A 144,179-nucleotide genomic window follows, 5' to 3' on the forward strand; every position below is an offset into this window, starting at 1 on the left:
CAAGAGATTGAAAGGACACGCTTGATGAGCTGGGGAGCAGCGACACCAGCTGCCAGGCGTGGAAAATAGAAACCCAAGGAGGACCACGTTCCACTTCACATCCTTTGCTGGAGGGTTGCAAGCAGCTGGGTGACCTTGCGATGGACCCTGGGCTGGGAGATGTGCTAGCAATCTTCCAGTGCTGGGGCCCAGCCCCAAGGGCCGACAGAAGAAGCCAAATCGCGACGACCGGTCCGGGACCCGGGTGCCAGCTGCCGGTCACACCCCCAGACCCAGCCAAACGCTGGGTGGCGCTGCGTGGCCACCCTGCACCAGACCTGTTGCGTCCTGGGCTTCAGCCGGGCGCGTTAGGGCAAAGGGGCCCACGCAGAGCCGAGCGAAGCTGAGCATCCCCCTGCCACAACACTGTCCTGGGGGACTTCCAGATCCACCCCAAATAGGTGGCGCCTGCCCTTCAACCTCTACACACTCCACAGCCGGATTCTAGGCGCGTCGGGTGCAGCTGGTATAAAACTTTCGCCAAGCCACTTGGGGAGAGGGCGGGATGGAGGAGACCCTCCAACTCCAGACCCCACAACTAGCAGCGCGTTGTCACCTCCGCCTCGCAGTCGCCCGAAAGCCCTGCTGTCGATCAGGCAGTGGATAGGTGCCACTCTATTGCCTGCCCGCAGCGCTGACCCGGGCACCGCCCCCACCCACCCCTTTCAGATACCCATCCCCTCCCCCGCCTCTTGCGCTAGGGCCCCAGCGTCGCCGGCCCCGCCTGCGCCGGGGTCTCCGCAGTCCCCGCGGCTCGCCGGGGCTCCCTGGCCAGGCGCCTCAGTTTTTTTTTTTTGTTGCAACCAGGGAGCACCCCAAGGTGGGGGTGTGGGTGCCGGCCCACCAGAGACCGAATCGGAGGACCTCGGGCATCCAGGTTCTGCGCTCCAGGGAGGCGGCCCCGCAGGGCTGGGCAAGGACGGGGCGGTCGGCGGAGGGGCGGGAGCCGCTCATCAGCCACGCCAGTCACGTCTGGGGCCACCCGGCCACCCACTGATGTCTTGCCGGCTGGCCGTGCCACCTCGCCGGACCGGCGAGGGCAAAGGGGCTGTGGCGACGCCATGCCCGGGCCGGAGTGAGTGAGTGCGGGCGAAGATGGCGTACATCCAGGTAGGACGGTGGCTGGGGGCGACGGCCAGGGAATACCGGGGACCGCGCCCCCTCCGCCGGGAGCGCGCGCCGCGGGAGTGCGCACCACCCAGCTCCCACAAACTTACTGGAGAAAATAAAAACAAAACACCAAAAGGCAAAGAAATACAACGGGTGCCCCAGAGCAGGCACCTGTGCGTGTTCTAGACCTAGGGCAGGGGACCCCAGATTTCAGTATGGAGGGCCCTGCTTGGGACCTGCACCCTGGCACTCGCCTCCCCGGAAGGGGAGACAGCGGGGTGACTTTGCAACTCCCCACTCTTGTGCCCCCTGGTACCCACCCCAGAGGAGGGGCAGCGGGAGGGCGGCCCGGGGCACGCCAGCCACCCGGCCCGCCAGCGCCCGTTGCCGTGGTGACAGCTCGGGCTAATTGGCCCGTGGAGCCAGCTGGAGGCAGCTGTTCAGACCTGGAGGGACAAGGACATCGTTCGCCCGGGCGCTGGGTGCAGAGGGGTGGGGACATCCAGAGGCCAGAGCACACTGGTGAGGGAGGTGGGGATGGTTACTGTAGTACGTTGAGATCTGAGAATGCAGGATAGCCCCGATGCCTTCCACAGAGCGCCCCCAAGACTCCCAGAACGGGGAGAAATACCAAGTACTCCCCCCGCAACTCCTTTAGAGGGGATGGGTGGGGATGGACTGTGCTGCTTGGCAAAGAAACCATTTTCTTTACAAATTGTTAAGTAATGACAGGTCATGCCAAGGTCACACGGTCAGACTCCCACCCCCACCTGGCAAACAAACCCTGAAGAGCCTCAGGCTTGCCCCTAGCTGTGGGGGAGAATGGGCAGGGCAGCTCACAGGTTCAGGGACTCACTTTTTGTCCCCTAGCTTGGGGTGAGGTGGAGTGGGAACTGCAGACATGCCCCCCCCCCCAACTCTTCTGCTCCCTTGTTCCAGTTCCTCAGATGGTCTGTCACCTACCTGGTGGAACCTTAGCTCTGATCCACAGGAATGGCTGGCCTTTTCATGGATTGCTTAGGTCCTGGTTTCAAGTTCAATGAAGGTCACATTACCTGTACATCTGCGTCCTGAAAGCTGTTGGAATATGTATGTATCCAGTAGTTGTTCGTCAACATTTGGCTGACACCTATTATAGATCAGCATGGAAGACATAGGTCATAGCCCCCCACCATGCCAAGAGAGTGATTCCTTATTGAATTATACATTTTCTTTTTCTGAGGCACGATCTCGCTATGTACCCCAGGCTAGCCTGTGATTCTCCCACCTCCGGCTTCTTATGCTGGGATCACAGTAGTAGGTCACAGCATTCAGCTACCTAACCACCACAGGTCAGCACAGGGAAGTTAAGTGACTTGTCAAGGCCACACAGCTACTTAGCAGTCAAGGTGGAATCTAAGCTGCAGGCTGGAAGATGCGTAAGTCAAACATCTCAATGATCCCGTCTTCCCTCCTAGAAAAAGTCTTTGAACTTTCACAGAACAGAGAGAGCAATATTCTTTTTCTTCGGTCACAGTCTTTTTCAATTGGGAAAACAGTAAGAAAGCAAGTGCAAAGGGAGGTCAGGGGGTGGGCACCCACAAAGCTTTATTTATGTTGGTCAATGAGCTTCAGAGACTATCTGAAAGTCAGGAAATTAGCCAGCCCTTCTCGGGTGAAAGGATATGAACCAGCCTGCCATGGGGCTGCTTTGAGTGAGCTGGAGTCTGCTGACCTCTGTGCTTCCTGTGTTCCTTCTGTGTGCCTGGGATTTTCTCTTCAGGATGCCTGGCTTGAATCAGTTCTCCACTGGCATCAGAAGATCGAGCCCAGGGAATGTGATAAGGCAGAATGAGGACCTGGACTCGGGGCTTCTTTTCTGTCCCCTTTGTCCCCACCTTGAGTTGCTCCTGGGACACCATGTTGTACCATCTTATAGCTTTGGGGAGGCTGGCGTCTTAATGGTGGGAGCTTACGGTGGCTTTTCTGGGTTCACCATGGCTGTAATAAAGACCTAATGGATCTCTTTTGACCACCCATGTCCTGAGAACACACCTGTAAGTTGCTAGAAGCCATAGATGGCTGGAAGGTAATACTTTACATCAAAGTTCTCACTTTGTGGTGGTTGGGGGAACCAGGAGGATTGGGGAGGATGGAATGTGCCAGGGTATGTGTGACAGAACACCTTTGGGAGTCGGTTCTCTCCTTCCACGCCGTGGGTCCTGGGGGTTTAACTCAGATCATCGGGTTTGATGGTAGCACCTTTACACTGGGCCATCCCTCATGCCCTCCCTTGGTTTTTTTTTTTTTTTTTTGTTTTTTTGTTTTTTTGTTTGTTTTTTGAAACAGTCCGGTCCAGGCTGGCCTCAAATTCACAGCCTCCCTGCCTCAGACTCCTGGAGCCAGGATGATGGGCACACACAATGCTGCGCTCAGTTTAACGTCGTTTTCCATGCTGGCCCCACAAGGGCAGTTTTTCCTGCTTGCACCTGTCAGGGTAGTTCTTAGTGCCCAGGAGAAATCGCTGTGTCTCAGAAGCCCCAGACAAGGTGTGTTTACTCTGAGGCTGGAAGCTATACAGTATACCGAGGGTCCTGTCTCATCAAAAGAAGTGACCCAGGCCCAGGCCCACCTCTCACTAGGCCCAACTCACTAGGCCACACACTCTGTGGTCCACTGACTGATTGTGGCTGAGTTTGAGCTTTGGAGGGGTCTGTGATTAGCCCTTAAGTACTTTTCCACGGGGCAATCCATGGTACTTCAAGGAGCCTGAGTTTTCAAAGTTAATAGAACCCACCACCTGTGCCACTATTAATTGATTTTTTTCTAGAATTGGACCCTTTTGACTTGAGATCAGATCTCAGCACGTATGAATGCCACACATGTATGTGTACGTACACACATACACGGGGAGAGATTGACTCTCTTTTTTTTTAATTTTAACTTACAAAAAACATCAAGCTGGGAATGACAGTCCATACCTATAATCTCAGAACGTGGGAGGCTGAAGCGGGAGGATGAAGAGTTCTGGGCTAACCTGAGCCACGGGGTTATATCCTATCTCAGAATAGCCAGAAAGCAAGCAAGCATACACAAGGTCTGTAATGAAGACGGCAACCCATGGACAAAGGGAGCCAAAAGCACATGGTAGAGACAAAAGGCAGCTGGAAAATTTATCACAAGGGGAATGCCACAGTGTTAAATCTGAGCTGGACTGAGCTATCTCCGGCTTTGAGCTGAACTGGGCTATCTCTGGCTTTACAGGGCTCACTTTGCTTTGTTTACAAGGAAGGATGGGAGTGAGCAAGAGTCAAGAAGCCATTAACATCTGGGGACAAACCCAGACTGTCTTCTCTCTACTGGCTTCCTGTGCACCCCAAAGCCCTAGTTTGGGCTGCACCTCCTTTCCTGTCTAGGATCTGTCCTGAGTTGGTCACCAAGATTTGACACCTGCCTAGTGGGTTAATACCAGCATGTTTCCTTTTAAATCATGAAATCCTGGGTCTGTAAAAGATGGTTTAGCCTGCAAAAGCACTTGCCACAAAGCCTGATGACCTGAGTTTGAACCAGGTGGAGAAGGTAGAGGCTGGTCTCCTGAGAGTCATCTTCAGACCTCCAACATGGTGCTGTGGGTGTGTGTGACCACCAAGAGACACACACACAGGAGTGCACACAGAAAAGAAATGTTACCATTTTTTCAAAGAAAAGAAATCTGGGTCCATAGAAGAGCCTTCTTGGAAGAGGGGTGTTTAGAGCTTGGATACCTATGAGAAGAAGATGGGGTACAGGGTGGAACCAGGGAGGGAGGACCAGCTAGCTCCTTGCTTCCTTCCAGCCCCTCCCCCATTTGTGGGTGGTCGAAGGATGCTCTCTACCAGCAGGATCGGAGCAGGATTGGAAGGTAGGGCCCTAGCAGGGGCGGGGGAGTCAGCCTGTCAGTTTAGCTAATCAAGCCCTTTTGGGTTGGCTTCTGGCTATTTCAGTCTGGGAAGGTTTGCGAGTCCCCTGAAGTGTGGCTGTGTGTTGAGTAGCATGACAATCTATCTACCCGCTCTGATTCATAACAGCACACGGTGCACATCAAATGGAAAAGCTCACATTTCCCGTTTATTCGTTTATTCGCTGTTAGTTAACCAAGAGGCTCCCAGCAGCCCTGCAAACATAAGCCATACCTTGGTAGTAAAGTCAGCTCCCTCCCCAGGATGGTGAGTTCGAAGAAGATGAAGAAGATGCTCGGGATGCTGCTTTCTGTTGTTTTTGTCTTGCTGTTCTTGGAGTTGCTTGGAATATTGCTAAACTGGTCTCTCTCTCTCTCTCTCTCTCTCTCTCTCTCTCTCTCTCTCTCTCTCTCTCTCTCTTTCCCTCTCCCTCCCTCCCTCCCTCCCTCTCTCCCTCCCTTCCTCCCTCCTTTCCTCTCTCTCTCCCTCTCTCTCTCTCCTCTTTCCCCTCTCCCCTCTCTGCCCCTCACCCTGGCTTCACCGTGGCTCTCTAAAAGGGCAGTTGGAACCACTGAACGAGGTGGGTTAATTCAATCATCTGTTTGGTCTGGATTCTAATCAAATGCTTGCTTTTCTGTTTGGAATCTGGTATGGGGCTGGGGCATGATTGAGTACTGAGTCACAGGATACTAACAGGGTTCAGTTTCTCTTCCCTTCTACCAAAAGGGAGACCCTGGCAAAAGGGACATCACTGGACAGACAGCATGTATGCCCCAACTCAACCGGGCTCCCTCAGTTCAGTTGCATGTCCCTGGGGCTATTTTTCCTGAAGTTACCTTTTTTCTTTTGCCAGGAGAGAACCCTATGCATTGTGTGTTTGAGAACATATTGTCTGGTCCTCTCCATGTGTAATAACCGCCCACCTGTCAAGAAAGGCACACACATAAACTACAAAGGCAAACAGCTGCAAGTGTTTTGCTTGCCCCGAATGGCTGCAGCCACTTCTGTTTGCCATCCAGTATGCCACTGTGCATAAAAAAAGAGAGAGATTTTTTTTTTCTCCTACTAGCAATTCTGCTCTGGGGTACCTGTTTATCATGGGTGGGGCAATCCCAGATGGGCTGTTTATAATCTGGGGTGTTATCTCTCCTCTCTCTCTCTCTCTCTCTCTCTCTCTCTCTCTCTCTCTCTCTCTCCCCCCCCCCTCTCTCCCTTCCTCCCACAATGGCCCCAGGGCTTTCTCTCTAGAATCTCTGACGTGCTGCTGTGTGGCTGGACTTGTCAACACTGCTGTCAGAGGTGCTATGAGTCCGGCTGCTGCCAGTCCAGTGAGGATGAAGTGGAGATCTTGGGACCCTTCCCTGCCCAGACTCCTCCATGGCTGTGAGTACCCCGCTTGGAAATTTACCTCCCAGCAGCCTCTCCACTGGAGGGCGGGCAGGATGGGGGATACAGTGAGTTTCCATGGACATAGCCAAGGGCCTCTTTGTGCCCCCTCATTTGTGGGCCAGCTGGTAGCACCAGCTGGTGGTGAGGCTCCTGCTCATACCAAGCTTCTGAGATGCTAGCCGGGCGATGCTAATCTTGGGGACACTTTAAGTAGTCTAGGTATCCAAGCAGAGAAGTATCTGTGTTCTTTTTTAAAGAACTTTGTGGAGGTAACAGTGTCTGAGTGCCTCCTTCCCAGGCAGCCTGACAGACTGACATAATAATGTCCAGCCCCAAGCCTGCACCAAGTATATGCTCAGTGGATCTGAGATGCTAGCACCTTTCTGATGGTGCTTTTAGCTGGCCTGAACAAGGCCTTAGAACCTGGATTCCCCACCCCCACCCCCAAGAGGGATGCCCAAACCCATCCTGCCTCTAGTGCTGGTGGTGCTCACACAGTTTTATTTCTAATCCACTCCCCTCCTGCACCCGAATGTAACATCTCCATCTGCCAGTCGCTCAGATATTTTGGGAATGCAGTTTGGAAGCTCAGCCACATGTCTGATCTCTCGCTATGGCAGGGAGAGGGATGTGGTCAGAGCCTGGGGAGGAGCCAGGAGACCAGGCTTGGGAAAGACCTAGCAGTAATCAATCAACAACAGCTGCCAGGAACTCTGGGAGGGAGGCCCAGAGAGGAGACGGTGCTGGGTACGAACAGAATCCAGGGGTAGCACTTGAAATGGTCTCATCTGAATCTTGGACTGAGATCCCGGAAGTCCTTGGAGCCCAGTCTTTCCTCTGGGTTGGAGGTCATGACATGAATGCTCTTTATAGAAGCAAGTTTTAGGTGTTTCCAGAACACAGTGGTTTCACATCAGCCTGTGTGAGTTCAACCAAGTTCAGTTTCTGTGACAGCTTTCTAGCTCTGAGAAAGTTGCTTGACTCTTCTGAGCCTTGGCTTCTCATCTGTAAAATGGGACGATAAAAAAATTAGTAGTTACCACATAGGTCTGATAAATTTGTGTTTAGAAAAGTACTTAAGAATGCTTGAGACTTTGTTGATGATCAAAATAGACAGAATATCTATTGTTTGTTATTGATACAGGGTCTCACTATGTAGCTTTGACTTGTCTTCAACTGTCTTTATAGACCAAGCTAACCTTGAACTCACAAAGATCTGCCTGCCTCTGCCTTCTGGGTACTGGGATAAAGGCATGGTGGCCTTGCTTATTTTTATTTTTTTCAAGACAGTCTCAGGTAGCCCAGTCTGGCCTTAAACTTGCTATGTAGCCAAAGATGACCTTGACCTTCTGATCTTCTTGCACCTACCTCCTGGAATTTCAGGCATGTGCCACCACCCAGAGCTAAGCATGTTAGGCAAGCATTCTACCAATTGAGCTATGTCCCGGCCTTATGATTGTAATTTTTATAAACCCTGGTTTGGCATTGATTTCCTTAGAGAATGAGAATAATAAAATAATTTGTTTTGCAGGCTGTAATTAAAAGTAAATGAAGAAGGCTAGCCATAGTAATGCATACCTTTAAGCCCAGGACTGGAGAGGTAGAAACAAGAGGATTGTGAGTTCAAGACCAGCCTGAGCTACATAGTAAAACCCTGAAAAGTGAATGCACTATCTTCAGAATGCATTTAGCCCAGGAGCAAGAGATCTGTAAACATTTTTTTCTGTCTTGTTGGGTGTCAACAGAAACCTTGTGCTGTTCTTGAGGACACGGTTTATCTCTAAGTTTTGGCCTGACCCCGGTAGCTGGTGGCTCAGAGCTGAGATGGGAGACAGTCCCATTTCATAGGGTCCTTATATCCTAAAAAACGGAAGTGGGAAGATCACGTGTCCCCAGATGCACATCGATGCTCTGTCTCAGAAACTCGAGGGCTAGGGATGGAGTTCAGTCCAAAGCATGAGTTGGGAGACAAAACAGAAGAGGAAAGACACCCAAATATTCATGTGTGTGCATGTGCACAAACATGTACTGTGCCTGTGTGTACGGTTGAAAGGCCTGTTGACCATCTGACAAACCTTAGGAGGAGCCTGAGAAAGCCTAAGTCACCGTCACGGAGAAGTGAGGCTCAGCTCCCCTGGCAACTGTTCCCCCTCGTGCTCCCTGATCTTTGGTGTGTGGTGTGTGCATATGCATACATTTTGCGAGAATACGTGGAGGTCATGGAACAGATCTTCACCTTCTACCTCCAGACACAGCATCTTACTGTTCTCCAGTATACACACCAGGTCCCTGTCTCTGTGCTTTATCTTACAGTAGGAATGTTGGTCTTCATTAGGATCTGAACTCGGATCCTTAGCATTATGTGACAAATGCTACTAACCACTGAACCATCTTCCCAGCCCTGTAGTCAATTTTTTTTTTTTTGAGTGCATATTGTGTGTGTGTCGATGTAGTCTTCATGGGGTTGGACGGGCTCTGGGACTTTTCAGTTTTGTCTAGGACATAGGGCAGGTGTGGGAGTTAGGTTACCCACCAGTCATATGTTATGCTATGGCCTTGCGCATTGTGACATTTGGAGCTGGGCAGTCTGCAGTGTGAACAGCTACACACGACCTTCCTGCTCCCCAGGAAGACCCAGGCTCCCCCCAGACCCTGAGTAGCTCTTCATTCATTTTGGCATCTAACACAATAAAAAGAAGAACAGGAATGTGCGTGGGGGTGAGGGAGGTAGGTTCAACCGCTCAAAAGGCAGATCCGCAGCCTGCATTTTCTCCAGATCTGTTTACCAAGTAGGCAGTTACATGTTATCAAACAGACAGGAAGTAGAAATGTCAAGTGCTCGGGCTGCACCAGGCTGCTCCTGCCATGACATCTGGGGCCTGCGTCCATGCTGTGCCCCGTGGTGGCTGGACCGGCCTCTGTGTGTTCTGGGAGAGCTCTCTGGGGACGGTGTACTCATTATGATGTGTATCGATGTCATATGGACAGTTGGAGATCTTGGTGACTCCAACAGGCAAAGCAGCTCCCACCACAAGCTTGCATTTCCCATCCTCGAGGGAGGGGGATGGTAATAGCCGGCTGCAGGATTAGCACTGAAGTGGATGAAATCGGAACAGAGGGCGGGGAAGTCACAAGGGCAAGATCATGGTCCTTAGAGAAGGGGCCACTGAGACAGGAACTTCAATGGTTAAAAAACAAAAGCTGGACAAGAGAAGAGCCTGGGAGAGCACTTTAGGCAGAAGGGAACAGAGAGGCCCAGGGTGTCTGAGAAGCACAGAGGTGGGGTAGCCCCTGTGCTCACAAGCACTTGTGTCTCAGTGGTTCTGGAGGGTGTTGACATTTAAGCTGAAGGTATGCCGGTCTCATAGGGGGAGGTGACTGCCACAGTGAAGTTTGGTGGCTGGGAAGCAGGGTCACAGGCAGGCAGGGGTCCTGGGGCCTTTCCATCAAGAAGTTCCTGCTGTCCTCTAACCTGTGCCCTGTCCCCATGCTCCTCCTGCCTCACACACTTCATCCACTGTCCACTCCCAGCCAGCAAGGTATCCAGTCCCCTTGCCAGCCTGTCTTGTCTGACAGTTATCTTTCATCCGGGAGTAGTTAAATCAGCCCCAGCTTGCCCGTAGGTTATCTCCAAAGCTCCTGTAGAATTCAAAGCCTGCATTTTTCCCCCCAAGACATTTTTGTTTCTTTGTAGGCTTAAATGCCAAGTTGAGGGAATGTGGCTGGGATGGCCTTAATCAGCCATTGTGGCTCAGTGTCACTGGCAGCCATATCCCTTTGCAGGCTCCCCCACCCCCTTCTGTCTTTCCTCGTCCAGCTTGCCTACTGGCAAGGCCTCATTTTAATTACTTGTTTGAGATAAGGTCTTTCTTGGTAGGCTGACCTCAAGCCCAAGATTCTTCTGCCGAGAAGGTCTTTTATTTAGTGGTATCTTTAGAGCCACCCCTGTTGTAGCATCAACTAAAACACGCCAAGTACCCAACTATGCCTTTGCTGTATCGTTCAATGACTATTAGCTCATTCTGAGGGTTTACCAGCCAGAGAAGGTGGCTTACTTACTCCCATTTTATAGATGGAGCAACGGAGGAAAGAGAGGGGAAGAAAATCACTCAGGGGCATAAAGCTAGAGTTCTATGGGAAGCATCTGTCCGTCCGTCTGTCCTTCTGTCTGTCTGTCCATCCACCCATCTCCCTACCTATCTATCATCTATCATTTATCTCCCATCTCTCCTCTCCTTCACCATCTGTTCTTCTGCATCCTGCCCATGCCTCCCCCAGTTCCTGAGCATTTCTCGTCTTCATTAGCATCACGTTGAGTCACTGCCACTGCTAATCCATAACTGCTTCTCCACCCCCAACTTCTGTTCTCAAGTCATTGATTCACAGGGCCATTTTGTCGCCATTCTCCCGCCGCTCCACCCTTGAGTGACATTGTCACTGCATATTTTTAAAGATTTTAAACCAGAGGCACGGAGAAGATTGGGACAGAAGGACACATATCCCCAAGAGCGATTAAATGCATCTAAACAACCACATTGTTCCTCCCAGACCCAAGACTGACGGGTCTCCAGCTTCAGGCCACCCACAGTGGCGCCCCCATGTGGCAACAGTGTAGGTTTGCATGCCCTCCACACAACTGAAGCTTTTTTTCTAAATCAGGAATAACACCTTTAAATTATTTCAGTTTGTGCAAAAAAGCAAGACTATATTTCCATTGTTCTAAGTGATGTAGCATGGGTCAGAGGCTGCATCATTGCCATGAATGCCCCAAGATAGGAGTCCTTGTGTTCAGCCACTGAATGTTGGTCATGGTTTGAGAAAGGTACAGCTAGGGTTAGACTATGGGAGAAGGCAAAGAGCAGGTGGAGGCCCACACAGAACTCTGGTGAGGGTTGCCTCAGCAGCCACTGAAGCCCCTTCTCCTTCTCCAGGATGGCCAGTCGGAGCAATGACAAAGATGGTGACTCCATGCACACGGCCAGCGATGTTCCTTTGACCCCAAGGACCAACTCCCCTGATGGGAGACGCTCATCCTCTGACACATCCAAGTCCACGTACAGCCTGACTCGGAGAATCTCCAGTAAGTGCCTGGGACAGGCGGGGTTGAGGGGCCATTCGCTTAGTACAGGGGGAAAAGCTAGCAGGGCATGGTGGCTCATGCCAAAAATCACTGAACTCGGGAATCTGAGGTAAGAGAATCTAGGATAGCCTGAAGTTCTAGCCTAGGAGTTCTAAGCCAGCATGAGCTATCTCAGCATGAGTTCCTGTCTCAAAACAATCACAGCAGTGCTTACGCTCAGAGTCACAGAAGCAGGAACACAAACACAAGGGGGACATGGGGGCATTGCACCTGGAGATGTCCTGCTTCCCATTTGTCCATAGTCTAACTGGGCTTCCACCCAGGCATGCTGGCCCCTGGCCTCACCCTCCTGAAGTGGGGCAGTGGTGCACCTCAGCTGAGGAGGGCAAGCTACACTCCTGGTTCCTGCACTTACAAGTGCAGGGCCCTGGAAGGCACACACGGTCTGTTCCTTCATCCATAAGGTGTGTTGATGTCTCACTTAATAATCCAAAGGACTGTAAAAAGCAGATGGCTCAGGGCATATCATCCATGTAAAGTACTACCTGGTCCCAAGCCACTCTGAAGACTGTGATGGTGATTCTCACAGGGCCACCACCTCTCACAATAAACAAGAATGTGGTTATTTCTCTGTATGCACACATTCTGAACCCTCGGGCTCAACTGATCCTGGCATTTAGGAGAATTATAAATTCAAGGCCAGTTTAAACTAGTGAATTCTGGGCTGTTAGGGGCTACTTAGCAAGACCCTGTCTCAAAGAGCCAAGAAAAAAAAAGATTGTGTGTATGTGTGTGTGTGTTTGTGTGTGTATGTGTGTGTTCATACTTAACACAGACTTTCTTTCCATGACTTTATTACCTAAAACAATATAGCGTAGTAGCCAAGCCTGGTGGTGCAAGCCTATGATCCTATCTACTCAAAAGGCTGAGGCAGGCGGATTATGAGTTCAAGGCTAGTTTGTGCATCTGGGTGATGCCCTACTCAAAATAAAAAGTGAAGAGAAGCTCACACCTGCAGCTCAGTGTCAAAGGAAGCCCTGGGCTGAAACTACTACAGGAGAAAGGCAAACATAGTTTCCTTTTACGACACTTGGATTGCATTCAGATGGTGCAGTGGGATACAATGTCATCTACACGTGTGCTGAGCTGCAGTCATAGCTAGCCTGGAGTACATGTTGCTCCTGTGCTTCAGACTGGACATACATGAAGGTATATGGATGAGCGTGCACGGGTAACATACCGTTCTTTTGCATCTTTTCATTTTGTGTGTGTATGTGTGTGTCACTCTGTATGTCTGTCTCTCTGTGTGTATGTGTCTGTATGTGGATGTACAGGGGGTGTGTAGAGGTCAGAGGACAGCTTTTGGGAGGTGGTTCTCTCTTTTTAGCATGTGGGACTGAACTCAGGTTCCCAGGCTTGGCAGCAAGCACCTTTACTTGCTGAGCTGTTTTGTCAGCCCCCCATGTTGTTCCATGAGTGCCTGGGCAGGTCAGGGTTGTAAAATGGAGTCTAGAGCTCATGAAACACCTGCATTTCCAGTGTGCACAGAAGAGCTCATTGAACAGAGAAGCCTATGTGGGCATCTGGGGACCTTTGCTAATGTCACCAGGTGGCTGGTGATGGTGATCATTGTTCTTGGTGGCTATTTAGGTCTGGATTCCCGGCGCCCCAGCTCCCCACTCATTGACATCAAACCTATTGAGTTTGGTGTTCTCAGTGCCAAGAAGGAGCCCATCCAGCCGTCTGTGCTGCGTCGGACCTACACCCCCGATGACTACTTCAGGAAGTTTGAGCCCCGACTTTACTCCCTTGACTCGAACCTTGATGACGTAGACTCTCTGACGGATGAAGAGATAATGTCCAAGTACCAGCTGGGCATGCTGCACTTCAGCACACAGTATGACCTGCTGCACAACCACCTCACCGTGAGGGTGATCGAGGCCCGGGACCTGCCACCTCCAATCTCCCATGATGGCTCCCGCCAGGACATGGCCCACTCCAACCCCTATGTCAAGATCTGCCTCCTGCCTGACCAGAAGAACTCCAAACAGACTGGAGTCAAACGCAAGACCCAAAAGCCTGTGTTTGAGGAACGCTACACCTTCGAGATCCCCTTCCTAGAAGCCCAGAGGAGGACCCTGCTGCTCACTGTGGTGGATTTTGACAAATTCTCCCGCCACTGTGTCATCGGGAAAGTCGCGGTGCCTTTGTGTGAGGTGGACTTGGTGAAGGGTGGCCACTGGTGGAAGGCTCTGGTCCCCAGTTCTCAGGTAAGGCTTGACACCCTAGAAATCCTTTTCATATTAAGATTGTTATTTTAATTCGTTTTACTATTTAGAATTTTTCTTGTGAAGCTGGGTGTGGTGGCACATTCCTGTGATCCCAGCACTTGGTAGGTGCACTGCGGATCAGAAGATCAGATTCGTCTTCAGCTGTGTAATGAATTTGAGGAGAGCCTGGGCTATATAAGATCTTGTGTCAAGAAAGCCAAAGACCAAAAAAAAAAAAAAAAAAAAAAAAGTATTTAAGTTGTTTCTATTGTGAAATAGTTTTATGCTTATATGGAGTTTCAAAAACAGCAGAGTGCCAATTTTCCTCTTCTCCATTGCCACCAGGACGTTTTACAGCCCAGAGAACATAAGCTATACCACAGGATGCTGTGAACTAGAGTAGACCAAGTTCAGACTCCAGTGGTTTTTACATATGCCTCCCCTCCCACCATATTTGTGTGCATGTATGAGTATGTGTGCATGTGTGTGTGCATGCATACACATTGTATGTGTGCAGGGGCATGCATGTGTGAGTGTGTGTTTCTGTGTGCATGTGCATGTATGTGTGAATGTGTGTGTACATGTGTGTGTGCAAGGGTATGCATGTGTATGTGTTTGCCTGTGCACATGCATGTATGTGTGAATGTGTGTACATGTACATATGTGTGTATGCATGGGTATACATTGTGCATGGGCATACATTGTGCATGTGTATGTATGTATTTATATGTGTCTATATGCATGCATAGATGACTGTGTATATGGGTATGCATGTTTATATATGAATATGTGCATGTCTGCACATGTGTATGCCTATTCATGTGTGAGTGTATGTATCTGCGTGGGCATGCATGTGCTTGTGTGAGTATGTGTATATGTGCAAGGCAATCATATGGATGTGGGGGGATTCATGTGTGAGTGTATGTATTTGAATGTGCATATATGAGTGTGTGTGTGTGCAAGGGCATACATATGGATGTGAGAGAGAGAGAGAAATACACACACAAAGAGAAAGACAGAGACAGACAGAGTTTTATGAAATCTTTTCACTCTTTGGTGTATGTATGGAGGCGCATGGGTCTGGTGTATGTAGGGTGTATGAATGTGCATTTGTATGTGGAGGCTAGTGGAGGAAGTCATGTGTCCTGCTCCATCTCTGTCTGCCTCATTTCTCTGAGGCAGGGGCTCTCACTGAACCTGGAGTAGACTGGTGTCCAGCCAGCCCTAGACACCCCCCTGTCTCTGTCCCCGCAGCACAGGAGTTATGAGCATGCATAGCCATGCCTGGGTTTTCAAGTGGCCTCTGGGATCCAGACTCAGGTCCGTGTGCTTATGAGGCAAGGACTCTTATGGGTCCAGCCCCAGTTCTGTGAAATCTTACCAGATATACAGATTCATGGCACAACCACCCTAGGAACACTTTGCCACGACGCTGACCAATCAGGAGAGGGATTGCCCAGGGTATAAAGCCGTCAACCCTTTTGACTTTCAGTAAATGATTTGGAAGAAAAAAAATACAAAAATGAGGGCAGTGGAGTTGAAGATGCGCAGACGTTTCTCAGGCAAAGTATTCAGTGATCAGCTTCCTTCCCATGTCCAACCTGGAGACAACAGGCATGTGACTTGCTGCTGGGACCATACCCTAAGGCCACAGACTGAACTGTGACTTCAAGAGGCTGTTAAGCACTCCTGTGTGCACCCTCTACGGGCAGAGGGAGCTAAACAACCTAGGGAAGAAGGCACAGCCAGAAGACATACTTTGTACACTGCACTATTGAGGGTGGCCCAGCCCAGTGAGTTACACACAATGTATTTGTACACAAACATGCCGGGTGCATCTCAAAGCTGTTCAGTCTTGGTCAAGAATTCAGTGGCCCAGGGCTGCCTTCATAGAAACACAATAGCTCGTTTATGGTCAATTATTTGCTAAGAATTAAACCCAGAGCATTGTGCATACTAAGTGTACCCTCTCCTGCTGAGCCACGTCACATCCTAATGACACACTGGTTCTCCAGTGTGGGGACAGGACCAGAGGACTGTCCTGTTAGCTGTGTGTGTGTGTGTGTGTGTGTGTGTGTTTGTCTTCCAAGAAGGATGTCTGCCCCTTCCTTCATATAGATTCCTCATGAAGAAGGCCCTGAGGCAAAGCACATCATTTATCAGGGAGAGGCCACCAATTGAGAGAACCAGGAGGGATTTTCAAGGTCAGAAAGAGTGTGCGATGTATATGTTAACACAGTGGGCCACAGTCTGGTCCTTAAACATGCCAGGGACACAGGAGTTTGTGCAAGGCACACATGGGAGCCCGGTGTTGTTCACCCACAGAACTGGCAACTGAAGGTTAAAGAGAAATGGGAGCTTAACTCTGGCAGTTTTGGCCTGTGGTCCTAGCAGGTTAGAAATCTCTGATGCCCATCATGGGAGGTGGCATCCAGACACGGGTCTTTGAAGCAGGGAGGACAAGGAGAGGGCAGGCAGGGAACTGGGGCTGTTGTGAGTCTGGTTTCATACCTAAGACACTTCCTCTGGGAGGCTCTTCCCTCTTACATTGCCATCAGGACCCGCCAGGTCTAAGGCAATGGTTGACTACAACTGGTATTCAAAGAATTACCGTCTCGGCCATTCAGAAGTTTACAGTTGGGGAATGAGGGAGAGTTTCATCTTGCCACACTCAAACGCCATTCTTTATCCTAAACCCTGGAGAAGCAGAGAAACTGACACCCACACCCCAACCTGGAGGTCTTGCTCAGTGTTAGCTTCCCTTCCAAGTGTGGTCCTCTGGGAGTTGTGCTGTGACTTGCTCCATCCATTCTTGTTTTCCTTCTCCACCCCATCTCTCCATTCTCTTTCGCAAACTCTTTCTCTTCCTTCCCTTCCTGTCCTTACCTCCTCCCTCCTATGAAGCTGGCAGCCAAGGCCACCCTGCTGTCATTTGCACCTAGATGCAGAGAGCTTTGCTCTTAGCCATTCTTACAGAGAATCCTACATCAGTTGGGCAAAGCACCAGCAACTCAGACTAGCCTTGACCTCACAATCCTCCTGCTTCAGATTCCTGAGCACTAGGGTTACAGGCATGCACCACCATGCCTGGCTGGAATTATCTTCATTTGGGGTGGGGGTGGGGATTGTCTTGGCAGGCGACTGAGCTCGTACTGTGCTTCCTGTGCAAGCATTAGGACCTGAGTCTAGTTCCCATTCAAAAACCTAAGTTCCCGGCATGTGTCTGTGAGCCCAGTGCCTGGGGCTGGGGCAGTAGGATGTTTGGGTTCAGTGTGAAACCTTGCCATGAAACATAAGATGGAAGGGGACTGGAGGGATGGTTCAGGGGTTAAGAGCACTGGCTGCTCCTCTAGAGGACTGCAGTTCAATTCCCGGCACCCACCTGACAGCTCACAGCTGCCTGTAACTCAGGTTCCAGGGGATTCATCATACTAGGCATGCATGTGGTGTATATATATGTGCATGTAAACAAAACATACACACACACACACACATATAAAGATACTGGATATTGACCTTCAAACCCCCCACATGTACATATACACACAATGCAGGAATGCACACACACAGGACCACATACATATATGCCACACACACACACACACACACACACACACACACACACATGACTGTTTGGGGCCTGCCGCAGGAGAATCAAGAAGATTTATAGGTTTCCCATCACTCCCCTCCACCCCACCTCACTCACCACAGCAGTATGTTTGGTACCAGACACAAGCCCACGTTAACGCGTCGCTATTGCAGCTTGGGGTACACTGTTAACGTGTACAACCCATAGATCTGGGTAAATGTCTAGTGACATATGTGACTGTGACAGCAGCCGATAGAGTGGTGTCACCAGGGCTTGTGAGATACTCAGAGTTCTGTGCTGATTGGACTCAGTACCTGGAAACTGCCTGGAGTTACGGCCGCCCCCAGCCTGCCTTCTGGACTGCTAAAAACAGCCTGGTAAACAGAGGCTCCTAACTGCCTTCTGTATTTTGAGATTCCTCACCAACTGCTACTGTCACCATTCAGCCTTAACCAGGCAAATGACAACACTTTAAACTTGCTCTGAGATGCTGTCAGCCTTGACCTTTTAGAACCCTGTTGTGGTGTGTGTGTGTGTGTGTGTGTGTGTGTGTGTGTGTGTTTAAAGCTGTTTCTGACTCAGTTTTTTTGATAGACAGCCCCATAATGCTTTTGGGGGACCAGATCAGAGCCTTATAGAGCAACAGAAAATAAAAGTTTCCCTGTGTGGGGGCCTCTTGTGCCCCTCCACCCTCAGTAGAAATCAATTTCACACTTGACAGCTTATTAAAATTTTTAATTACATTTTTTACTTATTTAGTGTGCATATATGCTGGAGCGCTTGTGGAAGTCAGAGGACAACTCGTGGGGACTGTGTAGGATCCCAGAAGCTCAGTGCCAGGATCTGGGTATCAACACCAAACACAAATTTCTTACACTTGGGCTCTGGCACTTGACTGGTGGGTGAACAAATCTACTAGTGGGTAGACTTGTGACTGAACCCTACAGTGTCACTGTCATCGTCTCCATCCTTATCACCAGGTTCTCTGAGAGTTGGATGAGATCACACTTGGACCATGCCCAGTGTACCTTGCCTGTTGTGGCTCTGGTTTATTTACGTACTAAATATGGCATGGTTTCTCATGTGTTGGTTCCAAGTGGGTTTGCGGATGGAGTTGGGGATGGGGGCTTGACGTCTAGACTGAGCGTGATAGAACTCAGAGTCCTAAACTGTTTCTCACACTAGCACTCCCCTACCTAGGGCAGTACAAAATTTCCTCCCTTCCACACTAACATGTCCATTGGCATTGCTAATGTTCAGATCTTGTTAGTACAACCATCTCAAGGAAAACATTTCTCAGCAGACTTTCCGATATCCTGTATCTTACACTCTCTTCACCCCATCTTCCCCAATGTTTCCTGAGCCATAGATGCAGAAGCTGGGTAATCCCAGGAAGCTAGCTAGGTTTCCAAGACCTGGGATGACTTCCCTCCTCTTTAAGTGGGCCTTAGGTCCAACTAGACAGCTGGGTACCACTTACTGCACCTTTATTCATATGTTGCCATGTTAGTGAATGTGGTTCGTAGACGTTGCTGCTGGGCAGACCATTTAATTGCTCCGTTCCTTGGCAGCTTCTGTAGAGTTTTCTGAAACCATGGAAGATAAACTATATAAAAGAGTCTTCTAGACCAGACCCAGCTCCAATCATCTAAGTCCCGTGTCCGGGACTCTAGTGTGTGGTATTGTCATCAGTAGGAGCCCATCCTCAACCCTTCTGAGGCAACATAGGGTACACTGATGGCCTCTATTGTTGCTTGGATTATCCTAAACAACCCTTTAAAAGGTCATTTCCTACTGGTGTCTGATACTAGGGTCTTAGTATCATTAGTTTTGTTTAAACAGTTTTGTTAGCCTTTGGTTCTTGTGGGGAGCATTGTCGGTTAAATGGCTTAATTTTTTTTAATATGTATGTGTGTGTGTATGAATATCTATATCAACATAAATCTTAACGTATATATTTATACATACACACCAACTGTGTGTATAACTTTAGGTAAATGTAAAATAATGTGATTCTGTGAGTCTTTATCAAACAACCTCAGTGTGTTTCTCCATCCTTCTCCTTCTGTATTGACCTCCCTCCCTTTTCCTCAGTTGGAGCCCACTCCCCATTATTTTGTTTCTCAGGGGCTTGCAGTGTGACCATCGGCGTCATGCTCCTGTTGCCATGCCTTGCCTGCCGTGATAGACTGTGACCCCTTGAAACTGTAAGCTGGAATTAGACCCTTTCCCTTTCGGGCAGATATTTTATTGCAGCCATGAGTAAATCAACCAAGATATCACTAGACAAGGATGAAAAGTTTGACTGTGGCAGGTGCAGCCCACTGTATTATCACCCACATTGTGGGTGTGGAGAAGACTTTGGGCTTAGAAAGTCAGAAGTCAATGGCTCTGAATGAAAAAGACAGAGAGTAATCCTCTCCTGAGCATGATTTTGTTCTCCACAGTCTCACCACAGTCAAACATGGTCTAGAGATATAAATGGGAAATCTGTGAAAGGATTCCTAAGTTTTAAACAACTTATTATAGGGATTATAGGGCATTATTCTGATTCTTCTTATATTATTGGTATGTATAATCTATAGTAAGTTTAGTTTTACTGAGGCAAACATGAATAGAGAAGTTGTGGGTGTGTAGACTTCATTCTTATTTGTGCTTTCAGGCACCCATTGAGAGTTGAACCACATCCCCATCAATAACTGATAAAGGGGACTACTGTGCATTAAATTGACACCTGACTGGATAATCCTGCTAAGTTTTTGTTGTGGGGGAAAATACTTAATGGAAGCAACATTAAGGGAGAGGATTTCTTTGGTTCAAAGTTCAGTTGTATAGGGACAGTGTGGCGGATAGAGGATCTTGGTCCCCAGTGGCAAATGTTTGGGGATGGGCACATCACTCCTCATCCTAGTAACAAGCAGATTAAAAAACCCTTCAAGACCTGCCCCAGTGAAATGCTTTTGGTGGCTGAGGACCAACCAATATTCAAACCTACAAGCCTGTGGGGGATGCTTCACATTCAAGCCATGACAACAGTTCATTGGAGAATGTGACAGCCATATATTAGGAGACCTTGTATCTGCTTGCTCAAGCATTAAAAGCCTTTCCTAGTCCCTGCCCCCAAAGCTCAGATTCAAATCTTGTCTGCTGGTGGCCATGAAGTTAGATTACCCCTTTGGCAACCAATCCTCCAATTCATATTGATTGTCAAAAAAAGATCTTACTGTTTCTTGGGCCGATTATCCTACCTTAGGGTTTTATGAGAAGGATATAATCTAAAAGAACATTCCTAAGTATTCCATTGAAGTCATTATAAATAACGGGGAGGGGGGTCTAGGAAGATTTCTCAGCTGCATAAACATGACCACAAGCATCCGTGTAAATGCCCAATGGCCTTGGCAATGCACCTGTAATTACAGGGTACAGACGCTAGAGAATGGGTTCCCTCGAGCATGCCAGCTAGTGACTAGATGGACCTGTGAGCTATGGGTTCTATTGAGCAATAGAGTATCAGTGAATACAGTGGAGAGGAACTGAGGAAGAGTCCCTATGTCAGCCTCCGGCCAAGACACACACAAACACACAAATGTGCACACATGTGAACACACACATGTGCATGCTACACACAACCTAGGTATGTATCAATAGGAAAATAGTTATAATCCAGTGTAGACTATAAGACAACACTTACAGCAGGCGCACAGCTAAGTCATTATGTGGAAAATGTCTGTGTTTAAGGTTTTCTATAAGGAGATTTTTGTGTCCTGCTGAGGACACAAGCTATGTAAACACAGGCAACTGTATGGACAGAGGTGAGAGGAGACAAGGGCACACTGATCAAGTGTCTGAAATGCCCTATTTTGTAAACTCAAAATGTGTTTTTCTGGAAAATGGATTTTGCTAAAAAAAAAAAAAAAAGTTTTCTTTAGAAAGGGTTGTTTGTACAGTAAATTAGGAAACAAAAGGCATCTCCCAGGTGGTCAGGATAAAGGCAGAGGGACCTGTAGGGCAGCTGTTTGTACATCATTAAAAGCTCTAAGCAGACGGGAGGTGAGCAGGAGCGGGAGCATTAGAAGCACTTCAAAGGAAGCCTGTGAGGAGAGAACCTGGCTCCTGTTTTCCCCGATGGTTTCTCTCAATTCCTTTTTATTGATTAGAGCTTTACTGCACTCAAAGCTGCAGAAGACTTTCGTCTTTATTTCCTTCCTTCCTTCCTTCCTTCCTTCCTTCCTTCCTTCCTTCCCTCCTTTTCTTTTACTTTTCTTTTCCTCCCCTATCTTTTTCTTTATCTTTCTGCCTGGGTGGAGAGCTATGGCATTTGCATGAGCAGGCTGCTGGGAGAGCTGGCAGGGGGAGCCTCTGGATTCATCTGAGTAATTTACAGACTGTCTATTTTGGGTCTCCCTAGCCCACCCCACGTGGCGCTACTCAATTAAGCTCATCAGGGTTTTATAAAAAAGGAAATGAGGCTTGTTTATTTGTGACATCTCCTCAAAAGGGAAAAGAAAGAAATGATTCTCCCACCCAGATGCTCCTCCCACCCAGATGCTCCTCCCACCCAGGTGCTCCTCCCACCCAAATGCTCCTTTCACCCAGGTGCTCCTCCCACCCAGGTGCTCCTTTCACCTCAGCTTCCAGTCTCTTGAGGCTGGGAAGGGCGGTGACTTGGGGATCATGATGTGACAGTGGTTCTGTCTCCATTTGGGGCACCACATAGCAAAGTCTCAGGATCACCCAGATTGGAGTGGTGTGAGGTGCATGAATACCACTTGACTTACGGTGCCGTCACATGCCCCCAGAGCCACTGAGAATTAAAAATATTGAGACCTGAAAGCATATTTCACCCGCCTGCTGAGTCTACCCCCCCCCCCGTGGCCTCAGTCAGTGCTACAGCAAGGTGATGGGGCCTTTAAGTGGGACATAGTGGAGGGTCACTGGGGATGTGCCATTAAAGGGGCCCAGGCCCTCTTCTCTTTAGCATTCCAGATGTTCTGCGTGGTCCAGAGGAGGACCTGGGGCAGATCTATGGCAGCCCTGCTTCAGGTTCCAAATGAGAGTGTTTATTATTCATGGAAAGCACCAGAGCAGCAAGAGGGAGATAAGCAAATAGCACATAAAACAGGAAATGCATTAGTGAACTGTAAGGCGATGTTCTGTTTGCTGTTTGGCTCGGTGAGAGGCTGGCTGGAGAAGCAGGCACCTCCCCCCAAGCCATTGAGCCAGGTGTTTACAACACCTGACAGAGGTGCCTAAGAGAACAGACAATGTAACGCCATCAGGGATCACAAGCATCTGACACAATACACTGGGGAAGAAGTGGCCACCTCAACCCAGTCCCTCTGGGGGTCCAGCTTCTGGCTTCCGGTCCCCACCGCAGACATTTTTATGAGATGAGCAAAAGTGACCTCTGTTGAAATGGTAAACTGTCTGACTCTTCTCAAGAGCAAGGTGTTTTCAGTCCCCTTAACTACTTGCTATTCTCTTCTCTCCCTCTTACACAATTAGGGGGCAGCCTGATCCCAAGACAGGGATCTTTGGAGGAAACTGAGACCACTGTATTTGGGTCTGAAATGGGAGGAGGTTCCTGCTTCCAGAGCGTCTTCTCAGTGAGCTAGACAATTCACCAACATACATTTTCTATTTCACTGGGGCATGATATAAATGGTTTTGGCCCACCATGAACTCCCAATGTGATATGCTGCCCCACACAGGCCCAGAGCAAAGGGACCAGCTTGTGGTGGATTAAACCCCCCCATAAACCTTTTCTCTTTATAAGTTGATAGTCTCAGGCATTTAGTAAGAATGACGGAAATGGCATCTAACCGTCCAAACATCACGGTTTAGTGGAACAGCACACTTGTGGATTGGTGTGTTCCCTTGTCCTTGCATGAGTGAGTGGTGCTCACAACACTACAAGAGAGAAACTACAGGTACATGCCTTGCCCCCCCAACCCCCAGCTCAGGTGACCATCAAAACACTAAACTCAAAGACAATCTGGACAAACAACGCCAAGTTGAGTCACTGGAAGTTAGGGACTATCTGTATCAGTGTGCCACACCAAGGTGCATGTGGCCTGACACACTTGTAAATGATAATGTCATAATTTCAAAAGAGTGGACACTCCCGTTCTACATGGGGTAGCCAGATGGACGTTGTGATGGCCTTAATGAAGAACACAAAGGCATCTGGTAAGGACAGAGTCCCACGAAGAATATAGAACAAGGTTGCTTAACGGTGGGACCAGGCTGGTTTCATTCAGTGGGGAGCTTAGATGAGAAGGCGACATTTGAGATCCCCCTGGAAACTGCAGGGCTCCTGCACCAACCATCACCTCGTGTTTTCTTCCTTTGTTTATTCTCTCTGTGCCTCTCTGTTTCTCTCTCTCTCTCTCTCTCTCTCTCTCTCTCTCTCTCTCTCTCTCTCTGTTATCTTTGACTCTCTGTCTTCTCTCTGTGTATGAGTGTGTCATGGGGTATGTATATGAATGTACACGGGGGCCTGAGGGTGACATCCATTGTCTTGTCCTGCTCCATTACTCTTGGCTCCATTCCTTTGAGACAGGGTCTCTCACTGAATGTGAAGACAGGTGGCTGGTGGCCAACAAGCCCCAATGATTACACACACACACACACACACACACACACACACAGCACTGGAGTTATAGGCAGGTACATAGCTATGCCCATCTTTTACTACATGGATACTGGGGATTTGAACTCAGGTCCTCATGCTTGGGAGTATGCTCTTACCCATCTCCCCTAGGTCCCGGCTTTCTAATTTCTCAATAATTCTTTATTTATGAAATATCATATTTTTGCCCCCAAATACACATCTTTCTTATTTGAAATATAGATGGGGGCTCCACCTGCTTCTACAGGGGTCCCAATCACACCCCTATCCTGCCTAAGTGGGAAGATGCCCTTGTCTTTCCCACTTACCAGCCTAACAACTTGAAATTATTTGCCCGGGGTGGGACTATTTATAAAAGAGAGCCATAATTTACTTTTTTCAAACTCTAAGCTATTAACCATATAGCAAATTACTTGGAACTTTGTGTTATGAAGAGGAAGAATTCAAGACCTAAGCAAGAAAGGGCAACAGGGTTAGAGCAACAGCTCCCTGGTTCTATTCATCTCCTGGGCGCCCAACATCCCACAATATTTCTCTGCAACAAGGTAAGTTGGACAAAATCCTACTTACAGTTCAGGACCTGTCCCCAGTGCCTCCTTCTCCAGGAAACACCCTGCTGTAAGTGGATCAAACTTGAGGATCTCTGGTATGCCATAGGTCTTATGATCTCTTTTTAAATGGAGGTTAAGTTTATATAATATTAATGTAGTCATTTTAAAGTCTCTGCAGTTCACTGGCGTTGGTACGCTTGGTGGTGAAACAACCATCATGTCTACCAAGTTCTAGAACATTCCATCACTCAGACAAGGCTGTGTATCCATGAAGTGACCACCCTACACTCCACAATTTGTCAGATTCTGGAAAACACTACTATGATCTCTCTCGCAGTGTCATTTCTCTTGTGGCTCTGATAGAATGCCTGCAAAGAGCAACTTAAGGAAGGAATGTTTAATTGGCTCATTTGAGCTTCAGACAGCCATGGTGGGGAAGACATGGTGGCAGGAAAGAAAGGCAGCTGGCCACACTGCATCTGCAATTTGGGGACAGAGAAATGAAAGAATGGCTTCAGCTCTCTCTCTCCTTTCCCTTTTTCATTTGGTCTGGGACCCCAGTCCGTGGGGCAATGGGCCCCACATTTGGGGTGCTTCTTCCGAACTCTTCAATTAAGCCTCTCTGGGAACATCCTTTCAGACATGCCCAAGCATATAAAATCACCCGAGATCAACAGTGTGGTCATTTCCTCTCCTGGGTACTTTATTAACACGCTTCATAGAGCACATAATACTTTGTGTCAAGCATGTTTTCTCAGGTTTATCTGTGTAGCATGTGTCAGCAAATCATTTTTTCATTTTAATAGTGTATTGTGTGTGTGAAACATGTATGTGTGAAGCATGTGTGCATGTGTATATGTGTAAGCATGTGTGCACATGCATGCCCACAAGTACCACAGCACATGTTTGGAGGATAACTTTCAGGGGTTAGTTCTTTCCTCCCATCATGGGTTCCAGGGATGCGACCCAGGTCCTTAGGCTTGTTGTTTCTAACAAAACCTTTTAGCATTTTGTTTTACCAATAAAAACTCTGAAGCCAAATGCTGGGATGAAAAACTGCTAGCTCAGAGAGGCAGAGAAAGTACCCACTGACCTCCCTCCTCAGCAGACATCCCAAAAGGAACCTCTCCTTCTCCACCCTATCTCAAAAACCCTTCAAACCGAATGTCCCTCCCTCCTACTTCCTGTGTCTCACTCTATCTGTCCTTCTGACTTCCTCTTCCTCTCTATGTTTCTTTCCTGTGTTCATTCCCTGTCAACGGGTTGCTTGTCCCACCTCTTGACCTTTGGCTGCGGCTGCCTTTATTTAATCCTGTTTCCAATTAACAGAAAGCCCTTCGATTAAAGGTGTGTGCTAGGGCTGAGACACACCACAACTAGAAACAGCTTTTTCTAGTAAATAACACAATCTCAGGTTTCACAGTGTGATCAGCTATCCTGCAACACAGGCTTTCATGGAATATGTATTTACCCACTAAGCATGGTACCAGCCCTTGTTCCTTCTTATGACTGAAGAACATCTAATTGAGTACATATACCACAGTGCTCACTGATGGACACTGGGCTGCCATGAATAGCACTGCCATGAACATCTGGTGCAGTTTTGTTGGATTCCCTCTTGGTTTGGTTTGGTTTTCTTAAGACAGGGCCCAAGTTGGTCTTGAACTCATGAACCTCCCACCTCCACCTCCCAGATGCTGAGGTTCTGCCTGGCTTATGGATAAGTTTTTATGTGAATATCTATTTTCTCTAGTAGCAGAATTGCTGGATCCATGATGACTGTGTGTCAAATTTTGCATGTACAGGTACAATGTTGTATCTGTGTGTGTGTGTGTGTGTGTGTGTGTGTGTGTGTGCATGTGTGTGATTTGTATGCACATGCATATAAAGTTCAGGTGTCAATGCTGGGGGTGTCCTTCAGTCACTTGCCACCTGATGTTATAAAACAAAGTCTCTCTGAACCTGGGGCTCATCAATCGGCTGGGCTAGCTAACCAGCAAGTTGCAGGAACTCACCTGCCTCTGCCTCCCGGCACTGGGATTACAGCTGTCCGCTGTATTCCATGGGTACTAGGGGTCTAGCTGTTCTTATGCTTGCTTGTGGGAATCAGATGCCAACTTGCAGGAGTAGGCTCTCTCTGTCTGCCTTGTGATGGTCCGGCATGGCGGCAAGTGCTTTTACCCACAGAGCAATCTTGCCGATCCTGTCTTCCGCCTCTGTATATTCATTTGTTTGCCGTGGTGATAACCGTACTGGTAGGCACGCGGCCCCTGGTTCTCTGATTTGTTTTTCTGCCTCTTCTCACCCCGTAGACGGTGTGTGGCTTGCTAAATGTCTATAGCTGCACCTTAACTGCAGGGGCTGAGCTTGCATCTTGTCGACTTCATTCACAACCTGAACTGCATGGTTTAGATGGATTCTCTCATTGGTGAAGGACAGAATAGCAGCCGTCCAAGGCATGGAGCCTGGCCTGTGGTGATGTCTTATGGGCAGTTTGCTCTGGCGGTCACAGCTGTGACACCTTCTGGGCTGAGGATCCAGGAACTGTTCAATGAGTCATTAAGGCCTCTGCTATTGTTCAGTTAGCCTTCTCTTTAGTTTTCACTGACTCCTCAGGCTACAGATTGATCACTCCCATGATGAGCCGGGCAAAGAGCAGTTGAGTCGATGTGCACGTTTCCCTGGGAGGATGAGAGTGGGCAGGATGATATTGATGTGGGGTGGACAAGGGAGGGAAAGGGAACAGGAGCTTGAAGCCTACAGGAACAGGAGGATACAAAAGCTTGGCATCATTTAAGACAAGAGACACCTGGAAAGGGAATGAATCCAGGAAGCTGCTGCCTCAGAAGGTCCAGTCAGTGGCCCAAGTAGACAGTAGCCCTATCTAACCTTGAAGATGGCAAGAAGAGCTCAAGAAGTCCTCGGGTACTGAGGGCTCAGGTAATGGCCTCCTGCCCTCTTTCACTTCCGAGAATAGCCAAAGCTAAGCAGGCTCCCACTGGGGCAGCTACTGAGCAGCTTGCCATGGCTCCCATGGTTGTCTCTAGAATCCAGCCATGACTCCAGCCATCTTACCCTTCATTCTGTTCTTTAAACACTTCAAGTTTATTTCTTTGTGTCTAGGCAGGCTGACTGCGTGAGCTATCAATCCCTCCTACCACCATCTCTCAGCTCCACATATAAGGCACCATGATAGGAGAAGCTTGTAGATACAGAGAAAGGGAGGGAGGTGCTGTTCCGGTTATAAGCCTGGGAATGGGAAAGCTCTTGAGGACCTGATGGCTTCCCCTGGCCTGGGCTTCCATGACACCTCAGCCTCACGGAAACACAGGCACACCTGCAGGGTCAGGCGCTAAGGATGCTTGCTGTGCCTTCCAGCCTCAGAGCACCAGCAGGAGGCCACTAGCAACTACATCAAGGCTCCTGAACTGTTCTTATGACCCAGAGTTCCAAGTCAACTAACTTTCCTCCCTGAAAGTCTGACCCTCCAAGCCAAGGCAGGAAAAACCTGGAAGGGCAAAGGTAACCAGGTGGGACATAAAGGTAAGGGTATGAGGTGTTAAAATGACAATTTTTATCCAGTCCTGAGGTGGGACTCTTATGGTTGCTAGACAAATGCTCTACTACTGAACTACATATATCTCCAGCCCCATCAGAAGCAGTGTGTGTGTGTGTGTGTGTGTGTGTGTTTACACATATATGTGGGTATATATGTTTGTGTGGGTATGCACATGCTTATATGTATGTACATACTTGTGTATGTATATATACTTGTCTGGGTGTATATGTTTGTAAGAGTATGTCTATGGAAGTGTACATGCTTATGTGTGTGTGTATATATATGTTTGTGGATATACATGTTTGTATGTGTGCATATATGTATATGGGTGTGTACATGTATGTATGTATGTATGTATGTATATTTGTGAGTACATAGTTTTGTAGGTGTGTATGTATGTCATACTTATTTGTGGGTACATATGTTTTATGTGTACATATTTGTGTATATGTGTGAGTATTTATGGAAATGTACATGCTTGTGTGGGTATTATACATGTGTGTAGGGTATGTACATGTTTGTGAATATATATGTGTGTGTGCGGTTGTATGTGTCCATATTTGTGTATATGTGTGTACATGTTTTTGTATGCATTTGTGGGTGTGTACCAAAGATTTTTCTCATTCACTATCTACCTTACTTTTTAGTCAGCATCTCTCACTGAATACAGAATTCAGCAGCTCAGCTAGGGTGACCTGTCTGCCATTGAGTTCCAGGGATCCTCCAGTCTCTGTGCTCCATGAGCTCCCAGTGCTGAAGTGACTGTGTCACCACACCCAGATTCCATGTGGGTCCTGGGGACAGAAACTTATATCCACATGCTTGTGTGGCAGATGCTTTATCAACAGAGCCGTTCCCAGCCCCCAGTGACACTTCAGAGCACAGTAAGTCAGGCTGTAGTCAGGACCATCGTCATGGCACAGGGAGCACAACCATGACACTTTGTAGAGGGGCAGAGATTGAGGATCAATGATGGAATTCTTACTGAGGGATGCTTCCAAGGGAAGAGGGATTCTGTCTGAATCAGCCTTGCTAAAGGTTTGTCAGGTGACTAGACACCTTCTATGGGACGGTGGAAGAGAGGAACCTGACCCAACCAAAAGGACGTCAGATATTATTAACAGCAGGAGTTTGGGGCCACCAAGGGTTCAGAATAAGAGTGTCTTCCCCAACTACTAAATACAATATAATAAAATAGAAAGTAAGGGAGGAATTCCTGATAAGTGAAGTGAGCAGGGCCTTTGGTTAAAACTGGCTTTTCACAAGTAAGTGCACAGATGGGCCCAGGACTAAAGTCTATCCAAGCAAAGAATCTTCATTGGTTGCCAAGTGGGAACATGGGCCCAGCACTGACAGACCTTCCTGTTTTTCAAGCAAAGCAAGAAATCCTTTTTTTTTTTTAATGTGAAATAGTTTGGCCTTTAAAAATACATAATAATTACTAACTGTCTGTTTCAATGTGATGTGAGCCAAACAAAATACACAGGCTACAAGTTTGAAACCTGTAGTTAACTGTGAGATTGTTTCTAGTTTATAGGTTAAATTGATCCATATAGGAATCTGGTTTTGTTGTTTTGTGTTTGAGACAGGGTTTTATTTAGCCCTGGCTGGCCTGGAACTTCCTATGTAGACCAGTTTGGCCTCAAACTTATCCAGATTTGCCTGTCTTTGTCTCTCAAATGCTGCAATTAAAGGTGTGCACCACCATGGCTAGGCCATATAGGAATCATTTGGCTTGAGCCTTCATCTTGCCAACAATGTAATAAACATTGTTTTAGGCCTGCCACTTGCCATCAGTTTGTTGAAAGGGGCAGAGGACATAGATGGATGCATGCATGCATGAATGGATGGATGGGTGCATAGATAGATGGATGGGTGGGTTGGTAGGTGCATGGATGGATGGGTGGATGGATGGATGGATGGATGGATGGATGGATGGATGGATGGATGGATAGATGAGTGTATGGATAGATGGGTGCATGAATGGATGGATAGATGGATGGGTGGGTGGGTGGGTTGGTGGATGGATGGATGGATGGATGGATGGATGGATGGATGGATGGATGGATGGATAAATGGATGGATGGATGGGTGGGTGGATGGATGGATGGATGGATGGATGGGTGGGTGGGTGGATGGATGATGGATAGATGGATAGATGGATGCATACGTGCGAACATACGTAAGTAGGTAGGTAGATGAATGCATGAATGGATAAGAGAATAGGTGAAACATCTTTTGAGACACATTGTGAAGTATTACTAATAAAATGGTGTATGTCTAGAAGGTAATTCAGAATCATATATGAGGTTGAATGTAGTCAAATCTAGATTGATCATGAATTGGTTTCTGAATCTACATAATAATGATGATGGTGATGTGTGTGTGTGTGTGTGTGTGTGTGTGTGTGTGTGTGTGTGTGTGTGTGCATGCGCGCATGTGTGTGCATGTGTGTTGAGGTTTCTTAGACATTTTTGACTTCTGATACACCTAGAGGTTGTCAGTACCCTAGGAATGTTTACTTTAATGTCCTGATCACCTAGAAATGCTTTCTGGGGGCTACACAGATAAAGTTATATCCTACTGGGGATTTGATTGAAAATATTCAGCTAATTTTTATTCGTAGAGGTAAGTACAAATAGAACACCATTTGGTGAAAGTTTATAACCGATACAGTTGGCCAGTGGGTACATGGAGAATGATTCACTACTCGGAAGTGGCTGGCAACTTTTTTTCACAATTTTTAAAAAACTAAAGACTTGAAAAATTAAGGCTTTGTTTTCTAGGCAGCATGATATCATCCATCCTGGGTATTTATGCGGATTTTCTATAAGTGTGATCGCCCTGACATGGTGGGGGAGGTAATGTACTGAGCATGGTTGCAGTTAGAGTGTGGGCTCTGTTGTTAGCTACGGTTAGCATCTTGCCCAGGTAGCACTGTGCTAATGAAAAAGTCTAGGATCATTTCCCTTGTTCCAACTCCAACTTTCCCATTGTGTGACTTTGGACAGAGACTCATTTTCAGCATCCATTAAATGAAGTAGACACCATTGCCTCTTGGACTCACCACGAGGATTAAATTAGTTGTTATATATAGAGCACTTAATACAGCCCTTGACAGTCACTTTTATTGTTGTGAAGCTGGTTGTGGCGGTTAGATGTTCTAAGAGAAGAAAACACTTTTTGAGATAGACAAGAACATAAGTAGATACAGAAACTTAAAAAAAAATGTCAGACATGATTTAGTTGGTGAAACACTTGTACTCCTGATGATTCAAGTTGAATCCCCAGAACCCCCATAAAAAACTCTGGGCATGGTAGCACATGCTTATCATCTCAACATTGGGAAGGCAGAGATAGGAGGATCCTGGGGGCTCACCGGCCAGACAGTCTAACCAGTTCTATTTTCTGAACTCCAGACCCATAAGATTCTGTCTCAAATGAGGTGGATGGTGTTCAAAAGGATGACACCCAAGTTTGTCTACTTGTCTTCACACAAACTCACACACATGTGCACATAAAAGTGTGCTCCTGTGTGCACACATACATACCTACACCCAGATGCAAAAGAAAAAGGAAAGGAAAGGGCACCCACCGTTTTCTGGTCCACTCTCAGCCACTTGTTCGTGGGTTTGGGAACCAGTTTCTGTACCATGGACACAAAGAGAGGAAAAGTGAGAAAGCGGCCTTCTGATGGTGTTCTTCCCTCCAGAATGAAGTGGAGCTGGGGGAGCTGCTACTTTCTCTAAATTATCTCCCAAGTGCTGGCAGACTAAATGTGGACATCATTCGAGCCAAGCAACTCCTGCAGACAGATGTGAGCCAGGGTTCAGGTACAGTATAATCCCCTTATCCACTAAGTTTCTAAGGGGTTCTCTTTTGTTTGAGGGACCGGGTTGTGTTGGGTTGGGTTGTGTCCTGAATGTTGTTGCTAAGGTAACAGAAGGGTGGGCAGCATCTAGAACTACAATACTAGTTCCAAAAGAAAAATAAATGATCCGCTGTATCTTAGGATGAAACAGGTCAATGGTAGAATCTCGGGCACCCTATCACACATGTTGCCAGTTGGAATTACTTCTGAAATCTTGTCTTCCAATTTTCTGAGAACGTGTTTATCCACATACTATGCCTGCAATGCAGATGCCATACTCTAGGTGGCGGTAGTGCACAAATGACCGGAATAGCAAGCAGAGTAGGTTCAACCTGAGGGGTGTTTTTACAGCTCGTTTCCTGCATATCATAAGTCTTTATAAATCCCAGCTCTGAATGAGCTACTGTGCTGTCCACTTTCTGTTAAAAAAAAAAAAAAACAGTTCAAACACATTTAACAAAATGTGCCCATTCTGCTGCATTTGTATATAGCTTCTCCCATGACAATAATGTTCCGTGGTGGAAATGCTGTCTTCCCGAGATCCAATAGCCAAAGGAAGTTGTTTGACATGAGGTGACAGCAGAATATAGAACGCACCTTATGTTCTCAGAAGCCACACTATACAATAGAGGCTTCAGGAAGGCTGGAGGAAGAACCGCTACCGTGGCTAGAACATTCCGACCCACCACAGTAGAGTCAGGTGCTGCAATGAGAAAGGGCATCCAACTACCTGCCACTAAGTGACTCTGTGCTGCTTGTGATCTTGGAGAAGCTTCTTAACCTCTGGGTATCTCAACTTCTTCATTTCCATAACTTTGCAATGACAGTATTTATCTCACTGGATTGCTTAAATAAATATCAGATTCAACCTGCACAGATCCCTTTTTAAGCTATAAAATGAGCAAAGCATGTCATTTCTAATTCTGCCTTCACTTTCTTGAGAGTGAACCGTGAGCCTGCTGGCAAATGGCTCCTGCTTCTGGATTGCCTCTACCAGCTAGATCTTAAGCAAAATGCTCCTTATCCTTAAATCTACGATTTTCCCACTTCTAAAATGAACACGGAGCCTAAAACATGGGAGGAGTTCAGTAAGTCTAGATGATTGGAGGAAACAGAAAATGAATCAGCAGATAGGAGGCTAGATGTGAACAATGGTCCAACAGAACAGCTGGACACGTGGGGAATGATTTTGTGAAAGTAAAGCTGGATTATTTAATAATTAATTAACATGATTAACAAATGGATGAGTGGTGAGATGGATTAATGAATCAGTGGATAGACTGATAGAAAACTAAAAGAATTCAGTAGTAGAGCCCTTTTCTAGTGTACAGGAGGCCCTGGAATTTGTCTCTAGCAATGAAGACTACAGAGCAATAGGGAGGAGGTAGATGGTTACTTTGTTACATAGATAACCACTTGGATGGAAGAATGGATGGATGGATGGATGATGGATGGATGATGGATGGATGGATGATGGATGGATGGATGATGGATGGATGGGTGGGTAAATGGGTGGATGGGAGAGTTGGAGAATGACAGGATGACTGGGAAGTTGAAGAGATAAGAGATAATTAGGTTACATTTTATCATCTCCAGTAGTTTATAATGTTGTGTCCAATCCCCAGACCCATTTGTGAAAATTCAGCTGGTACACGGACTCAAGCTTGTGAAAACTAAGAAGACATCATTCTTACGAGGCACAATTGATCCTTTTTACAATGAATCCTTCAGCTTCAAAGTTCCCCAGGAAGAACTAGAAAATGCCAGCCTAGTATTCACAGGTAAGGTAACATTATAAACGGCGATGGAGCCCTGGTAAGGCATGTTTAACTTGTTCCATAAAAACAGAAGGCATCTATAGAGAGTTATGCCTAAAAACTTGGTTCTGATGTTCAGCTACCTAGATTTGAATCCACTTTCTATCTGTAAACTTGGACAAGACCCATGGAGCCTAGAACATAATTATTATATAATTATTAAGCTAGACTCCTGAAAGTATCACATAACAAGGGCTTTGTCAAGCTACTTACCTCCCCTTGGCCTCAGGTCCCTCATCTCTAAAATATGGATAAGTGTTAAAAGTTTAGTATGAACGAAGAATAAATGAGTTATAGCCCTTGAATAATATCAGATGCACACTACACACCGTCTTTGATGATGATGGTGATGGCGGTGGTCCTGGTATTAGGAATGATGGTGGTGCTGATGATTCCAGTTTCTGGGTTTAATGTAAGTGTAGAAGAAGCATTGTCAAGGCCCCATCAGACAAGGCCTATTTTCTCTCTCTCTCCTTTTAATTACTCGAGCTTGTGTGTGTGTGTGTGTGTGTGTGTGTGTGTGTGTGTGTGTGTGTACATTGTATTTGCAAAGGAAAACTTGATAGTGTCCATTCTCCTCTCTTTCCACTATGTAAGTCTGAGGATCAAACTGAAGCTATCAGGTTTGGTAGCAAGCACCTTGACCCACTGAGCTCTCTTGCCTGGTCAGGATCCGCCCTTGACACACAAAAGATATGCTTCACCCTACAAGCACCGAGGCTCATTGCTCCTTGGGGCCAGTACCATGGGAAATATTCATTCCAGAGGAAGTTAGCATAGCTCTCCACCCCATGAGGTCAGGGCTACTTGCAGCATCACCAGGAGCTTGAGAATGTAGCCAGTGGCCATGCCTCATCCCCAGAGGCTGGAGCAGAGTACTGGCTCTGAGCATCTGCATCAGGATCTCACCACAGGTGCCCAGGTTTCAGTCAGCCACAGTCAAAGGAAGTACAAAAATACTCCATGGAAAATTCCACAGCCCACAGACACACAACCTAGAGGGCAGTATACAGGCGTGAGTGGTGTTTATTACTGGCCACTGTTCATTCCTTACCCTGCTGTGTTTATAAGTTAATCTGTATCATGAATATGGACAGGAAATTACATACAGAGTTGGTACTGTGAGCTGTTTGGTGCACCCACTGGGGCTCTCAGATTGTCTTCCCACAGATGAAAGGGGACTACCGTATATATAAATATAATACAAAGTACCCAGATATTTCTAATTTGCAGGCCCAGCTGTGCGTGGGAACCACAGCTGGCTGGCATTTTACCTAAAGGGCTCTGGCTGGAATAGTAGCAGAAATGTGGACCAGTGATTGGCATCTAGGCAAAGCCACACAACTTCCTTGTGCAGCTCTACGGAGCTCTGACTTGCTTTATCTGCTGACTGGGAGACAGCCTCACTGTTACCTCCAGGCCGAGGATCTGAATTCTAACCAGGCCCCATGTTTTCAAACACATCTCAGGGAAAGTCAGGTTGATCTGCAATTTAAGCATTTGCTGAGACTCCCTGGGGGAAAGCTGTAATTAGCCTGGGGGCTGTGCACTCTGAACAATTCCATCCTCCAGTAGAAGGAGGGCCCTTCTGCCATGCAGTCAGGTGATTTTTACAGCTGAGGTTTAAAAAGAAATAAAGAAAAGGGGGAAAGATTGATTTCCCAACTCCATAACACATGGCTCAGGACCTTTCTGGATAAACCATGAAGATCCTCCATGGGCAAAGGGGAATGTGAGTTGGCCACTGAAGTGCTTGGGAGTGAGGAGGGAGGAAGGAGAAGGGAGGAGGGACACTGTAGAGAAGGATAAAGAAGAAGGAGAGGATCAATGTGCTGGTTAGTCATTTTGGCAACTGGACACAGCTAGAATCAACTGGTAAGAGGAATCTCAATTGAAAAAAAAAAAATGTCTCCATTAGATTGGCCTATAGGCAAGTCTGTGGGGCATTTTCTTATTTAATGATTGTCAGGAGAGGGTCCAACCCAGTGATGCTACCCCTGGCCAGGTGGTCCCAGGTTACATAAAAAAAGCAGGCTGAGCATAGTATGGGGACCGAGCCAGTCAGCAGCACCCCTTCATGGTCTCTGCATCAGCTCCTGCCTCCAGGTTCCTGCTTGAGTTCCTGCCCTGACCTACTGTGATGCTGGAGTGTAAGCCAAATAAACCCTTTCCTCTCCAAATTGCTTTTGGTCAGGGTGTTTATGACAGCAGTAAAAAGCAAATGGCAATCATGTGTAAAAGGAGAGGGAGGAACTGAGGGAGGAAGGGAAGAAGGGAAAGCTGGGAGAGGAGGAAGAAGAGGAAGGGAAGCAGAAAGAGGAGGGAATGGGGAAGGAGAGGGGAGAATAGAATCAATAGCAGCTTCTTTGCACATTTAGAAATAGAACTCTTATCACCATCCACCAATTCTACTTCTTGGGGTAGAAAGGGATTTTGGGACTCTCAGGGCGTTGGATGCAGACACTTGGATGTTGTGCTCCTGTGTTCCAAACAACAGCATCCACAACAGCTGGGGTGGTGGAAATCACCCAGGTAACCCATGACGGACTGAAGGAAGAAGAGAGCCTGACCTGTGCAGATGTGAAATGTCCATTAGACTTAAAAGGGAGGGCTCTTCCAAAGCCTGCTACAACATGAAGATTGAACTCATGTGATGTGAGTAAGCCAGGCAAGAAAGGGACATGTACAGCATAGTCAAGTCTATGAGAATAGTGGTCTCTGGGCTAGAGAGAGGGACAACAGGGAGCTGTCTTTAATGGCAGAGAGTTTCATTTTGGGAAGACAAACAACAATAATTCTCTAGTCTGGGCATGATCTCACACTCCTTTAAACCAGGACTCCAGAGACGGAGGCAGGAGCACGGTTTCAAGGCCATCTGGGGCTTATGTAAGAAGACCCTGACCCTGACAAACACACATTCAAACCTGGGCTCAAAACAGTGGAGACGACTGTGCTAATATCAGTGTAGTGGGTGTCGCAGAATCTTATACTAGACGGTGTTAAGATGTTAGTTTCGTGGTTTGCTTGGGTTTTGTTAGCTTGTTTGAGACAGGGTCTCAGATGCACAGGCTAGCTCCAACTCTCTGAGAGTGACAGGGGTCATAAGTACAAACTTAGAGCTCTCTGGGCTGTCTACCAACTGACCAACATCCTCAGCCATACTGGATTTTTAGAAAGAGCCTTGTTATGTAGCCACAGCTGGACCTGAAACTTTCTATGTAGACCAAGCTGATCTCCAACTTGTGGTGATCCTCCTGCCTCTGCCTCTCACTAGGAGGCACCATGCTCAACTTGTAACTTTTTAACAAAGGAAAGAAATGCAGTTTGTGCCGCATAGAACTCAAGCAGTTGAAGGACATGATGGGATGCCGACGTGGAGCCCTAGCTAGCCAGCCTCCTCTTCCATGGCCTGGAGGGAATGTAACCCAGTGGTTAGAGCTCCGTCGTGTTGGCACTTTGCACCAAGTAAACCTTCCCGCTCTCAATTTCCTCTTCTGCAAAATGGGAGTGCTGGTATTTCACCCAATGGGTTGTTCTAAAGCCCAGTTGTATTAGCATACATACACACACATATAATATATAATATGAATCATATGTATACACACACACACACACACACACACACACACACATACACTGATATTGCTTATTTCAGAGAAGGTACTCCCTACATATGCCCTGACATCATTACTACTTGAAATGTCCACAGATGACTATTCTGCATCCAGATTCCTCCATGAGGCTCTTGTGAAAGAAAGCCAGCTCACCCTCTGTCCTCTTCCTTCCCAGAGGTGGAGAAAACCTTTTCTTGGAGATGAAGTTTTGATTAAACTTAGGACAAGAGGTCGTATCATTTACTTGCTCCTCGGTTTGCTCCAGGTTCTCCAAAGTGTCCTGGGCTACCTGGGATTGTGTTAGATGCTACACATTCAAATAAACTCAGATACTCAGGACCCATGTCCTTGGGGAGCTCAGGACTAGACTGAGGAGTGAGAGGAGGGGCAGCACACGAGCTGGGAGCTAAGGGATGAGCAGCATCTACCAGTGGAGGAATCAGACAGAGGTTGTAAAAGCTGCGTCCCTGCCCCGAAGAGAAACAGAGGCCACTGTCTTCCTTCGGCTGAGCAGTGGATGGGCTGCAGGGGTCCACGTGGAAGACCCAGTTTTCTTATTGGATCTTAGAGTGTATGCTATAGAAACTGACCAGGACACAGATGCTGAGGTGTCCCATCAGTGATAACCAGTGCTGGACCGCTCCGCAGGAGGAAAGCCAGGGAATGTCAGGCACCTCTCGCTCTCTCCCCTACTGCCAACCCTCTGACTTCCACATGCATGGGCAATGCAGAGTCTAACCGGGTGTGATGACATATGCCTGTAAGGCTGGTGCACAGGAGATAGAAATAGGATGATTGTAGGTTCAAGACCAGCTGGGGCTACATGGTCTCTAGCCTTTAGACTTGGGAGGCAAGTAAATCACTATGCTTAATAAATTCCTCAGCAATGGGAAGCAAACTAAAGTGGGAACTTGTTTTGTGTCTGAGGACAGGCTGACTATCTGGCTTAGGCTGGTTTCAAGCTCACAATCTCCTGCCTCTGCTTCTGCCTCTGCCACTACCCCTGCTCCCCCCTCCCAGCCCCTCCTGCTTCTGCCCACACCCACACCCCTGCCTCTGTCCCCACCTCGGTCCCTGACCCCACCTATGCCCCAACCTTTGCCCTCCCCTGCCCCCCCACTCCAACCCCGCCCATGCTTCCGACCCACCCATTCCTCCGTCCAGTCCTGCTCCTGTCCATGCCTCTACCTGCTTCTAGAGTGCTGCACCACAGCCGGACAGGCACCAAACCTGACAAGGACTTTTTCAAATCCTGATGTCCAGACCTCGGAGCTTACAGTCATCAAACCTGCCATGGCATCTGCCTCTCAAAGATTTGCAGTGGCTCTCTTGCACAAATTAGGTTAGCCTGATTTCGCCTTGACCATTCTGCTCCCCACCCCCACTCCCACCAGCCTGTCCGTTTGGAAGTCTCCCAGACCTCAGTGTGAGAGCGAGTTCCAAGCCACCTGGTCTGTGTTTCATAATTGCCTGTCTTTCTGCAGCCGGAGCACAGAATTGGTTAATTGAATCTGCTGCAGCAGTGAGGTGGATGGGGAGGCAACGGGAACAGATCAAAGGCTGGAGGGTGGTGCTTCCAACATCTACCCTGGAAAGACCTAGGATCTGATGGGCACCAGATGGCATGCAGAAGAAGTACTGAGTTTAAAAAGCCAAGCATGGTGCTACATGGCTTTAATCCCAGCACTCGGGAGTGGGGACAGGAGGACACTGGAGTCTCAGTGGCCAGCCAGTCTAGCCAGTCACTGATGGTGATGGTGGTGGTGGTACTGCTGCTGCTGCTGCTGGTGTTGATGTTGCTGGTGCCAGTAGTGGTGATGGTGCTGATGTTAGGTAGTCCTGCCATAGAAGGATCAGACCCTGGAGTTACAAAGATGAATCTTGACCCACCATTAGTCGGCTGTGACGTTCCACCTCTCTGAGCCCAGCCTCCTCACATGTAAAATGCACTGTACATTATTCCAGTTATAGAATTAAAGGCAAAGCAGTACATGGACCTGCCTGCCTCAGGCAGCCACTTGAGCAATTCTGTCTGTTGCCTTAATCATCTCAGGGTGTGAGGGAGCTGATGTACCGGCTCTTTGGAGGCTCATAGCTCAGCCCAGTTGGCTGTAGATGTTGTCCCGGCACCTTCCTCACAGAATCACCCTCTCGCTGAAGTTACCAGCTGGGACTGTGTCCAGAAACTGACACAGCCAATGCCAGCCCAGCTGCACAACCAGCCCAGTGTTGGCTCCCACAGCATCCTGCCAAGCATGTGAGGCAGGCCAGAGAAAGAGCTGGCATCTATACCAGGCTCCAGCCCCAGACCTGCTCGTGAGCAGCAAGCAGCTAAGTGACATGCTAAGTGTCCTCATTGTCCCTCAGAGGACCATGAAGTCACCCTGGCAACCAGAGACTAGAGAAGCTTGCAAAGGGGAGAGCTGGATAAGGGTCTCCATCAACCTGTGCATGGACCCCAATGTCAGTGGGAGTGGGTATGACCCTCAGATGGCATAGCTGAGGCTTTGAGAGTTGAACTGCACAGTGGATGATCACCAACTCCTTCACCGATCCCTAGGGGACATACCCAGGCCGACTGAGTACCATAGCACAGGCCTGGACAGCAGATGGTGGAGTGACGTCACACATTACTAATGTCACACAGGTAGAACGTGATCTGAAACAAATCGATTTACCTGTTTAAACCCCAACATATGAATAGGTATTAAACAAGACCCAGGGTCTTAAGAGTGTTCGAAATATATGTTGTAACCATCCAAAATTACTTCAGTTATAAAGAACCAAGAAAACCCGGCAGATTCCCTAGGAAACAGACAATTGACAGGGCAAACACAAGACTGCCCAGATGTTAGACTTTCCCAGGGCCTCAGAGCAGCTGTGCTAAGACAGTGGTTCTCAACCTGTGGGTCTAGACTCTTTTGGGGATGGAAGGACCTTTTCACAGGGGTTGTATATCAGATACTTACACATCAGATACTTACATTGTGATTCGTAAAAACAAGTAGCAAAGTTACAGCGATGAAGCATCAACAAAAACAGTTTTATGGCCGGGGTGTCACCACTACATGAGGAATTAAGGGGTCACGCTCTGTATTAGGAAGGCGGAGAGCCACTGTTCTAAGAAGTAGGGGTGAATCCTCTTGAGAAGAATGGTATGAACAAGCATGTCAGCAAGCAACAGAGTAGAGGTGTGGAGCCCTCAGAACCAAAGATATGGTTTGAAATAAAATGCTCATGGGGCAGACCCACAGCAGTCAGGAGGGGGCAGACCCACAGCAATCAGGAGGGGGCAGACCCACAGCAGTCAGGAGGGGAAAGACCCACAGCAGTCAGGAGGGGAAAGACCCCACAGCAGTCAGGAGGAGGCAGCCTGGAAAGAGTGAGCTGGGAGTCAGATCAACATAAAGTTCCACCCAGATACATCTGTGAACAATCAAACCTTCTCCACCGTGACGGGCTTTACCTTTCAAACTATAGCCAGAACAAACCCTTCCTCTTCTAAACAGTTGCTTCTTTCAGGAAATTCATCTCCGCAATGAGCCAGGTACCTAATGCACCGGTGGGGGATGGGCAGGCACCAGGGAGCCTAGGGTTCGTTGAGCACACCTGACCTGCAGGGCCTGAGCCAGTCTGAGTGACTAAGGGAGGCAGCAGAGGCCAGGCCTTTACCCAGCTGTGTTTCAAACGCTGCACAAAGCCACCTTGAGTTCAGGAGCCAGGACCAACCTATGCCAGAAATCAAGGAGCAACAAAGAATCCCTCCCACAGGGGTCTCTTGACCACGCTGGTCATCAGCAGAAGACACAGCCTGCTGAGCATAAAAGTGTCCCTGTCTGGCATTTCCAAGGAGCCTTTTGCAACCCCAGACTGTGAAGCCCAAAGCCTACACAGCTTAGCCACTGTGCCGCTGAGAGCAAAGCCTTCTCATCTCTTTGGCCCCTGTTCTTCACCTAACAAGATCCAGGAAGAGTCTGTCTCCAGGGCCAGTGAGACAGATAGTGGGTAAGCGGGTGAAGGTACTTGCTGCTAGCATAATAAAGAAGAGAACCAACTCCCAAAAGTTATCCTCTGACTGCCACCCCTCCCTCAAATAAACAGATAAGTGACCATAGTGATAGCAAGAATTTATATAATATCAGACAGTGTTCCAAGGGAAACGCTTGGGTAATAGATGCTGAGAAAGAACCATATATGCAAAGAAAAAAGGGCAGGAAAGGAACATTCTGGACAGAGAAAACTATAAGTGCAAAGGTCCTGGGCAGAAATAAACTTGTTTTGCTTTTGAGAGACAGAGAGAGACAGACAGAGAAAGAGAGAGAGAGAGAGAGAGAGAGAGAGAGAGAGAGAGGAGAGAGGCCAGAGTGTCTAGATCAGAATTAATGAAAGGGCAGGCTATGGTAAGGAGCGTAGATGGTATTTATTCAGCACCTACTGTATACCTAAGGCTGTTAGCACTGGAACAGATGTGGCTCATGGGTCTGTGAAGGACTGGGTAAGACAGCGTGCACACAAGGACTTTGCACAGAGCAGATGCTCCGTGGGTGTCACTTTCTTGCTTTTCCAGTTTGTAAGTCGACATGAAAACGTCTCTGGGTTTCTGCTTCCTCAGCACCCCCAGCATCAGAGCAACCAGGGTTGCTTCTATGGGAGTTACTCTTGGAGAAGCTTATACAGAGGTATCATTTACTCAGAACACTCAGGAGCAAAGGACAGGCGGGGAGGGGCTCAAGAGAAGGCCCTGGCCATTTAACTATGAGGACCTGCGTTCTGGTCCCTAGAACCACATAAAACTGGGTTTGGCCACACACCGGGGAGATAGAGACAGGATCCCTGTGGCTTGCTGGCCAACCAGGGTAGCCAGTCAGTGAGCTCCATGCACGGTGAGCAACCCTGCCTCAAAAAGCCATGTGAAGAGTGACTGAGGATGGCTGCTGATGTGTCAACTCACTTCTGCAAGTATGTGTGCTCATGTGCATGGACACGCATGAACATATGCTAACAAGCATAAGTGACAATCAAAGGGACAGGCTTCCCTTCCAGCTTCATCAATGGGCATCCCACACTGACCACAGGAGGGACTTGAGACTCTGTGGTAGGTCCTTTAGGCCAACAAATTCATGCCTTGTCCAATGACCTGGCAGCCAAAGTGCCACCATGTGTCTCCCATGAGATGGGCCTCGTCTGACTTAATGCATTAGAGTCTGCAGGAATCTGGGGTGCTGCGTGGTTGAGTTCCCTTCCCATCAGGTTAAGACCACCTTTGACCTCTGAGTGAGGCGAGGCAGGACACCTAACATGTGCCCAGATAACCCGGAGCTCAAATAAGAGTGCCCCTGCCCCTTCTTACAAGGAGTATTGCTAGCCGAACCTGGCTTGCATCCCAGCTAACTCAGGAGGAAGATGGAAAGTTCAAGTCCTACCTGGGGTACAGAGTGAGTTCACAACCACTCTGAGCAACTCAATGAAAGCCTGTTTCAAAATAAAAAGCAAAGGAAGGTAATGGTCTGGGGGTGTGGCTAAATGGCAGATTTCTTGTCTACAGTGCATGAGGTCCTGAGTTCAATCCCCAATACTAGATGGAGAAAAAGTGTTCCTAAAATCCAATGGAGTCCCTGTGGTGTTTAAGAATGTTCCCAAATTTACTCAGCAAGGCTGGGCAAGAAGGCAAAACAGGGACCTGATGGTCCCACAGTAGTAATAGCCAACCTTTAGAAAGTGCAGTGTGTGCCTGGCCCCACACTCTAACACCATCTCAGGGAACTTCACAATGACCAGATAAAGTACGTGTCACTTTGTAAAATGCCTAGGACCAGAAGTGTTTTAGATTTTTTTAAGTCATTTGCATATTCATAAAGAGATATCTTGGGAATAAGACAAAAGTCTAAACATGCTGTTCATGTATACCTTATGCATACAGTCTAATGGGACTTTGATACAACGTGTCCCAACTTTTTGAATAAAACAAGATCTCGTGGTGTGACATTCTCCATCATGTCTGTATTCAAGAAGTGTGAGATTTTGTGTGTCTGAACGAGGGGTGCCCCATCTCTGCTGCTATCAGCCCATTTTTCAGGGCTGGGAGATGTCCAGAAAGTCCAGATGACTTAGTGAAAGGCTAGGGGCCGTGTATAGTTAAGAGGAGTCAGCTTCCATGTGAGTCTCTGTGCTGTGCTGTGACAGAAGCTGGCTGCTCCTCAGCACAGCGGTCCTGAGGCTCCTTCCACGAGTGGCCTCCATGTGGAGGTGTGACCCCGGCTCCGGGACTCTGCCATGATCTCAGGCTTTTCTGGCTTTCTTTTCCAGCCACCTGGTGCAATAGGGACAAGAGACAGGGACAGAGAGCCAAAGAGGGACAGTCATTAGTCATTGATTGTTGCATGGGGAGATTTTAATATCAAGAAAAAGAATATGGAAGGAATGCATATCACTGCAGAGGAGGCTGGGAAATGTAGTCCAGCTATACAGGTCAGGCCTTCAGGCTTTGAGGATCATGCAGCTCCCTCTGCAGCCAGCAAAGAGCAGAGCTATTCTGTGCCTTGCACATCTTGCCCTGCTTCCTCTCTGGCCCTCCTGAGTACTTTTTACCTCCAGGTTCAGGGTCAGAGTCAACTTTGAGGGTCCCATCACTAAATGCCTAATTGTAGTCTAGGATGCTCTGAGGACCACAGCTGGGTCTAACTTAACCCTCTCACAGATGTCTGGTACCATTTTTTGTTGCCGCAGACCAAGGGATGCTACAGGCGTCTAGTGTACTGGTAGAGGCCAGAGGTACTGTGAAGCACACAGCAGTGTACAGCAGCCTGGCAAGAGTTAGCTGAGACATGCTGATCGAGAACTGAAATCTGCCTGGGGTGTGGCCTCTGGCAGAAGTCCAGAAGGCTACATTGGCACAGGGAAGGTGGAGCTTAGGGGCTTCTGCCTGCCCTGTCTGGGGCTTTGGTTATTCTCTTTGGGGCAGTTAACCTTAGCTGCCAAGTATAAAGCAGGGGAGGAGTCGTGCTCTTTGGATTTCAGCAGATCTTGCCTACCTTTCATTTTGCTCGTCTCCAATCCCTACAAAACTGTGTGCAAACAGAAACGTCCTCCTCTGCAAACAGATGCCATAGGCCAGCTGTTGCAGCCTAGGTAGGTGGACCAAGGGCCCCGTAGAGCGGGAGGATGGGAGGCCTCTTAGTCAGCTCTATTCTCCTTTAGCACCTCTTGGCTTATGAGTACATACACAAAGGCAGACTATTATAGAGGAGCAGGACTGCGGACACTAGGAACTAGAGAGAGATCAGTTAGTCCAGTACTTACCACACACGCACAAGGACCTGCCTTGAATCCCCAGGAACCCCAATGTAGCTGGTCTTAGCTATTTTATAAGGTTTTCTTTTTCCTAACACTTAAAACACACACAGGGGCTGGAGAGATGGCTCAGTGGTTAAGAGCACTGACTGCTCTTCCAGAGGTCCTGAGTTCAAATCCCAGCAACCACATGGTGGCTCACAACCATCTGTAATGGGATCTGATGCCCTCCTCTGGTGTGTCTGAAGACAGCTACGGTGTACTTCTATATAATTAATAATTAATAAATTAATCTTTAAAACACACACATACACACACTGGTTTCACACACTGTCACCAGATAGGGAAAAAAAAAATAGAGGAAGGAGAGATAGAAATCCCTAAATCTAAGTTTTTCTTCTTGATTCTTCTTTGAGCATGACTAATAACAAACCACAACCCATCCCAGCGACAGTGAGAAACCCCACCCATCAGGGGCTAGCATCTATGTACCCCCTGAAAATTTCCCCGAATTTCAAATGTCACACAGTCACAGAAACTACTGGCAAACCCACGCTTCTGCTAGACCATGAGGTAAATCATAGTCACCTGCTGTGGACAGACTAAGCAGCCTCATATCGCTACACCTGGGATTAAAATAAAAAATATTTTATAATATGTCTGTGTTTCTTAAAGAAACCAAAATTCTATAATTTTCACAACATACACCCCAGCACTGGGGAGGTGCAGAGAGACGGAGCTCTGGGGCCCACCTAGCAAGTCTTAAAATATAAGGTGACTGAGGAATGACATCTGAGGTTGGCCTCTGGTCTCTACACATACACACATCTGCCCCTACACACTCACGCACATGCATGCACACACACAAATTACACATATGTATGTATTTATATTCATGAACACATGCATAGTATTGTTCGTATAATTTATATTTTAATTGTATGTATTACCATACATTTTTGCAAATACAGGGATTATCATATTTATATATTAGTGATATTTACATAAAATAATATTTGTATTATTAAGCTAAACTATGTGCAGAAATATATGGCTACCATAAAAAGGGAGGCCTTGAACAGAAAGAGTCTCAAATTTCACCTTCATAAAAATCATTTTGAACAGTTTATTGTTACCTTCCTATAGGAATGTGCTTGTGTGGGTGTGGGTGTGTGACAGAGAGAGAGAAAGAGAATCCTGGGGCTCAAACTCAGGTTGTCATGCTCAGCCTCAAGTGCCTTTACCCACTGAGCCATCTTGTGGGTTCCTCGAGAGAATTTTAACAGTGTGTAACCTTCACTTTTATCTTAAAGCTACATCTCAGAGTCTATACCATCTTAAAAGAAAAACACTGTGAGGACAGTTTAATCCTTTCAAGTGAGAGGTTTGTAACAGCCTGGGTCACCAGAAACAAGGTTTAGCAAAAAGGAAGACCAAGGCACCATTTCAAAGACAGGGATCAGATTTCTCTGGGTATTTTTATGAGGATTCTGTTCTCCAGCTTAATGTTTAGAGGGTTCTTAGGCCAGACAGTGCCTGTGGAACCCAGGTGTCTACTGATGTCACCTGTGAAGGATTTTAAACCTCCAGATGCCTGGCTGGGCACACCTGCACCTCCAGCTTGGAGGAGGTGAAAACAAAGGACTGGCTAGTTTCGGGCTAGCCTGAGCTACCTACTGAGACCCTGTCTCCAAAAACAAAGAAAGAATACAGATGCTTGGAACCTGAATTCTTCCCCTTCCATTTTGTGCCCACCGTTTGTGCCCACCGTTTCAGAGGGTTCTGTTTCTAGCTTTGTGCCAGAGGAGGCAGACAAGAAGCAGCGTAACATGGAAGTGTAGGGAGGAGGCAGGGTTAAATGTAGCTACAACACCCTGCCTCCCACCATAGCCTGTGTCCTCCAACTAGGCCCTGCCTCCCACTTTTGCCATATCTCCATAAAACTACCGTATTAAGACTCCATCAAAATATTAATCTATTGATGATATCAGAACCCTCATGATTGTCTCTGGACATACCCTCAGACACACCAGAAGGCTAAGACCTTACAAAGGTCCCTTTATACACCCCTTCAAAGAGCTCAGTCCACTTGGAATGTTTACTGCTCACAGAGCCTGATACATGAGTCTCTCCTGGGGTGCATCTGGAAAACACCCACAGAAGTCCCTTGACACTGATGGAATCTCTGTGAAGCAAGAGGTGGCCAGGCAGGGAGGATATAATTCACTGTGCCCCTAAAGCGTCAGTGGGTGCCTTGTGACAAGCTATGAAGACAGTTGGTAGAGAATGTTTTCCCCAAAACCCTGCCAGCATCTCTGGGATGGACGGGCAGAGATCATTGTCAGTCCAACGTATAAATTTTGAAGGCTCATGTAAAAACAAAAACATTGTCTTATAGTTACACCTTCAGAGGCTTCCAAAAAAAGGGAGGAGGTGTGATTCACACCCAGATCTGAAAGTAGGGCTTCAGCTCATATGTCATCCTCACAGACAGACACAGGCTCCGCAAACTCCACACAGATGCAGAAAGAAGTGGTCCAGAGGGCCTGAAGAGACCTTGGTTCCCATTTCTTAGGGAAGGAAAAGAGATCTAACTGATAAACCATCTGTTCTGGTTAGTTTTAATTATATACTTGAAGAACTCTAGAATTACCTAGGTAGAGCATCCCCATGAGGCATTGCCCTTGGGTGGGGAGGGGGGCGGTATTTTGATTCCATTAGTGGATGCTGGAAGACCCTACCTCGAACCGTGGGTGGCACCATTCCCTCAGAAGGAATTTCTGAACCGTGTGAGTGTTGAGTGTGAACCGAGCACTAGCAGGCAGGCCCTCATTCCCCTCTGCTCTCGACGGCGGGTGTGAACATCGCTGCTTCTGGATCCAGCCATAATGGATTATGTCACAGAACCGTGAACTAAAAATAACACCCCAGGTTGTTCTAAGAGGGGAGGGTACAGGGAGGGGGGAGAGGGAGAGGGAGGGGGCAGAGGTCCATACGGGCTGTGCTTGTCAATCACACCCCACTTAGTTTTTCAGACGCAGTGTCTCACATAACTTGGAGCTTCCCTGAGATCCACTTGTCCCCAACTCCCCATCACTGGGATTATGTGCGCCCATGTCTGACTCTGGGGATTGAACTCAGGTCCTCAGGCTTGTGTGGGGAGGGGTGAGGAACAGTGAGGCTGGTCCTCAGTGGGTGAAGTGTACTCATCCAGACTGTCCTTATGGCTGTGGGAACCAGAAAGGTGGAAGAAAGCAGATCCACCTGAGTAGCTGCTGTGAATCAGAAACAGAACCAGGAAAGCTCCTAAGACATTGAGTCAGGGTGAAATCTCTCAAGCAAATGTCTCTGCCTCAGCCCAGTAAACCAGCATCTGACAAGACACATAAAACCTGCATGTGTCCACAGGTTTATTAGTATAGATTAGTATAGAAACTGAGACCCAGAAAGGGGCTACAAAGAACTGGTATATGGAGCCGGGGAGGGGTGGAGGGTGGGAAGCCTCATGTGCGTGTTCTTACATGTGTTTGCCTGAGTCTTCGGAAGCCAGAGATCAACCCTGGCTGCCATTCATCAGAAGCAAACCACCATGACTTTTAAGGCAAAGCCTTTCCCTGAGACCTGGGACTTTCAGGGTAGTCTAGGCTGGCTCGCCAGTGAGCCCCAGGAACCTACCTGTCTCCTGACGTTACCAGCTCTGGGACCACAAGCATGTCACCATAGTGAGCTCTTTACAAGCATTCTGGGATTGAACCCAAGTCTTCCTGCTTGAGCCACATCTCCAGCATCCTGAGGTAACTTGCTGTGGAGAGACAAGCCTGAAACAGCTTACTAAGCTCAGAAAGATCAAAGGGAGGGCACTCACTTCTGAAAGGATTTTCAGAAAGTAAAGATAGTGGTAGATCACCTGGCTGGGGTGTGGAGAACTGACCTGTGCAAGGGTGGGGGGAAGCAGATGCATAGACCCTGTGGTCTCTCTGGGGTTAACCCACAAACATCCTGAAACGCAGGCCCTCCCTACTCTCCATGGTGGAAAAATGACCTAGGATGGGTCTTGCTAGCTGACCACATTTTTTTTTCTAGAAATGGGAGGTAACTTACTCCAGCACCCAAGAGGTGAGCCTCCGAGTGTAGTGCAGACTTGTTAGGGTCCCACACATGCTCCTAGTTGGGCCCATGCTGTGCACTACAGGTGCAATGTTGGCCTGGGGACATGGAAGAAAACCTGTAATTACCTATGACCCAGCATGCAGGAAAGGAAACTGAGCCTGTTCTCCTTGACAAAGCCGAGGAACCCCCCCCCACTTTAATTTGTAGAGTTTATTGCACCCATATTTGAAGGCATCCAGCTTCCCTTCTAGAACCATCTGCCTTGGCAAAGGGAGTTAGCAACCAAAGGAGTTTAGCTCCAACAGGGAAGAACAAATTCATCTTCATAGCAAGTGTTAGCATGGCATGCTTCAGCTTATCACAGCTGGTTTGAGATAGCTAGGCTTTGACTGGAGCAGAAAGAGATTTCTCATCATTTCTCTGGACCTCAGTTTTCCCAGATGTGAAATGGGTGAATGGTTTCACTCTTCCCCACCATGTGTGTCTCTCTTCTCTACCCCCCTCTCACTCACACTCTCTCTTTTCTCTCTCTCCCTTTGTCTCTGTCTCTTCCCTCCCTCTCTTTGTGTTCCTCTCTCTCCCCATTCTGTGTATATGTGTGTGTCTCTGTTTGTCTCCATCCCTGCCCTCCATGTGTGTGTGTGTGTGTGTGTGTGTGTGTGTGTGTGTGTGTGTGTGTGTGTTACTCACATCATCGATTAGTCCCAAATGTCCAGTGTTAAGAATTGTTCCCTGTTCTGGAAAGAGCTCTGGTGACTCAGTGTGAGGTTAGCACATAGTACATGTTCAATAAAGCAAGGGCATCTTCACTACTCCTTCAGAGGTAGACTGTGGAGTCCAGTAGATACCCTCTTTTTCTTACCAATTTTGTTTCTCTGAACTGATTTGCAACAGTGATAGGCACACCAGAAGTCCTCAATTTGGTTGACAGCTCTTTAGAGATAAGTTGGGTTTAAAATTCCAGGAAGTGGAGTTCCAGGGACTGGGTGGGGATGGGGACTATTCAGTGCCTGAGGAAGGGAGCCAGATTTCAATGTGCTGTCCATATATGGCACGTGCATGTGGATTCAGGATGCTTGAAATCTGTGTGGTTCAGAGGGTTGCTAGGAATAGGCTAAAGGACTCATTTAAGGAAAAATTCCCCTTCCTGAACACTTTTCCCCTTAGACATTCTCTGTGGTTGAAACAAAACTTTTCCTCTGTCTGTTGACTCACAATGGAGCCTTGAGATTTCTTATAGACTGAGAGTCATACTTATAGAAAGAAATCATAGCAGAGTGAATCTTCGTCTCTCTACAAAGAGAGCTGATGTTCTCTTCCCCAGAAGCCCTCATTCTGTTCCATCTCTTTGAGTCCAGTAGCACTGCAGCAGTCACAGTGCACTACATCAATTTGCATTATTTCAGATGGGGAAGAGAGATGACCAATCTTATTAGCTCATTTTTCATTACTATAGCAAAATACCCAAAGCTGGGTACGTTCTAAAGATAAGAGGTTTGTTTAATACAAAACTTTTGTCTCTTATTAGAGATCTCAATAAGACATCAAGGGTTGGGGGTCACTTGGCAAGATGGAAAGCCAGAGAAATTGAGAGCTAAGACTTACTCTTCCATAGTGACCCACTTTTACAGGACCTTACCAGAGTCCCCTAAGCACTACCTTATTCCCTTCTGAAAACAGAAGCCCCATAACCTAAACACCTGCCCTGGGCTCTGCCTTTTAAAGGTTCCACTGTTGGACCAGAATGGCCTAACGACTGGGTGTCCACTCCCACAGAGATACAGAGGAGGAAATCGATGTAATAAGCAAGAGGTTTAATAGTTCCATTGCACTGGGGACGTCCTGCAAGTGGTTCAGAGGTGACCTGAGGTTTCAAAGTACACATTTTTTATACAGTTCTGAGGGCAGATTTCAGCAATAGCACGGGGTGGTGGCATCTTATTGGCGGGTTACAATGACCCTTGGATTCATTGAATGAGGGGGTTTAGGTTGATGATGATGCATATTTGGGACTTTTCCATGAGGCCTTGTGCCTGTCAGCCAGTAAATTCTATGGGGTTTTGTTCTTATTTTGTTTCTCAGAATTGGGTGTTTTGAAAAAGTCTCAGAGCAGAGGCAACTTAACCTGGCCAAGAGCCTCACATTCTTGGGTGTTTTGGAAAGTCCCAGGGAGGGGGGCAACTTGTCCCTAGGTGACCTGGCCAAGAGCCTCATACCACCAATGCCACACTAAGGCCCGCAAAACCCGTGAAGTGTAAACTGGTCCCTGGAGAGGGCCTGAGGATTTCTCCTCATGGCACACACAGAGTTTGTGATATCTGTCTTGACTGTCTATGGTCTGGGCTACAGGGGCTTCTGAGAAATTGATTTTGAATTACAAGTAGGAGAGTATGCATGTGTGTGTGTATGTGTGTGTGTGTGTGCATGTGTGTATATTACAGTAAGATATTAATGTCTGCTTTTACACGAATGCTCCATGACAACCAGTAAAGAATACTTGCATGGAGAATGCCTTCTAAAGAGAAGTAACATAACAATCTGGTTAGAAAGGGTTGCTTTCCTCTGCTTCAATACTGTGAGTGTGGTCACTCACTAGCTATAGGATTTGGTTCCTTAAGTCATGGGTGGAGAAGCAAGGATTTCTGCCCCACTGTCTCAGACACGTGTGCTGGTTTTGCTGGTTTCTTTTGTGTTTGCTTGTCTGAACCTGTATTCACCTCAAACTTCTACTCCTCTTACCTCAGACTCATACAGGCTGAGATAAAAAGGATGCCCCAGCAGGTTACATTATAATCCCTTTGTTCTGTTGTTGTTTTTGAGACAGGGTCTCACTCTGTAGACCAGGCTGGCCTTGAACTCACAGAGAGCCACCAGCCTCTGCCTCCTGCATGCTGGGATCAAAGGCATGTGCCACCACACCTGGCCTCCAATCTTAATTCTCTGTTCTCTGCAGTGACACAGAGCAAAGTGTTCAAGGTGACTCTGGACTTTCCTACCGCTGCTTTTACACCCAATGCCATTAACTTTATTAACCTCAACTTAACATTTGTATTCAAAATTGTGTATTTTTCTGTGCACCATCAGGATGGCATAACTTTACCAAGCAGTTTGCAAGTGCCGGTGCCTGCCAGTTGCTTCAGATGGCCATAGAGGCAGCCTCCCAGTGTACCAGGGCTGAATCACTGGGAGAGCTCCCGCCTCTCCAGGCCTAATAATTCACCAGCCAAGTTACTTTGCAAATTGGGCTGGGAAGCGTAGGCTATAATGCTTCTGTTTCCTTCCCTTCTGGCGATTTAGATGTGGATTCTCTAATAACAGTTTTGCTTTCTTCCAACATAATATGTGCTTGTTATGTGAAGTTCAAACTTTTATAGACTTATGTAACACAAAGAAAGTTGGATCTCCCTCCAGAGAAAGGTTCTCTGGGCTGTTAGGTGAACTGCCCCCCCCCCTTTCCTTTTGAATGTGTGGTTGTCTTGTTTCCAGCAGTCATAGAGGTTACATCAAAGGTTAATTAGTGCTCTCCGCTTGGTGTTGGCATCTACAAAGTATATCCTAAGTTAATGACATGGGTGCAAGAGAACCGCTAAGGAAGAGTAACAGGACCCCCAGGGGATGCTAGGTGATCGGGCTCCACTCTCAGGATTGGTATCCACGGTCTTAGGAGAGAAACCCAGAGAGTTTCTTCACCCTTCCTCCACACACTATCCAGAGGGAAACAAGAAGGCGCCATCTTCACAGAGACTAAGCCCTCCTCACCAGACTCCAAATGTGTTACCCGTCGGCCTTGGACTTCCCAGACTCTAGAACTATAAGAGTTTCTGGTGTTTTCAAGCTGCCTGATTTGTAGCAGTTTCTCATAGCTCCCTGATCAGACCAAGCCAGGCAAATAGGGCAGAGTCTAAGAACGACTCAGACTCAACCCAGGCATCCAGACATCCTCACTGGAGTCAAAAGGAAAGTAATTTTCCCCAAGTGGTGAGTGGCAACGTGCTCAAAGTTCTGGCAACTGGAGACGCTGTCTTGAGCCTTGTTGTCAGGGACATTCAGTGGATTTGGCCACTGTCTTAGTCAGCGTTTCTATTCCTGCACAAAATATCACGACCAAGGAGCAAGCAGGGGAAAAAAGGGTTTATTCAGCTTACAATTTCCACATTCCACATAACCAAAGGAAGTCAGGACTGGAACTCAAGCAGGTCAGGAAGCAGGAGCTGATGCAGAGGCCATGGAGGGATGCTGCTTACTGGCTTGCTCCCCCTGGCTTGCTCAGCCTGCTTTCTTATAGAACCCAGGTCTACCAGCCCAGGGATGGCACCATCCACAATGGGCTGGGTGCCCCCCCATCACTAATTGAGAAAATGCCTTACAGCTGGATCTCATGGAGGCAACTTCTCAACTGAGGCTCCTTTCTCTGTGATAGCTCCAGCTTGTGTCAAGCTGACACAAAACCAGTCAGTACAGCCACATAGGCAAGGGCAAGCCTCTGAGTAGCTGAACCCCAGTCTCCAGGCCCCTCTAAAGTCAAGCTGATATTGAGTGTCCCAGGTTACCCACCTTCAATCATGCTGTTTATACCGACAGGTTGGCATGGTTAGGTGTGCAGCCATGCTGCCCAAAGTGGGATGAGCTCCACAAAAGCCAGGTGTAGTTTCTAGGGAGGCTGTGGGGCAGCAGGACGCTGATCCCTTCAAGACTTCTTCATGACAGACATTCTCGTTCCCACTGTTTTCTGTCCTTGCCTGCAGTGTCCAAACACCTAAGTCGGGTCCCCGCCCCCAGGAAGGATCAGGTAGTGAATATTTGAAGGCTCTCGGGCCACATAAGGTCTCTTGAACGCATTTTGTGGCTTACATATTTGCCATCACACATGCCACCAAATCCAGATATTGAGGCCTTAACTCCCAGTGTAATTTATCAGGGTGTGGGGACACGGTTGAGTCATGGGGACGGAGCACTCACATTTGGGATTTGCGGCTTGATGAAAGAGGCCTCAGAGAGCTGACTTACCCCTCCTAGTGTGTGACTACACAGTAAGAAGATGCCATCTCAGCTGGCCAATGGTGGCACCAGCCTTTAATTCTAGCATTTAGGAGACAGAGGCAGAGTTCAAGGCCAGCCTGATCTTTAAAGTGAGTTTTAAGACAGCCAGGAAAACCATGTCTTTTAAAAAAAGCTGACTAAGAGACTACACTGTGCCTTGATCTGGTACTGCTGTCTTCAGAACCATGAGAAATAGTGTCTGTTTGCAAGACACCTGGGTTGTGTCTGTTTGCCATAGCAACCGAAAGATCTCATCCTTGTCTTGCAGCACAAGTTCATCATTATGTAAGCAAATGGGGTTGGCTATGTTTCAATAAAACTTTATTTACAAAAATAGGTGGAGGGGTATATTTGTCTTGGAAGCTAGATGTTGTAAATAAAGTTTTATATAACATATCCTTGTATGTATTTATCTGTATCTGGTCCTGTAGGTGGTGCTGTGGGACACATTCTTAGAGCAGATGTGCCAAGTTACAAGTTGTTTTTTATTTTGAACCTATTCCAAAGGTTGAACCAACTCAGTCTTCATTACATGAGAGTTTAAATTTTTCCTTGTTTCTCTATCTTCCCCCCCTCTGTCTTTCTCTGTCTCTCTGTTTCTCTGCTTGTCTCTCCTTTTTCTTTCTGTCTCTCTGTGTCTGTGTCTTTGTGTATTGTGTGTGTGCATACATTCATGTGCATGTGTATTTGTGTGTACAAATGCATATTAAGGCCAAAAGTCAAGGTTGGGTGTCTTCCTTGACCTCTTTTCACCTTATTTTTTGAGATAGGATTTCTCTCTGAACCTGGAGCTCACCAATTTGGCTAGGCTGGGACGAGGGAATGCCCAGGGATGTTTCTGTAGATGCTGTGGGCCTAAACTCTGGCCCTCATGCTGATACAGATAAACACATAATTGACTGAGCCTTTTTCTCAACCCAAGATTTCCTTCATTAAAACCTCTTTCTCTAGGATACAAGACCTATGCTCACTTGAGGGATGCTTCTGTGTGTGGTCATTTGTTTTCCCTTTGGAGTTCCTGCAATGGGGACTCAGTCTATAGCTTGGTCTCCCTCAACTTCTCACATGCATGAGCCGTGGTAGCCTGTCATGTCTGGTAAGATCAAGCCTTATGTTCTTTAGAAAACATGATTCAGAAAGGTATTGACTGTTACCTACATAAAAACTTTTTTTCCAGTGTATCACCTTACCAATGTTCTTACTAAGCCAAGATTCCATTGCAACTGTTGCCTCCTGTCATAAAAGATCTTCACATAATGAGGTATATCTATGAACCCCAAGCTCATTACCTGCTGTACATAGAGTATACATGTTCCAACTCCCCCTCCTCCAGGAGCTGACAAACACCAGACACCCTTGAGCAAGAACCGTGTTTCTCCTGCCCCGTTTCTCTTGGTATTTTGGTTTTCAGATGTTGTGTTTACACTTTTCATCTCCCAAGCCCCACTGCGAATCATTTGAAATTCTCCACGTGAACCTCACAAGGGAGAATGGAGGCTCACCACTAGCACTTAAGCTCTGTTTGGGGCCCTGGATTTGAGCTGGTTTGTTTGATAATCAGTGCCCCTCCTGGGAGCTAGCCTGCAGTTGCTCACGTGCTGGGCGAATCTGTGATATTTCCCATTCTTTAGCTTTCATGTATGGCACAGGCACAGCCTGCTTCCCCATTAGTGAAACAGCGCACTTAAACTATCTACACACAGATAAAGAACGAGGCTGAACTTGGCCAGGAAGATAAATCAGCCCAACCATCTCATTAGGTTTCAAAGACACTAACTAATTAAGCTTGCATTGGAAATAGCAGAGAATCCTTCCGAGAAACAGATGTGACAAGGCCTGGAAGAAACTGCCCTGACATTTCTCAGTGAACGTGCCTTCACTGTGAGGAATGGAGGAAGTGGTTTGTTTCTTAATAAGGTCAATGGACAAAAATTTAGGATCAAAACAATAATGCATCCCTTGCCACTTTGTGCTGGGAGCCCTACACACATCATTTCATCTCCATCGTGTGTCCTTTCAACACACAGTGAGACTAGTCTCGGCTCGGTGGGGAAAGGGAGGCAAAGAGAGTTTACTTATGTCATAGGTACTTTTCCTGTTTGCTGTGATAAGATGACCACATGCATGCCTGGTATGATGAATCCCCTGGAACCTGAGTTACAGGCAGCTGTGAGCTGTCAGGTGGGTGCCGGGAATTGAATCGCAGTCCTCTAGAGGAGCAGCCAGTGCTCTTAACCCCTGAACCATCCCTCCAGTCCCCTTCCATCTTATGTTTCATGGCAAGGTTTCACACTGAACCCAAACATCCTACTGCCCCAGCCCCAGGCACTGGGCTCACAGACACATGCCGGGAACTTAGGTTTTTGAATGGGAACTAGACTCAGGTCCTAAGGCTTGCACAGGAAGCACAGTACGAGCTCAGCCGCCTGCCAAGACAACCCCCACCCCCACCCCAAATGAAGATATTTTCAGCCAGGCATGGTGGTGCATGCCTGTAACCCTAGTGCTCAGAAGTCTGAAGCAGGAGAATTGTGAGGTCAAAGCTAGTTCGAGTTGCTAGTGCTTTGCCCAACTGATGTAGGATTCTCTGTAAGAATGGCTAAGAGCAAGTCCTCTGCATCTGGGTTCAAATGCCAGCAGGGTGGTCTGTCAGATTCATAGAAAGCAACCTAAAAAAAAGGAGAGAGAATTTATTTGGGCTGACAGTTCTAGTGTAGTCCATCATGGTGGTAGATGGAAGGAGTTTGAGGGAGCTGATTACATTGGGTACCAGTCAAGAAACAGTAATCAATAAGTTCAGCAAATTTTCTCCTTTTCCAAAGAATTCAAGACCAAAGCCTTGGGAATGGTGCCACTCACAGTGGGCAGGTCTTCTCACTTCAATTAATCTAATCAAGATAATCCCCCCATAGGCAAGTTCAGGAGCCAGTCTCTCAAGATGAACCTAGATTCTTCAGAGTTGACAGCTGAGATTACCAATCCCTCTTGCAGGCTGGAGAGATGGCTCAGTGGTTAAGAGCACTGACTGCTCTTCCAGAGGTTCTGAGTTCAATTCCCAGCAACCACATGGTGGCTCAAAAATATCTATAATGGGCATCAATGACCTCTTAGGGTGTGTCTGGAGACAGTGACAGTGTAGCCACATACATGAAATAAATATCTTTTTAAAAAAATCACCCTTGCTTGCTTCAGAGTCCTAAGATTCACCTCAGAGTGTTTATCCTCTGAGTTCAACCCTAGTTACTCTCACTTCTGTTAAATTGACTTCCTGCTAGACTATTGGCCATGTCAAGAGACATTTGGACATTTGGGGTTGTCACAGCTTGAGGGATGCTGCTACTGGCATCTAGTAGATGGCAGAGATGCTGCTAATCACACTACCAGACAAGTCTCTATAGTAAAGTACTCAGACCATGATATCAACAATACCGCTGTTAATATACGCTTGTTTGACCCTGGAGATATGGATCTGTGGGTGAGAGTGCTTGCTATGCAAGCACAAGGATTTGCATTCAGGCCTGCAGCACACTTGTGAAAAGCTGAACATGGCTGAGTGCGCATGCCTGCAGCCCAAGTGCTTCGGGGGAATAGAGACAGGAAGAACCCTGAGCTTGCTGGTCACCAGTCTAGCTCCAGGATCACCGAGAGACCCTTCACAGGGAAGTAGGGGACAGTATGACAGAACAGGACACGACGTCCTCTTCTGGTCTCTGCGAGCTCGAGCACAGGCGCGTGTATGTGCACTTAGAACATGCACACAAAACCTTGGTGTGACCACTCAGCTGGACTATAGTGACAGCGTGCTGTCTCACCAGAACTGTCCGTTCACAGAGTTCTGTAGGCAATGTGTAAGTCTGTGAGATATAACCTTATAGTTGCATATTGTGGGTGGCACATTTCAAAGATGGAACATCCAGTGCAAAAGCTGGTGAATGGGACAGCAGTGCTTAGGAGACTGTCCCATTCGAAGAAGTGATGTCCCCAAAGCAACAACCCCATGTTTGCTGCTGAGCAGTGTGTGAACTAACGACCTCTGTCTTGTACCTATCTCCCACCCCGTTTCCCCTACTCCTCACTTCTTCCCTGCCCGCCCTCTCTCCTCTGGCTCTCTAGTGTTCGGTCACAACATGAAAAGCAGCAATGACTTCATCGGGAGGATCGTCATCGGCCAGTATTCCTCCGGCCCCTCGGAATCCAACCACTGGCGGCGAATGCTCAACACTCACCGCACCGCTGTGGAACAATGGCATAGCCTGAGGTCCCGGGCCGAGTGTGACCGGGTGTCCCCTGCCTCTCTGGAGGTGACCTGATCGCCATAAGAAATGCGATCTTTATTTGTTTTAAAAAAAAAAAAAAAAGAGGAAAAATGTGTCACATAAATATTCAGCCCACACTTACGTATACTTTCACACACGTGCTCGTACATACACAACGCCCTCTCTGGACTGAGAGCCAGCTGACAGTTGATCGTGAAATAGACACCCTCACTGAGGGAAGCTTGTGAAGTTTCCAGACCCTCCATTCATGCATAATCACAAGCTGGGTAGACGCTGCTGTGGGACTAACTAGCAGTGACTATGCTTGTCCACACCCATGTCCCAAAATGTACTTTTGACCCTCAGGCCAGAGAAAGGAGGCCTTCCTAGGAAGAGCCTGACTCAGTTTACCAAGAGTTCAGCTTTTATGTGTGGGGCTTGATTCCCTACTTCAAAACCACATCTTTCAGGAAACTTCTGAACAGGCCACTGTTTCCTGGGGGTCTCCACATGTGATCCCTTCTCCAGCAGTATAAGTATCTTTATTTTCTCCTTAGCAAACATGATAAATAGATTAGACTCTTCAGAGAGACCAAAGGGTAACAAAAAACAGTAGGCCCTTGTCAGGAACCCATGCTCACCTGCTTTGTCCTTGTATTAACTTGTTTCTGGGACTCCCTGTGGGTATGTGTGAGTATGTTATTGTGAGTGTGCACTCATGGGTGAGTCCATATGTGTCTATTCATCCCATTAGACAGCAAGGTGGTGGCCAGGACCTCCATCCACGAAGCTCCCTTGCAAGTTTACCCAATGTCCTCTCACGCATCAGAAACCCCACCTGAGGTATCGATAGTTCACTTGTGTCCATAGGGTTATAATAGAGCAGAGGTAACATGTCTGACTGAATCGTGGTGGTTATGACCCATGAGGGGTCTGGCACATGAGTGAGAATGGTACCACATCCCTCCACCATGAGCTCTCCCCATAGCCAGACTCCAGTGATCCTTCTGTGCTTGTGTGTGCTCCACAGTCATGTCTCATGTGCTAAGGCTTTGGTGTAGCTAGAATAGAGTCTTCCCTCACGGGATGCTTCTGTACCTTTCTCCACAGCATATTGTCCTCTGTGATGGGGAGTTATCCGTTGTTGAAATAAAAGATTATTTATTTGTGACATGCATTGGAGTTATTTGTTTTGTTCACGACAGAAGATGGGAAGGTGTTTGGCTACTAGTATGCAGAATGGGGTCATCTAGCCAGAGGTGAGGGCGGCTTAGTGACACGCTTGCTGTTGGATCCCTGGTACCCAAGTAAGAAGACATGCCCCACATAAGTACCTGTAATCCTAGTGTAGAGTGTGGTATGTGCATGCGTGTGCGTATGCCTGTGTGAGCATGCATGTATGTGTGTGTGTGTGTGTGTTCTGTGACAAGGCTTTTCTTGGAGAAATCCAATACCCCAGTCTTTTTTACCCCAGATAAGGAGCCAACAACAGACTGACGTACAGATACTACCAAAGTCTGTTTTGGCAAACCAATGAGTATAATCGGGGACACTTACAATAGTATGTGTGAGCAGTTACTTTCAGGAACAGAGTGACTCAAAGACAGCTGCATCACAAAGCCTACTCCTGAACCAGGTGACAGCTCACAAAGGCTGGGAACCAGAAGCTCACCACACAGCTTGTGTGTGTGTTATCAAGTGACTCCCTGGGGCTTACTGGGCAGCCAGTCTAGTCAACTGGTCCTGAATTCATTGAAAGATTCTATTTCAAAACATAAGTTGGAAAGTTATTGACTAAGATACTCACTGTTGACCTCTTAACACACACACACACACACATGCACACACACACACACACATGCACACATGCAAACACACACACAGTCCCAACTACCAAGAACAGTAATATTTATTGATAACAGATTTGTATGCAGTAAGATGTTCGCTCAGACCAGATAAGGATGGCTTAACTCTGCTCTATGTGCCTAGGACCTAAGCTGGAATACTTAAGGGTTAGGGCATAGAATTGTCTAAAGGTTTATTCCCTCTGAGGTTCGACATTTGGTATTGGCTGACAGCTGAGGACTTCACTACCTCATGGAGCTAGCCTGGGCTTCCTCATAGCATGGTAGCAGATATAATGGTTTGAATATGAAATGTCCCCACTGGCTAATGTTCTGAGTGCTTGGTTACAAACTAGCCATGCCCCACACTCCTGCCACAGTAGTGTTCTACCCAAGGGCTGGGCCAAGCCACATAAACAGAGAGTCCTGTGGAACCATGAAAAATGACATTACACAGGGGATGTAACAGAAATGATTCCCCATGGCCTCTGAGGACAATGCATCAGAAGGACATATTTGCTGGTGTGGTGTCACTCGCCTTTATCCCAGCACTCAAAAGGAAGGCAGATCTCTGAGTTCAAGGCCAGCCTGGCCTACAGAGTTCCAGAAAAGTCAGGCCTATACAGAGAAACTGTCTCTCAAAGATGGAGGAGAAGGAAGAAGAGGACAAAGACATGGAAGTTTAAAGCATCACATGGCAACAACAGTCAGGAAGCACACAACCTATGCATGCTACTGCTTAGCTAGTTTTCCCCATTGTGTGCAGGCTGAGACCCAAGCCCAGGAAAGGGTGCCACTCACTGTGGCCAGGTCCTTCTCACACCTCAATTAACCAATGAAGGGAACCCCTCACAGGCATGCCCTATTCCAGGGCTCCTGACCCAGGTGATTATAGAGTTAAGCAGTTGACATTCCAAACTATCCATCATATCTTGACTGGAAACAATCACACACACCTGCTCTGATTAAGGGGCAGAGACATGGAGAATGTCAAGAAAGAAGAAACTGGCTGTATGAAGAGCCTGTAAGAGATGTGGTATACGGGGAAACCATCTTTGAAAACCACAGTTAACATGGTGGGGTAATCAGACTGTACAATGTCATACTGGACATCATTGATACAAGGTGTGGTCTGGGGAGAAGGAACAGTTGAACTACACTACCAATTTGAGGACCAACAGGCAACCCCATATGAAAGAAATGGTGTTTATATTAGATGGCTGTGGTTGTCAGCAACAGAGGTTCCAGCCTCAGACATAGCTGGGTTTCAGGGTTCAGATGGGGTCCATTAAGGCCCTGTCTCTCACTCCATCTCTTGGATAGTCTCTCCCCTGCTTAAGAAACCTCTTAGTGACTACCATAGTCCTAACCCATTCTCTGTACTGAACCCACAGCCCTGTGCCTGCCAGGTAACAACTTGGATTCTACACATGTGGCTTAAATTTCTACTTCCTGATTTTCCAAGGGTGAAATAGCATCTCCTTCCCATTCTCTCAACAGCAGGACTTCTGTTTATATTTAACTATAGTAATAAAACCCACCGCTTGCTGGGGCTTACCACCTGCCAAATGCCATGATAAACCCAGGCACTATTTAATCCTCACAGCAACCTTTTGAAACAGGATCTCTTATGATCCCTTCCCCCTTTAGATGTGGAAGTGACACTCTGAACATCAAGTACCACATATCATGTCACAGAGGGACATGGAGTATTGCTGTGTGCCTCCCTGATTTAAGCCGCATACTATAGTCAGTTATTCCCTATCTGTTGTTTTCCATAAAATTTCCCATTTGTCCCAGACCAGATTCATGGCTTAGCTTTCTCTCAGCCATGCCCGGCTCAGAGCTTGGCCCAGGTAGACACTACACAGACTAAAAAGGTCTTGCCTTTCTGGGCCACAATAAATATTTCACTGGGTTTCATTTCTGTTGATGTGATTAAATACCCTGATTAAAAACAATGAGAGGGAGAAAGGGATGTGGGGGTTTTGTTCTGTTTTGTTTGTTTGTCTTGTAGTTAAGGGACAGTTGTGGAGAAGTCAAGTCAAGCAGAGCTTGAAGGAGCTGTTCACATCCCACCCACAGTTAAAAAGCAGAAAGCAATGTGTGCCCACTCGTGCCCACTCACTGTCTGCTTTATACAGCCCGAGATGCCCTGTCAAGGATATGTCCCTGGCCACATTTAGGAGGGGTTTCCCACATCAACCTAATCTCCCACAGGTATGCCCAGAGGCCCATCTTCCAGATGATTCTAGATTCTGTCAGGTTATAGCTACCATCTTCCTTCCTGGGGGTGAACAGAACAAAAGGAGAAAAGGCAAACACGAGAGCAGACAGGTGGATGATGGGCATGGCAGCCAGAGACAGGATGAACAGCAATCAGACTCACGGGCTTGAGCACTGAAGAAATCACAGCCCAAGTCCTGGACCCACGGTTCCTCAGGTGCATTCAGACATGAACCAGGCAACTCTGCCAAGCATCTGTTTTTCTGTTGTCTTAGTTAGGGTCCCCCAAAACAGATTCAAGGGGGGAACTTTGAAAGCCGAGGATTTACTGGAGAGACGGCCCCAAGAAATGTAAGTTAAAGAAAACGGACTAGGGCAGATAAAGGCTGCCATGTTAGCAGTGGGGATACCAGGAGCTCAGAATTGCTACTGTGGAGGATGTAGTACTGAGTCTTCTCCTGTTGTTCCTGATACTACAGGACTGTGCTGTGTGGGCGGGGCAAGCTCCAGAGCAGCAGAGAAATGCCTGGCCAGAGAAAGACATGCATGAGTTTGATGGGGTTGAGCTATATGTGTACAGAGCCAAGCCCACTGTAGCCACTGAGGAGCTCAGTTGGTCTGCAGACTTGAGATCAAGCAGCCATGGCCTCTACTGGCCTCCTCAGTAATAACAAGAGGCTAAGTGTGTGAAGTACCAAATGTGGTCCCCACCAGGAACCAACAGCGGTGACAGTGCTATTCTGTCAAAGACTAATGAAGCCAGTACTGAAGCAGGAAGGGCAGCCCAGTTTCCCACATAAACCTGCCGATGACCCAGGTTGCATCTCTGGAGCCCACAGAAAGAGCCAGATGTGGTGGTATCTATTTACAGTGCTGCCATTCCTAAGACTACCTGCTGGGAGCTCACAAAGCACAGTGACAGAAACAAGAGAGACCCTGCCTCAGGAAACAAGGTAGAGGGAGAGAGCTGACTCCCTAGGAGTTGTCTGACCTCCATACGAGTGAGGTACCACACATGTGACTGCACTCCCATGCACAAAGCAAATAATCAAATAATAAATATATTCTGCTTCTCAGTCACTGTTCTGTTGCTGTGAAGAGACACCATGACCAAGGCAATTATAAGGAAAGCATTTAACTGATCCATAAACAGAGAGAAAGGGGGGCTCTGAACTTTGCATGAGCATTTGAAACTTGAAAACCCACTCTTAGTGACACACTTCCTCAAACAAGGCCACACCTCTTAGACCTTCTAATCCTTTCGAATATTGCCACTCCCTAAGCATTCAAATATATGAGCCCGTGGGGCCATTCCTATTCAAACCACAGCAGTCTGTATTAGATGCATACAGACTTCTCATCAGCATCCTCCAGATGATGCAACAGCTGTATCAGTAGCATGGCCAGAGCCGTGTAAGATGATGTGATCTTCAGAGGGCATGTTCTATGTAATAGGGTAGGATGATGGTTAGTTCTATGTAGACCCTGCACTATCTTATGAAAGGTACTTGACTATTGATGGTTTTCAGTATCTCTGGGTGTCCTTGAACTAGTCCCCCTCAGACACCTGTAATCCAGAGTAGGTGTGGCCAACTGTCCCTCTGGTCTGTTTTGTCTGACAATTAGTAACTACCCGAAGAGATAGATGTAAGGACATGCTGGAATCAAGCTGGCGAAGTCCTCACTTGAGTTTTGGCACAGCACCCAGTGGCTATTATTACCTGGCATGCATCAGACAGCTTTTGCTGGGGACAAGTAGGAACACTGGCAGCTCAGATCAGAGCCATCTACATCTCCAGGAATAGAGTTTGTCAGGAGACAGAGAGATGTGCTGAAAGGTGAAAGGAGGACTGTGTTTCTATAGAAACCAGAGCCCAAGGTGCCCTGCTTTGGGCTACCCATTGTTTTAATTAGCATCCTCCTCCTCCTCAGGTAGGAGGTGGGAAAAGAAATGCCTGGACCACTTCACCACTCTGTGGTGTGGGGACCCAAGTTAAAAGAATAAAGGTGGGTGGAGAAAAGAGATGGGGAGTTTTAAAGATACTTTAATTTCCCCAGGACCTCTTGAGTGTTCTCACCTTTTGGGGAAAGTACTTTTCTCTTCATCCTCTTCTGCAACTCTGAGCTCAGACCAACTCCAGAACATCTTGGGGTTCTAACCACACCCCCTGACTTGACACAAACTACAGGCTATACCCTGCCTATACTGAAGGAACAGGTCTATCTAGGGCACCAAGATGAGCCGGCCATTTGAGGCACTGGAACTTTGTTCCTATCAAACCAAAAGTAAGGAAGAATTGCAAGGAAGAAGCATCCCTTTCCTCTCTGAGTATCCTGTTGTCCACTACAGATGGGGAAACTGCCCTTCATTGTGTCCAGAAATTCCAATAGAAATAACTCCAGAAGGATTGGTAAATAAAAATATTAATAGTTTGCCCCTAAAAGAAAATGTTGGAAGGCAATGACTTTACGTTTCGATGTGGCTAACCTTTTGAGAGTATATTAGCTTTTCATCACTGTAACAAAATACCTCAGAAAGAGAAAGTATGAAAGATCAAAGCAGGCCAAGGTTTTGATGTCTGCTGAGGGCAGTACATGGAGTCATATCTTGGTGAGGGCATTGGAACTAGGAAGCAGAGTCAGAAGGAGGGTGCTGGCTTGCTAATCTCATAACCCTCAAGGGGTCACACATGAATGACCTTAACCTCTTCCAAAGAAAATGTCTCCAGTGACTTTCCATTAGGATCAGCCTCTTCAAAGCTCAACCACTTTTCAATATCGCCAGATTCATCACAAGAACCTTTGGGGAACATTTAAGCAATATCTAGACCACACCAGCTCCTTTAGTTCCCAGCTTTAGGTCATTTTATCCAGGAATATTTAAGGTTCTGGATTACTGGTGCTTCTTACTAGCCAGGCATTTTCTAAGAACTTGTATGGGAAAGGTATCAGTTTGTTTGCATTATGTAGGCAGGAAAGCTGAGGCTTAGAGAGATTTACTAGTTGATATCTAATCACAGCAGAACACAAAGGTATCTGCCTCATAGTTTATGAAGTGAATAGGCATCAATACCTCTTTCATAATTGTTGTGAACTTTAAATGTTTGAGTGCAGATGCAGGTGTGTGTGTGAACAAACAGAGACCAGAATAGGACACCAGATGTCCCCTCCATCACTCTTAGAGATGTGGACTCTCTTGAACCTGAAGCTCATGTTTTCTTGGTCAAGCTTGGGAGCCAGCATGCCCCCAGCATTCTTTCTGTCTCTGCCTCCCTTGCAACTGCAGTTACAAAAATATCCGAGATGTCCAGCTTCTTACCTCAGTGCTGTGATCCAATTTCTGATCCTTATGATTACATACCAAGTGCTCTTAACCTCTGAACCATTTGCCCAGCCTCATAAATAACACTTTAGAAGCTAGGAGATTATGAGGGAGATGTAATGGGTGGATAATAATTAGTAGGTGATTTAGACAGATCTTTACTAACTTGACCAGCCTCCCATAAACACATGTATAGGAAGGACAGAATATCATTCGGTAAATGCCATTTTAAGAAGCTAAAAAATACACACACATACATGCACATACACAGACACACACATATATGTAGTAATATATATTACTTTATTACTTTACAATCTTCAATTGACAGCAAACATAATACTTGTTAAGAGAAAAAAAAATCATCCATTTTCTGTCTGTAAAATTGAAACATAGATCAGGATTTGGCAAGTCACAGCCCCTGGGCCATACCCAACCCATTGCCTGCTTTTATAAATAAAGTTTTATTGAAACACTTCCAGACCTTTCCTGGGTCTTTGGTAAAACTCAACAGTGATAGATTAACAAAGTCTAAAAAACATACTCTTTCTTTACAGAAAAGTTTTATACCCCTGTCTAGAGCTATATTCTGTAAAATTAATGAACACACAAGCCACTGGGAAACAGTAAACCAAGAGCAGTTTCTGATTCAGTAGCTCCTGGCAGGGCCTGATACTCTGTAATTCTGAAACATTTCCACAGGTCACACCTACATTTGAACAAAGACGCATTCATAGAGGGAACAGAATAAATGGGCAACAGCACTCAGACACCATAGTGCAGAACAGATGACTATAGCTGGGACTCAGCAATATCTATCTATCTATCTATCTATCTATCTATCTATCTATCTATCTATCTATCTATCATTTATCTATTTACCTATCTATCATCTATCAATCTACATATATTATCTATCTATCATCTGTATATTATCTATAAACCATCTACCTGCATCTATCCTTTCTTCACAGGAACTTCCAGGGCTCCTTTGAACTGTCCTCCCTTCCTGTCATATTCATACTCAGCAGGACATTGCTATGGCTGGAATGTTTGTCCCCACAGAAATTCATTGAATACTGTCAATGGGAGGTGTTTCAGTCTCATAAAGAGAGGATTAAGATGTTTATCTCTGGAATTTATCTCTTCTTCTGCTTCTCTCTCCTCCCTTTTCTCCTCTTCCTCCCTCACACGTGTGATGCTGCAGCAAGAAGATGGGAACACCCTGATATTTAATTTTACAATCTAGAAACTGTAAACAAATCATCTCTTTTCATTGTAAATGAACCAGTCTCAGGTATTTTGTTATAGCAGCAAACAGACGAAAGCAGATGCGTTTGGCTTCCTGGTAGCAGAACACAAGCAACAGGGTCCTCTGCATTTCTACTCCCTGGATAACAGCACAAAGGGAAAATGTGACTTTATATTTTGTTATCATAGTTACCTTTGCTCACTGCTGTGACAAGACACCTGACACAGAAATTCAAGGAAGGAAGGGTTTGTTGAGCTCACAGGTTTAAGGGTACAGACCATCGGGACAGGGAACACATGGTAGAGAGAACAGCTTGACCTATGAGGGAAGGTGAGTGGGGCAACTGGTCATATTGCATCCCCAGACAGGAAGCAAAGGGAGATGAACACGGACGCCAAATTGGCTTCCTCCTTTTCTCTTCCATTCAGTCCAGGATCCCCGGCTGATAGATGGTGCTGCCCACATTTAAGGTGAACCGTTCCTCTTCAGATAAACACTCCTGGAAATGCATAGATACACTCTGAAATATGTCTTCTGAGTGAGTCCGAATCCAGACAAGTCAATGATGAAGACTGATATTCCACATTACCACTCCCGTTCACAGTAATGTCAGCACCCTTATAAGCACGCACCAAGTGCTCACCACTTTTGAATCAACATACATGCTTTGTCAGCTGCCCTAATACAATGGTCTTGAGACAACTGGTATACCCCAGACTTGCTGTAGGCTAAAGTTGGGCCTAAGTTGAGCTTGTATGCTGAATCATGCCTTGGCAGACTTCAGTGCCAACACCAGTGGGACAAAGCATGCTGTGTGGGTGAGAGCTAAGTTGTTCCTCACAAGCATAGCAGTGAGGATCTGGGGGGGGGGGTGTGACTAGGACACCAAATTGGCACATTCCCATCTTACCCACGAATGCCAGTTACGTGAAGTGTCAGAGTACCTCACTGATCATTTGGGGGGGGCAGGGATAGGAGCCAAACAAGATGGAGAGGGTGCAGCTGGTGCCAGGGAAAGTCGTTCATGAGATCGGTCTCGATAATAGCAACACATGCTGTTATTTAGTGAGCATCTTCTACGGGCTATCATCCATGCTAAACAGAATAAACACCTGGCTGTGGTGGTACACACCTGTCATCTTTGCTCTGGGGAATTTGAAGCAGAAGGATCATGACTCTCTGGCTAAGCAGGTCTATACAGTCATATCCTGTCTCAAGCTCTTTCTCCAAGGAAAGAACAGTATAAGCAAAGGAAAGAATTTCACTTAATCTCTTGCTCTTGGAGATATGTTCTATCTATCATTCATGAGATAAAGGGAGAATCTTAGACTCAGCCAGACAGTGTGGCTTGCCTAAGAACACACAGGGTAAAAAAAGAGAACAATTCTTGTTTTCACCGATGGAATTCTCAACCTGGGGAAATGGCTCAGTTGGTGAAGTGCTTGCTACTCAAGCATAAAGGCCTGAATTTTAATCTCCACACTCACGTAAAAGGCTGTGTGCAGCCACATTTATCAGTAATCCCAGAGCTGAGAAGAGAAAAATAAAAACTAACATTCATTGGCCAGCCAGTCTAGCAGGATCAGTGAACTCCAGGTTTAGTGAGAGACCCTGCCTCTAAAAGCAAATTGGAGAGCCACTGCAGAAGACATTTGACACCAACCTCAAGCTTCCACATGCACATGAATACGTATGTACTCATATGCACACAAAAAGGAAAAAATAGAAATGTTCCTACATGCAATAAAATCCCAATAGGAACACCAGTGTGCTTTAAGACATTCAAGAATGAGCAAACCACACAGTGCCAAGTGAAAAGGATGACCATTGTGACATTTGTAACTCACTGTGTGACCTTCCTACTGATGCCTCCCTTGACCTTGAGAGACCCCAGTGGCCTTAAGGTCATACTAGTGGACAGGACCTCAGCAAACATTGCTAGGACCCTGATTTGAGTACCCTCCTCATCTCTGAGCAGTGATTCTGCTACAGAAATGAGAGCCAAGGTTTGTCCCATTTTCAGATTTGCAGCAGGAGTCAGAAAACTGACCTTAACTTAAATCTGCCTGATTATTCTATACTGATTATCAATGTGGGGTGTGTGTGCATGTGCGAGGGCTTAGAAGTCAGGAAAACCTTCAAGAGTTGGTTCTCCCTTTCATCATGTGTGTCCATACAGGTCTCTGGCTTGGTGACATGTACTAAGGCTATCCCTGTTCTTGTATTAATTTTAAGACATTATGTGTTTAGAAGGGAGAACAAAGCACTCACTAGAGGAAATGCAGGGACAAATAGAGGAGCAGGTATTGAAGAAAAGATCACTCAGAGACTACCTCACCTGGAGATCCACCCCATATGCAGCCACCAAACCCAAACACTATTGCTGATGCCAAGAAGTGCTTACTGGCAGGAGCCAGTTATGGATGCCTCCTCAAAGGCTCTGCCAGAGTCATACAGATACAGTTGAGGATGTTTGCAGGTAAACATCAGACTGAACACGGAGACCCCAATGAAAGAGCAAGAGAAAGGACTGAAGGATCTGGAAGGGTTTGCAACCCCATGTGAAGAACAATATCAACCAACCAAACCCTCCATAACTCCCAGGGAGTCAAACACCAACCAGTGAGCACACATGGAGAGATCCATGGCTCTAGTTGCATATGTAGTAGAGGACAGCATTGTCTGGCATCAATGAGAGAAGAGGCCTTTGGTCCAGTGAAAGCTCTTTTTTACAGTGTAGGGGAATGCCAAGGCACTAAGGTGGGAGAAGGTGTTGGGAGAGGGAGCACCTTTATGGAAGTAAGTGGAGGAGGATAGGGGCATGAAAATGGGTGGGGAAGGGAATAACATTTGAAATGTAAATACAGAGATTATCTAATTTTTATAAAAAGACATTATGTGGATCTCACAAACAACCTTCATGGCTAGGGGTCGGCTGCAGTCAACCTCCACTTGTATTTTTTACCTTTTGAGAGTTATTTGCCCTAAGAGGACAGAGATGATTGGTGGCCTAGGACAGAGGCTCAAAGAAGAGGTGGCATGGCTCACAACAGAGCTGGGAACTCAGGTGGCCCAGGGGTCCCCAAGGGCTAGAGCACTACCTTGCTTTCAGATGTCACTCTACATTGTGTCCAATGATGCAGAGGAGTCAGGAAAGAGGCAGGAGGGGAAGCGACAGGGGTTCCGTCTGTCTTGGCCGCTGGAGGACTTGCCTGAACTTAGGAGAGCCATTCCAAGCTCCGACTTCCTCTAGGTTCAACATGCAGAAATAGGAACTATAGTCTGTGGTCTTTCTGACCCTTCTCTCTGCATGGGCCTGTCCACACCCTGACATCAGTATCTGCTCAGGTGGGCACAGGGACCAGGGACAGGGACAGGTGGGGATGTCATTCCTACAGACTTAGGGGCCCACTAGTGAGGCCAGCTGCCTGGCTGCAGTGCTAAGGGGGATGTTGGGGGGGCTGAGCTGACCCTCCTGATAGTTCAGCCCCAAATGAGGGAGTACTGTCTTCATTCCAAAACCCTTAGAGTTAAATCCTAGCTTTGCAGTTTACAAGCTGTATAACTTGAGGGACTTCCCGCCTTTAAATTTTAGTTATCCAGTCATTTATTTTTGAGAGAGGATCTTGCAATCAACCCAACGCTGGTCTTGAGGTCCCAGTCCTTCTGTTTCCTGCTCCAGAGTGGACTGAAATTCCAGATGTGTGTGCAAAGCCCATTATCATCCTGAGCCTCAGTTTCTTCCAGAAAGTGGGGGGGGTCATAAGGTCACCTGCTCCAGGCCATGGAGAAAGGGCTTAGCACAGTATCTGGCACCAGGGGAAATGATATTTTTGTAAGAAATTTTATACCTGGGACCCCCCTCCTCTTCAACCTTGGCAATGCCCATTTCCAAGGAACTTTCAGATGCAGGGTCACTGAAGATGGAGGTGTAGGATGAGCACAGTTGTCCCTCTGCTGGTCTCCCCGGCAGCCTGATTCCAGTAATATCCATCCCTATGAGATTTGTGGAATGTCCCCAGAAAGCATGTGACCTCCCTATATGCCATTTGAGGGATGAGGGGCAGCGGTGAGTTTGAGCACTTCCATGTTGCAAAGGGGAGGCTGGGGTGTTAACACCGGGGACTGCCATCAACTCTGTATCTCCTTGTCCCTGGTAAGAGGACAGAGAGTTCGAAGCCCGACTGGGTGACAGGCCAGCCTGTGGTACATATGTGATGCTGTCTTAAATACATATACACATATGTGTGTGTATATACGTGTATACACACACAAAGACCACATTTGCAGGGAAAGATTTGTCAATCCCTTATTACTTATCGATTGTCATAGATACAAGTACCTTCTTTTATTATGAATTTATATAATCTTTTAAAAACCCTATGGCAGAGACCAGTCATTTTTATTCCAGTTTAAGTGAAACCTATCATGAAATCTTCAGATAAAAATTGTTATAAGGCCAGTTATTGGGCTGTTGGGTGCAGGGTGCTCAGAGATACCAGATAAAACCAGCAAATAGGTAACAATAAATCCTTTGTTACCTTAAACGTACCTCGGCTATGGCACGGACTTATTTACACTAAAAAATCATTCGTTATTTATCTAAAATTCTGATTTCACTACTCACACTTCTGTTTGTTTGTTAATAACCTGGGAGGGAGAGAGGTAGCCTTGGCTCAGCTAGCCAAGGCTAGGGGCTTCCTCTCTACCTAAGCTCTCTATGTGGATTAGTCAGCTAACGCTGTCCTGGCAGAATCCATAGACTGGGGCCTGAAGCTGCAGGAACTCATCGTTCAACCTGTGTGTAGAAGTGCTTGTTATACAAGCATAAGGATTTGAGCTTTAACTCTAGCGCCAAATAAAAAGCCTGGCACCGTGTAATCACAGAGCTGAGGAAGTAGAGGCAGGAAGATGCCTGGAGCTTGCTGGTCAGCCATCCTTGAGCTGCAGTTCAGTGAAAAATTATATATATAATGATGACTGAGGGAGAACCCAGATGTCAGTCTCATATGCACCCTCATCCACTGATGCACCCATTCGAATGCACATATACACAGAACACCCACGTGTACATACGCAGGTGCACACACACATTCCTGTGCACATACACATGTGCTCACATGTATATCGCACACAGGTGGGGATAATAAGGAAGTGATGGCTCAGATCAGGTACTGACCACATGACAAGCACTTGCAAAAGCATCGTTTTTTCTTTCCACACTTCTGCCATCATGGTTCTTGGTGCTATGATGTCACAGGCAGGAGAATTTCATTTTGAAAAACAGGCTTCATCAGAGACAGGACCTTCCAGACACCACACCCGTCCCCATGTGCCACTCTCCTTTTTAGACAGGAGAACCAGGATCACACCCAAACCGGTAACCTTGGAGGCCTGATCAGAAATTCGTTCCCCTCAACCCTTCCCTGCTGCAGCAGGGAAACTGAGGCTGTGGACTGATGAGGTTGTCACTTTATGTTCCCCAGACTTCCAGTTTGGCACACGGGACTAGGAAAATGCTGTCAACCGAAGGAGACTGGCATCCAAGGCAGAAAGCATGCACTACTGGTGACCAGAGAGGACTTAATAGGGCTCTGTTAGTCAAAGAGGTTTTCCATCCTCTTCCACATACCCAGCTATTCTCTGAAAGCAGTACAGAGCATGCATTAGCCATTCACCCCATAGCCCCTGCCCTTCATTACCCAACCCCCTGGGCGTGCTAATCTAGACCCAAATCAGTTCAACCTCACTCCTGGGTTTTCTTTTAAGAAAACATGCCTGGGTGGATTTGACCAGACTGGACTTTCCTCCAAGCCTTCCCTCTGGAATTGCCTTTGATCTCATTTTGCTGTGTATTCCTGCAAGAATGCAGAGCCAGCCCCTGGAAGGAATGGCAAAGATAATTGCTATTAAGATTCTTCAGCCATGACTGGTTCCTTCCCCCAGCTCCTGAACTCAGAACTCTCCATGTGACATTGGGGCAAAGTGATTTGGAACTCAGCATCTGCCTCTGCAGGGCCTCAGGGTACAGATGAGAGATAGTCGAGCTATTCCTGACCCTCCAGCAACCTGGCATTGCATTCTTAGCTATGGGAAGGTTCTGAGGCCCAGACTGCTTCTCCAGTAATAATACCTAAAGTCTATTAGGATGGTCACTCTGCCTAGGCATCTTTCCAGAAATAAATAAATAAATACGTTCTATCAGGCTTGCTGTGTGTGCACGCTCGAGTTCGCATATGTGCATGCATATGTGTGTGTGCATGTGTATACACCTGTTGGATGCTGTTGCTTTGTTGCACAGACCAGAGGCTAACATTTGGTGTCTCCCTTGGTTGCTCTCTGCCTTTATTTTTTGTGGCAGGGTCCTTCGCTGACTCAGCTAGCCCAGTTGACTAAGGAGTTTCAGGGACCTACCTGTCTCCAACTCCTCAGCACTGGGAGTTGTGCTTCTGTGCCTGGCTTTTTACTTTGGTGATGGAAAATCTGATAACATTGGGTCCTCATGTTTACACAGCTGACACTTTTACCCACTGAGCCATCTCCCCACCCCGCCCCATCCATGCCCATTTCAAAGAGGAAACCGAGGCCCAGGGAGCTGAGTTCCCAACCAAAGTCATCTGGTGTCAGATCCAAGCTCCTAAGCTGGAACAACTAGATGTCCTACCTCCTAGAGCAGGCCCAATCCGGAGTGTGCCTCAGACACTGTGGGCCATTTTGCTCCCCCTCTGTAGTCACAGGGCGCTCTACACATACTTTGGAATACTCTTTAGCATACAAGATAACTAATACCATATGGAAACAGCATGAGGTCACATGCTTAGGAACATATAGGAACTCAGGAAATGCTGGTGTCTTTAATTAAATCATGGTTAAATTTGGTGTTTAATAGACTGTGGTCCTTCAGCCATCTGCAGGGGATTGGTTCCAGCATTCCTCAGGATGCCAGAATTCTCAGATGCTGGGTCCCTGCTGTAGAAGGGTGCAACTAACCAAGCTCCAGCTCCTGTGTTCCTGAACTCACCCATAATGTCGACACAAAGCAAACAGTTGCTGCAGTGCATTGTGTAGAGATGATGATGGGAAACAGAAACCGTCTTTCCCCATGTCACTCAGGAATCTTAGGAGAATCTCAAATCTAAGGCCAGCCTGAGCTCCAGATGAGACCTTATCTCAAAACACCACAAAGTCTGGGGACTAGGTAGGGTATTTGCCTAGCACATCCAAATCCCAGACAAGATTCCCAGGACCCAGAAGTCTATGTCCAGCACAGGTGCGGTGCCTGCCCCTCGGATGCTTTCTCTCTGTTGTGTGCTGAATTCATGGACTGTAGGTATGGAGACCAACTGTTCTTATTGTACCAGTGAGAGAATCACAACCACAGAACCACATCTTCCAGCTGTGTTGCAGCGCCTGGGGGGTTCCAGAGAGTTACAAACCTGATTGCCAGGAGCAAGTGGCAGCCTCTCCAGTCTTGGACTGCAAAGTAGGTACAGGTCTAGTATCTCAAGCACTAAGCACCTGGTGAATGTTCCCTGCTAGGATCAATCAAAGCCGTGGTTTGGGAGCTCTTCCTCTGTGCTCTGGGGGGGGGGGGGGCCTCCGGAACTGCTCAGAGAGGAAATGGCAGAGATCAAGATGGAAAAGAACAAGGCTTGCTTTTAAGGATTGCCAAGCATTGAGGCCAGACAGGCAACAAGAGAATGACCCAGCCCTCCACAACCTTGCTAGAGTCTGGAAGACTCTTTTAGCTCCCAGGAGTGTCTGGGTCTCTGGGAACAGAGAAGGTGACTATGGACTCAGAGCTGCCCCACCCCCTCTTCTCCCCCACCCCTTCCGTCCCATCCCTTGTCCCCTTCCTGTTCCCGGCAGGAGGCAATGGCCACAAAGCAGTGCATCTACAGGAGGCAGCAGAGAGCAGAGTGTTGCATCTGTGGGCGGCTGGAGAGGGGCCAGGGAAGCTCACAGCCAGATTGAGTGGGAAGGTGACAATTTATTCTTTCAAAGTGGGAGAGCTGGATTCCACGGATGTGTTTTCATCCCAGAACAGGCTCAACTCCCAACGGCTTTGACTGCCCCCCCAACACCCCCAGCTGGGAGACCTTGGCTGCTGCTAATTGAGAAAAAGACCGTGCAGTTGGCTTCTTGGTTTCCTGAGCAACAAGCCTCCTCCTCCTGCTTAGCACCTCCTGTCTGCCTTGCTCCCTCTATCCCCACGACCCACCTCCAGACTCACCTTAGATTCCTGACTCTTCTCAGATTCTTAGTCCCGCTGAACCACCACCCCACCCCCCAGTGCCCCTCGAAACACCCCAAACACCTCCACCCTCTGCCTGGGCCATGCCCTCTGCCTGAAACACTTTGATTCGTACCATTCTTAAGGACTCATCACCTTTCCCAGGAAGCCTCTTGAATCTTCACATCTGGCTTGTGTGCAGTGTCTAGAAGCTTTAGGAGTAACCGTTGCCATTGCCTATGAGGCTTGGGGGGAGGCTTGAGGTGCTCTGTCCTACTTGTGAGGTATGGACAGGGACCAGAGAGCCATTAACTTCTTCCCCCTAAGGGATAAACAACAAGTTTTCAGTTTTGCCTGCAAGACTCTCCACAAGTTAAGTATTAATGACATCATTTCTGTGCCCCCCCCATTCTGTGTGTGTGTGTGTGTGTGTGTGTGTGTGTGTGTGTGTGTGTGTGTGTGAACTCTTGGGTCCCACAGGCTACTTATGAGCAATTCTGTAGTCAATGAACAAGGTAGTCAACCTCTCCGTGTTCCGAGCTTCTTTGTAAAGTAGCAGTGGATATGGTGGACATGGCACCTTCCTTACCAGGTATGTAAAGATTAAATTAGTATGTTCAAGTCTCTTGGCACACATCAGGTGATTAGTAAAGGTTAGTTTGGATATTACGGTACCACTGTTTTCTGAAGGTCGACATACAAATCCGTGGGTGTGCCTGTGAAGACAAACAGACTACTAGAGTCTGGTTAGGGGTGCAGTGGATGAAAACCTTTCTACTGTCAGCTTCTAAGCTCCCAGAGGCAAAGGGTGAAGGGAAATTCCAGACAGGCAAGAGTTCATTCTTGTACCTCCCAACCCTCCAATTAAAGGTCTCTGCTGGCCTGCATGAAAGGAGAGCAATGGGGCGGTGACCTGCCACAGCCCGTTCGCTGGTTTATTTCCGCTCAGGCACACAGAAATGCCTCTTCCCCGGGAAGGTGGGGGGGGTCTTCAAAGGGACCAGAATTAGGGTGATCCAAGTAGTTCTGGAAGTGTTTTCTACCTGAGGGAGGAAGGCTTTGAGACCAAATGGTATTTGCCCCCTCCTCTAACCACCCAGCCCCAATTCATTAATTATTAATTCTTTACCAGGCTCCATCCAAGGAAAAAAGGTAAGGAGAAGGGAGGGGCAAGAGGAATGAAGGAAAGAAAAGGAAGGGAGGAGGGAGAAGGGAGGAGGGAAGAAGGGAGAAGGGAGAAGGGAAGAAGAGAGAGAAGAGGAAGGGAGGGAGGAGGGAGGGAGGGGGTGGGAGAGCAGGAGGGAAGAGGGAGAAGGGAGGAAGAGAGAGAGGAGGAAGGGAGAAGGGAGGGAAGAGGGAGAAAGAATGATCTTTCTACAGGCTTCATCTGTCTACTTACAGATGAGCAGTTCTAAGATTTCACACTTTCTCAATCACCCATGTTTGTTAAGATGTGCTTTCTGCACACACTCCCCCCCCCCCCACCGCCAGCCTTGGGTGTCATCAATGAGAGTCCAGGCCATGCCACATTGCTCATCAGTCACATGATTGTGCAGAACAATCTGGAAAACTCAGATCTGGCAACTTCAGCAAGTCTTCAGTGCTGTTTGAATACATTCCTACACGGCTGTATTTCCTTCAAAACCTGGGTTACAGAGATGGTTCAGGGTTAAGCTTCAGGCTTTTCAGAGGATGCAAGTTCATTTCCCACTTTAGCACATATATCAGATGGTTCACAACTGCCTGAGACTCCAGCTCTGGGGAATCCAGTGCCTGGTACTGTTCTCTGCACTCATATGCATGTAAACCCCTCCCGTAACTAAAATAAAAATGTAAAGCCCAAGTCTCATACACCCTCTGTGTGCCAAGGTTCTGGGAGAAGAGGAGTGATCACAGCAGCTACTGAAGAACTACCCTGGACAAGAATCCTGGTGCACGTGAAGTCGGGGTGTATGAGCACTTACCAGCGACTGCCATCTGATGTACCTAAAGCCACCTTGCAGAGTGGCAGGAGATGAATCCAGATAGATGAAAGCTAGGGGCCTGTGTGAGGCCTCCTCAGCATGCTGGTCTCCCATCAGGAAGCAGCATGTGGTACTGCTAAGGAAGTCTTTGTGGTCAGGTGGTCTCTACCCCCCCTTCTTGCAGGCTGACCTTGTTGAGACTGATTGATGCCTCAGTTTCTCCATGTCTGTCTGGCACATCATTAATGCTCTGAGGGGGCTGGGGAGATAGCTTGGGCCTAGCATCTATATTTGTAATCCTAGCACTGCAGAGGCAGAGACAAGAGCATCCCTAGGGCTCATGGGCCAATGGCCCAGCATGGATTTGTACCTACAGTCACAAAGCTGACCAGTACCTACATTCCCCCAGGGACCACTGCTCACTCATAAGTCTCCCAATTTAGTGGTTGGAAGGTTTTCAATTGTCTGACTCTCCCATCGGCCATTTTGAATCCTGTTTCCAAGAACTGCACTCCCAAGAAGCTTCGAGAGGAACTAGGGCTTGAGAGAACTTTATCATTTCAAACAAGGGATTAGAGGGTTGGTTTTGTTGCTACGTTCAGGGTGTTGCTTTTCAAGACCAACAACCAATCCTGACCTCAGTAGTGTAGTAAGCAAAGACATAAAGTCTTAGTTCTGTCTTGTCAGAAACTGCATGCCTTTGCCGGATATCCTGGAAATGCACATTGAAACAAGGTACCATTTCTTGCTTATAAAATTTGCAAAGATTCCCAATGAAATGACAGCAGTCAGTGCTAGCAAGGTCAGAGTGAGATGGGTCCCCTCAGACATGACTGTGGGAAGGGAAATTGCTTCCAGGATACAGTATGGAAATTATATCAAAGTCACTTCTCAGAGAACCACCAGAAACACCGACAAAGCTCGTTGCATGAAACTGTTGTCTCAGTATTATTCGTAGTAGGTTTTTATAAAATCTAATTATCTAAAAATAAGGCAGCAATTAAACTCTAGGGAGGCTACTTAGGAGCTATCCAAGAACTATTTAAAACCTATCTTAATGAGGGCTACAGAAATGGCTCTCAGCAGTTAAGAGAAAACCCAGGTTCTATTCCCAGCACCAACATGGTGGCTCACAACCATCTGTAAATTTAGTGCTAGGGTAGCCAGTGGCTTCTTATGGCCCAGTAGGCACCTGCATGCATGTGACACCTACATATACAGTATACACACACACACACACACACATACACACACACACACACACACACACACACACACACACTGCATAAATAATTAAAGTAAATCTCTTTTGACTTGTTTGTTTAATTGGTTGGTTGGTTGGTTGGTTGGTTGGTGGGTTGGTTTGGCTGGTTGGTTTGTTGGTTGAAATCAGATCTCTCTATGTAGCCCTGAGATGTGCATATGTTTTTAGACTTCAGGCAAAGACTGTTGATCATTATAGATGTATTTTACTCTCAAAAATACATAGTAAGCCACAAAGTCAACATTATAACCACCTCCGACTCTGTTTTTCTCTACCCACAGCCTTGTCAGAGGTGCCCCAGATGTCCCTGCTGTGTCCTCTGTTGTGGACAGAGTTCAAAGGTCACTGCTACAAATTCTTCCCCGTCAACAAGACCTGTGCCAAGGCCAACCTACGTTGCCAGTTTACTGCCAGTTTAATGCCAGTAGGAAATCTGCCAAGCTGGTCTCCTTTCAAAGATGGGTGGACTACTCAGGCCTCCGTAGCCTAACCAAGTGCCCCTAGGGAAAAGGATTAGAGTCTGGTATTTCCAACTGGTGTCTGGCTCAGATCATCAAAGCTACTTTACCAGGCACAATTTCTTGTTGAATTTATCCTGGGTGAAATAGAGGGCAAATAATTTAGCAGCAGTAGCAAAGAGCATGCTGGGAGAATCATCTTTATAATGGTCAATTTCAGGCTCTGCAGAGAGAGTATCTTGGCCTGGTATCACAGCTGACCTAATAAACGTGTGGTACAGGAATGGGTGGGCCATAAAGATGGGTTATTGGGTAAAAACAGCAGCTATGCAAGCATCTGTCTCTATCTGATGCTCATTTGTAACCCCAGTACTGCTGAGCATGAGGTGGTAAGTAGAGACAGAACAGCCTGGAATCTTTCAGGTTGGCTCCCTGGAGTCAGCAGCAGGGCAGAAACAAGAGAGACCTTACCTCAACAAGGTGGAAGGCAAGAACAACTTCTTTGACCCTACTTCAGGGGTGATACACTAAGGTGGACACTCCCATAGGAGGCAGCCCTTGCAAAGTGCACTTGGAATGTGCTCACGGGAGCTGATAGACCTTTGGTCTACATCTAGTGCACTATGAGTTCCCTGACATGCTAGAGTTCACCTCTTATCCAGGATGGGAATCACCTGTCTGGGGTTCTGTCCACCTGGCTGTGTGAGCAACTGAGTGGCCCATGCTGCCGTTTGTCTGTTTGCCCCACATCCTCTGCCCTGACTTCTGTGGAGGGCTTTTTCTGGGCTCACTGATATCAAGGCCCTGGGTGAGCCACTCTTATGGTGAGTAGCTACCCTGACTCTCCTTATGAAAGTGGAGAATGGAGCCTTGTCCACAGATTTTCTTCCTTCTACCCGGGGGGGGGGGCAGAAAATGTTTCCAGATGCTCCCCAAAGTCGTGCCTTTCAGCTAGGTGTTTGAGCTTGGTTCTTTGGTGGTGTTAGCCGCAAAGAGAACTGGGAAAAGGAACGTGCCTTACTAGGTTATAATATTTACAGCAGAAAGATGAAATCATCTTACGGGAATGGAGCCAGACGTGTCTGTTCCAGTTCCAGCTTGCAATGAGGATGGAGTAGATTCATGGCTGTATAACATGACTCACAGTAACAGCATAAAGCACTGAGTGCACATAGATGGCCTCCGTCTCTGTTTTACCATGTTGATCTATTCATCCATCCTTCCCTATATTCCTCTATTGTTCTACCCATCCATCATCCACCCTTTATCCATTATCCATCTGTGCATTTATTCCTGCTTCCTTCCATTCATCCACCCATCTCTATGTCTATTGGTCCCTTCATCTCTGTCTTCATTGTTTTAGACAGTGACCAAACACCAGGCTGGTTTCTTTGTTGATAAGCATTTTCAATCCAACATGGTAAGAAGACAGAGTGACTAGATAAACTCAAGCCTAGAGAGGCGTTTCCCAGAAAAAAAAAATACTTTGGTGATGCTATTGAAAAAAATAAAACAGATTATGAAAAAGGAAGCAGGTAAGGACTGGCAATACAGGGTGGGTATTGGAGAAAAAAACAAAAGCAGGTACCAGAAATCTCATTAAGTCATTCAGCATGCTCAACACAGTGTGTGGCCTTTCATTGATTGTTCTTTTATCCTCAGTATGGCCCAGATCTTCTGCAGTGTAAGTGGTAGTAAATGTTATACTGAGCTGGCATGGATGGCCATTTAGGGTTGACCTAATTAAGAATGATGGGGGGACTAGAGAGATGGTTCACTCCATACTTTGGAGGACTGGAGTTCAGACCATCTACATAACACATCAGTGGCCCTAGCAAATGCCTGTAATCCAAGTTCCGAGGATGGCGAGACAGAATGGGTCTTTCTGGATTCCAGTCCAGCTAAAAGAGCGTAAGCCCTGCATTTGTGAATAGATCCTCAGAAGAATGAGGTGGGGAGTGAGAGTGGAGGACACCTGGCACTCTCCTCTGGCTGCTGCACATGTGCACAGGTGTACACACCCATACACACATGTGTGCACACACTCAAGCAGATACACACAAATGAGCGCACAAGTGAGTTAATTGGCTGGAATCATAAGAGACCAGAAAAAGAAAGCAGAGTTACATCCTATTCTCTTTATTCTTAGTCTGGAAACATTAATGAGCCTGCTCTAGGATCCCCCTGTGGAGGGTCGATAGCAATGGCTGCTGAATTTCTTACATCCACAGCTGGGAGGAGAATGTCTTTGTGTATGTCCTGGTGAGCAGCTGGGTCCCTGACATCCTGGCTGACATCTGGATGGACCCTCATAACCATAGGCAGGTGAGGTGAGGGAAACATCGATCCCATGGAGAAACTCGAACCAAAAGTCCACTTTCATGGGAAAACGCTGGTCGAAATTATGGACCCAGCACACAGACACTAGCTGTGGAAATGGGCGTGGCATTGACCTGCCTCCGTTAGCCGTGGAGGTGGATGAGATGGAAGCATAGTATGACCAGACAATGCTGCTGTTATCACCTGGATTCTCCAAAACAAAATTGTGGTTAGATATGTGAGGGACTTCGACATCACTGAACCCAGGGTTCAGTCCACAGTACACGAGCTCTGTCACTGAGCTTCATGCCCAGCCCACTCTACAGTTTATTTTGAGGTGAAGTTTCTCTTGGTTGCCTGGACTGACTCTAAGCTCATTCTTTACCAAGGAAAGCCTGAACTCAGGCTTCCTGTCTCCTGAGACTTCTAAAGGGCATTAGATCTACATTAAATCATAACTTAAAGAATGTGCATGATGCCTTAGTAATTCTAACAAACAAGACAGAGAAGGGGCTCTTTTCCTTTTCTTTTTGGGGCCAGACACTGTGCACTAAGCTCTGTGCAGCTAGGCACGTACTCAATCCTCAGACCTCTCTGGGATATTCCCTCTGTTGTATTGACGAGAAACTGAGGCTCAGGTGGGTTGAGTGATGTGCCCATGTCACAGAGCAAGGACGGCAGGTAGTGGGGGAACCTGGCACTCCACCTGCCACACTCTCAGCTCTGCCGCTGTACAGAAAGGACTTCGATACCATCCATGCTTCAAGAGGTACTTTTCTAGAGTCCAGAATAAGAGGCCTGGCTCCTGCTCATACCACTTTCTGTGTCCTGCTTTCCAGATTCACTGCAGCACCAACCAGATTTCCAGCCAGACTCCTCTTGCTGGACAGAGGCATTCCAGACCAGGAAAGAAAACACAGACATTGGAACAGAAAGGAAGTGAGTGAGGAGTAAGTCCCGCCCACTGAGAAAGGACAATAGATGTATGTTGGGTACTGGAGTCAGGTACTGGGCTTGAGTACCAACACTAAGGAATCTGAGCCAACTCATTTGTATGCCAGTTTCTGAGGGTGACGTCACCTGCTGTACGGGGAGGTGAGAACAAAGTAAGCACAGTTCACATGATGAGAGCCAAACAAGGTGACTGAGGACAGCAGTGTTGGCCGCTGTGGTACACATTACAAGTAAGGGCTTTGATGCAAGAAGTCTCCAATGCTGTCTCTACACCGGAGATGACCCAATACCTTGTCTTCCTCTCCACTTCCTTGCCTCTGAATGGACCCCAGTAAGGGTAGTTTGAGTAGACTGACGGATCCCCTTATGTGTAGAGTTACCGGGACAGGAGCCAGCCTAGTGATGGCATCCATACAGATTCAGAAGACAGCATGCAAATGGGATACTAGCACAGTCACGGTGAGTACTCTGGGACCTGGGCTCTCGTAGAGGTTCTGGAGAGGCCCGTGAGAGATAGGGAAGCACCCTAAAGTATGGGGGATGCATGAGAAATGAGGTCACCAAGAGAGAAAGAGGGGCAATAAGGAGCATGGAGAGGCACAAAGGAGAAATGAGGATTAAGAAGTGGCCTGTTTTCAGCACCTCGGAGAGCACCAGGCTGGAACCAGGACACTGTCTAGGATAGTTGTGTTTTAAAAGATCTTTAATGCTTCACTGACAACTAGGCTGTAAATGGATGAAAAGAGATTAGAAAATCAGAATGGGCAGCAGAGATTTCATTAAGTTATTTGATGTGCCCGACATATATTCCAACCCACCCCACTCCCCTTTTTTTAAATCTTTGCACTAAGAGGCAGTCTCCTGGGCCAGCTCACCAGTGTACTAAAATGGAAGACAGGTTTCTCTGAATGTCAGGACACAGTTGTGCCTGAAGATACACAGAGGTGTGGACACTGAAGAGTACACTCCTGGATTTTAGTTCCAGCCCCATTGCTTGGTAGCTATGTTCTTACAGGAAGTAATTCACCCTGAATTACTGTTTCCTGGAAAATGGGCTTGATGTGTCAGCCACTGTCTGCATTCATGATCTACGCTCTATCAGCTCTGGAGCCCAAAGTGAATGCAGGCTCCAGGAGCCACTTCTTCAAGGTCATAGAGCAGGCAAGAAATGAAGCTAGGTTTGAAGCATGCACAATCCCATGTCTGAGCATCTCCCTGGTCTTCTCTATTCCTCTTCCTCCTCCTGAGGAGTGGTGGGAGATGAAGGTGAGGGACTTATCCTGGTGGCCCTTCGGCAGCCCAGCAAACAGAGCTAGGGCAGTCTGTAAGTGAAGTTGACTCTTCCCAGGCTAGTAGCAGATCAAACCCAGCTTTATGAGAAACAAAGATAGGAGAGCTGTCTCAGCAGGCATCAGCAGTGAGGCCCGCTGGAGTGGTGGTTTGGTGGCTTTTACTGCAGTAGATGGTCTTCACCCAGACTCTCTGCTTCTTCTGTTCCCAGCACTGAGGTCCTGGAATGATAACACTTGCCACAGGAAGTTTCTCTTTGTCTGCAAGATCCCATCTCTGAGCATACTGCTGACACACTCCTTCCTGTCTCCCTGGACTCAGCAGTTGTCTAGAGCAGAGCTCACACTAAGTAAAGGTAAACACACACAGTAGGAGGTCCTCCAGGTGGAGATTCACAAGCTCACCTTAATCGGTCAGTGGCCATGTGGCCAAGAGACAGCAAGCCTAGCTCACACAGGTTCTAGTGCCCTGGACTGAACTGAATGTCACCATCTTAGCCCAGTCTCCAGTTTGTGCGTGAAGTGGTCACTTCGATCCAGGTTGACTGACTAGCCCTGGTGTGGTATGTGTCACTGAGGCAGAGTGGGGTGGGAGTTGAGACCCTCTGGGGTTCTGGAAAATGAAAGCAAGCTGTTGGCCAGAGGGTGTGGGCTTTGGTTCTGTTCAGAAGAGTAGAGTTAATCTGCAAAGTGTCCAAGGAGGCAGGGAAATTGGATTCAGTTCTAAACTGACATACACACACACACACACACACACACACACACACACACACACAGACACACACACACAGACACACACACACACACACACACACGGGTGTGTGTGTGTGTGGTCATTAGGAAGTAGCACTACTTGAGAAGGATTAGGAGGTGTGACCTCGTTGGAGTAGGTGTGGCCTTGTTGGAAGACATGTGTCACTAGAAGTAGTCTTTGGGCTTTCAAAAGTCCAAGCCAGTTCCTGTAAAAGTAACTCTTATTTGCCTGAAGAAATTTTCATAACCGAGGCTCACTGCCTCAGTCTGCTAACCGAGGTCCAGTCCTGGAAGCTTCTGGCCTCTGTACAGTCTCATCCATGCCTAGAATGTTTTCAACCTCTGAGACTTACTGGTGAATAACCTCACCCTTTCTGGTTCTTTCTGAACTCTGTCTGGTTGATCAACTCAGCTGTTCTGGCTCAAACTTCTCTCCCAGCTGACTGATTCCATCTGGCTTTTCTCTTGGCCTCTGAATTGCTCTGCTTGGCCTCTAACTCTAGCAGTCTTTTCTAATCTTCTGGCTCTTCATTCTCCTTCTGTCTTTACCTGTGTCTAGCTTGTTCTCTCTTCAGTCTCTCTCTGTAAACCCTCTGGTAACACTGCCTCCTCTCCCTGCTCTGCTCCACTCTCCCTCTCAACTCTACCGCACTGCTCTCCACGACCTCTGCTGTGTTCCTGCTCTGTACCGCCTCCTCCTGTTCTGTCCGTCTCTCCCTAGAGCAGCTCCCCTTCCCCTCTCCTCCTGTGAGAGCTGGGCATATCCTAGTCTGCCAACTCTCTCTCTGATTTGTCACTTTTCCTGCCATCCAATTAGACATGGTTTCAAACATGGGTACTTCCTTCTACAAACTAACTTTACCTTCACTGCTTGGGGTTAAAGGTGTGTACAAAGGGTGTATCTATATTCTAGGCAAAGGGGCTCTTGGTGTGTGCTAAGGGCAGGGCCACACCAGAACATAATCTCAGAGGTTCACAATGTGATCAAATATCTTGCAAGTCTCAGTGTCTCTTTCTTCTTGGTACCTATGGATTAGAATGTAGAACTCTCATCTATTTCTCCAGCACCATGTCTGCCTGGATGCTGCCATGTTCCCCATTATGGTGACAATGGACTAAACCTCTGAACTGTAAGCTAGTCTCAGTTAAATGCTTTCCTTTACAAGAGTTGTTGTGGTCACGGTGTCTCTTCACAGCAATTGAACACGAAGACAATAGTCTTATTCCAGATCCTCTACTTCCCATTTGTGGCTGAAATCTGATCTCCCAGCTCCTTGCTGCAGTCACCTGCTGCCACGTTTCCCTGCCATTATGGACTTCCTTGTGGAGCTGTAAGCTTTTTTCTATAAGTTCCTTTTGATCATGGTATATTATCACTGCAGCATAAAAATAATTAAGACACATGTCAATGAAGCTGATTTTTTTAATGTACTTACTCTACAAAAGTAGAGAAGTATATGTGTGCACAAATGTTTGTGTGTGTTTATGTGCATTTGCGAGGTGTTCCAGCAGACCTGGTCCTGGAAGACATGGGGTGTCCCTGTTGGTGGCTGTAGAGTGCTTTCCAGCCTTGTTGAGCTTGCCTTGGTTTTCAGAACAATGGAGCACATCCCTGTGCTCTGTTTCTGTAGGACTGAGACTTGCACTGCAGTCTGAGCAGCACCTTCAGCAGTCTTCAGCTCCTGGTGAAGTTCCTCTGGCCAGGTCACAACATGGCCAATGTCATTATAATAGAAGCATGTTGAAAGTATGAGATTACAAAGTGAGACAGGAAACCAGAAAGACTCAGGGTCATCCTCAATCTCACACGTATGTGTGAATAGGGATACATGGGTATGAGTGACTTCCAGAGGCCAGAGGAGGCACAGGGGTTGGGAGGTTCCTACCTTATCACTCTTTACTTTAATACCTTCAGACAGGGTCTGTTGCTGAACCAGAAGCTAGGCTGGTGGTTAGAAAACCCCAGAGATCCTCCTGTCTCCGCTCTCAAGGCCTAGGAGTTACAGGAATGCCAGTGGCAACTTCTGGATATTTACATGGGTGCTGAAGATTTGAACTCATGTCCTTACACCCACACAGCAAGCTATTTTTCCACTGAGCCATCTCTCCAGCTCCCTCGCCCCTCTCTTTAATAATGACCCTTCCTCTTAGGAATTAATTCACTTTGTAAAACCAACATGAATTCCTTCTAATTCCACATTCTCAATGACCTGACTTAACAAGTCCTCGTGTCTTTAAAACCCTACCACCTCCCCATATATCCGTATCAGGGAACAAATTTTGAGCACATGAACCCCTGAGGGATAAAATCACTTCCAATATAAAAAAATGTGAGCTCCTTCCATCATCTATGGCATTAGAAAAGAGCACATAAGAAAGATTAGAACCAGTGATCTAAACTAACTTGCTATGGGCCAGCAAGATGGTTTGGTGGGTAAATGTACTTAAAACCACAACCAAGTCTGTGAACTTAGTTCTAGTCCCAGAACCTACATGGTTCCTGTTGTCCTCTGACCTTCACACATGCCTGTGGCACATACATACAAGCTCTCACACACATATTCATACACACTCAACAATATTTAATTTTTTTCAATAAACTCCAAGTCAAATAACTAGATCACATTCATTCTAGGAAGTCCTAAGAAGTCTGTAGGTACAAATTCAAAACATATTTTTGACCTTTTATTGAAAGACAAAGAAAGCAATAATTTAAAAAATCATAAATAAGTCTGAGCCTTTTTTCCCCATAGACTCTTGACCATTTCCCTGAGCTGGTGGGGGAAGAAACACCAGGCTTTCCTCTTGGTCCTAAGTTTGGAAAAGCCCACCTCCCACAGCCTAGGGATCATTTAATTAATACCTGTCCCATCATGGTACCCAGCAGCCACCAGGCAGGAACCTATACTTTGCCCTCCTCCCACTGGAGTCACTGCTATTTGCTTTACAATAGAAAGAACCCACCAGCAATATGAGCCTGTCAAATGCAAGGGTGGTGGGAAGCACTGGCCTGCACTAATGATACCGTAGATCCACAGGGGCAAGTCCCCAGCTGCCAGGAGAGGGTGGGAGAGGCCCTGCAGGAGCCCTCAGAGCCTCTGCATGCTCTGCTTTCTGCCACAAAGCTGGTGACAGCTTGATGTCCCTGGCACCTCCTTGATGAGCCCCTTGGTGCATCACCTACTTCCACTGTCATTAACTCATTACCTTTCACCCATGCAAGCTGGCCCATCACCAGCCCCACTCCTGGCCTGGGTACTTGTTCTTGCTGGCATCTCCTAGAAAGGGTACTGCAAAGGGACCTCATAGTGTTGATAGGACGGTAAGGGAGTTGCGAGCCTCTGGATTTCTCTTAGGGACAGACTTGCCTTTATTTATGAAAGTATCTGTGTGTTCACTTGTAAGTACTTGCATATACACACCCGTGCAAGTGTGTGCAGAGGCCAGAGGATGCCATCATCTGTCCTGCTCTCCTTCTCTTTCTCCCTCTTGTTGTTCTCATGAGATGGGGTCTCTCACTGAACCTGGATCTAGGCTGGCAGCTGGTAAGCATTGATGGTCCTTCTGGACCCACCCCGGAGCACTCAACGATGTCTGACAGAAATCTAAGCTAAGGTCTTCATGCCATCTCCCTAGCCCCAGGAAAACATCATCAGATTTAGCTTTAGGTGTGTGTGTGTGCATGTGTGTGTGTGTGTCTGTGTCTGTGTATGTCTGTGTGTGTCTGTGTGTGTTGTGTTTGCACATGCTTGCATCCCATTTGTACAGTTCCCTCAGGAGCCAGATCCTCTAGAACTGGAGTCCCAAGTGGTTGTGAGCTAACATGGGTACTGGGAACCAAGCCTGTCTCCTCCTAACCACAGAGCCATCTCTCCACCCCAAGAGATGTAGAAGGGAAGTCATGGTAATGGACTAGGAAGCCATAAAAGTGAACATTCAGAATTGGGATCAAAATGAGTGAGGAGCCAAGCATGGTGCAGCCAGTAACCCAAGAACTCAGAAAACAGAAACAGGGGGACTGCTGACCATTTGAGGCCAACTCAGACAGAAGGCAAGTTTCAGACATGGCTAGCAAAAAGAACCCGTCTCAGACAAATAAATCCATTTATTCATAATAAAGAAAGAAGCTGGCTCACAGGACCTTCGGTTTCATTTGTCAATGTGTAATTTTCAGAACATCTTTTCAGGCTAAAATCAGCCATTCTACAATTATATGGCGAGCACGTGTTACAGGCTCATTCTTCTTGTTAACAATGGAGTCAGTAGGATACTAAACTAGGCTTCTCCCTGCCGTGGGCCTTGAAGAACTGACTACTGCCACTATGCATCTGACTCTAGGTCACCCTATGTAAACCCTGTCACCCCTGTTGTCAGAAAATCTCCAGTGCACTCCTGAGTGCCACCCACTTTAACTCATGAATAATGCCTTCTCTTCTCAAGGCTTGCCTGTAAAACTCTATCCAAAACCCCAAGGGACACAACTAACTGTCCAAGCAAAACCCAGCTCTCTCTTCAAAAGAGGCAAGTTTATTCTGGAGGGCAAAAATGAGAAACTGTGCTCCAGGACTTGGATTTCTGTTGCCCCAAACACCGTTCTCTAACATGAGAACCATGTGATGAGCTTTTTACAGTTTCAGAGCAAAAGGAAGGCGTGACAAGGTGCTTTCAAATCAAGGTGACAGAAAAATGGAGAGCCTCTTCTATAAGCCTCAGGTGCTATCTGATACCATTCCTAGCTCTGGGGTTGGGGGAAGCTAGAAGTCTCTCAATACATCCCCAGAGGTCTTATCTGATAGTCAAGGATATTATGCCACAGAGATGGGCAGTAGATGACTATGTATGGAGATAAAGATGACCCAAGATGCTTTAGCTCAGAAATGAATTGCATCTCCATAGCATAAAGATCACATGCAGGTTTCTGCAAGTTGATGTCTCATCCTGTAAGTTGGAGTCAAATCTGTTCCCAGAAAGTGAGGTAAACCATAAAAAGTCTCCACTGGATTTTGAAAACTTGTGCTGGAAGCATTCAGCCTTGACCCAGAGTCTTTGATTCTTGTTCTGAGCATTTGAAACCAAGAGATCACCAAGTAGGACTGGGAAGATGGCTCAGTTGGCATAACACAAGCATGAGGACCTGAGTTCAGATGCCCAGCACTCACAGTCAGGAGCACTCACGTGTAATCCCAGAGCTGAGTAGATGGAGAATCTACTAGTAGGTGAATCACGCACCTCGTCAGACAGTCTACCCAAATCAGAGAGCTCCAGCTAAGTGAGATCCTGCCTCAGAATGCAAGAGAGTGGCTGGAGAAACTGCTCTCTAGTTAAGAGCACTTGCAGAGAACCCAAGTTTAATTTCCAGTACTCACAGAATGCCTCACAACCGTCTTAGCTCCAGCTCCAGGGAGATACAATGCCACCTTCTGGCCTTCACAGGTACTAATCACACATGTGATGTGTTGTGCTGTGTGTGTGTGTGTGTGTGTGTGTGTGTGTGTGGTGTATGTGTAATGTATATGTATGTATGCATATATGTGTGTGTATGCAGACAAGGCATTCATAAAATAAATCTAAATATAATAAATTTAATGTAAGAGCAACTGAGGAAGACACGTGATGTCAACCTCTGGCCTCTCTACGCATACAGACACACACACCTGCATACACATGTGCACAAACAGAGATCACTAGGCCATTCCAACAGAACATGGAAGGTAGACGCCTCATGGGGAGCTCTCTGAATTGAAGATCTAAAGTAGCTCCAGGAGATTTAAGGAGCAGTGATGATAAATCAGCTGCAGCCCAGGCACCCTCACAAAGAGATTCCATAAGTAACGATGGTTTGTCAGGAAAGGGCTCCAGACAAGTCATCAGCTGACGGATGTTGAAACCTCATAGTACTCTGTAGAAAATCTCACTTGCTCCAAAGGGGGCATGCTGTCCAACCAACAAAGAATGCCTGCCTTCCTATAGCCACCGCACGGCTAACTGACTGAGGAGGAATAATGGTGCTACATTTTGGGATCTGGGATCCTTGCTGTTTGGCTGTGTGATTAAATCTTGGTGCTTTAATATTGGCTTCTAGTCATGTGGGGCAGGAAGCCCTCACTCAGTAACAATGTGCACAACTCCCATCAGCCACTTCATTAGACTAGAAATATTAATGTTAATTATTTATCATTGATTGATTTAATGCATATCTGGTTGGCTCCTTTGGTCTGAAGAGCACTATCTAATGGACCAGTAAGTGAACACAGGTTCTGACAATTAATGATGCCTTGCTCTCTAACCAATCCAAGTAGCAGCACATCGTATGTCTATCTGTCTACCCATGTCTGTGTTGGTGTGTGTGTGTGTGTGTGTGTGTGTGTGTATACACATGCACATGTATACATGCAAGAGTGCACTTGCATGTAGGTGTAGGTGTGTGTGTTGTTTAGAGGTCTGGAAACAATATTGTTCTTCAAATGTGATTTTTTTTTTGAGACAGGGCTCACTACATAGGTTAAGCTGCTGGGTTGGCCATCAAACCCTGGAGATGATCTTGCCTGTACTTTCCCCAGCACTGAGATTACAAACACACTGCCATGTCTGGCTTTCGTATGTTGATTCTAGGCATTGGCCTCTGGTTTTCATGTTTATAAGGCAAGAACTTTGCCAACTGAGACGTCTCCCTGACCCTAGTATTACATCTTTGAAAAGTACAAATAGAAAGGAGGTAAATTCAGAGTCAGACAAAGAGATCTGATGCCTATTTCCTCTAAAGTGGAAGGCACTGGAGTCTCAGAACATTTAAAGTGTCCTTCAGATTCTTTTGTCAATAGAAAGGGCTCAAGGCTGTCACTGGGCTCTGTGGCCTTTCTGGACGTTTCTCTCTAAATCTGGTACCATGTAGGAAGCAACAAGTAGGATGCAGAACCACAAGAAGAAGTAAGCTATAGATTTCCATAGCCTCTTTGGGGTTGTTTGAATCCACAGAAAGCTGGATGCAGTGGTACTCACTGCAAATTCCAGCTCCCAGCTCCCACAGTGAGATGGTAGATGGAAACCAGAGAATTAGCCAGAGGCTTGCTAATAGAGGGCTAAACTGTGTGCATCAATGAGGACTGTATCAGATAAGCACTGTCACTTGAAGACATGGAATATGAGATTTCTGTAGCCTTTGACTCTACACAGTGGGGCTCCTTCAGATGTCATCTTATCCCAGCTATTCTGTGTCTTGTGCAGAAACCCAAGGAAGACAGGCAAGGATGACAGATGCAGGGAGAGAGAGAGAGACAGAGACAGAGACAGAGACAGAGACACAAAGACAGAGACACAGAGAGACAGAGATAGAGAAACAGAGCAAAGACAAATGGGCAAGCACCTGAGAGATAGTTGGGACCACAGGATAGATTAGAATCTTGCTATCTGCAAGTTCTAGTACTAGCGGTAGGAGCATCCCACAGGAATGGCTAGCCATGTTTACCACACTCATGCAAGCCAAGAGTAGAGCTAATTAAATGTACAGCCAGAAGTTCTAACATGGTTGCTATTCAAGCAGGGGAAACAGACAGCAAGATAAGAGAACATATTAGCTGCCACAGGCCCAGAAGGTTCCCACTTGTAGATTCAGAAAGCAAGATAGTCACTGTTTCCTTTTCACCTTAGAGATGTGATCCAAAATCGATGGCTCTACCTGAAGGTGAATATATTTGAAGTAGGTTGACACTATCAAAGCCACCACAGTTAGAAGCACAATGAAAGGACAGGGGACTCCAGGAAACTCCTTCCCAGTGGACTGGATTAGCTGAAGAGGTGGCTCAGAGGTTAAGAGTAGATCCTGCTCTTGCAGGACCATGGTTCAGTTCCCAGTGTCCGTGTCAGGCAACTCACATCTGTAACTCCAACTCCAGGTGGACCTGACACCCTCTTCTGGCCTCCAAAGGTACTGCACTTACATGTACATTTTACACACACACACACACACACACACACACACACACACACACACACATTTAATTAAACTTTTTGTGAAATAAAAATAGATAAATGAATAAACAATGGAGAACATTGAACCAGAAAGATTTGTAGGATTGTTACACATCCTACAACACATACGAAACTTGGAAACATGTAAATAAAATAAGGCAGCCATTAAAAGATAAAGGCAGAGCCTTTGGGGATTGGGATGTTAAATCCAATGGTTTAAAGGAATGTACTTGGGTGCCAAATTGATAAGGAGTGGGGTTTTGATGGCTTGCCTTAACTGCCATCCTGACTGGATTAATAATGCCTAGGAGATGAGTAGGGTGTACACGCGTGTAGAAGCAGGGTGCGATCCCATTGAGATAAGGTAACTAGAACAGGTAAAGCTGTAGAAACGAATGGCAGACCAGAGGAGATGGGAAATGGACACAGCTTCTTCTCAGGGTAAATGAGGGAGCTGTAGACATGGATTGCAGAGGTCATTTCACAACACCGTGATTGTACTCAATTTCACTAAATCTCACATTTTAAAAACATCTAAAGTGGAAGGAAAAGCTTTTAAGAATCCACCCCTCACTCCCTCACTGAGAACAATGGGCAATTAACTGATGGGGTCTGGGGGAGGGGTTGTCATTTTCTTTGGTAGTGTAGCCACTGGTCCACTGCCAGAGTTCCAGTAAATGAACTTTCACCCTTCCACCTGTGCTCAAACAGGCAGCCATTGTTAAGCTCATAGGGTCTCTCTCCCTCTCTCTCTCTCTCTCTCTCTCTCTCTCTCTCTCTTTCTCTCTCTCAAACACACACACACACACACACACACACACACTACACCACATGCACTGATCATAGTAGAAAGGTTCTCATCATAAAGAAGGTAAAAAGGACCAAAATTCAGTATATACACATATAAATGGCCAAAGAATTTTTAAAATGGTGGCTAAAGTACTAAATTTTATTTATGTATTTTAATATAATATGTATTCACAATGTATTTTTTAATTTTTTCCTCTTTTTTTTAAATTTGAGATTCTCTGTATTTACACTTCAGATGTTATCTCCTCTCTGCCAATCCCATCCCTCCTCCCTCTCCCACTGCCTCCATGAAGGTGCTCCCTCTCCCACCTCAGCACCTTGGCATTCCCCAAGGAAAGGCCTCTCCTCTCATTGATGTCAGATTTGCCATCCTCTGATGCTCTGGAGCCATGGGTCTCATGCAAACTCATTGGTTTGTGTTTTAGTCCCTGGGAGATGTGATGAGTTTGGTTAGTCAATAATTTTGTTCTTCCCATGGAGTTGCAGACCCTTTTAGCTCGCATTTTTTATTTTTAGCTGTATAATAAATAAAAATTTTTTAGAAATGTATTTATTTAGGAAGTTTATGTGCCATGGTGCATGTGTCAAAGGACAACTTGTGGTCAGTCCTCTCATTCACCATGAAGGTTCTGGAGATTGAATTTAGATCATCAGGCTTGGTGGCAAGTGCCTTTACTCATCTCCTCATCCATCCCTGGTAAATAATAGCTGCGTTTATTTATGAGGTACACTGTGGCATTTCGGCATATATGCAGTGTGCAATGGGCAGGCCAGGGTCCCTCGAACATATCTCACCTAAGATATTTACTGTAGAGAAATTTTAATCTAGCAACATGGCTGCTCTGGCAAGGGATCACATCCAAAGGTCTGCATGATCTGGCTGGAATACAGACAGGCTCTTAGTACACACCTTTAATCCCAAGAAAGATTTGGTGGAATGAGTCAGAGATAGAATATGCCCACCTCTTACCAGAACAGCACATGAAAGAAAGGTGACTTAAGAGAGCCAGGCAGGGGGGAGGGGGAGGAAGAGAGAGGGAGGTAGAGAGAAAAAGGAGGAGGAGGAGGAGGAGGAGGAGGAGGAGGAGGAGGAAGAGGAGGAGGAGGAGGAGGAGGATGTTTTACTGGGACAGTTTTACAAAGACAAGTTGCAGGTGAAAACAGAACAAACCAGAGAATGAGAAAGAGCTGGAAGATAAGAACATATTGCCAAAGTTAGTATGAGGCTAGGCAGAGCAACTCAGTCAGAAGCTGAGAGAAGCCAACTAAATCAGTCAACTTGAAGAGTTTTGAGTTGGCACAGCTGAGTTAAACCGGCCAGCCAGAGCTCAGGAAGGATTGAGCTTATTCAGCGGTAAACTTCCAAGATGACAATTTACATCTGGTGAATAAAGGTTACTTTTACAACTTACCATTTTCTGTGTATGTTGGAATGTCTAAAGTTCTCTTGACCAGCCATCTTGAAATGTATGATTACAGTGTGTTATAGAGCTGTGTTATAAAGCCATATAAGGTACCCTTCTCCAACTATATCCTTCACTCCTTCTCCTCTCCTTCATAATTCTTCTCAAGCTATGTTAGCCACTTAGTCTATTACAAGTGTATTTTAGTACAATATAACTAACTAACTAATACATACATACAAGCTGAGGAGATTGCCTAGCTGGCAAAGTGCTTACCACACAGATAAGGACCTGAGTTTGGGTTCCCAGCATCATGTGCCTATAACCTTGGGTGATGGTGGGGTTGGAAACAGTTGGATCCCTTGAGCCCACTGGCCAGCTAGTCTAAGCCAAATCTGTAACCTCCAGATTCAGTGAGAGACCCTGACTCAAAAACTAAGGAGGAAGGGCCTGAAGAAATGATTGGATGGATAAGAACATGGCCCCATATTAAAAAAAAAAAAAAAAAAAAAAAGCTGCATGTGACCTATCACTTACCAATACCTCACCACTCCAGGAACAGACAGCCAGTAGAGCTAGCTGGCAGCCAGCATTGCTCCAGGCTAAGAGACAGAACAGGACCGTTTGCCTCCTCTTTTGTCTTTCACACAGAGAGACATGTGTGCTTACACATGTGTGTGCAAAACACTACACATGCGTACCCATATACACAAAAAGAAAATAAAGGGATGGAGAGCACCCAGCATTGACCTCTGACCTCTACATGCATCTACACAGAAAGCAAATAAAGAGGGCTGAGGATGTTCTCAATGGTCGTGTTAGCCAGGCCAACCCAAGGCTCTGTGTCCGAATGGGTGGTTATTTAAAAAAAGAAAAAAGAAAAAGAAAATTCTTTAAGGTCTCTTAGGTATTTGAGACAGGTTCTTTCCTTCCAAAAAGTGTGATTCAGAAGGATTTCCAGGGACCAAAGCCAAAAATTTCACACAGAAGATAAAGAGCTTGCTGTATGGAGCCCCCACTGTGCTTTCAACCCCTACTTCCTCCAAGAAGATGCTAATAACCCAGCTGGGCAGATGGAGGCCCATTTTTACTCTCATCCCAAAACAGTGTTGTCAAAACTCAAAATAGCTTTACCCAGAGTTTCTTTCTCCTCAACTGGACAAGAGTTTCTTCTCAGCAAGAGAAGTGGGGGGTGGGGAGGGAGAGAAAGAGAGAGAAAGAGCATGAGCGAACGTACACACACACACACACACACACACACACACACACACACACACATGAATGAAAATCACCAGTTAATGAAAGCCAGGGTCTGGCACACACCTCTGAACCACCCTTGAGTTTTAGGTTTGCAACCTGCTAGCTTCCAGACAAGCAGCACACCAACGCACCCACCTGTATTGTCGCCATCCTTAAGGGAACCCTCCAGTTTGCTTCCTTTAGGAAGTCTTTATTACTGCCAAACTTGAGGCTGTAAAACAGTTGGAGGAAATGTATTATCTCCCAGCTGGCTATATTGTTTCCTAGATTCCCCATCCAGACAGGAAGTGCTAAGTTGAAGGGTGACAATGGATAGCACTGGGGTGAAGGGACTCTGGCCAGCTCCCGTGTGTCAAACTTGGCTCTGGTAGGCTATACGCCCTCTCTCCTGTTTCCTCTTCCTTGATAAAAACCATTCAATTACATTTCTAAAGCTAGCCACTAAGGTCTATTCCCTTATTTGCCAACTTCCTCTCCCTGAGGCTGACTACAAAGCCCTAGCTGTCAAATATTGAAGTCCAGCAATCAAAAGTCCTCTTTGGCTCAACTAACTAACATGCCAAATTAAAGCTAAATACTTAGGCTCTCTGCTCCTCCCAGTTCCAGAGACAGCCATATCTTCTCGTGCAGTGCCAGCTTCATTCCTTAGACAAGATGGTGAAGGTCATTGTGAATGGATTTAGCCATACTGGATCCTTGTTACCAAGGCTGCCTTCTGCTCTGCATCTGGCAAAGTAGAGACTTTTGTCATCAACTATCCCTTCATTGACCTCAACCACATATTCTACATGTTCCAGCATGACTCTTCCCATGGCAAATTCAATGACACAGTCAAGGCTGAGAATGGGAAGCTTGTCATCAATGGGAAGTCCATCACCATCTTCCAGGAGTGAGATCCCACTAACATCAATCAAATGGGGTGATGCTGGTGCTGAGAATGTCATGGAGTCTACTGGCATCTTCACCACCATGGAGAAGGCTGGGGCTCACTTGAAGGGTGGGGACAAAAAGGTCATTATCTCTGCCCCTTCAGTCAATGCCCCCCGTGTTTGGGATGGATGTAAACCACAAGAAATATGATAACTCACTCAAGATTGTCAGCAATGCATCCTGTACCACCAACTGCTTAGCCCTGTGGCCAAGGTCATCCATGACAACTTTGGCATCGTAGAAGGGCTCATGACCACAGTCCACACCATCACTGCCACTTAGAAGACTATAGATGATCCCTCTGGAAAGCTGTGGTGTGATGGGTGTGGAGCTTACCAGAACATCATCCCTGCATCCACTGGTGCTGCCAAGGCTGTGGACAAGGTCATCCCAGAGCTAAACGGGAAGCTCACTGGCATGGCCTTCTGTGTTCCTACCCCTAATTTATCTGCTGTGGATCTTACATGCTGCCTGGAGAAGCCTGCCAAGTATGATGACATCAAGAAGTGGTGAAGCAGGCATCTGAAGGCCCACTAAAGGGCATTCTGGGCTACACTGAGGACCAGGGTGTCTCCTGCAACTTTAACAGCAACTCCCACTCTTCCACCTTTGATGCTGGAGCTCGCATTGCTGTCAATGACAACTTTGTAAAACTCATTCCCTGGTATGACAATGAATACGGCTACAGCAACTGGGTGGTGGACCTTATGGCCTACATGGCCTCCAAAGAGTAAGAAAATCTGGACCACCCACCCCCCAGAAAGGACACTGAGAGCAAGAGAGTGGCCTTCAGTTGCTGAGGAGTCCCTGTCCTAACTTGGCCCCAAACACTGAGCATCTCCCTCATAATTTCCATCCCACATCCCCATAATAGGAGGGGCCTAGGGAGCCCTCCCTACTCTCTTGAATACCATCAATAAAGTTCCACTGCACCCACCCACACACAAATAAAAACCCTAAATACTTCATCTTAACATAGGTTTCCCCCTTTTACCTTTTTTTTTAAGATTTGTTTATTTATTTTATGAGTACACTGTAGCTGTCTTCAGACACACCAGAAAACGATATCAGATCCCATTACAGATTATTGTGAGCCACTATGTGGTTGCTGGGAATTAAACTCAGGACCTCTGGAAGAGCAGTCTTAACCACTGAGCTATCTCTCCAGCCCCCCCCCCCATTTTACTTTTATAAACTGCTATTTTCCTTTGTGCCAAGTCTGTCTCCTTTCAATCCAGAGACAGTCTTTTGTCGTTCCTCTCCCTTGGTTCCTTCCCCTTCTCCCTCTTCCTCTTTCTCTTGTCCTTGTCTTATTCCCTACTCTTCATTCCTCTGGCATGAATAAATCTCCCTTGTGCTGAGAACTTGGTCTTGAGGGCGCTGAACCAATACTTTTCCTTTCATGGGAAATACCAACAGTGTGCCAGACAGCATTCCACCTGGATTATTTTCTTCTTATTATGAACAAATACCAGACAAGAAGCAACTTAAGACACACAGGGTTTCTGGCTCACAGTTTAAATAGGCACAGTCTACTGTGGCTTAAAAAGGCTGTTTGTTGTACTATCTCTGAGACAAACTACTGCAGGCCAAACCAGACTTGCTCACCAAAGATCATCACCACTGGAGTTGGTGACTGTTGATCTCTCTTAGAAGGAGGGACATGGGTCCATCACCTGAGTACCCACCACACCTCCCAAGCAAACATATGCAATTCTGCCCTAATAGTATGCGGTACTGGGGAAGGGGCTGCACATGGGAGGAAGGGTGAGGGGGTAGTGTTCCACCTATAAAGCCTTGGGAGGCCATCATCGCTGCTGAGTGCAAGCGTCCAGTATGGCTGTTTAAGCACTGGGTGGCACCAGTGCCTCACTCATTGGTACCTCCTGGTGAACCTTGATAGAGCCTAAGTGACTGCTGGAAACCTAGAAGGAGGGATAAGTGTTTATATCTCTTGCTAAGAGAAGAAATTTTAGCAACAAGGACAACAAGCAACCTGAGACAACTGGTCACATCATTCCCATAGCCAGGAAGCTGAGAGGAACAGGAAGTGGGGTGAGGCTATAAAAAGCTCAAGGTCTGTACCCAGTGACCACCTCCTCCATCTGAGCTCCTCTTCCCAAAGGCCCCACAACCTTTAAATCAGCGCTGCAAACTGGGAGCCACGGCCTTCAAACTTCTGAGCTTACAGAGGACATTTCACATTCAAACCAGCCAGCCTTATATACACAGGACAAGAGCACTTTACACTTCTCTTCCTTTAAGAAGTGAAGCCCAGAGTGGTTAAGGAACTTACACAAGGGCCCACAGTCAACAGGAGAAGGCAGTGTGCAAACCCATCTTACTCTACAACTGAGCACAGAACCCCCATACCTTGGCTTTCATGCTTTTTACACAGCAACCATCAGGAAATGCATTTAGCACAGTGACCCCCACGGTAAGACCTATGTACACACAGAACGAAGAATCCCCCCAAAAAATCATAAAATATTATTACACTTAATGTTCGTTGACATTTTCTATTTCCTTCATTAATAAATTTTGGGAAGGATCTTGCTGTAGGCACAAAATTTTACAACCTACCTTCAATAAGGGTTCAAGCTCTCCTCTAGCCCACCACCCAGCAGAGGCAGTGGAACTGAAGAGTTGTCAGCATGTGGGGGAAGTGGACCTGTTCAGCAAAAGTTCTTTGGGGACGAGCTCCATCTTCTTTCTCAGCAGTTCAGTCCTATAGCAAACACCAAATATGACTCAGCGACTGCAGACCAGTCCTCTAGGCAGCAGACAGCACACACGAACTGGCGGCTCCAGTCCAGTCCTTCTGGCAGGGAGACACCAAGGCAGCTGCCGTTCAATCCTGAAGAAACCGCAAGGCTTGCAATAGGGCTGAGGCGGGGCAGCTGCAGAAACCTTCTGAGCAGTTCTTGGGCGACTTTCTCTCAATAGCAGCATTTCCTCAACAATGCTATGTAAGGTGAGCAAACACATACGTGCCTTTAGGGAAGAACGATGAGGTGGGGCAAACCGAGGCTCAGTGCTCGTCTCCCACTGTCTGTGCGGCCATATTTATACTTCGTCGAGTGCCCTTCCATGTGTCTGTTTGCTATATTAAAACATCCTATCACCCGTGTCTGCTTCAGGGAAACATTCTTTCACATGTCTGCTTTAACAAGACATCCTTTCACCTGGGTGCCCCAGCAAACCATCATTTGTCATAACTGACTTTCTAAAGAAACTAAACATTTCCCCTTCATCTTGTTTCAACTTCCCATATGCTGCTATTAAAAATGGCCGCCACCACGTCCAGCTTATTCTTTTAATTTGGTGTGCGCCTTGTACATACATGTTACTTAGTTATATGCACATGTGCAAACATGCATGCATGCGTGTGTGTGTGTGTGTGTGTGTGTGTGTGTGCGCGCGCGCGCGCACTCGCACACTCAAGCACGCACGAGTGGAGGTCAGAGATCATGGATGTTTTCTGTCTTGTTCCCGATTTCTGTTTCTGTGCATCAGGCTGCCCCTCACTGAGTAGAATCACGCAGTGATTGTCTTTTGGTGACTGGCTTATTTATAACGCCCTCCTCTCCTCTGTCTATGCTTACATGGATTGTCTGCCCCTCCTTTCACTTTCTACCTCATGTGTCTGTGGCTCCAAATGGGTTTCATGTGGTTAGCGGGTAGTTAGATCACATTTTTTTGTAAATGTATTCTGCCCATCTGCCTTTTGACAGGAAAATGTACTTACACGTGTAATGCGATTATTGATAAAGTGATTACCATTTCCCTAGTCATTTTCTTTTTGTCTCACAGCTTTTGTCCCTTGATTGTAGCATTAGTTTCTCCATTTGTGTTCAGCTGATTCATTCTACACAGTGAATGCTTTGTCTTCTTTCCTTTCCTGTGTGTGCATGTTCTATAGATGTTTTCTGAATGTGCACACTTATACGTAGGTATTTTTTTCTCTGTGGTGACCATGAGAATTCATCTTCTGATATTATAAAGCTCCAGTTGGAACTGGAAACAATCAGCTCAATTTTATTTTCCTTTTATTGAAAATGGTTTTTGTCATACAGTATATTCTGTATCCTTCTGTTTTTCCTTAGAAAACAAACAGGCATCTGGGTGTGAAGGCACGCCCCTCTAATCCCAGATCTCCAGAGGCAAAGGCAGACCTCTGTAGTTTGAAGCTAGCTTAGTCTGAGTTGCAGGACAGCCAGGGCTGTTACACAGAAGGGAAAAACAAAAACAAAAACAGAAAGCAATCAGGTAGCTCATTGTAGAGACACATGATGCCTTTAATCCCAGCACTCAGGGAGTAATGTCAGACAGATCTCTGAGTTCAAAAGCCAGCCTGGTCTACAGAGCTAGTTCTGGGATATCCAAGGCTACACACGCAAAAAAAAAAAAAAAAAAAAAAAAATCCTATCTCAAAAAACAACAAACAAACAAAAAACAAAACAAGAAGGAGGGAAGGGAAGAGGGAAGGAAGAAGGAAAGAAAGAAAAAAAAAGGTAGACAGAGACAGAGAAGAAGAAAGAAAGAGAGAGAGAGAGAGAGAGAGAGAGAGAGAGGTCTTTCAAAAATGGTAACACCAACAGACCGGCCCATGCAGCATGGCCCACCCGCATCAGGAGCCGCTAAGGCATTGAAAGTATGTGGAGAAGAGATGGGAGAAAAGGAGAAACAGAATGTTTTGAGCACACCGAAGAGGTGGAGCCGGGGGGACAAGAGGGTGGAGAGGAACAGCCTGATGTCAGTAGCCTGCGCTGCCACCAGAGGCCATGTGCTGAGCTGAGGACCCTGTCTCCGTCCCTGGCCATGCAGCAGCAGGGGTCTCTGTCGATGTCTGTGGCCCGTATTACACCAAAGGCCATTCAGACATCCCAGGGACCATGCGCCCCAGGACTGCAGAGCTGGCCCCATACCCTGCCCGCTGCAGCACTCAGGAGAGCAGGAACTGCACCTGGCCCGGGTAGTGCAGTAGAGCTGGCCCTGGTGGACTAGGTGGAACAGGGTGAGCCGCCCTGGGCGCATGAAAGCCGGGGAGATAGCTCTAACCCCTTGCTGGCTGGATGAGCTAGCCAAGAAAATGCTGAAGAGCCCACCCTGGTGGTGTGGGTGCAGGAGACCTGGTGGACTGATCAACTCAGCTACTACCCAGGCCCAGATCCAGGGCTTTGAGTTGGCCCACCCCCAAATCTACCCTATCTATGAACTGCCAGAGCGAATGAAAGGGCCAGTCCTGCAGATCCAAAGCTGCAAGACCTCATGGCTCGGGGCAAGAACAGGATATCCGTCCGGGAGGAGTTCCGGTGAGGATCCAGCATTGATGGCGAATTAGAAGCCAGAGGCCTCCAATCAGACCGATGACTCACTGCAATGAACATGTGCAAGATCCATGGACAGAAGGGTGTACCATGTGACACGCCGTGACACACACAACAGCTTCCGCTGTGAGGCGTCTTGCTCTGTTTTTATTTTGGTTTGGTTTGGGGTTTGTTTGTTTGTTGTTTATTTTGGCGGGGAGGTGGCGGGGTGGAGGTTGCAGGGGTGGAGGTTGGATACAAGGGGAGGGGAATTGGGGAGCATGGGTGAAATTCACAAAGAATCACTAAGAAGTCTAGAAAAAAACTTACTGCTTAATAGAAAAAAAATGGTGCCCTTTTATAATACAACAAACAAAAAAAAAACAAACAAAACAAAACAAAACAGGTGCCTTTAATCCCGCACTTCAGAGAGCAGCTCATGGCCATCAGAGCTCTGTCTCCTCATTGCTTGGCACTTTCATTGAGAGCACCTTCAGGTACTTATAGACTATAGGAAGCTTCTACTATATAGGTTTCCATATGGGGCGTCAAATAGTCCTTCATTCTATCTGCTCCTCTCTCATTCCCCTCTTCCCAACCCCCTCCCTGTTTGGTCCTCCCCTTCAAAGTCCCCTCCCCCACCAGCCATCCATAACTACCTATTCCGGTCCCTTCCTAGGGAGAACCACCCCGTCCCCTAGTCCCTTACTATCTACCTAACTTCTGTGCTTGCACGGATTGTAGCTTGCTTATTGATGACTTAAGAGCAGGCATCCAGGTGTAAGTAAATACATATCATGTTTGTCTTCCCGGGTCTGGGTTACCTCATTCAGGATGATGTCTTGTAGTCCTAGCCATTCACCTGCAGATTTCATGATCTCGTTCTTTTTTTCCAAGAGCTAAGAAATATTCCATTGTGTAAATGTAGCGCATCTTCTTCATCAACTCCTCTATTAACAGACATCTGGATGTTTCCAGTTTCTGTTATGGACAGAGCAGCATAAACAAGGCTGAGCAAGTGTCTGTGTGGTAGGATTTAGTGTCCTTTGAATATATGCCCAAGAGCAGTGTAGCTGCACACTGAGGAAGATCAATACCCATCTCCTGAGGAGCTGCCACCCCGATTTCCATCGAAGCAGGACAAATTAGCACTCTCAGCAGAGTGTCCCCCTACTCCACACCCTCGCCAGCATGAGCTGTCCTTTGTTTTATTGATTTTGGCCATTCTGATTGCTGTAAGATGAAACCTCAGAGTAGCTTTTATTTGCATTTCCCTGGTGACTAAGGTTGTTAAATGGTATTTTAAAAAAAATTTTTTTTTGCTCGTTTTAGTTTTCTTTTGTGAGACTTCTTTGTTTAGATATGTATCCTGTTTTTAATTGGGTTGTTTTCTGGACATCCAGCTTTTTTTTTTTTTTTTTTTTTTTTTTTTTTTTTTTTTAGTTTAATACTTTCCATTTTAGCCCTCTCTAGGATGTGTAGCTGGTAAAAATCTTTTCCCATTGTGTAGGCTCTGCTTTGTCCAAATGACAGTGTCCTCAGTTTCCTGAAGCCTCACTTCCTATTATTCTTAGGGCCTGCGCTATCTGTGGTCCAGAAAGTCTTCCTGTGCTAGTGAGTCCCAGACTATGCCCATGTTCTCTCATCAGATACAGTGTATCTGGTCTATGTCCAGGTCTAGTGAGTCCCAGACTATGCCCATGTTCTCTCATCAGATACAGTGTATCTGGTCTATGTCTAGGTCTAGTGAGTTCCAGACTATGCCCCATGTTCTCTCATCAGATACAGTGTATCTGGTCTATGTCCAGGTCTTTAGTTCTCCTGGAGTCTCATGAGGTTTGTAAGGGTGATAAGTATGGATCTATTTGTATTTTCTACATGTTCCCATTCAGTTTGGCCAGTGCTGTTTGTTAAAAATTCTGACTTTTTTTTCCCAGTGTGTGTTTCTGCTTTCCTTAACAAAAACCATAGTGAACTTATATCTGGGTCTTTAGGTGCTATTTCATTGATTAACATGTCTGCTTTTGTGCCAGGGCCATGCTGGATTTTATTGCTATAATTCTGTATTAAATTTGAGATCTCAAATCATTAACCTCCAGCATCATTCATGAGAGTTTTAGCTGTCCTGGTTTTGTTATTGTAGTTGTTATTCTGTTGTTGTTGCTGCTGCTGCTGTTGTTGTTGTTGTTGTTTCTATATAAAGCTGAAAATTGTTTCAAGTTCTGTGAAGCATTATGTTGGAATTTTAATGAAAATTATGTTGCATCTGTAGATTGCTTTTAGTGGAACAGCCATAAATTAACCCTATTGATGTGTGACCATGGGAGATCTTTCCATCTTCTGATAATCTTCTTCAGTTTCTTTTTTCAGCGTCTTCAACTTTTTATCACGCAAGCCTTTCACTCACTTAAAGTTACGCCAAGGCATTTTGTAGTTTTTGAGGTCATATCTCTGGGATGAAAGCTACTTGACCACAGTGGCTGGTCTTATGAATATGGTCTTGGATTTGACTTGCAAGTATGTTGTGGAGACATTTTAAATCTATGTTCTTAAGGAAAGATGGTCTGTAATTTTCCTTGTTGGGTCTTTATATGATTTGGATAGCAGGATAATTGTGACCTCATAAAAATAACTGAGCAATGTTCCTTTTGTATTGATTTTTGGAATACTTTGAGGAATGTTGGTATTAATTCTTCTTTTAAGTCTTGTAAAATTCTGAACCAAAGTCATCTATCTGGCTCTGGGTTCTTTTGGGTTAGAGCTTTAATTACTGATTCTATTTCACTAGAAGTTATAGATCTATTTCAATTGCTTACCTGATCTTCGATTTAGCTTTGGAAGTTGTATATAGTCAAAAGTATCCACTTCTTTTAGATTTTCCAGTTTGGTGGAGCACAGGCAGATGGAGTTCTTATGGCTTTCTGGGTATCCTGGGAGTCTGTTCTCAGACTCTTGATTTTGTTATTTGGGCCTTCTCTCTTCACAGTTTAGTTAGTTTGGTAAGGATTTGTCAATCTTACTGATTTTCTCAAGGAACCAACTCTTTTATTGATACTTTATATTGGTTTTGTTTCAGTTTTATTGATCTCAGCCCTGGGTCTTATTACCTCTTGCCATGTACTTCTCTGGTATTATCTCATTTTTTTTCTAGATCTTTCAGGCATGGTGTGACTAATATGGGATCTCCCCAATTTTTAATGTAGGCACTTAGTGCTGTGAACGCACCTCTTACAACCACCTTCATTGTGTCCCATAAGTTTGGGTATATTGTTTTTATTTTAATTCAATTCTAAAATGTCTTTCATTTCTTTCTTAATTTTTGTCTTGACCCATTTTTCACTAAGCAGGGAGTTGTACAGGTTCCTTGAGCTTATTATCAGCTTTCCATTGTTTCTGTTCCTGCTGATATCCGTCTTTAGTCAGGGGGCATCAGATAGGATTCGGGGTGTTATTGCAGTTTTCTTGTATCTGTTGAGACGTGCTTTGTGTCCCACGTAAGTGGGCGGATAGTTTGGAGGAAATATCCAAAAGGTGCTAGGAAGATATGTTCTCTTATGTTTGGTGAAGTGTGCTGTAAATGTGTTAGGTCCATTTTGCTTATGATGTCATTTAGCTCCAGCATTTCCCTGTTTAGTTCCATGAGGATGGCCTGTCTACTGGTGAGAGTGGGATATTGGAGTCTCCCACTATCGATGTGTGAGGCTCAATATGTGAGTTACGCTGTAGCAGTGTTTCCTTCATGAACATGGGTGCCCTTGTGTTTGGCACACAGAGGTAAGAATTGCAATATTTTTATATGTAGATTTTCCCGCTGGTGAGTACGAGCGCCCTTCCCCAGCTCTTCAGATTTCTTCAGGTTTGAAGTCTTTTTTTTTTTTTTTTGTCAGATATTAAAATGACTACACACCTTTTTTGTCAGATATTAAAATGACTACACACGCTTGCCCCTTAAGTATGTTTGCCTTTTCATCCTTTTACCCTGAGGTGATGCCCATCCCTGGTGTTAAGATGTATTTATGGACAGATAGTGACAGTACACACCTTTAATTACAACATTTGGGAGGCAGGCAGACCTGAGTTCAAGGCCAACCTGGTCTACAGAGTGAGTTCCAGGACAGCCAGGGCTACACAGAGAAGCCACATCTCTGGGGTGGGGGATATGTTTCCTGGATGCAGCAGAAGAATGGATCCTGTTTTCCCATCCATTCTGTTAGGCTGTGTCTCTTTCCTGAACAATTGAGACCGTGTCTCTGAGTTACTGATGAGGAGTGTCTGTTGATTCCATTATTTTGTTGTGGTGGTGGAAAATTGCTCCCTTTTTAATTTGCTAGTCTGATATTATTTATTCCTTGTGTTTTCTTGGGTGTGGTTAGCCTCTTCAAGCTTAAGATTTCCTTCTAGCACTTTCTGAAGGGCTGGATTTGTAGCCAGATGGTGCTTAAATGTGGTTTTCTCATGGGATGTGTTTCTTTCTCCATCTATTGTGATTAAAAGTTTTGCTGGGTCTAGTAGTCGAGGCTGACATCTGTAGCCTCTTAATTTGTAGAACCTCTGTCTAAGTAAAACCTTCTGGATTTTAGAGTCTCCATTGAAAAGTCAAATGGTATTCTGATAGTCTGTCTTCATATGTTACTTGGTCTTTTTCCCTTGCAGCTTTTCTTTTCTCTGAACATTGAGTGTTTTCATTATTCTGTGCCATAGGGAATTTCTTTTCTGGTTCAGTCTATTTGTTGTTCTGAATGCTTTCGCACCTTGGTAAGGACCTCCTTCCTCAGGTGGGGGAAATTTTTCTTCTATGATTTTTTTTATTGACTGTTTTCTGTGACTTTAATCTGGGTTTCTTCATCTCTCCCTCTTATTTGTGGATTTAGTTTTTTCATAGTGTCCCAAATTTTCTAAATGTTTTATTCCTGGATTTTTGTATTTTGGTTGTTTTTCATTTTATGGCTTTTTTTTTTTTTTTTTAGATTTAACATTTTTTTTGACTAAGGTATCCATTTCTTCTGTCTTGTCCTCAATACCAGAGATTCTCACTTCTATCTCATAAGTTCTATAGATGAGACTTGCCTCCCGTTCAAGTTCCTAATTGTTTCAGTTCCAGTTTTCCCTGAGTTTTAGGTTTTCTTTATTGATTCTGAGATATAAAAAATAAAGCTTTTAGGGGCTCTGAGAGTTTTCCAAAACACCCATATGTGAGAAAGTAGACAAAGACAGAATTTACTGGCTGACAGCCACAAGGTCTCATAGAAAAGTCCAAATATACGTCATCATAAGCCTAAACCCCTCAAAGTTTTGAAATATATAAACAAGGTTCTAGAAATGTAAAAACAAAGTTTTAATGGGCAGGTCAGGCTATGTTGACTAAGTCGAGTTAGGACAAAACAAAAATGACTGCTTTAGAAAAAAAGAACCCTCTACCCCTCCCGGTGATAAATTCTGAAAAGAACCACCAAGAGTCAGCCTGACCCTGCCTGACCACTCAATTCCAACCCCATCATGGAGACTTTCAACTTGGCCCTTTTCCAAGACCAAGTGCAGGGCTAAAGAAAAAAATAACTAACAGAGCCAAGAACGGCCCCTTGAGAGGGGCTAGCCAATGCCTAAATCTTTGTCTTAAGATCCACCAATGAGAAAAAGCCAACTACCCTGTTGCTGAAATCTGCCCACTGTAAAGAATAAAAGATGTGTGCTTTTTGAATTCGGGATTGACTCTCCCTGTGAGAATGAGCAACTCCATGTATATGGAATAAAGACCTCTTGTTATTACAGCAGTCTGTCGTCTAATTGTGTTCTGTGGGTCACGATCCTGAGCTAAGACTCCTCGGGGTCTTACAACAATTCGATTTCTACTTGCAAGTCTTGAACTGTTTTTCTTCATTCGATTACACCATTTAATGATGTTTTGTACCTTTTGTGAATGGAGTTGTTTGCATCCTCTTTAAGTTCCTCAATCATATCATACTTGATATTCTGAAATTCGTGTCTGCGCTTCGGCTATACTTCTTGGGGCCTATTGTAGTAGGATTTCTGACCTCTAGTGGAGACGTACATCCTGCTGTTTGTATTAGTCAGGATTATCAAGAGCCCCAGAACTTGTGCAATGTTCTATATATTAAGGGAATTCATTGTAATGACTGTTAGTTGTCTGTAGTCCAACTAACCCGACAATGGGCAGATGCAAATGGGAAGTTCAAGAGTCTAGTAGTTGCTCAGTCTACAAGGCTAGTAGTTTCACTAGTCTTCTGTAGAAGCTGGAATCCTGAAGAGGTAGATTTCAACAGATGTGCTGGCAAGTAAGTGCAAGCAGGTGAAGAAAAGTGAATCTTCCTTCTTCCAATGTCCATATGGGAGCCTCCAGCAGAAGGTGTCCCCAGGTTAAAGGTGTGTACCACCATGCCTGGACCTGGAACTTACTTTGTCCCAGGCTGACTTTGAACTCCTTGCCTCAGTCTCCTGAGATTAAAGGCGTGTACTACCTTTCCTGGACCTAAGCTTTTCATGGTCAATATGCCTCAAGATCTTTATGTCAAGGTCTGGGTCAGAAGTCTGTATATTCCAGCCTCAAGATCTGCATCGCAAGTGTGCCCTCCATTTCTGGGTTGTAGTTCATTCCAGATGTAGTCAAGTTGACAACCAGAAATAGCATCACATTTTATTGTGTTTTGACACTGGCATCTGGGTATCTGAGTTTGGGAAGATTGTAATTCTAGGTGTTGGTATCTGGTCTTGTCTTTGTTGGGTGGGTGTTCTGTCCCTTGGTTCTTGTTGCCCTCTCTGGTTCATAGGAGAATGTGGTAGCTGTGGGTTGTCTGAAGGAGAGTGCTTCTGAATCCCTGTCAGGCCTAGACACTGAGTATTCCGGGTAGAATGTGTTTCTTGGTATTGGGAGCTGACACTTAGGAAGGGAAAGAAGGTGCTGAATGACTCCACAGGGAGAAGAAAAGTGGTAGCAGAGCGTGCCACAGGATCTGCTTAGACCCTGGGAATCGGAGCAGTGAGGATGGAGAGGCCATAGCAAGTAGTCTGCTACTGGGAAAAGGGGTAGGATTTGGAGGACAGGAGGGAAAGGGATGCTCTGAAGATCACCAACTTGCTTCCCTGGCCTATCTGCTTCTGAGACAGGGACTTACCAGAGAAAGTCTATGGGAGTTGGCAGCCGAAACAAAGGGAAAGGGTGATAAGGGAATCATAGGAAGAGGCCTGCATGGTTCACTGGAAATAGAAGCAAAGAGGACAGGGAGGCCACAGCAGGAACATTGCTCTAAGATGGCACCCTATGGAGTTGCCTACTTACTATGAACCAGAGTTAACCACAGTCTACCACCCCAACCTGCTTCAGAAACCAAAATCCTTAGTACATACTCCAGATGCCACTGGTGCAGGTAATTCAAGCACTCAGGAGGCTGAGGCAGGAGAAGCAGTGTTTTAATCCAGTCTGAGCTACATAGTAAATTCTAGCTCATTCTAGTATACAAAGTAACACTGTTTTCAAAACAAACAACAATAGAACCGGGTTTTCCCAACAGTTCGGACAGATGGAGCATCCAGTGTAAATACTATCTAACCAAGAAAAGAGTTAGCTGTCCAGTTAAGCTCTCTGGTCTTCAACTTCAAGAACCTTCTTCCAGCTTTTAAAAATGTTTACAACCTGCTACGTTATTTTCCAACACAACAACAGTTTGAAAAATATTTGCACTAAGCTACCCTAAGTCATCAACACTTAAAAATTTGTTGAATGACTATTATGAGCCAGGAGCTAGATATGACTGACTGCAAAGAGAAAAATGATCAGGCTACCAGGTACTAAAAGACCACATCTTAACAGGGTGTCTTCCTCAGTTTCTCTCCACCATATTTTCTGAGGCAGGGTCTCTGGCTAGACTAGACAGTCAGTGAGTAACAGGGATCCCCCTGTCTCTATTTCCCCAGTGCTGGGGTTACAGACAACGTGCTCCCATGCCTGACTTTTCACCTGGGTGCTGGGCTCTGATCTCAGGTCCTCAGACTGGAGCAGCAAGCGCTTTGCTGACTAAGCCACCTCTCAGGCCCCAGGAGTTATTTATTTTCAAGCAATCGGTTGAGTCATTTCTGTATATCTGTCACTGCACAGAGCACCCAGAACGTGAGAATCAAATCATTGTTCCAATACACAGTGCTCAGATTTCAAAATGCATGATCATATCCAAGGAACCAGGAGCAACTGCTCTCAAGGTGCAGAAATAAAGACATTGGTAACCAGGTTGGGAGGGAGGATGGGAGATAAGCCAGGACCAGTCTCCAAGGCCCAGGGTCTTGAAGGTAATTTGAAGGCCAATTAAGCTATTATGAAGGACCCAGACAGGTAACACTGGGCTCTTCTTTGCAGCCAAGAAGTCACTGGTTCACACTGATAGTCATATCCTGTATATGCCCCGAGAGGCAGCACTGCACCACACGAGTCTTGGTAGGTAGACTAGCCAGCTCACACAGCATCCACTGCCTGGGAGCTGTCCATCTCAGAGACCTGCCCTGCAGCAAGGCACCCAGATTAACAATCAGAGTCACCACATCCTAGAAATACATATTTATTCCAGGCACTCTGCAATTTGCTCTGTATGATTTCTGACTACAGGGGGTGACTACAAAGAGACTCTGTGCCCTTCAGCAGGCCCCGGCAGATGTCAGCCAGGTCTAGCTTTTTGAGGCAAAGCATTAGGAGGGAAGGTGCACAAGTATTAGGAGACATGAAAGCAGGACTCCCGGTATACTCATCAGAGCTGCACAACCCTCAAGGCTCCTAAGCGTCCTGGGGGAGACACAAGTGCCCAGGAGCCACATGAGACAGTGCTCAGACACCACAATGAGAGACAGAAAGAGAAACATACACAGCAGGGAAATTTCACATGTTGCCCTTAAGATGAGCAGATGCCCATAGTATCTTAAGACAGGTAAATGACGCTTTCCAGCCCAGTGAAAGGGCCGGTAACTGCCAACAAGACTTAGGACCCACCTGCAGATGGCTGAGCCCCCAGAACAGCCTTGCAAGTGCTCTTCCACCCAAGCCCACAGGAAGCCTGCCACGCACACTAACTGGGAAGGAACTCCTGGAGCTCTCGGAGGACAGATAGCATGGTGCACAACATCAAACTAAATAGAAAAAAACTTGAAGCAATCCCATTAAAATCAAGGACTAGACAAGGCTGCCCACTCTCCCCCTACCTATTCAATATAGTACTGGAAGTTCTGGCCAGAGCAATTAGACAACAAAAAGAAGTCAAGGGGATATACATTGGGAAAAAAAAAGTCAAAATATCACTATTTGCAGATGATATGATAGTATACTCAAGTGATCCCAAAAATTCCACCAAAGAACTTTTATAGCTAATAAACAACTTCAACAAAGTGGCTGGATATAAAATTAACTCAAACAAATCAACTGCCTTCCTCTACTCAAATGATAAACAGGCTGAGAAAGAAATTAGAGAATCGACATTCTTCACAATATTCACAAAAACTACAAAATACCTTGGGGTGACCCTAACCAAGCAAGTGAAGGATCTGAATGACAAGAACTTCAAGACTCTGAAGAAGGAAACTGAAGAAGATCTCAGAAGATGGAAAGATCTCCCATGCTCATGGATTGGAAAGATCAACACTGTAAAAATGGCCATCTTACCAAAAGCAATTTACAAATTTAATGCACTCCCCATCAAAATTTCAACTTAATTCTTCATAGAGTTTCATTGAGCAATTTGCAAGTTCATCTAGAATAACAAAAAACCTAGAATAGCAAAATCTATTCTCAACCACATAAAATCTTCTGGAGGAATCATCATCCCTGAGCTCAAGCTATATTACAAAGCAATTGTGATTAAAAACCACATGGTATTAGTACAGAGATAGACAGGTAGATCAATGGAACAGAATTGAAGACCCAGAAATGAACCCACACACCTATGGTCACTTGATCTTTGACAAAGGAGCTAAAAAACATTCAATGGAAAAAGAACAGCTTCTTCAGCAAATGGTGTTGGTTCAACTGGCACTCAGCACGCAGAAGAATGCAAATCGATCCTTTCTTATCTCCTTGTACAAAGCTCAAGTCCAAGTAGATCAAAGGCCTCCACATAAAACCAGGTACAGTGAAACTATTAGAATATAAGGTGGAGAAGAGCTTAGAACACATAGGCAAACTTTCCTGAACAGAACACCAATGGCTTATGCTCTAAGATCAAGAATTGACAAATGGGACCTCATGAAATTTCAAAGCTTCTGTAAGGCTAAGGACTCTGTCAAGAAGACAAAATGGCAGCCAACAGATTGGGAAAGGATCTTTATCAATACTACTTCTGATAGAGGGCTAGTATCCAATATATACAAAGAACTCAAGAAGTTAGACTCTAGAGAATCAAATGATCCTATTAAAAATGGGGTACAGAGATAAACAAAGAATTCTCAACTGAGGAATATCGAATGGCCGAGAACCACCTAAAGAAATGCTCAACATCCCTAGTCATTAGGGATTTGCAAATCAAAACAACCCTGAGATTCCACCTCACACCAGTTAGAATGGCTAAGATCAAAAACTCAGGTGACAGCAGATGCTGGTGAGGATGTGGAGAACAAGAGCACCCCTCCACTGTTGGTGGGGTTGTAAGCTGGTACCACTCTGGAAACCAGTCTGGTGGTTCCTCCGAAAATTGGACATAGTACTACCTAAAAACCCAACTATTCCACTCCTGGGCATATACCCCAAAGATGTTCCAACATATAACAAGGACACATGCTCCACCATGTTTATAGCAGCCTTATTTATAATAGCCAGAAGCTGGAAAAAACCCAGATGTCCTTCAGCTGAGGAATGGATACAGAAAGTGTGGTACATTTACACAATGGAGTACTACTCAGCTATTAGAAATAATGACTTCATAAGATTCGTAGGCAAATGGATGAAACTAGACACTATCATCCTGAGTGAGGCAACCCAGTCACAAAAACACACACATCGTATGCACTCACTGATAAGTGAATACTAGCCCCAGAAAGCTCTGAATACCCAAGAAACAATTCATAGACATTATGAAGCTCAAAAGGAAGGAAGGCCAAAATGGGAATGCCTCAGTCCTTCTTAGAAGGGAGAACAAAACACTCATGGGAGGAAATGCAAGGTCAAATAGAGGTACAGGGATTTAAGGAAAGATCACTCAGAAGCCACCTCACCCTGGGATCCACCACATATGCAGCCACCAAATCCAAGCACTATAGCTGATGCCAAGAAGTACTTACTGGCAGGAACCAGACAGAGATGCCTCCTCAGGGACTATGTCAGAGTCATATAGATACAGCTGAGCATGCCTGCAGCTAACCATCGAACTGAACACGGGGACCCCAATGAAGGTGCTAAAGGCTGAAGGAGCTGAAAGGGTCTGCAACCTCATGGGAAGAACATTATCAACCAACCAAACCCTCCAAAACTCTCAAGGACTAAACCTTTGAGCACACATTGAGAGACCTATTGATCCAGTTGTATATGTAGCTGAAGATAGCAGTGTTTGCCATCAATGTGAGAAGAAGCTTTTGGTCCAGGGAGGGCATGTTTTCCCAGTGTAGGGGAATGCCAAGGCAATGGGGTGGAGAGGGTAATTAGGAGGAAGTGCACCTTTGTGAAGGCAAATGGAAAAAAGGGGAAGTTGGGGAGGGGGGATTGGAGCGGGCAGGGGAAAGGGATAATATCTCAAATGTAAATAAAGAGTATCTAATTTTTTTTAAAAAAGACAAGTAAAAGACAGAAAACACCTGGTTTTGAAGATGATACTCTGAAAAGGACCTTATACACCCTTATCGGGGTCACATTACATACATGTGCACTCGGTACAGGTCTATGTCACAGCCACAGTTAGATGCTGGTTGCATTCTATTGCTTTCCACTTAGTTCTTTGAGACAGGGTCCCCCACTGAACTTGGAGCTCACTGATTTGGCCAGGATGGCTGGGCAAGGAACTTCTGGGACCCATGTGTCTCCCCACCTCCCCCAGTGCTGTGGTTATAAACACACTCTGCTGTGCCCAGCTTTTGTATGGGTTCTTGGGACCTAAACTCAGATTTCTATGTTTGTACAGCAAGCATGTTACCAGTGGGGCCTCACCCCAGTCCCTGTGCAGTGGCTTTTGACCTGTCTTATTCAGATCTGAGAACCTGTCACACACAGAAGTCCTGACATGAGACTTTTTTCAAGGTCTCGTTTCTAAGCTTCATAGATTGGAATTCCCTGGTACACTGAGGAGGGAACTCCTGTTCTGCAGGGCATGAGACATGTCTAAATAAATGTCATTTACATGCCTTTAATCCCAACACTTGGGAGACAGAGGCAGAAAGTAAAAATCTCAAAAAGAAAAAAAGAAAAAAAAATGCCACTTAGCTCTTAGAATCCCGTTACTCAATACTGGATTTAATCCAGCCTTCATCCATGAGGGACTTATCAGTCTACAGAACAACTGTGTTAACATAAAAGCAAATTAGATTACCATAAGAAAACCTGCCATAGGGCTGGAAAGATGGCTCAGCGGTTAAGAGCACTGAGGTCCTGAGTTCAAATCCCAGCAACCACATGGTGGCTTACAACTCTCTAATGGGATCTGATGCCCTCTTCTGGTGTGTCTGAAGACAGCTACAGTGTACTCATACACATTAAATAAATAAATGAATCGAAGAAGAAGAAGAAGGAGGAGGAGGAGGAGGAGGAGGAGGAGAAGGAGAAGAAGGAGAAGAAGAAGCCTGTGAGTACTTAGAGGCAGCATGAAGCCGATAAGATAAACATGCCTTGCAGAGTCATGTGGCGCTACGCGAGCTGGCACTAGTGTGGGATGAAAAAGGTTTCCACATTTTATATTTACAGCAACACTTATGGGACAGAGGACAACTTACAGGAAGCTGTTCTCTCCATCCGCCATATAATTCCTGAGAATTCAACCCAAGTTGTCAGGCCTGGTGGCAAACACTTAAGCCACTGAGTCATCTTGCCAGCCCACTTCTGGGGTTCTTGTAGCTCTGATTTGTTTTTCTTCACAGTCCTTTACAGCGCAGGCTGACCTAGAATTTACCACATTTCCCCCAGTGGCCTTCACTCATGTGTAGTCTACCTGTCTCCATCCTCTGATCTCCACATGTGTACCATGGTGCACACAGGCATGCACACACATAACCAAATGAAATATGGGTTGAAGAGATGGCTGAGGAGTTAAATGCATGCATTGCTCTTGCAGAGGACCCCAGTTCAGTTCCCAGCATCTATATGGAGTGGCCCACGATGAGCTGTAACTGACACCCTTCTTGTACATACCTGCATACAGATACACACGTACACACTATTTAAAATTAATATAAATATTAAACCACTTTTTAAATTAAAGAACTACACAAGCCACTTTTCTGACCACTGGTGTGATCCAGGGAAAGCAGGTGCCTGCCGTTCAATTGGGATTCCCTGATATCTTATCAGTGGCAGGAAGAGCTGTCTTGTCCTTCACACTCCTGGCCGAGAAGGTGGTAGGCTGGCTCGATGTGTGACCCTGGCTTCAGTGAGGTCAGAGCACTGAAGAAAGTTGTGCTGCCTAGTTTTGTGCGAAGCCTTCTCCTTTACTGCCTCAGAGAAGCAGACAGAGGGCTCCAATCAGAAAATGGCTGAACTCAGATCTCCCTTTGCCCAAAGCCCACCAGTTGATCCACAACTGTGCTGTGGCTCTTCAGACCCTCTGCAGTGGAAGAATGGTCATTTCTGGCAGTCCTCTGAAGCCCGGTCATTGTTTTTGGTTTCCTAGTTAGGAATATCATAGAGTAAGTAAAGCTACTGAGTTTTGCATCTTTCAACTCTGCACCTTTTAGGCCCTGTGGTCTTACTTTCTGTGTTGTCTGAGTCTCAGCTCCTTATTTGTACAGTGGAAATGGATTAGTACCAGCTGGGCACGGTGGCATGCCCCAGTTGGCCCATAGACTCCAAAGATCAAATGAGAGGATGGTTTTAGCTTCAATATTTCACAAGCCAACAGCAAGAGCTTTTCTATCATCCACCTCCCCCTCAGGTGAGTGAGGGAGCCTTTCCCATGATTCTCACAGCACTTGTGATACCCACATCTTACCCCCCCCCACACTGCTTTCTTAGTGGGTAGTACCCACGCCCATTAAAGTGTAGTCTTGAGAGAGAAAGGTACCCTTGTTTTCAGAAGGTAGCCCAGCCAAGCAGGGAGGGGAGAGGCCACACATTGAAAAATTATCTGCCTGGATTCTAAGCCTTGATATCTGTCCAGCTCCGTGGCTGTGAGAAGCTATTCAGCCTCTCTGGAGAACAGACGTGTTAAGTCAGCTTTCTCTTGCTGTGGCAAAATATCTGAAATAATCAACTTAAAAAGATGGAAGGAATGCGTGGTGACACTCGGGAGGTAGGGGCAGGTGAATCTCTACAGAGCAACTTCCAGGCCAGGCCAGCCAAAGAACATAGGGAGACCTTGTCTTTTAAAAAAGGGGTAGGGCGGGGGAGGTCAAGGCTGGGACTGTAACTCTAAGGCTAAGCATCAAGGCCTGGGCTCCATCCTCAGCAAGTAAGCAAAGTAGCCCATGTCAGTTTTGTTCGTGGTTGCAGAAGTCTGTTTGTAGTTATTAGGACTTATATCCATTAGCTTGTGACAAGGCAATAGATTGCCTCCTACAGTCAAGAAGTGGGACACACATACACACACACATACACACACACACACACATACACACACACTCACAGACCCACACACTTTTACACATGACAGGGCCTACTACCCCTTTCAATGGCTTGCCTCAGTGACGTAACTTCTTCCATCAGGGACATCCCATAGCTGTTTTGCTGCTTCCCAGTGGCACTACAAACTGGGAACCCAGCCTTTGACACATAGGCCTTTGGGGACATTTCCAAACCGTAATGACAGGTCAGCTCTGCAAATGGGGAATTAGAGCTGAGAAGTGGCTCAACTTTAGAGTGTGTGCCTGAAATGAACGGTACCTCAGGTTCATCCCATCATCCTCCCCCAAAATACAAAGCTAGAATTTGATCATAATAACTGTGCCTTAGTCAGCTGAGGCTGCTGGACCAGAATACCCAACGCTGGATGGTTTAAACGGAAGACATTTCTTTCTCACAATCATGGAGACTGGGAGCTCAGAAGTGTTCAGAGGCTCTGTAAAGGTAAGGCCTTTCTTTGTGACTTAGAGGTGACCATGCTGTTGTGCTGTATCCTCAAGTGGCAAAGGGAAAGAGTCAGGGGTGGAGAAGGAAGAGATCACTCTGATCTCTTTCCTTCTTTATTAAGACACTAATCCCACCACAGGGACCTGCCCTCATGACCTCTTGTGTAACATTCTTCCTGGAGAAATATGATCAAATATCTAGTCATCTCTGGCAGAGAATCAATGACAGACTAAAGTAACAATACAATCAAAGTCTAACTTAGTGAACCAATGAGTTCACCCGAGTTACCTACCAAGTGTGAGTGAGGGGTTACTTACAAGAGCATGAGTGACGGTTCCTAACAACTGGAGCCCTATGGCTCTTTACTAGACTTGCAGGCAGTCCTAGAGGTTAGAGAGCATTCTCTCTCCAGCTTCTGGCTAATCTCATGTCAACTTGACATGAGCTAAAGTCATCTGACAAGAGGGAACCTCGTTTAGGAAAATGCCTCTAAGGCCTGGTGGTAGTGGCCCATGCCTAAAATCCTAACACTTGGGAAGCAGAGTTCTGTGAGTTCAAGGCCAACATGGTCTACAGAAATGTTTCAGGACAGGCAAGGTTACACAGAGAAACCCTATCTCCAACAAATCAGCCTAAAGGAAGGAAGGAGGGGGGTGAGGGAGGGAGGGAGGGAGGGAGGGAGGGAGGGAGGAAGGAGGGGAGGAAGGAGGGGAAGAAGGGAGGGAGGGAAGGAAAAGGAGAGAAAGAAAATGCTTTTATCAGATTGGTTTGTATGTAAGTCTTTGGGACATTTTCTGAATTAGTGATTGCTGTGGTAAGATCCAACCCACTGTGGGTAAGGCCACCCTCTGGGTACGTGGTCCTTCAGTAAGAATGCAGACTGAGCAACCCCAGGGTAGCAAGCTAGTAACCAGCATCTTTCAAGGCCTCTGCTTCAGTTTTGCCTTAACTTCTCTACAAGGACTACAAGCTGAAGATAAAATGCACCCTTTCCTGCCCAGGTTGCATGGTGTTTTATCACAGCGATAGAAACTCTGACTATGACAGAAATTGATACCACGCCATGGGCTATTGCTGTGACAGACCTGTGTGTTTAATAGGAGGATTGTGGAGGCATTTTTTAACTTTGGACTAGAGAAGCTACTGAGTGCTCAGAGCTTCTGTTCATACCACAGTTCTTAGTGTTTATAGAAGCTCAGAGAAGGCAGAAACCTAAGAATCTGTTAAGTTTCAGGAACTTCTTGAAATGGGAGAGTTGTTTATAGCATAAAGTCTTTACGCCCTGGCTTTAAAGCTGCATAAGTGTTAAAGAGCTTACCGCCAGGATGGGTGAAATGTTCCAGGTTCTGTTACATGACACCTCCCAAATGCAGGCTTCAACATAAGAATTTGGGGACAGGATTACAAATATTTAGTCTATGATAATCACTTTCCTCATGAAATTTTTAAGAGGCTTACTCTGAATTTTTTTAATTTATTTTCATTTATGTATATAAGCATTTTTCTTGTATCACATATTTATGAATTACATGCATGCCTGGTTCCCATGGAGACCAGAAGAATTCCTAGGTTCCCTGGAACTGGAGTTAGAAATGGCTTTAAGCTCCCATTTGGGTGCTAGGAATTGAACTCAGGTCCTCAGCAAAAATCTCAAGAGCTTCCTAAGCCAGTTTCACCAGCCCCAACCACCAAGCATGTCCCCAGCCCTTAAGCTGAGTGTTAAGTCCTTGTCAGGATACCTGGTATTCACATAACCCTTTGTAAATGTTTCTCATTCCAGCAGGTCCAATATCTACTGGATTCATTAATGAAAGGATAAGCCAATTGAAAATATAGAATTAATGATTGAACATACGAGTCAGCCTACAAGGAAATGAGAAGTGGGTGAATGAGTTTGTAGATGATGGAGTGGATGTGAAAGACCCCCCCCCCGGACTGGGGAAGCTCCTCATTCAAGTACCAGGATACTCGAACCCAAGAACTCACAGAGAGCCTATCTTGCTGCAATCAGGCAAGAGGCTTATTTCTAGAGCTCTGGGGACAACACGTATCTCATGTAGGAGATAGAGGAGTTGACCCTGAACTCAATTGGGGGACATATTTATAGGGAAAATTACATAGGCAGTTAGCAATGGGCGCATAGCAATTTCATTGGTTTATTTAAATTGGCACACTCTATCCATTTTGGACACGATTTAACTCTAGGCCACTTGCTTTTGTGGCACGCTGACCTTCATACTTTGTTTCTCTCAGGACTGCAAGGCCAGCCCAGACCTTATCGAGTCTAGTCGGTCTGGGTTTGGGCCATTTCTTTAAACAAGTTATTTTGGTCTAGTCGGTCTGGGTTTGGGCCATTTCTTTAAACAAGTTATTTTGTTCTTAGCCTTGAAGCACACTTGTCCTCAAAGCAGGGTTGGTGGGGCCAACTTGAAATTTTAACTCTTTAAGATGAATGAACACATGAATAAGTAGATAGATTATTCAGAAGTGACATTCTAAACAAGAAGAGAGCCTCCCTTCTTCCCTAAGAATTTTCCCTACAATTTTTGTTCCAGTCTCACACATTGCTTCTCCTGTAGGAATGGGGTGTGACAGCTTCTCCGGGAGGGCCTCTGCACTCCTCCATCCACCTGTGAGCTGCTGCCTCCTTTACTGCCCTGACCCAGACTGAAGCCACCCAACGTACCACAGGACATCCTCCCATGACAACAACCAAGAACATTTTACCAGACTCAAAGCCAGTGGCCAGCATCCCTCTCCAGACTTCTTCAGAAGCCCTCGACCCCACCACCAAATCTTCTAAGACCAACAAGTCCACGAGGTCAGTCCATGAGACACAGGACTCAGTTGGGAATCTGTCCAAGCAACTCCCAGAGAATAGTGGAAGTAAGCCAGGCTGTGGTGGCACACACCTTTGATCCCTTGCACTTAGGAGGCAGAGGCAGGCAGTGGATCTCTGAGTTCAAGACCAGCCTGGTCTACAGATCAAGTTCCAGGACAGCCAGGGCAACACAGAGAAACTCTGTCTCAGAAAAAAAAAAAAAAAATTAAAGTAAACCCTCATTCGTGTTCAAAGATTCCCAATAAACATACCAACTCCCCACATGGTGTGCTCTGGTAGAATCACATGTGAGCTTTGTTGTTGGGGCCTTATCGGTAGACATTGTTTAATGTCTCCAGGGAAGAAATCCTCAAAACTATGCTGAACATTTTTATCACCACCTGTTTCTATGCTTCTAGCATCCAGACTGGGTTTGCCGCAGGAAAGAATTCTGGTTTGTGTGAAACCAGGAGTTGAATTTGAAGTTGGGTCCGCTGGGCTTCTAAGTAGCAGCTCCTGTCACCCTCTTCTGCCTGCAAGAGGAAAGAAAGAAAATCATCCCTAGAACCTGGCAGAGAAAGAAAGCTGTCCCCTGTAGCTCCCTGTCACTCCCTCTGAAGTGAGTTCTCTGCGAGAGGCCACGAGGGGGTGGGGAGGGGGTGGGGAGACTTGGTGTCATAGCTTAGAGAGGAGACACTTAGTCCTCACACTCTTAAGAAGGAATCACTGGGGTAAAAATACCAAGAGTGAGAACCTATGATATTCACAAACAAGCTTCCCGTTTCTCAGCTAGACAGCAGCTGCCTGAAGAATAAGCAACCGTGGCCAAGGGACTTGACCAGCTTCCTTTTTTATTTTAATTTGCAGGTTAGATTGCAAGGCATACCTGTTTTAAGGTCAGCAACTGGGAATCAGCTTCACAGAATAGCAAGCTGAGAGGAGCCTGCCCCTTTGATAACATCACAGGTGGAGCAGCCAGGCCAGCAGCTAGCAAACTCTCATCTTGTTAATATTAACTATTATCACAATTATTATTTATAGTGCGTGGTATGTATATGTGTTCGTGTGTACATGTGCTTGATGGTATGAACCTTTGTGGATGCCAGAAGTTGGCATCATCCAGTGTTTCTGTCACTCGCCTTGTTTTTTTCCTGGAATTTTTAAATTAAGTCTTTATTGTTAGAAGGGGAGGAGGAGCATGTGCTAGGGCCCCTGGGTGGGGGTTGGAGAACAACTTAGAGTTGGTTCTCTCCGCCCACTGTATGGTTTCCTTGGGTCAACTTAGATCGTCAGGCTTGGCAGCAGACACCTTTACCTAAGCCATCCCACTGACCCCTCCATCTTATTTGTTTGAGATGGGGTCTCTCACGGATCCCGGAGTTCATCCACTGAGCCAATGAATCCCAGGGACCTGGCTGTTTCCATTTCCCCAGCTCCCACCACAGCCCCCAGCTTTTACGTGGGTTCTGGGGAGCCAGAGCCCTCGTGCTCACACAGAAGACACTTTATCAACCAGAAAATCTCCTACTTGAAATCTTCATACTAAAAAGATGGAGCAATGCCGCGCCATTTCTTCTGGGACCTTTAAGAAAATGCCATCCCCATCTCGGGCTTGGCTTGGGCAGCAGATTCTGAGAAACAGGGAACGCAGTTTCTTCCCGTCATTGCTGCCCAGTGGCATTTGCCCACAAGTCATTTCTATCAGGCTGAGTGTGTCAACCTATCAGATTTCCAGACCTGATTCGGCCCCATTGCTCTCTTCACACACAAAACCCATCTCCTGAATAGAGAGCAGGTGCAATTTCTGAAATTTTCATGAGATCCTGGTTGTAAGCAAAGACCCAGTGAAACCAACAAACTAGGCAGTTCTGTGGATAGAAAGTCAGTTTATTTGGGGGCCAAGGGGTGGAGACAGAGAGCAGTGGGCAGTGATAAAAGCCATGTCTGTTCTATGCGAAAGGTTCAGTGGAAGGAGAAGTGTGAGTCATGACAGTCTGAGATGTAGCGTAAGGCATTTAAACTGTTACAGGCTGTTTTGGTTAATCAAGAACTAGATGCCCTTATTTATCATGGGGGATAGATAAGGGAAGTAATGCCTATTCCTGACAAACAGAAACCCCCTTCACTAGATTTCTGAGGCTAGGCTACCATTTTGGACATTGCCAGCAACTTCATCTTGTCCACCCCACACCCCACACCCCAGCCCACTCCCCCACCCACACCCCAGCCCACTCCCCCACCCACACCCCAGCCCACTCCCCCACCCCACACCCCAGCCCACTCCCCCACCCACACCCCAGCCCACTCCCCCACCCACACCCGCTTTGGGGAGGATGGAATGAAAGTCTAGGAACCTAACCTCACTGAGCTGGCTGTGAATGTATACTCCCAACAATGATGGGAGGCTGTGACCGCTCACTCATGTCACTGAGTCACCTGAACTGGCTCTTGACATCTGGGACACGTGGTGTATGCTTGGGACATAACCTTCTATCTGTGTCGTAGGAAACACTGGCTTCAGTGTTGACAAATCTAATTTCCTCACTCCCAAACATGCTCGAATGAGCTGTGTGAGGCTTTTTTCTTCACAAAGACATTTCTTCTGCAAACGTGCGGGGAATTTACCGGCTGTGTCACTGACTTGGAAACTCAAAGAGCGCCTGGATCCAGGGAGAGGATTAACTGTGTTCCTGGGTTCCGTGAGCCTGGTGCTGTACCTCGGCTTCGTCTGTTTATTCGCGCATGCTCTGAATCTCCAGGTTCCAAAAGAGCTGATGCTCCGATGCTATGTCTGAGACCCGCATCGCTTTGAGCAGCTTTCTTCCTACTTTCTGTGAAAGCACATCCTCAGAGTCCCTCCCTCTCCTCTCAGGAAGCACTTTTCAAGTAGAGTCTAACGCTAACCACCTCCCACAATGGGCTTCCAGCTCCAGGCCACGGTGTTGCTGATTCAGTCAATGCTCAAGGAGACACTGAGGCAGGAGAGAGAATTCTGGAGGAGGAATGTATGACCCTGAGGATGCAGAGGAGGAGGGCACATTTAGTTACAGTGTGCCTCGTGTGCACGTGGAGGGTGTGCTAGAAAGCACAGTCTTCTCTGGGAAAGGGGATTAACCCGACAAGGGCCCCATGTTTCCTGAGATCATGGACTCTCCTCCATTTTCTGCTAACCACCATTTTTTTGTTTGCTGGGTTTTTTGTTTTGTTTTGTTTTGGGAAGTTGTTTTGTGATGCTAGCGATCAAACCCAGGGCCTTGTGCACAGTAGCCAAGCAGATATATCTGAGCTACACCCTCAGCCCCTTGATATTTGTGTGTGTGTGTGTGTGTGTGTGTGTGTGTGTGTGTGTGTGTGTGTGACTGTGTGTGGCAGCTCATGACTTTAATCCCAGCACTCAGAAGGTAGAGGCAGGTAGATCTCTGCGAGTTCAAGGTCAGTCTGGTCTACTTAGTGAGTTCCAGGACAGCCAGGACTATGTGGAGAGGACCTGTCTCAAAACAAACAGGCCAAAAATTTAAAATTGTGTATGTGCAAATGTGGGCGTGTACGTGGAAGCCTCAGGTGTTTTTCTTCAGGCGTCATCCGTTTTAGTGTTTTTTGGGTTTTTTTTTTTTTTTTTTGACTGCAGTGTACGTGAAAATCAGTAGAAACAATACCCAGCCTGAGACTAATATCGACCTTCTAATAATACACCCACACTTACTTCCTAGCCTCAGGTACATTTGAGAATCTTTCTCCTTCATAAATTAATGTGATTTATTTTGATCAAATCTACCCTTGACTCCTCCCACCTCCAGCTCCTCCAGGGTCCCTCTTCCCCCAATCTCATGTCTGTATAGGTCGATGTGTTTTACCTATGGGAACCAATTAGTGTTTTACACACACACACACACACACACACACACACACACCTGGGAGTAGGGCTGTCTACAGTAGCATGAGCAACCTAACAGAAGAAAATTGATTTTGTCTCCCCTTACATCTCATGGGGGGGGGAGGCTTTGCAGGAGCAACGCCCATACTGAATTATTGACTAGACTGACCTTGTACAGGTCTTGCACAGTCAGCATGGCTGCCCGGAGTTTCTGAGTATGTGTGTCTGTCATTTCTGGAAGACACGGCCTTACAACTGTCTCCCCCAATCTCTGGCAATATATTTCCTCCCCATCCTCTGTGATGTTCCCAGGATCAGGGGTAAAGGACCTGGATGCTGGTACTTCTGTCCATACCCACCCTGGGTTGGGGCTTGTGCTGGCTGGTTTTATGTCAAGATGGTGTTATCTGAAAGGAGGGAGCCTCAATCAAGGAGAATACCTCCATAAGTTCCATCTGTAAGGCATTTTCTTAATTAGTGATTGGTGGGAGAGGGCCCAGCCCATTGTGGGTGGTCTCATCCCTGGTGGTCCTGAGCCTAGAAGAGAGAGCACTCTGAGCAAGCCAGTACCATCGCTTAGTGTGTGCAGCCTCCCATTCATCATCAAGACAACCTCACCATTATCACACTCCTTTGAAAGACAAGGAGATGAGCTCTCAGAGAAGTTAAGCTACCTACCCAAGGTCACACAGTAAGTGACTAGGGCAGGAAACCCCATTGGTATAAGTTCCTCCCACCAATGGCTTTACCTTACACACCCCCTGCCAGAAACTCTCTGGCTACTTTTCAATGTAAAACCTCAGTTATCTGGAAAGGGCCCTAAAAGCAAGCTGAAGGTCTTTGCCTATGTGCCTCCTAGCTCCCCTGTCCTGCTTTGCATTCATGACAACATTGTTCTTGTTCCAACCCCAGGGCCAATGAGCTGTGGCTAGGCTGGCTGCCTCTGAGTCACTGCACCTGGCAGACAGTGCTAAACTAATTTTCCAGGATCTTTGGGAGACATTTGGCTTCTGTCTCCCCAGCTAATAGCTCTGAGGACAGTGGCAGTGGGCTGACAGGACCTGGGGCTCCCTGCCTGGTCCAGGAGAGTCCAGCTTGTGACATGATCAGATGCTGATTAGCAAAGTGGTCCTGACTTAGAGAGGACCCTGTGCTGAATCACACTCTAACACACGGGTGCCAAACCACAAGGATGCTGCTAGCGCAGGTCTGGAAACAGAAGCACACGGAAGAAAACATGGCTAGTTTTTACAAAGACTTAGGCTGGCTCCGATTGTTGATGGATGGTGGGGTGCTGTACACGTGTGAGGCTCTGGGCTCCACAGAAAAACAGAAGGCAGAGTCAGGGCTCCCAGCACACATGCAAACAACCCAGCCTTCTGTGAACACAAACTCTAGCATCAAAGGAAATAAGAGGTAGTTTATTCTGGAGCAAAGCATGTGTGGCTGCAGCCTGGAAATACAATTTAGGTCACCACAAATTCCTCGTTTGCATACCAGTCTCTGCCTGATGCCCATGGAGGCCTGAAGATCAGATCCCCTGAGACTGGAGTTACAGAGACTGTGAGCCACCTTGTGGACGCTGGGAACTAAACTCAGGACCTCTGGAAGAGCAGGTAGTGCTCTAACCACTGAGCAATCTCTCCAAGCCCTAAGGAAAACATTTTATGAAGATTTTTATGCTAACAGAACAAAGAAGGTCTTAAATCAAGGTGTTTTTAAACTATATTGGTGGAAACAGTAAGTGGGCAGTTACACCAAAGTAGAAAAATTACAACTACTTAGTTTTGTTTTGTTTTATTTCCAGACAGGGTTTCTCTGTGTAGCCCTGGCTGTCCTGGAACTCTCTGTAGACCAGACTGGCCTTGAACTCAGACATCCACCTGCCTCTGCCTCCCAAGTGCTGGGATTAGAGACATGCACCCCACACACCTGACTCCAAATGGGGGTGGGAGCTTTGGCTCATGTCTTCATGGGATCTTAGCCCATCAGGACAGAAGATGCATAATGGATATTTTTCTGGTGACAAAAAGTGAGGTTTTTACACATCCTGATGTATAGCAGAACTTTTCTTGGACCCACCAGCAGCATAAATAACTGTGTCTATGTGTGTGTGTGTGTGTGTGTGTGTGTGTGTGTGTGTGTGTGTGTGTGTGGTTTAAAGCTTAGGCCTTTCACTGTGGCAGTCTCTCAGCTACTGTTTAACTTTAACCCAAATATCTTACCCTATGACCTGCCATGAGGCTAGCTCAGTGTCTCTTTCCTCCATCTCTGCTCTTGAGCTCTAGAATCTCCTGGGTCTGCTTTCTCCTCCCTATCTGTGCATCTCTTTCTCCCTCCCCCTCTCTCTCCCTCCCTCTCCTTCTCCCTCTTCCTCCCTCTCTCCCTCCCTCCCTCCCTTCCTCCCCCAATCAGCCTCCCACTTCCTGCCCAGCTGTTTGCCAGCAGATCTTTATAACAACCAATCAGCAACAAGACAACCTCTGATACAATTCTAGGTTGCCTCTAGGCATGAAGGGCCATCTGACCTTCAAGTATCTGAGCAGGTGTAGAAGGACAAATATTCACAGATAAAAGGTTGGTGGTGGGCCAAAGAAATAACAATGCCAATATTCTGCCAGCATGTAGCTCTCTGCTAGTACAGAATTAACTATTTAAATACAGAGACACTGGCTGGAGAGATGGCTCAGTGGTTAAGAGCACCGACTGCTCTTCCAGAGGTCCTGAGTTCAAATCCTAGCAACCACATGGTGGCTCAGAGCCATCTGTAATGGGATCTGATGCCCTCTTCTGGTGTGTCTGAAGACAGATAGATACAGTGTATTCATATAAATAAAAGAAATAATTCTTGAAAAGAAAACCTTTACACAAGGTGAAGAAAAGTTACCCCAATACTAATTAACCAAGATACAGAGAGTCCATGGCTGGAACCAGGGCCCTGTGTAACATCCATAGGTCTAACCCGACTGACCTACCTCCAACAGTCAGGTCCTATACCTTAAAGGTTCCAGGTCCTTCAGAAACACCACCACCAGAAGCATGCAGTGGGAGCAAGCATTCAAACCTTCATAAGCCTGAGGGTTCAGGTTCAGACCCCGAGAGTCCACACAACAGAAATGGAATGCATGGTACACTGGATGGACCTTGAGGACAGAAATGAGCCACTCACAAAACTGCAAGTTATATAACTCCATCCTTGCAAAACAGCCTGAATAAGCAAAGCCTCAGAAACATGAATGTCAGTGGTGGCCAGGAGCATAGGGCAGGGATAAATAGGGAGTCACTTCTGAGTGAGCATGAGGTTTCCGAGATGACAGAACATTCTGGCTCTAGATAGAGGTGATGGTTGACAACACTGTGAAAATATTGGCTTTGTGGTTGGTGTGGCTTTTGTGGTACTAGAGATTGAACCTAAGGCCATCACATGGGTCCTGGGAACCCAGGTCCTCTGTGAGAACAGCCAGTGTTCTGAGTCAGCTTTTGGGCCCCAAGGTTTAAAAACAGGATTTTATTCAAAAGACATTGCTGGCCATGGAAGTAAAGCTGAGAATGCAGACCTGCCCCCTCTCTTAGGAGCAAGCCAAGATTCCGTGAATGCACCACAGTGGAGCTCTGAGGCCTCATTCCATTCAGGCCCAGCCTAATCACAGAGAGGGTGGCTGTGGACAGTCCCCCATCTAGGTATCACAGTCTGTGTCAGCAGCCTTGGCGCCACCTCTGGCAAGCATATTGTTCCATTTTCCTTGTCCTTCCATGAGATAGGGTCTCACTACATAGTCTAGGCTGGCCTCAAACTCACAGTCCTCCTGCCTCAGCCTCCTAAGTGCTGGGATTCCAAAATAGACTGCCATATCTAACTTTGGATCTGGTTTTGAGGATTTTGTTTTGTTTTAAAAAAAAAAAAGATTTCTCTGTGGTCTAATACTCAATATCAAATAAAATGTTGGGGTAAATGCACTATGTCCAGAGAGGACAAATCTCATCTTCACTGTTCTTGCCTCGATAAAATTCAATTCAGAGAGAGGGACCAGAGGTGCCACTCGGTCTGTGCACAGTACTTGTCTAGCATTCGAGAAGCCCTGGGTTTTGTCCCGAACACAGAACAAACTGGGCCAGTTACCCCACACCTGTCACTCAGGAGCTGGAGGCTGGAGGTGCAAAACTGCAACTTCAACCTCAGCAACATAGTGAGTTCGAGTACAGCCTGGACTATAGATGACTTTGCATCTAAAACTTTAAACGTAAATAGTAAATGATGAGAAATCAACAGGACTTTCTATAGGCGTTTCTCCTGAAGCTGCGTGCCTATTCTGACCACAATGTGTGCTATAAAAACAACCCAGTTTCTTTCCATTGCTTTTCATTAAACTAATAAGGTTAAATACCTGCCTCCAAAATGTCAGGATGGGGACGCATGGCAACCCTTGACATTTCCAAGTCAGCAATCAGAAAGCCCAGCTCGTGGCCTCGGAGGAACAAACTTGGCTCACGTGGGCCGCACCGTCTTTTCTAGTTAGGCGCTGATGTGCGAAACTGAGCACCCACCCCCAGAGCCTAGGTGTCTGGAAGGTGGCCACCAAAGCTAAAAACCAAGTGCTCTCTGTCCATCTCGCCACCCTTAAGACATCTAAGTGACAGCTCAAAGGTGCAAGCGGCAGTGTGCCAGCCTCGGGCATCCATGTAGCAAATGGTAACTGAGCATGCTCACTGGGCACCTAGCCCAAGCTTGGGGATTTACGGGTGCTTTGACGTGGCTGCTGTTTCAGTGTGAAAGCTAGAGTCTAAGGAACGTAAGACTGGTTTAACAGTTATTAAGCGGCTGTGCTTGCGCGAGAGTTTGTCTGGTCTGCGTTTGCAGAGCCATCTGTCTCTGCTTTCAGCCCTTCCTTTGGAGAAGGCTGAAGCCCCTCCGAGCCCCACCGATTTTTATCCTGCTTTGGCATCATGAATTCAATAAATTTCACCTTTTCTTCCGGAAGGAGAGCCCATTGCAGAAATACGTGGTGGACATAGTGGTGTGTGTGTGTGTGGTCCCATCACTCAGGAGGTAGAGGCAGGAGAATCTTGAGATCAAGGCCGTTGCCAGGATACCCACTCATCCTTCAGAATTGTTCCAGTCAGGGGTTCCTTCTTCCTCTTTTTTGGTTTGGTAACAGCTAGAGCCGTGAGCAGTTCCCTGATGCTATTTGGATGGTCATCACTGTGGTTCCAAAGGATGTGACTCAGGAGCGAAATAATAGAAAACACCAAGAAGCAAAATGGAGGACCAGGGCGGGCACCGAGTCACCCTGAGCCCGCTGGCTACACCACCCTCTTAGGGTGTTCACCAAGCCCTGCCTGCCATTCGAAAGGTCCATCACAGAGGCATGGTGGCTTCAATCACTGGCCGATGGTGACTGAAGACTCCAGCCCCTTCCCCTCCCTGCAGAAGACAGAGCATGCGACTCCGATCTCCAATTTATAATCCCAGAATCAGAGGCAGGATGATTAGCAACTCCTGGCCAGCACGCTCCACAAGACTGTCTCACCACCATCATCATCGAACTGTAAACATTTTAACTACAATTCTTCCTTGAATCTCTATTGTCCAGCCCCCTTCCTGAAGCTTCCGGAAGGCCCAAGGCCACCAGTGAACTTACTAGCATACCAAATACAGCCTCAATCCTAGGACCTTCAGTAGTGCAAATGCAGAGTCAATGTCTCCCAGGGGCTGAGAAGATGCTAAGCCGTAGAATATTTCATATGTAAGCCGGAGCCTTGAGTTCGATTCCCAGCACCTGTGAGAATAAGGCTGGGGCATCACAGTGAGCCGTAACCCCAGCCTGAGGGGGCAGAGACTGAAGGGTCCCTGGGGCTTGCTGCAAACCATTCTAGACAGTCAGCTCAATGTTCAGTGGGACACTCTGACTCAAAAATATATATATATAATAATGTGGAGGTGCAGGCTGCTGGCTTAGGGGGTGGTTCCGTGGGTCAGAGCACTTGCCTCTCCACTCTGACGACCACAATTTGGTCCTATGAAAAAGCTGGATTTTGTGGCTCAGGTCTGTAACCCCAAGGCCAGCCCTCCTACATGGACATGAGAGACTGCCTCAAAAAGAAAGTGAAAAAGAGAGGTGACTCGTCCTCAGACCTCCATATGTGCACTGTGGCATGCTCCCAGCCTGTGCACACACACACACACACACACACACACACACTTCTCTAAATAAATATTTTAAGTTTTACAAAGAAAACAAGAAAATAAGGTGAAGAACACCAAAGACTCCTGAAGTCAATCTCCATATACATGTGCAGATGCATGTGTGAACATGCACACACACACACACATGCACACACATATACATGAGGTTTCCTTCCCACCATTTATAGCTTACACTCAGAAGAACAATTTCAGTGAGCCTGTTTAAACCTCCATCTTTTAAACCTTGTGTTGTTATTATTATTACTATTATTTATGTGAGTGTATGTGCACATGTATGGGAATGTACCATGAAGGTCGTACCTGGAGTTACAAACGCTTGTGAGCCAACCAACAGGGGTGCTGGGGTCCAAGTGCAGGTCTTCACCATAGCTCTGAACCACTGAGCCATCTCTTTTGTTCTTTAGGTGGGTTGGGTTGAGATTCTCAGTATCATGATACAAAAGAGGATATACAAAGCGGGCAAATGCATGAATATGAAGAAAGACGGCTGCGGCAGGGCACGTGCAGCCTGGAGCGGGGCGCACCAGCTCTGTAAATAACCAAGGAGGGATTATGTGGTAGAAGAAGTCGGTGTATTTTGGACTAAGCTGAAAGTCAGAACTAGCCCTGTAGAGTGGGACTTACTTAGAGCAAATTTGCATTTAGACTTAAGGAAAACTGCAAACAATTTTCAGCTACTTCGTGCTGTAAAGGGCTGACCGAGGGGACAGAGAAAGAACCCATTCCTATAAGGATGAGATGCGTCCTGGGGAGGTTAGGCCGGCACCTCAAAAAAGGTGCATGGAATTTACAGGGGATGGTGTTCAGAGGATGCCTACTAACCAACTCTGGGGAAGGCGGCCCTGCTGCCCCATGAACCACACCTTGAATAGCACACAGCTCAGTAAGCTCTGGGGACTTTGGGACTCTGGGGTTCGGTGCCTGTGACCTCAAGCTGATAGGAGCCACATCTGTTCCTTTCCTTCTCTTTAGGATTATTTTAGTGGGGGGTGGGGATTGAGTGGGGGATGGGGGCACACACCTGCTCTGGCACTCACTGGAAACAGAGACAACACCATGGATCCCATTCTCTCCTACCACGGAGGTCTCAGGGGTCAAATTCAGGTCGTCAGGCTTGGCAGCAAGCCTCTTTACCCTCTGAGCCATCTCCACAGCCCTCTTCTTTTTAAAACAATTCACATAGGATATTTGTATGGAGTAGCAGGTTTGTGGTATTTTCCTTCTTTTGAGCAGCAGTCTTTGTTAGTCACCTGACTCTCAATTCCTCTTCTGTCCCTTCCACTCCCGAGGGTGTGTGTCACACTCCTGGAACCTGCTTGACTTACTTTTTATAAGACAGAGTCCACTTAAGACAGAAAACGTGTGCTGTTTGTTTCTGGGTCTGGCTTATTTCCAGTTCCACCCATTTTATTGCAGGCTTCATTTCATTCTTTGTGGCTGAATATGTTCACATACGAGTGCAGATGTGACACAGTCTTCCTCTGTCCATTAAAGCTGGCCTGGTTTTCGTTACACTTCTAGAACTTAGCACTGTCCTTGGCACACAGTAGGTACCCAAAAATAATAAAAGCAAAATGTATTAAGCGCTACTCAGCAATAAAAAGAAGCCAAGTGATTCTTTCTGTTGTTTGGAGGGAACGGGGTTGAAACCAGGCCCAGAGCATGATAGACAACATGTTATTACTAACATGCCACCCTCAGCCTATACGGCATTCAGTCAATTTTTATATTATTTATTTAATATATATGAGTACACTGTAGCTTTCAGACTCACCAGAAGAGGGCGTCAGATTCCATTACAGATGGTTGTGAGCCACCATGTGCTTGCTGGGAATTGAACTCAGGACCTCTGGAAGAGCAGTCAGTGCTCTTAGCTGCTGAGCCATCTCTCCAGCCCTCATTCAATTTTTTTATTATACTGGTTTATTATATGTGTGTGGGCATACTGTGGAGGTCAGAGGCCAACTTTTAGGAGTCAGTTCTCGCCTTCCCTTATTTATTTATTCAGGAATAAACCCGGGTTATCAGGGTTGGTGGCAAGATCGTTTACCAACTGAGCTGTCCCAATGGCCCCTCTATGACATTCTTTAAAAAACAACACTATGCTGACGGAGAATATATGAACTGGGAGAGGGAGGTCATTATAAAAGAATAAACAGAAGTTGGGGGCAGGCAATGAAACTGTTCATATTCTCATGCTGACTAAAAAAAAATCTCTACTTGTATTAAAATGTACAGATAAGCATTCTGAAAAGGTCAGCCACACGTGTGATCATTTTAAAATGAATAGTTTGTGATAACTCTTATCAAAACCAGGCATTTACTAAATACCTGCCCGGCAACAAGCCAGAGCCATGGGCTCAAGGACCACATGGTGAAGGCTGGTGTTGTAGCCCAGTAGCAGCTGATTGTTAGGCATGTGAACACCCTGGGTTCTAAATCATCACCATCACCATCATCATCATCATCACCACCAACAAAAAGGACTTGGAAGAAAAGGCTGACACATACAGCTCCACCCTCATTCTTAAAACTTCTGTGTCGGGGCTGGCAAGGCGGTCCAGTGGGTAGAGTCACTTGCTGGCAGGCCTGACAACTTAATTTGATTCCCAATAATCAGTATTTAATGTGCTAGAAGGAGAGAACTGATTTCCAAAAGCTGTCCTCTGACCTCCATGCGCGAGAACACACACACACACACACACACACACACACACACACACACGATGTAAAGTAAATAAATATGGAAAAACGAATTTTATAAGTTTCTTTTTGGAAGTAACTAACCACCGAGAGCCGGAAGGAAGTGTCGGCGGCGGGGAGCAGCCTACACCGTCATCAATGTGCCCTGTCCATTGGTTGCACTCTGAGCTCCTGAAGGCCTTGGACAACATGCTGGACAAGCTGAATCCACAGCCTGTTCGCTCATGTCCTCATCTACAAATTTGCCTCTAGATGAGCGCACATGGCCTTGTAAATTGTCAAATCCATCCAAGGGCAACGCCGACTGGCATAATCCAGTCTAGCTGACAGACGAACGCTAAGCAGTCTCAGAACTTGTGGAAATTGGGCCTGGGTGTGGCTCAGTCAGAAGAGTGCTTGCCTAGCGAGGCTTAGACCTGGGTGTGGTGGCTCGGCTTAGACACAAGCTCATTCGGGCTATGTTTTGAGTTCAAGACCCAGTTTAATATATGGGTCTCTGCCTCTAGAACAGCGGTTATCGATCTGTGGGTCACAATCCTTTCACAGGCGTTGCCCAAGACCACCAGAAAACAGGTGTTTACATAATAAGATCATAACAATAGCAAAATTACAAAACCTCTAAAAAGCTATAAAATAACAACAATGTTGATTTGTTTTATGAGGCATGGTTTCTCTGTGTAGCCCTGGCTGTTCTAGAACTTGCTGTGTAGACCAGGCTGGCCCCAACCTCAGAGATCCACCTGCTTCTGCCTCCTGAGCAGGTAATAAAGGCATGAGCCACCACTACGCAGCTCAAAAATAATGTTATGTTGTGGGTCACTACAACCTAAGGGACTATATTCAAGGGTCACTGCATTTGGAAAGTTGAGAACCATTGCTCTGTAGAAAGTTATAGCAGCACACGGAGGCAGGTGGATGGCTGTGAGTTCCATGCTACCCTGGTCTCTGTAGTCAGACTTAGTTGTCCTCTGATCGCCACCTGTCTACAGTAGCAAGTTCAGGTGCATCCCAGAACCTACCCTAAAACCACTATGACTGACCCTGATATCAATATTAGTGAGTTACTCTCATGGCAAAGGACTTTGTCATGTTCTGAGTCTTGAGTTGGAGAAATTACCCTGCATTATCCGGTGAGGGCCAGCATAGTCACAAGAGTCTCTGACAACCTGGCTGTGGTGACGCACACCTGTAATTCCAGCACACAGGAATTACTGATGCAGGAGGATGCTAAGCTTTAGGCCAATGTAGGCTCCATAGCAAGACCTCATCTTAAAACTTAAAATAATTAATTAATTAAATTAAGGAAGAGGTAGGTTTAAAAAAAAAAACAGATCAAAGAAATGACTACGTAAGGGCCGTTGAGAGGGCTCAGCAAGCAAAGGAGCTTGCTGCAGAACCTGATGGCATGAGTTCAATCCCCAAGACCCACATAGTGGAAGGAGAGAACCAGTTCCTGCCAGTCATCATGAAGAAGAAACATCAGCCTCCTTTGGTGGCTTGAAAAATGGAAGGAAGACACAGAGACAGAAGACCTGGAATCTCCAGCTGCCCTTAGCTGACCAACAACGGTAAGAAATTGGGGTTTTGGCCACTCAGCTGTCAAGAATTACGTTCTCCTGACATCACGATCAGGTAGAAACCACTATACCCCTGGAACCTACAAAGGGAACACCGTTAGCAAACAGGCATCTTAGCTTCTGAGACCTACTTTGGATTTCTGACCTGGAGAATGATACATTTGTGGAAACTGTTTTTTTGTTTGTTTGTTTGTTTTTGTTTTTGTTTTGTTTTAACTTGTGTTGGCAAAAACATAAATATTAACACTAATTTTTTTCTTGAGATGAGATCTCATGAGTCACCCAAGCTCCAGTGACTCAGAGTATCTGGGTCTGCAGGTGCTGGTCACACCCAGCTGAATCCTCACAGTCACCTCACTTCAGAGGAAGAGACCTCACGTCACCTTCTCTCCTCTGAGGTCCCTCTCACACCTAGAGAACACATTGGAAGCCGTCTTTGTGTACTGGGTCCTTCTTCTCAAGAACTGAGCCCACAAATCTACAACAGGGCTTCCGGTGTACTCTTTGAATGATGAAGGTCATTGGAAGGAAAAGAACCATCCGTTATACTTTCTTTTTATTATCGGATATTCTCTGTATTTACATTTAGGATGTTATCCCCTTCCTCCAATCCCATCCCCCTCCCCCTCCCATTGCCTCCATAAAGGGGCTCCCTCTTTCAACCTCCCTCTCCCACCTCAGCACCTTGACATTCTGCTACACTGGGAAAAGGAACCTTTGCTGGACCAAAGTCCTCTCCTCTCATTGATGCCGGAGAAAACTATCCTCTGCTGTGTATGCTCATTGGCTGGTGTTTTAGTCCCTGGGAGCTGTGGTGGGTTTAGTTAGTTGATCATTTTGTTCTTCCTATGGGGTTGCCGACCTTTTCAGCTCCTTCAGTCCTTTCTCTAGCTCCTTCAATAAGGTCCCCATGTTCAGTCCAATAGTTAGCTGCAAGCATCCTCCTCTGTATCAGTATGGCTCTCACAGAGCCTCTGAGGAGGTATCCAAGTTCCTGCCACCGTAATTCTTTTTAATGAGCTGTCTTTTTTTTATTTTGAGACAGGATCTCATATTCCAGGCTGGCCTCGAACTCACTCTGAAGCCAAGGATGACCTTGGTCTTTTGAACCTCCTTCTTCTCTCTTACACACACATACACACACACACACACACACACACACACACACACACACACACACACACACACACACACACACACACACACACACCCAGGCCTTCATCCACACACCCAGACCTTCATCCAAACTCCTGCAATTCAATAAGATTTTGCAGGAAGAACCCAGGGCTTCAGGAATGCTAGGTAAGCAAAAAGCCAAATTCTTCGATGAGTTTTAAATGGACCCCTACGGTATTTTTTTAATGTGCTGTCAACATAAGTCATTGCACACACTTGTGGCTTGTTCTTAAAGGTGCTTTTAAAATGTAAAGCCACCGAGATGAGAAGCTTCAGGAGTTCTCGACCGTGTGTTAGCCTCTTTCGCCACCTGCTGGAAGAGTTGGGAACATCAATACCATTTGGTGCTTGCTTTAGGCCTTGAGTTTTGATGGGTTGGTGGCTTGCTTGCTTGCTTGCCTTCCCTGCCTTCCCTGCCTTCCTTGCCTGCCTTCCCTGCCTGCCTGCCTGCCTGCCTGCCTGCCTGCCTGCCTGCCTTCCCTGCCTTCCCTGCCTGCCTGCCTGCCTGCCTGCCTGCCTGCCAGCTTCCCATAGTAGCCCACTTGAACTCAACATTCTCCTACCCCTGCCTCTCTCGTGTTCTGACTTCAGGCTTCATTTCTTCAATAAACACATAAAACAAAATCCATTGTAGATGATAAGACTGTATTTTGAGGGACTGACCATTAAACACTCCCTGCTTTCTACTTTCTATCTGTGCATAAAAACACAAAACTGAACTTATTCTAAAACTGCCATTTGAGAACAACTGTTAGGCACTTACTACACACTGACCCAAATGGGGTTAACCAACTATGGCTACAAGCCAAATTTATGCTTTCTCATTTTTGTTAAAGCTTTGTTGCTCTGTCTCTCTGTATCTCTCTGTATCTCTCTGTGTGTGTCTCTGTCTCTCTCTCTCTCTCTCTCTCTCTCTCTCTCTCTCTCTCTCTCTCTCTCTCTCTCTGAGAGAATATATCCCAGACTGGCCAGTAACTCTCAACCTCTGGCTTCCCCTCATGTGTGAGGCTCACCACTCCTGACTTGATAAATAACACTTTTCTGGAGCACAGCCACACTCGTCCTCACATGTCTCTGTTACTTCCAGAACAAATATGAAATTGCACTCTGGATCTTTGTAGTAAAAGTTAACTCATGCCTCGGCCACAGTATTCATAAAGCAGGCTGTTTGGTTGGCCCTCTGTTATTCTTGGTAAGAGTATAGCTGTGTGTGTGTGTGTGTGTGTGTGTGTGTGTGTGTGTGTGTGTGTGCACGTGTGCACCTGTGAGCATGTGCTCACGCACACAAACATGGAGGTCAGCGGGCTGTGTGTAGTCAGTTCCCTCCACAGCTGAGTGGACTCAGGAAACTGAACTCAAGTCTTCGGTTTCTGTGGCAGCTCCTTCAATGCACCAAGCCATCTCTCTACCCTGACCATATATACTTCTTGCCACAGGATTTTGTTTGACAGTTCACAATTGATCAAATGCTGTCCCAGACCACCTACAAGATCACAAAGGTCAAGCTGTGATTCCATCAAACTCTTGATCTTCCTGCCTCAACGACAATGCCAAGATGTCAGGCGAGCACCTCACACCAGCCTAGTGATTTCTCTAGCCTGTTAATGATGCCAACCCCAAACACGACTTGTGGTTTAGGCCACAATCATGTCAAATTTTAACACACCAAGTCATATTAGAGATTTTGGAAGGTTGGAGACATGGCTCCGTGGCTGAGTGTGTACTGCTCTTGGAGAGGACCAGAGTCCAGTTCCCAGCATCCACATCAGGTGGCTCACAATCACCGGTAACTCCATCTCCAGGGAGATGCAATGCCTCTGGCCTCCTGCGGTACCTGCATCCACACACATTCCCACACACAGACACACACGCAAACACACACCTAAAAATAACTTTCAAATAAATGTTTTCTAAGAAAGAAAACAAACCGAATGTGATACTACATGCCTTTAATCTCAGCACTGGGGAGGCAGACTCAGATGGATCTCCTAGTCAGCAGAGAACAGGGTGAGTTCCAGGGCAGCCAAGAAAGGCTACAACAAGAAACCCTATCAAAAAATTTAAAAAAAATTTAAAAAGGAAGGCAGAAAGGGAAAGAATGAGAGAATGAAATCTGATCTTAGATTTCAGCCCAGGCCAGCCTCAGTCTCCAGGGCAATGCTGCTTCCTGAAAAACTAGGCCACAGGCTCCCACTAACACTTTCTTGGTGGTTTTATTTTGCATTTGTTTCCTAATTAATACAAAAGCTCTGTCGGTCTACTCTTGGTAACTGTTTTCCTTCATCCCTTCTGAGAGATTCTCTTGGGAATTGCTAAAATAAACTTTGACACTTGACAACAGATAATTTGTTTAAAAATAATGCCTCCCGGTTGGGACACAGTCAGTGTTCCAGGGTTTGTCTGACTTGAGCACAGCCCTAGGCTCCACCCCGATCCAAAATGAAACATCATCAAATCATCTCACTTAAAATGACTACAGCTGGTGGCAGCAGAGACCCCCAGACTCCAGCAAACCTGAAAGGACCCAGGATGCCTACTGACACCACACACACTCACACCACACATACTACATATTACACACACACACACCACACACATACCATACATTACACACACACATTACACATATTACACACACACCACACATATCACATATTACACACACATACCACACACACATGTACCACACACATACCACACATTACACACACATGCACCACACACATACCACACATTATACACACCACACACTATACAAACTCACACCACATACACCACACACACACACACACACACGCCACACACACCACATCACATACCATACATATACAACACACTACACACACATGCACACATACCACATACATATATCACATATACATGCCACACACACCATACAAACTCACACCCCATATACCACACACACACCACATGCGTACATTTATCACACATATGCACCACACAGAGAGACCACATACACACACCACACACATATGTTACACACTTACAACACACACACACACACACACACATACACACACAGAACCATAAGATCCAAGGATCATCTCTAGAGAAGAGGCTTCTTTCTGGTCAGATGGAGTCGCAAAAGTGTTGTTTTGATATAGCAGTAACCCTACCTAAGGGTGAATTCTCAGATCTTACTCCCAGGAATAAGACTCACAGATAAAACTTGACGCTATAACGAAAGGTCCAGCCACCTGGCCCCTCCCCCTCTGATTGCCATCTAACACTCCCCCTGTTGAGCAAAGGAGATTGCCCAATCTAGCAGTTGTTGCCTCCTCCGGGATGCCCACCTTGTTTTTCCTATGCCTGCTCTCCTGGTTTGTTTGGGTTTTTTTTTTTGTTGTTGTTGTAGTTTTTCTGAGTTCCCACAGAACATGTGTCACTCTCGCCTATACAGAGTTCGTTTCCTAAAGGATTCGTTGGTTGGAGCACGCCACAGGTTCCCTCACTTGAGGCCCATAGCTTAAAGGATCTCTCGAGCCTCAGCTCCCAGCCCGATACTAGATAGATCTCAGTGAATATCTGGGGTGAGGGGAGGGAGGAAGAGAGGAAGGCTGACTCACAGAGCCCTTCACTGCTTTTCCAGCTTTAAGTCAGCATGAGCCTCTTCTGCCGCCAGGCGCATGCCGCGGATACGCGTGGCCAGTGAGGCTGAGGACATTGCCTCACTGCGGTAATTTAGAGAAAAGAGGACCTAAGTGGCCGTTGATAGGGGATCGGTTAATGACATGCAAAATGGACACAGCTGTTGGATAATAGGAAGCAGATGTGGGTGTGACCCGGTGGGATGCTGTCCAACGAATGCTGGAGGGAGGGAGGCTGGTGCTGCGACTGTTGATGGAGCTCATATTCAAAGCGTGTGCCCAGCCTGTGCAAGGCCCTGGCGTCCGATCCAGTACCAAAGCGGGGGCTGGGGGTGGAGATGAGCGCTAACGGTGAGCAAAATGTGACTCCAAGGGGCTGGAGAAATGATGGCTCGCTGGTTAAGAGCACTGTCTGCTCTTCCAGAGGTCCTGAGTTCAATTTCCCAGGGTGGCTCAAGAAAGACCATGAGTTCAAGACAAGTCATGGATACAAGGACAGATCCTGCCTTAAAAAAGAAAAAGAAAAAGAAAAAAAGAAAAAGGGGGGGGAAGTGTGTGTGGTCGGGAGCTGGGGGCTTGCGAACCTGAAGGCCAGCCCCTTTTGGAAGAGAACTGTTGCCCGACCTTCCACACATGGCCACTAGAGGACGCGCCACAGCAGCCGAAGTCGCGAAGGACTTGGATGCTCCCCAAAAAGCATCGGGAAAAACAAAGCGGTCTTATTTACAGAGGCCCCTACAGAGCGCCATACTTCGCCTCCTCATAAGTAAACAACCTTAATTACAATTTAATTTATTCTGAATTGTATCAACAATTAAAAAGAAATTACCCTCTCGCTCTATTTTTCTTTCTCTTTATTTAAAATAGGTTCCGCCTAACTTGAGCAATTAAATGTAGGGAAACAATTGGATTTTAACGACCTTCTCTCCGGAGCGCAGCCTGGGCAGTGGGTCCTGCCTTTCCCACCTAGCTTTGATTTACATCTCCCAACATCTTAATGTGTCATTTTGTCTGATGACAGCTAACCTACTTCCACGGACACTGGTAGAAACACATTCATCTCCAGCCACAAATCACTGGTTCAAGCACAGAAAGTAGAAGGCAGCCCATTTCTGCCCCTCCCTTCCCCACTTCTTGTTTTCTGCTGCCTCTCTCTGTCCCTGTGGTCCACCATCTGCAAGCCTTTTTGGAAGTGACCGTTCTGTAAGGCAGGGACTAGAATTAATTAGCACTCGCTTCAACCTTATCCTGTGATTTCCTAAGCCACGTTGGGGGAGGTGGGGCACAAAGTAAAGAAAAACCTATGCTGTTCACAATCACCAAAGAGTAGGATCAACTCAAATGTCCACCAAAGACTTCAATGGATAAGCAAGACATGAGGTCTGTGTGGTAGTGGTGTAAACTGTCAACTTGACAGCTCAGAGGCAGCCTCTGAGAATTGTCTATGGGAACTGTCTTAAGTTAGCTGATGTGGGTAGACTCACCTTAACTGTAATGGAGACCATTCCCTGAGCTGTGTAAAAGGGAGAGAGCAAGCCAAGGGCTAGCACTCGTGCATTAATTCATTGCTTTCTGCTTCCCACTGTGAATAGAAAGAACCAGCTGCTTCAGGCTCCTGACACTTTTCATCCCCAAAATGATGGACTGGTCATGGCCAGAAAACTTCCTCCTTTCAGGTGTTTTTGTAGAAGTTATCAGAGCTACATGAAACAAAACTAAGACAGGGGACTATTATTTTCCTGCAATATATATATATATATATATATATAAAGTGGGGGCTGGAGAGATGGCTCAGTGGCTAAGAGCACTGACTGTTCTTCCAGCAACCACTTGGTGGCTCACAACCATCTGTAATGGGATCCAATGCCCTCTTCTGGTGTATATATCATATATATACAATCTCGGGACACTGAATGTCCTCAGCCCCACTGCATTGTAGAGTTTCCACTTCAGTTTAATGGCCAGGCCCCGTCCTCACAGAGTGTGCATCTGGTGGATGCTCACTGGAGACAAGCCAGTAAATGAGGTAACATGTCACATGATGTGATGTGGAGAAACAATGTTCTCCTTAGCAGTGCCTGAAGAGACTGGTCCTGTCCAAGTGGCACTGTAGATCTGTTAACTTAGGCCAGTCCCTGTATGAGAGATTCCAAGCTAACCAGGGCTACATAGTGAAACCTGTCTGGGAGCAGGGGAGAGGCAAATGCTCACAACTGCTGGGCCTTGTCAGTTTGAGCATGTGCTCTGCCACAGAGCTATCTCCTTGACCCAAGACCTGTGAGGCTGGGAATGTGGCTCAGTTGGTAGAACGCTTGTTTATGTGCCCCAAGTTCTGGAGTGCATCTCCAGCACATAAACCAGTCATGGTGACACTCACTTCTAACCCAGCACTTAAGAAGTGGAGACGGGAGGCTCAGAAAGATTAGGTCATCACAAGCTACACAGTGAATCAATGAGATTCACAGATGCTGGGGACAGAACAGGGTCTCACACTGGGTAAGTGCCACTGAGCCACAGCTCCAGCAAACTCATGGTATTAGCAAAGGGTCTTTTGGTTATCCTTGTGTCTGTCTTTTTCTATTTTATTTTTAAATATTATTTATGTCTTTGGATGTTTTCCCCTGGGTGTGTATATCCATACAGCATATGCATCGCATGCAGTATCCGTGGGGACCAGAAGAGGGCAATAGATCCCTTGGAACTTCAATTACAGATGCCAGAGAGAAGCTCTGGGTCTGCTCATCACTTCTGAGACATTGTACCAGCCTGGTGTCAGTCCTTTCTAAACTTTATAGAAGTTTGAAAATGCACATACTAAGACAGTAAGATAAGATGGTTTGACCCCTCCTTGAATTTTTTTTCCTTATGAAAATCAAAACAGAAACCAAACTGAACAGCAGGATGGGAAGGAGGATACACTGCAAAACGCAGGCTCATTTTAAAGACCCGTAAAAGTGTAACGCTAGGCACATGCGGAGCGTGCATCCGTGAAACCCACAGGATGCACAGACCAAGAGTGACCTGGACGCACTCTACTAACTTGAGTGACAGCAGTGGCCTAGTGTCAACCCACCAGCTGTACCTCTGCTAGACTCTGGGGGAGTTTGGAGGCAGGGTGGGCACACATGGGAAGCCCCGTAGTTTCTGTTCCATTGTCCTGTAAACTTGCTGCTATTCTTACAAAAATCGCTTTCTAAAGTCTATTTAAAAGTCTAGTGTATTGCAGAGTGGTTCACACCTTTAACTCCAGGGTGTGGGAGGTATTGGCAGGCAGATGTCTGTGAGTTGGAGGCCAGCCTGGTCTACAGAGCTGCTTCTGGGACAGCCAAGGCTACACAGAGAAACTCAGAAAAACTGGGGGGGGGGGGGTCGGTTTATTTATTTTATGTGTGTTTGTGTTTTGCCTGTGTGTATATATTTACCTTTATGCAATGCCTGGGGAGGGGGAAGAAGCCATCGAAACCTGTCAATAGAATTACAAATGGTTGTGAGACACCACCACGAGCGAGCCGAGAGCAAGCCTGAGTCCTCTGCAAAAACAGCTAGTATTCTAAGCCATCTTTACAGCTCCAGCAATAATCTTTTTTTTTAAAGTTATTGCAGCATACACCCATAGTTCCAGCTACTCTCAGGACTGCTCGAACCCGAGTCTGAGGCCAGCCTATGTTGATGAGTTCATGCTTCCAAAGCACAAAGCCTGGTTTCCGTTCCCCGGGACCACCAAAGCCATAATTTACTCTCGGTGGAGATTTAGAGACTTAGTGGGGAAGAAGAGAAGAAGGAAAATATAAAATAACTCTCCTCTTTGGGCCTAATTTTAAAATTAATTGAGAACGTACTTACAAAATAAACAGTGAACGGGTTGTAAAAGCATTCTTCAAAAGATGCTCCAGAAATGATGCCCCGGGCTGAAGAGATGGCTCAGCGGTCCAGATGCACACTGCTCCTCAGGAGGACCCATCAACTCCCAGTCCCGAGGGTAAGCAGCTCACAACTTGAGATTGCAGCTCCAGAGGTTTTCAGCACCTCCTGCTTCTGTGGTCACCGTCCTCACATGCACTTAGCACCGTCTTAGTCAGGGTTCTGCTCCTCTGGCTTCTGTGGGTACTGAAGTCATACCCACTGTCTTAGAATTTCTTTTACTGGGACCAAGAGAACTTATTTTCTAAACACACGTAACTGGGCTTACGGTTTCGGAAGGTCAGACTCCATGATGACTGAGCAAAGGTGGAAAGACAGGAGCAGCTGAGAAGCTCAGTTCTTGATCTGGAAGTAGGAGGCAATGAAAGAGCTCGTTGGGGATGGTGGAGTGCCAAGCCTGTGTGGCCCTGGTGGGGACAGAGTAACATGGCTCCTCCCCCTGGGACAGGGCTCTGGTGTGAGCCTCTATGTGTGGATGTCAATGACTGCTGTGAGTGTAAGGCTTGTTGGTGTAATCATGGACATATTTTCTGGACCCCCAGCAGTACAGGACTCTTCCCTTCTGAGGAATGTCCTCCCTGTTAACTTTAATGACTCCATTAAATCAGACAGCAAAGTCCAGGAGGCTAAGGTGTGGCTATATCTCATCAAAATGGTAAACACTTGTGACCTTCAGGACAGCCCTTAAGGCTATGGGAAAGAGCTCTAAATACATGAGTTTGAAAAAATATATAATTTCTCAACTATGCAAAAAATAAAGATGCAATATGAATTGTATGAGGGGCTTCAAGAATCTAAAGAAATGAATGCAGCTACACCGTAAGTCAACTTGTCATAAAACTACTAAGGAAGGAAATAAAGAGATGTAGGGAGTGGTGATCACAGGAGAGCAGCCACCCAGCCAAGTATTTTGTTTATATTTACAAAGGCAAATCAAATAGATTCCTGAGTTCAGGATCAGCCTAGGACAGAGCCAAATTAGGCTCAGGCAGGTGGAAATGGCAATTTTAGGACAGGGTCCCACCCGTCTAGATTGTTTGTGCTTAACAAGGCAGACAAATCTCTGGATTCTTTTGCAATGTTAAGAAAGAAAAAAAAATACATGCTTGTTGTCTCCTAAGAATCAAAGACTTTGAGTCCTGGGATGCTGATTCATAAGATAATCAAAAGGAAAACCTGGCGTAAGTGACTGGATTGATATGTAAGATAAAAGACTGCGCACACACACACACACACACACACACACACACACACAGCAGGACACGGATAGAGAGATCTCTTAGAATAGCAAGCAAGCAGAATACAGACAGAAATCTCTGGAGAGAAGGCAGAGCATAGAAGCAGACTGAAAACGCTGTATCAATCAGAACACAGGTCATCAGCTATCAGCTTGGATCTGAGATTTGACTTCAG

General features: G+C 46.4%; 1 protein-coding gene across 2 annotated transcripts; it reads left to right on the top strand.

Annotated features, from left to right (window-relative positions):
• Positions 1–1,134: 1,134 nt before the first annotated feature.
• SYT17 (synaptotagmin 17) lies at positions 1,135–58,187 on the top strand (the record flags this gene model as incomplete). 2 transcript variants are annotated; one of them, XM_080911656.1, is made up of 8 exons in its annotated part: positions 1,135–1,149; positions 5,629–5,646; positions 6,301–6,449; positions 11,387–11,535; positions 13,186–13,805; positions 31,848–31,968; positions 33,632–33,787; positions 57,991–58,187. In XM_080911656.1, the coding sequence occupies 8 exons, from the start codon at positions 1,135–1,137 to the stop codon at positions 58,185–58,187; spliced, it is 1,425 nt and encodes a 474-aa protein (XP_080767782.1). The 2 variants fall into 2 exon arrangements, with proteins under 2 accessions (XP_080767782.1, XP_080767783.1); XM_080911657.1 differs by lacking the exon at positions 1,135–1,149 and adding an exon at positions 5,251–5,333 and having other exon boundaries at positions 5,624–5,646.
• Positions 58,188–144,179: the final 85,992 nt, after the last annotated feature.

This window comes from Micromys minutus, assembly GCF_963924665.1.
Source record: "Micromys minutus genome assembly, chromosome: 2".
NCBI classification, from domain to species: Eukaryota; Metazoa; Chordata; class Mammalia; order Rodentia; family Muridae; genus Micromys; species Micromys minutus.